The sequence below is a fragment of the Rattus norvegicus genome, chromosome 9, assembly GCF_036323735.1.
Source record: "Rattus norvegicus strain BN/NHsdMcwi chromosome 9, GRCr8, whole genome shotgun sequence".
In the NCBI taxonomy this organism is placed as follows: Eukaryota; Metazoa; Chordata; class Mammalia; order Rodentia; family Muridae; genus Rattus; species Rattus norvegicus.
Genome location: NC_086027.1, coordinates 99,409,417 through 99,520,904, shown reverse-complemented (window position 1 = coordinate 99,520,904; position 111,488 = coordinate 99,409,417). Strand labels below are relative to the sequence as shown.

At 49.0% G+C, this 111,488-nt stretch overlaps 4 protein-coding genes and 3 long non-coding RNA genes across 19 annotated transcripts in view; 5 read left to right on the top strand and 2 right to left on the bottom strand.

Moving 5' to 3' along the window:
* Nucleotides 1-1,431: 1,431 nt before the first annotated feature.
* LOC134480413 (uncharacterized) lies at nucleotides 1,432-3,029 on the top strand. Its single transcript, XR_010054871.1, has 2 exons — nucleotides 1,432-1,566; nucleotides 2,456-3,029. It is a non-coding gene; the product is annotated as an uncharacterized LOC134480413 (long non-coding RNA).
* A 20,806-nt stretch (nucleotides 3,030-23,835) lies between these two features.
* Nucleotides 23,836-66,077, top strand: Per2 (period circadian regulator 2). 5 transcript variants are annotated; one of them, XM_017596618.3, is made up of 24 exons: nucleotides 23,836-23,996; nucleotides 31,269-31,532; nucleotides 32,559-32,798; nucleotides 33,510-33,575; nucleotides 34,469-34,623; nucleotides 37,111-37,232; nucleotides 37,963-38,164; nucleotides 41,918-41,969; nucleotides 42,758-42,900; nucleotides 44,303-44,381; nucleotides 46,875-46,981; nucleotides 47,459-47,612; nucleotides 47,896-48,004; nucleotides 49,200-49,325; nucleotides 49,838-49,922; nucleotides 51,843-52,005; nucleotides 52,096-52,202; nucleotides 53,664-53,828; nucleotides 55,332-55,571; nucleotides 58,681-59,477; nucleotides 60,876-61,062; nucleotides 61,727-61,919; nucleotides 62,802-62,952; nucleotides 64,044-66,077. In XM_017596618.3, exons 3-24 carry the CDS (start codon nucleotides 32,578-32,580, stop codon nucleotides 64,191-64,193), a joined length of 3,774 nt encoding a protein of 1,257 aa, XP_017452107.1. In that variant the 5' UTR covers nucleotides 23,836-23,996; nucleotides 31,269-31,532; nucleotides 32,559-32,577; the 3' UTR covers nucleotides 64,194-66,077. The 5 variants fall into 5 exon arrangements, with proteins under 5 accessions (XP_017452107.1, NP_113866.1, XP_063123738.1 ...); XM_063267668.1 differs by lacking the exon at nucleotides 23,836-23,996 and adding an exon at nucleotides 24,027-24,332; NM_031678.2 differs by lacking the exon at nucleotides 31,269-31,532 and having other exon boundaries at nucleotides 23,912-23,996; nucleotides 64,044-66,075.
* On the bottom strand, nucleotides 48,513-69,646 carry LOC134480412 (uncharacterized). 2 transcript variants are annotated; one of them, XR_010054870.1, is made up of 3 exons: nucleotides 68,247-69,646; nucleotides 54,323-54,476; nucleotides 48,513-49,498 (listed from the first exon to the last, which is right to left on the bottom strand). It is a non-coding gene; the product is annotated as an uncharacterized LOC134480412 (long non-coding RNA). The 2 variants fall into 2 exon arrangements; XR_010054869.1 differs by lacking the exon at nucleotides 68,247-69,646 and adding an exon at nucleotides 62,780-62,917.
* Nucleotides 69,562-71,530, top strand: Hes6 (hes family bHLH transcription factor 6). Of its 4 annotated transcripts, none has more exons than XM_063267319.1 (4): nucleotides 69,562-69,608; nucleotides 70,063-70,149; nucleotides 70,230-70,311; nucleotides 70,550-71,530. In XM_063267319.1, exon 4 carries the CDS (start codon nucleotides 70,609-70,611, stop codon nucleotides 70,972-70,974), a length of 366 nt encoding a protein of 121 aa, XP_063123389.1. In that variant the 5' UTR covers nucleotides 69,562-69,608; nucleotides 70,063-70,149; nucleotides 70,230-70,311; nucleotides 70,550-70,608; the 3' UTR covers nucleotides 70,975-71,530. The 4 variants fall into 4 exon arrangements, with proteins under 4 accessions (XP_063123389.1, XP_063123390.1, XP_063123388.1 ...); XM_063267320.1 differs by lacking the exon at nucleotides 69,562-69,608 and adding an exon at nucleotides 69,786-69,986 and having other exon boundaries at nucleotides 70,230-70,271; NM_001399167.1 differs by lacking the exon at nucleotides 69,562-69,608 and adding an exon at nucleotides 69,809-69,986 and having other exon boundaries at nucleotides 70,550-71,522.
* A 5,600-nt stretch (nucleotides 71,531-77,130) lies between these two features.
* LOC100912214 (uncharacterized) lies at nucleotides 77,131-78,994 on the top strand. The gene is made up of 3 exons (NR_131101.1): nucleotides 77,131-77,251; nucleotides 77,540-77,658; nucleotides 77,936-78,994. It is a non-coding gene; the product is annotated as an uncharacterized LOC100912214 (long non-coding RNA).
* A 5,648-nt stretch (nucleotides 78,995-84,642) lies between these two features.
* On the top strand, nucleotides 84,643-106,924 carry Ilkap (ILK associated serine/threonine phosphatase). Of its 4 annotated transcripts, none has more exons than NM_022606.2 (12): nucleotides 84,643-84,743; nucleotides 92,629-92,694; nucleotides 93,163-93,219; nucleotides 95,233-95,352; nucleotides 96,396-96,522; nucleotides 99,012-99,118; nucleotides 99,686-99,779; nucleotides 100,959-101,046; nucleotides 102,166-102,287; nucleotides 104,985-105,104; nucleotides 106,357-106,438; nucleotides 106,673-106,907. In NM_022606.2, exons 1-12 carry the CDS (start codon nucleotides 84,689-84,691, stop codon nucleotides 106,811-106,813), a joined length of 1,179 nt encoding a protein of 392 aa, NP_072128.2. In that variant the 5' UTR covers nucleotides 84,643-84,688; the 3' UTR covers nucleotides 106,814-106,907. The 4 variants fall into 4 exon arrangements, with proteins under 4 accessions (NP_072128.2, XP_038940098.1, XP_038940097.1 ...); XM_063267686.1 differs by lacking the exon at nucleotides 84,643-84,743 and adding an exon at nucleotides 92,795-92,841 and having other exon boundaries at nucleotides 92,643-92,694; nucleotides 106,673-106,924; XM_039084170.2 differs by lacking the exon at nucleotides 84,643-84,743 and having other exon boundaries at nucleotides 92,627-92,717; nucleotides 95,233-95,342; nucleotides 106,673-106,924.
* Nucleotides 106,925-108,521: 1,597 nt separating this feature from the next.
* Nucleotides 108,522-111,488, bottom strand: part of Erfe (erythroferrone) — a 7,872-nt gene continuing 4,905 nt past the window's right edge. The window contains exons 7-8 of one of the 2 annotated variants that reach the window (NM_001377080.1): nucleotides 111,383-111,461; nucleotides 108,522-110,465 (exon numbers count right to left, since the gene is read on the bottom strand). In NM_001377080.1, coding sequence (NP_001364009.1) covers nucleotides 110,367-110,465; nucleotides 111,383-111,461 — 178 coding nt within the window. In that variant the 3' untranslated portion in view covers nucleotides 108,522-110,366. The remainder of the gene's footprint in view (nucleotides 110,466-111,382; nucleotides 111,462-111,488) is intronic. The other variant, XR_005488963.2, reaches the window with a different exon arrangement.

Here is a 111,488-nt window from a genome sequence, read left to right as displayed (position 1 = left end):
CTTAAACTTGAAAAATGGACTTGACTCCATTCATCCCTTCATTCCTGTTTCCTGCACAGTAACCCCTGCCTTGGGTTATCTTGAAAATAATGCCAAGGGGAAGGACTGTGTCATTTCACATTTTCTGTGTCCTTAGTTCACCAGGGCGGGCACAAAGCTGTGAAGTAACTAGGCCCTTAGGCTAGGACGCTGCAGTTTTCTGCTCCACACACACACACCCCACCTCCACCCATGTCACCACCCGAGGCAATGTAGGAGGTGGCGCTTCAAGATAGGGGGCTGCTGCTGTGTCTAAGATCTTGAGCTCCTCCGCCCAAATTGGTGGAACCCCAATTAGGACATTGCTCCTGATCTGCCAACCATGGCCACACCCGAGGAACCAGAAACTTCTTTAAGAGCCCTCTCACTCTGAGCCCCAGCTGGAGTTGGTCTCTGAGTGGACAGAGTTCAGAGAGCAGAGGCCCTGCCTCTAAACACTGCCCCGAAGAACAGACCCACCTAGCACCTACCCTAGAAAGTTCACTCTTGGCCGAATCCTGCTGTAGGTGTGAAGTAAAAGTTGTGGTCAGCAACCGGCTTGTCTGTGATGCTGGACCAGATGGGAGCAGGAACACAGGTATCACTTAAGATACCTCTGACCTTGGAAACTCTACTGAGGACCTAGAGCTTAGACCATACAGCAAAGGGAAGGTGATTCTTTAACCTCTCACAGCCTGTGGAGGCAGGACAGTAAGTGGACTATGGTGGAGGCCCAGAATACAGGTCTTGGCTGCTCTTTTGGAGTGCGGGCCATCAGAAGGCCTCCAGCCTATCTGAGTATCCAAGTCTCTGAGGAGATCCAGGACAGGAAGTATTGTCAGCCAACCCCTCTGAGGACTGACCTAGGGGAAGCAACTTTGAAGAGTATAGTTCCATCTTCCAGAGCCTCATCCCTGCCTCTGGTCCAGCCCACCCCTCCATACTGAAGAAAGAGTGGACAACATTCTGGTCACCAAGAAAGCAGGTCCCAGAAGATGTAACCAATTCCTGCTTCAAGAAAGATATCTGGATCTGGGACGTCCCCAATGAAGGATACAGAGGCCAGCATGGAGCCATCAGTCTTGGGGGGGTCAGCAGAGTAGGGGCCTAAATCACCCTCTGAAATGAAGCAGAAAACTGTAAAGACTCATTCATGGTAGAAGGTAACTGATGAAGAATGGAAAAGGGGTTTCTGACTCAAAAGCCTGGCAGGGGAGGCTTTCAATATGAGCAGTTTCTGAGTGAATGAACGAAATAAGGATGGCTGTGCCTCACCCCAGGAAACAGAAGCCACAAAGCGAAGTGTCTTCCAGGCCCTACCTCCCCCAGCTGGGAGGCAAACATTTCCAGAGACAAAGAACTGAGGATGCTGAACCTCACTTCTGCTGAGAGCCCAGGATGTGGGTCAGGCTTGGGCAAGGGCCTGGATTTGGCTAAGCAGGAAGGGAGCAGGAGTCATACAGAGAAGATCAATGTAGCCTAGAGATAGTCTACTATCTGTCTACTAGTCTACTAGCCTACAGGATGTCTACTCCATCTGAATTCCAGGTAAAACATTTTACCATAAATTTATGGCAGTTTTTTTTATTCTTTTATTTGAAATTCATGGCAGTTTTTTTTCATTCTTTTATTTGAAATTCAAAACTGAATACCCTGCAGCTTTTGTTCTCTAAGTCTGCAGCCCTGGTTGTGGCAACCAAAAGTGTGTCTGTGGAGCAGACATGCAGCAGAAGCAGGTACCTCCCACAAGTGAGAGGCCTCGCCTGTCATTTAAGTTAGGGGTACAGAGCAAAGTCCCCATTATTAACGTACAGTCCCAGATGTTTACACCTCCATTGCTGAGCTTCATATCAGTCTAGTGGAAGCTGGAGGAAAAGAGAGAGAGAGAGACAGACAGACAGACAGACAGACAGAGACAGAGAGAGACAGACAGAGAGAGACAGAGAGAGACAGAGACAGACAGACAGACAGACAGACAGAGACAGAGAGAGACAGACAGAGACAGAGACAAAGAGAGAGACAGAGAGAGACAGACAGACAGACAGAGACAGAGAGACAGACAGAGACAGAGACAAAGAGAGAGACAGAGAGACAGAGAGACAGAGAGACAGAGAGACAGAGAGACAGAGAGACAGACAGAGACAAAGAGAGAGACAGAGAGACAGGGAGAGAGAGACAGAGACAGAGAGACAGGGAGAGAGAGACAGAGACAGAGAGACAGACAGAGACAAAGAGAGAGACAGAGAGACAGGGAGAGAGAGACAGAGACAGAGAGACAGACAGAGACAAAGAGAGAGACAGAGAGACAGGGAGAGAGAGACAGAGAGACAGAGAGACAGAGAGACAGAGAGACAGAGACAGAGAGACAGAGACAGAGAGAGAGAGAGCTGAAGAGAAGCATATCCCTCTCACAAAGCTCTGCCTGGACATTTTTCAGGACTTTGGAGTCTGGATCCCATCACCCTCAAAGGCCTCTGAGCTATTCATATCCCAGCATCTTAAAGCTCTGCTGACCACAGCTTCTCTTCGGGGAAGGAGGAAAGCTCTCCTTTCTGGGCGAGAGTCAAGGGCTTCACTACAAAAGTGCATTTTGGGGTGCCACAAGCTTTGCTTACTTCTGAAGGGAGGAGCCAGGTAGGAGCAAGAGTCCAGCCTTCCTAAGAGGGCTGAAGTGTAGAGATGGCTAGCCACTTTTCTCTCAGTGCAAGCTATATATATTTGTTTTATTTTTACTATGTCATTCATGCATTTGTTTTTATTTTTGTTTACTAGGGTAGGTTTCACAAACAAAAGCTGCATAGCTTTGTAAAGTACAATACGGCCTTTTGTTATTTGTGTACGTGGTAAAATGTTTCAATTCGGGTAATTCCCTTGTCACTGCCTCCCATAGGTGTCTTTTCTCTGATGAGGCTGTGTAAGATCTAGTCTCTTGGTGGTAATTTGGTACACAGTGTGTTGTTATGGTCCATAGCCACTATACTGTAAAATAAACATGGTCTGTTTTCACCCTATGCAACGGAAAGGCAGACTCGTCCTATAGCCCCTACCAGTGCCCATTTACTCTCTGATTCTGTGAGTTCCACTTTAAGTTCCACATGTAAGTGACGTCCTGTGATATTTGTCCTCTGGGCCTGGCTTATTTCACTTAACGGAATGCTTTCTAGGTTCATGCTCATCGCTGATTTCCTTGTTCTATGGCAGAATAATATTCTTCCATATCCCAGTTTGCTTATCTATTTATCTGTCAGTAGTTACTTAGATTGACTACTCTCCTGGTTAGCTTTATTTGTAAAGTTAATACAGCCTATAATAACCTAGAAAGTAATCTCAGCCTCCATGACTAAGGGAAGTTACTGCTCTCCTAGATGACCCAAGCTTGGTACTTGGGTATTGTGGGGCTTTGGGGATTGTGCTTGAAATTTAAAAATTAAGATGTGGAGACATCTACATAGTTTAAGGCCTGGAAGGTGCCTTGGTTTGGAGACAGGAACTTTAAAAAGTTGATTGTCATTAAATGGTCATTAGAGTAGACCTGAATCCAAATCCAGTCTGATTGGTATCCTCTTAAGATTAGGATGTAGATGCACACACACACACACACACACACACACACACACACACACACAGACACACACACACACACATACACACTCACACACACAGACACACACATACAGACACACACACATACACACTCACACACACACAGACACACACATACAGACACACACATACAGACACACACATACACACTCACACACACAAACATACAGACACACACATACACACTCACACACACAGACACACACACAGAGACACACACATACACACTCACATACACACTCACACACACAAACATACAGACACACACATACACACTCACACACACAGACACACACACAGAGACACACACATACAGACACACATACAGAGACACACATACAGACACACACACAGAGACACACACATACAGACACACACACACAGACACATGCACATACACACACACACAGACAAACACATACAGACACACACATACACATTCACACACACAGACACATACACACACATTGATGATCATGTAAGGTCACAGGGAGAAGGTAAATTAGATAGATAGATAGATAGATAGATAGATAGATAGATAGATAGATAGATAGTAGATAGATAGATAGTAGATAGATAGTAGATAGATAGGTAGAATTGTTAGATATAGGTATATAGGTATTTGATGATATATAGATATATAGATAATATATAGACATATAGATACATAGATATATAGATATGGTTAGATATATAGATTATAGATAGATAGATAGATAGATAGATAGATAGATAGATAGATAGATAGATGCTAAGGAGACATTCCTCAGAATAATTCCAACCCCATCAACACTTTGACTTTAGATGCCTAGCTTGCAAAATTGAGCCCCCAAACATGTGGTTATAGCAGCTCTTCAGGTCGTCATACTCTCTGTAAGCCAGAGCTTCCCCCATAGGCTCTGTGTGGCCCATGGTCTGGTCTACAGCTAGCCAGTGGAACCCATTTACACTGGGTAGACAGTGGAAAGGTATGTTCAGCCAAGCCAAGCCAACCTCCTCCAGGACATAGAGTAAGACTATGCCAGGACCCTGGCCAAAGGCAGGGCTTCAAACAGTGACAAGACCCAGCCCTTTAGAAACTCAGAGGTTAGCACAGGACACACTGCCCATGCTTCAGAAACTCAGCAAATATTTGTGGCATGCTTCACGCATGAATGAACACCGCATAATAAACACCCGTTGCTTATTTGGCCCTTGCTGTGTGTCAGGGCCCATACAGAGTTGGTCTCTGAGACTTGCCCAAACCTGCCAGTGGGGGGATCACTCTTTCCACTTTCCAGATCATGTTCCAAGGTCACAGTGGCTGTTTCTAGTCTTGTGTTCATTGTAGAAGCCAGATGGGGAGATGGGGGCAAATAAACAGCTCATGGGCCGATCAACAAAAGTAAACAAACTCTATCTACGGCCTGGGAGACATGGGTCTGTTGGTACAGAAACCCAGGCCATGCCGGTTCCTCCACTGGTCTCTTTGGTTGAGTGTCAACCTTAACCATCAGGGGCCCAGGCTTTTTGTATTCTTTTTTTTTTTTTCCGGGGCTGGGGCTTTTTGTATTCTTAATCTTCATTTAGATACGTCCTTGACATTTTCTGAGCATCAAAAGTAGACCATGTTTGGACTGGAGGGATGGCTCCAGGGTTTAAGAGTTGTGGTGGTTTGTATATGCTTGGCACAGGGAGTGGCACTGTTGGGAGGTGTGGCCTTATTGGAGTAGGTATGGCCTTGTGGGTGAGGGCTTTAAGACCCTTGTTCTAGCTGCCTGAAAGCCAGTCGTCCACTAGCAGCCTTCAGACGAAGATGTAGAACTCTCAGCTCCTCCTGCACCATGCCTGCCTGGATGCTGCCATGCTCCCACCCTGATGATACTGGACTGAACCTCTGAACCTGTAAGCCAGCCCCAATTAAATGTTGTCCTTTATAAGACTTGCCTTGGTCATGGTGTCTGTTCACAGCTGTAAAAACTGGAATTAGAGAGAAAGCTTTCATCAGAAACCTTTTGCTGTGCAGCAGCAAACAAGTCTGGCCTTTGAAGTCCTCAGTTACCTTACCAGGTAGCGAAGGATTTGCACTTAAGATGCTTGGGAGAGCCCTGCAACCTCAATGCATGTGGAAGCCTAAAAGGAAAAGGAACCCCCACCCCCACCCCAACTCGACTCTCGCTGGTGCCCAAGGCAGGGTCAGGGCCCAGTGCAGCTCACTGGAGATCTGAGAGAGTAACTTAAACCCTTGGGGACACATACAGAATCATTTGTTTTGGCACATGCCTGGGTTTATTTTTCTGTTGCTATGATAAAACACTCAAACAGAGGCAAGATATGGGTGAAAGGGTTCATTTGGCTCACAGTTCCAGGTGATGGCAGTGAGATCACAGTGACAGGAGATTGAGAGAACAGGAGATTGGCACATCTATGACTCGACTGTGACCCGTCCACAGTCAAGTACAACGAGCAAGGATTAATACACACAGACCACTACTCAACTCATTTCTCTACCCTTATACAGCATCCCTTGCCTGTGGAATGGTGCCACCCATGGTGGGCTGGATCTTCCTGTATCAATTAATGTAATCAATATATTTCCCTACAGACCGACCTGATTTAAACAATTCCACACTCATACTCTCTTCCCAGATAACTGTAGATTATGCCAGATAATGGTTAAAACTAATGATCACAGAGCACTTTGCTCTGTGGGAGATAGGGACAAAGATATGTTATCCTATTTCTCAAATAAAAGGTCAAAACCCTTCTGCCGCTTAAGTCCTAAGCCAACGTTTATCAGAAAAGTTTAGTTGACCAGTGTCTAAAGTCAAGTTAACTAAGCACTATTTGCCCTTTCAAGTAGTTTTCGAGGACAAGACATACGGGTCAATCAGGGCACAGTGAACTTGAAGATTTCTGCTGGAGTGAGAAATCTTGGCAAGCAAGAATCAGAAGATGCACCCAGGCCAATACTGAGACCTGAGGAGCCTCAGACACCCTGGGGAGCTCCTAGTCTTCCTGTCTTTTCATGTACTCTACACATTCCCCCGAACCTTGGCTCCCCAGGCCCACAGGGAGTTTTCCTGACTGGATACACATACCCTCCATGACCATAAGCTTGTGATTCAGCCCTGCTGACTTCATGGTCCCACCTAGACAACCCTGATCAGATGTGCCAGTAGCTACCTTGGCTGTCTCCCAACCTGTCCCAACCCATCTGTCCATATTGCAAGCTCCCAGGAGGCAATTGGAACCCTGAATGTCTTGTCAGGACACCCTAGACGTATCAGCGGGCTAGACGGGTGAGGGGCTGAAAGAAGAAATCTTTCAGTGGCCTCGCAGATGCTGTACATGTCACCAGATGCTCCATCAGATCACAGCCCTTGCTCCCATGGCTGTCAGGACTGTGGAATTCTAGTCTATCCTCTCTGGGGAGACCTGGTCAAAGTCCTTTGACTCAGTTCCACTGCCCCAGGTACCCTGTATTCAAGAAATTGGTTGAGCTAAAGCCCACTTTCCAGAAGTTTCTACCAGAAATGGTCTCAGAAAGCAGACCCTAAAATGAGGCTTATCAGCAAGGGTGCAAGAAGCAAGCGGGAGACCTGACAGTTTCCCACGGGTGGAAAGAGCCGGGGCAACCTTCATTGTGCTGAAGTTAGGTTGTCTTACCAGCAGGGGGCACCATCTCCAAAAGTTGGAAGGACTTTAGACGCTCCCATTCTGTTGAAGAAGCCTACAGGGAGGCTGGGGACCTTCATGACAGCACAGACTCTTGCAGCCAAAGAACAGAACTGGCTGAGTATCAGACACGAAATTAATTCCCAGGGACTGGAGTTCCAGGAAGGCTTAATTCTCACCTCCAAGGCCACACCCCCAATTGAGAAGCCATGGGGCCCTTTGACTGAGAAGGTAATATCTAGGCAAATGTCTCTGATTCTCCCAAATAAGAGAAATCCTCTTGAGGTGCCCCACCCCTAGGCAATCCCTCTCAAAGACAGTGAGCGGTAGATGGTTATTCCGGAATCCAGCCCAATCTCCTCATGCAACAGATGACTGCAGTCAAGTCCCAGCAGAACCTCTCTGGGACCTTCCTGGCACAGAGAATAGATGAAATACTACAGGAGCTGCTGGTAACCCAGCTGGTATGGCACAACCAGCAGACACCAGGCAAGCAACACTCAGAACCACACAGAATACAACGGGGATTGGCTCAGACAGCTGGATGTGGATTTTGACCAAAGTAGGAGTCCTTCAGACCTGACAGTTCAGGGACAGACCTTGACCATGGTGACAGAGCATTCTCATATGGCCACCAGCTATGAGAAAAATGGAATTCTAGCTTGCTTCCTACATATAGCACTGGCTTCACATTGGCACTGAACACCTCGGGGGTCATTTTCTGCATCTCTGCCAATGTTGTTCCCATTCCGCAACGATACTGATTTGATCCCAAGAATAGAGAGTTAGAGAAAGGGTGTTTAGAGCATGGTTTGGGACTGATAAACAGGGTTGTTTGGGAGGCTCAGAGCCAAGTCCATGGGCAAAAGGAAAGGAGAAGGAGTCTGGTAGGTAGGGCAGAGCAGTGAGACCAGGGATGCTTGGGTAGCTCCAGGAAGCAGGGGTTGGGGATGAGGACAGTCCCCATCTGAAAGGAGTTATCAAAAATCTTTCCTGGAATATAGGGACAAACAGTGGAGCAGAGACTGAAGGAAAGGCCACCCAGAGGCTGCCTGACCAGGGATCCATCCCATATGCAGCCACCAAACCCAGTCACTACTGCTGATGCCAAGAAGTGCTTGCTGACAGGAGCTTGATATAGCTGTCTCCTGAGAGGCTCTGTGCCAACACTGAGCATAGGGACCCCATGGAGAAGTTAAAGGACTGAAGGAGCTCAAGGGGTTTGCAACCCCATAGGAAGAACAATAATATCAACCAACCAGACCCCCAGAGCTCCCAGGGACTAAACCACCAACCAAAGAGTACACTTGAAGGTACCCATGACTTCAGACACATATGCAGCAGAGGATGGCATTGTCTGGCATCAATAGGAGGAGAAGCCCTTGGTCCTGTGAAGGCTTTCCCCAGGGAAGGGGAATGCCAGGGTGTTGAGGAAGAAATGGGTGGGTGGGAGTGGGAGCATCCTCATAGAAGCAGGGGGAGGAAGAATGGGAGAGGGGGAATCAGGAAAGGGGATAAGATTTGAAATGTAAATACATAAAATATCCAACAAAAAATATTTTCCTGGGTAAGTTGCCTTCCAGAGACAGATGATATGGGAGTCACCATGAGTCTCCCAGGACAAGCAACTCAGGTATTCTTTAGTTTTCTTTCTTTTCTTTTTCTTTTTCTTATCACATGTGTATACTGTGCTGGGCAGAAGCATTCTCAGACGATTTATAAAGTTTAACCATGTTTTCAAGAGTTCCCATGTATTCTGTCTCAGGTAAATCAGACCTTAAACTAATGCTTCATGCTCCCCCGTGTGACCCAGTTATGTGCACAGGCCAAGCTACATAGTGCTAACCCGAACCCCAAGAGTGGGAAATGTGACGTGAGTAGCAGGTGGCCCCTTGAAGCCTGGAAAGGTAGAGTGAGCAGGGGTGGGAGATTGCTGGAAATTTCTGCCTTACATTTTGGTCGAGTGGTGTTTGCTGCTAAGGCAGTTTTAGATCTTACTATTGGCCAGCAGTAGCCACCGTGTTGCAGAAGCCACACTATGAGAATGTCAGGAATTGTCTCATTTAATTCTCAGAACACCAGGATAAGAGAACTCACAAAAACTCCCCAGATAACAAGAGGCAAAGGGTGCAAATAGATATTCCTCCAAAGAAGGTGTGCCAGTGACCAAGTGCACGGAAAGATGGTTGGTGTTAGTGACTAGGGAAATGCGGATCAAGGAGCTGGGAGACGAGACTTCCTAGGCCATCTAGTCTGGAGTAGACAGCACAGCAGCAAAAACAAGAAAGACAGACTCTGCCTCAATCAGGGTCAGCAAGGAAGGACAAACCTGGCTCTCAAAAGTTGCCCGGTGACCTCCACATGTGCCCTGCAGCAAGCGCTCACCCATCGTTGCACACACTCATAAATGTGTGAAAGAAAAGGAGGTCAAACCATAATGAGATTCCACCTTGCATCCCTTAGGATGGTGGTGAAGTTAGACTGTGGGCAGTCCTGACAGGCTGATGCTGTTAGCGTTTGGTCCCCAGCTAGTGAGACCAAATCTCAGCTGTACAAAACGCTCTGTGCTTAAAAGTAGAAGAAGGGATGTCCAATTCCATGCTATAATTGTTTAAGATTTATTTTATTTTATGGGTACACTGTAGCTGTCTTCAGACACACCAGAAAAGAGTATCAGATCCCATTACAGATGGTTGTGAGCCACCATGTGGTTGCTGGGAATTGAACTCAGGACTTTTAGAAGAGCAATCAGTGCTCTTAACCACTGAGCCATCTCTCCAGCCCCCCATGCTATATGTTTTACCATGGTGACTTTTTCTTTTTTTCTAGACAGGGTTTCTTTGTGTAGCCCTGGATGTCCTGGAACTAGTCCAGGCTGGCTTTGAACTCACAGAGATCAGTTTGCCTCTGCCTCTGGAATGGTGGGATTAAAGGCACGTGCCACTGCCTGGCTTGGTGATTTTTTTTTTATTAAAAAGAAGAAAATCAAGGTTGGAGAGATGCTCAGTGGACAAAGCTCTTGCCATACAGGTGTGAGGACCAGAGGTCTGGATTCTTAGCATCCACATGAACACAAAGTAGAAAAGTGGTGGCCCTTCTGTTGGGGATCCTCTGAGCAAACCACTTAGCTACAGTAGCTCAACTGGCTAGCCCAGGTTTAGTGAGAGACCCTGGCTAGGTAGACAAAGTGAAGCGTGATTGAAGAAGAGACCTGATGTCAACCTCTGGCCTCTGCATGCACACACCCGTATGTGCATGCACACCTGCACTCATACAAATGCACAGGTACATGCCTGCCACACACACACACACACACACACACACACCCTCAAAGGAGCTGCCAGCATCAATTCCATTTTGTGGAGGAGAACAGTGAGAACTGATAGCAGGTCTCCTCTGGGACTGGATAGGTGTGGCCTGAAAGCATGGGCTTTCCAGAAGTTATTGACCTTGGCCAATTGGAGCATCACTTCTAAGATGACCCCATAGAGGGGGAGGAGACACCCATAGTTGGTCTTTCCTGAGACAGAGATCCAGGCATGTTTTCTCAATATTCATTTAGCAATATAGGCCATTCTCTTTGTTCAATCCAATAGATGAAATTTTATATGTGCTTTGCAATTGTTATAAATTTAGGACAGATGGAGCTGGGCATAATGCTGGCATTGAGAAAAAAATAAAAACAGGTCTGCACCATGGAAGATGCTGCTGAATGAGGCCAGCCTTGTTTTGGGGACTCTTGGGGGGTCCTCGTGAGGGAGGAGCATGGAATGGCTGCTCTCATTGAGTGCAGTAAAATGTTATAAGCAAACAAACAAAAAAAAGAAAAGCAAAAGCATTCAACTTGCCGAGACTTACAAGGTCCTCCACAAATGCTTGGTCTATCCTGATTAGTCCCCGTGTCATCACTGTGGGCTCTGCTGGGTTTGAGGGTGAGCTGACTGTCTGCAGGGTGATTGCATAGGGGATAGGTAGGGACAGGAGCTGGTTCCCAACTGGCCAGAATGAACCCTTTAGCAACCGGGGGCTCCGCTTTCAGGGTATTCCCATTGTCCACTGTTGACTTTGTGCCTGCAGAGACGTTGAAATCTGAAAAAAAAGAAACCACCGGTCTTCAAAACTTTCCAGAAAGATAAAAGGTGAGATGTCACTGAAGAGCCACACCGAAGCTTTCTTCTGACTTGCAAAGACTGCTCCGAGGAGCTAAAACACACCCAGAACAGCTGGAGACCAGCCACAGGGCTCCTATACAAACCGAACAAAGCGCTGGCTGGCTTGCTACAAAAAAACATTGTTACAGAAAGTGGGTCAGTCATTTAATGATAGTGGCGTTTGGAGTCCTTGCACTTACTAGCTCTCCCCACGCTCTCTTTCACACACACACACACACACACACACACACAGGGCAATACATCTGAAAGGCCAGGGTATCTAGGGATAGACACAGACATGGCTCTTGTAGGTATCACTGAGGTGGCTTTGGCTAGAGGAAGCCCCTCTAGCTATAGATGGACAGTTTCAGGCAAGAGAAGCCAGACTTGGAGGCCCAAGTAAGCACCAACTGATGGTAAGTCCCATCCTACACAGCACAGAATAGTTTAAAGGAGAGTTCACAGCTGAGTGTGTGTAAATATGACCTGGCATGTGACCTAAGCAGATGCTGAAGAGCAGCAGGAGAAATAGGAAGAAAGGAGTAGAGAAAAAGAGATTAAAAACACACTTTGGATAGAATGGTTCTGTGGTTTGGCTATGGTGATGCCCCCCAAGACCTCATGTGTGAGAAGCTTGGCCCTTTGTGTAGTGGTACTGGGAGGAGGAGGTGTTGCTTAAGATGTGGGACCCAGTAGGTAGAGAGATGGCTAAATGGTTAAGAACACTTGCTGTTCTTGTAGAGGACCCACATTCAATTCCCTGTACCCACATGGCAGCCTACAACTGTCTGTAACACTAATCCCCTCATATCCAATGCCCTCTTCTGGCCTCCAAGGGCATTGCATGCACATTGTGCACAGACACATACCAGACAAACACACACACACACACACACACGCACGCACGCACGCACGCACGCACGCACGCACGCACGCACGCACGCACGTACAATCTTAAAAAAAAAAACAAAAACAAAATTAAGTTAAAAGCTGAAGCCCAGTGGTCAGCACTTAAATCATTAGGGGTTCTACCCTTGAAATGAATTAAGGAACCCCAAGTTAGTCTCTAAAGAGAGTTATTTTAAAGAGTAAGACTGGCCCCTCTACCTCCTCTAGCTTCCTGTCTCACCACGTGATCTTCTCCCTCCTGTGTTCCTGCTCTAACACCAGCTGCCATGACATAGCACAGCAGGGAGGCCCTACCAGAGCTGGCAGGACCTTTAGGCACCAAAACTTTGAGATGTAAAAAAGCTTACTTTTGAGGAAACAGGAGAATCGTTCTTATTTTAAGCCAGCTCTGAATTGAGGAGGAATCTGAAACCTACAGGTGACTTAATGGTAAAGCAGGAAAATGAGGGGAAACACTTGACTCCAGCTATATCTGCACCCCTTTTTAAATAGTGCACAGCCCAGCAGCCTGGTACCTCCCGTTAGCATCAAACTGCACACACGCACAGAACACACACACACACACACACACACACACACACACACACACACACTATCCAAACAGTGTAATAGGTCTTCCCTCTTGGTAATTTCCCTCCCATGGTTACTTTCCTTTCAAACATGACCCAGGACACATGGGAACTTAAGGGAAGAGTGATCCAGTGTGAACTAGTTATGGGTGTATGTACAGTAAAACAAACTATCTTCTGAATGAACTTTTAGGGGGAAACATCCGCTTTACTTTATGCCTATGCATGTTGGATGTGCATACGATTGCAACCATATGCATTGTGGGAAAGGAGAGGTATAATAAAGACTTACATAATCTAAACCTGTCAGTCAACGCAGAGAACCACCTACACTACAACCTTTAGACACCAACTCCTCCTCTTCTTCCTCTTCCTCTTCTTGACCTCCTCCTCCTCTTAGGCCCCATAAAAGAAGTCTGGGACAATAACCACCGTTCTTGGGCATTTTAGCTCCCACATAGAATACTTTCTACTGTCTCTTTAAGTACAACTTCTTGGTACTTTACTCTAAACGAGCTTTTTTAATCGTCTGAATAAGATACTAAGAATCTAGAGACACCTGGCCCAGCCTAAACAAAGGCACTGGCAACAAGGTGATATAACTTAATTACTAGGGTGATAACCGACAGCTCTCTAATTGACCTTAAGACTCACTCCACAAGAGGGAAGCCATGCCTGGCACTGGAAACCTAGCCGACTCCTCAGGGCTAGTGAAGTCACGGATCTTGGAGGAGAACCTACAGCCACTGCTTTACTAAACCAGCACAATCCTTAACTACATTCTGAATATTTGTCCTTAAGCCTCAGATGAGTGTGGTCCTCAGCCCTCACCAAGAGAACTTCTCTTTGCCACAGACACACCATTCTAGAAAATGTGTTGGAGAGATGGCTCAGTGGTTAAGAGCACTAACTGGTCTTCCAGAGGTCCTGAGTTCAATTCTCAGCAACCACATGGTTGCTCACAACCATGTGTAATGGGTTCTGAAGCCCTCTTCTGGTGTGTCTGAAGACAGCTGCAGTATACTCATATACATTAAATAAATAATATTAAAAAAAAGAAAGTGCATTTTCCCAGGGGCAGAGGGGAGGAAGAGTAATGTCTTCCTTACTGTTTTCCCAGACCTCTGTGTAGTTTTCCTGGTTTTTTGTTTACAGAGTTGTCTCTCTTATCCGAGATTTTGATTTCCTAGACTGGTGTCCACCATTCTACGTTCACCAATTCTAGAGGGGTTTTGAGTTTGGGTTTGGGTTTTTGTGTTTTGGTGGTAGTGGTTTTGTTTGCTTGTTTCGAGACAGGGATTCTCTACAGAGCCTTGGCTGTCCTGGAACTCCCTCTGTAGACCAGGCTGGCCTGAAACTCAGAGATCCAACTGCCTCTGCCTCCTAAATACTGGGATTAAAGGCTTATGTAGACAGGTTTGAGGATTTTTTTTAATTATAATTCTGAGTATTGAATGTCATGTGTCCCACAGCTCTCATTTTAGCTGTTTGTGTTGCTGCTGTCCTAGTTCCATGGATGTGCACCAAGGTGTGTGTGTGTGTGTGTGTGTGTGTGTGTGTGTGTGTGTGTGTGTGTGTGTGTGTGTGTAATTCGTTTTTATCATCCACCATTTGATCTGTAGACTGTTTATAATGCCTGCATAGGTTTGGACCAAGAATATAAACAACTTAGGAATCTCCCACACCCAGTTGTATAAGATAGCATGACGTTCATATTTACCTAATTATTAAAAATGAAGTCTGAGAAATGGATGAAAGTCGAATAAAAGCTCTACTACATGACGACTTCAACTCCACTGCTTGTCACATGACTAGAGTCATCCTATAAGCCAGTCTAAGCCTGCACTAAATGTCAGCTTAAAAGAATGTTTTATTTCACACTTAGGAGCTGATAACTTTTAAAAAGTTATTTTTCAAAGTATAACCATACTTATAATATACAAACATATCATATACACATTTTTATATATACAAAGTTATATGTGTTTTTACAATTATTTGTGTGTGTGTGTGTGTGTGTGTGTGTGTGTGTGCCTATATCTGCACTCATGTGCCCATGTGTGCCATCAAATCTAGAGGCCAGAGGATATCCTTTGGGAACCAACTCTTCTTTCCTCATGTGGATCCCGGGGACAGAACTCAGCTAGTTAGGCTTCATAGCACATGCATTTATCCACTGAGCCACCTCACGGGCCCTATGTATAATAAATTATTGTAGGATATATATTTTTTAAAAATTCCAGAAAATGTAAAGAAGAAATCATGTTTCCTTCTTTTTCACAGAGGAAGGATGTAAAACTGGGGTTTCTCTTTCTGGTTTGCTTTTTAAGTTTATACCCACTGGACACAGAGATAGGTGACATTCACACCTCACGGTGAGGTAAACTCAGTTTAGAAGAATTGCTTGCAAACCTGGGTTTCTCAGCCCAACATTTAGCTTTAAGGTAGGCGTTTCAGGTGGAGGCATTCCACAAGTCTTGCTCCCTTGGCACCCAGAACAGAGAAGAGAACAAGACGTTCCAAGACTCCTGATCTTTGACCCCAAGGTCAACCCTCTGAGGCCAGAATGGCCAGGTTGGACCATGCTTGTGACTCTGAGTGCTTCTAATGCATTAGGACTGCAGGAAGTAGATAGAGAAAACACCCAGTGACTTCCGTCAAAACCAACCACCCCCAGCCCCCGCCAGAGAACCACTACCCTGAGACAAGGGCTTCATCAGTTCCTACTGCATTGAGAGGATATATTGTGTCCACCAAGAACAGAAGTGGCATCCACTCCTTGCCATTGCAATACATCCAAAGCTATCATTCTGCTTTGCCTGCACTGAGCACAGGTCTCCATGACCTTGAGAGACGCTGGTGAGGAGCACTTGATGTATTTCGTGACAATGGTCCCACTTTCATTCTTCTTAACAGAACTTGGGAAGATTGCTTTCTGGCTAATGAGTCTCAGAAAGCTGGTTCCTCACTGCAACTGAGCAGAGACGACCCTTATTTGTTAGGGACATGCTCTAGTGGCCATGCAGATCTGAGCCAGAGCTGGGGACTAAGTGTCTCACCATCTGTATGGCCTTGGTTGTCACCAGTTTGCTAGTGGGTCAGAGTGGCAGCTTAGATATGACCACAGTGGGTCTCCCTCCCTCCCTCCCTCCGTCCCTCCCTCCGTCCCTCCCTCCTTCTCTCCTTCCTTCCTTTCACTATAGAAATAGGTACATGCTGTAAAGCTTTCTTTTTCTGCCTCCCCTCTTTAGCAAACCAGTGGTTAAACATTTACTACCTTCTTGGAGTCATTATCAGAAGTGAGTGGAACTAGTTCCTGGTGCCTCTGCCAGAGCCCAATGCCAGTTGAGCCCTGCCCTCCAGCCCCCACGTTCAGTGAGGATCCATTGTCCTACACGTGCCTGCAGGGCCTCCCGCCACAGGACAGCCAAGTTCTGCAGCTCTGTGGCTAGTGGACAAGCTCCTGTCAGGGCAGATTTAGGCTCTGGCAGGCTCTGAACTGCCCCTGGAGGCCTGTAATCTGAGAGGCGAGGGAAGGTTAGAGGCTAAGCCAAATACCACCCTGCAGGCACCTGCCCCACAGGAGGGACCAGGCAAGAGCAGGGTCCTCTGGGGAAGTAGTGGCTCCTGCCGGATTGAGGCTTCAGGAGACTTGAACCCTTCAGGGGTGAGGTCCTTAGCCTAACTACCCACAAGGTCTATATCACAGGGCTACATTTGAACACTGGATGCCTGTCAGGGCTGAGATCCCAGTCCCCTAGTTCTAGGTCTGATTTTTCAATAATCTACCCAGTACTATAGGAGATAAAAATTTCCTAAGCTGCCTTAGGAGCCCTAAAGTTTTCAAAAATTGTCTTAAGTGGGAGGTTAACTCTCCTAAACCTGTTACCCCTCCTTTCCCATATGTCCAGGTCCAGCATCAAACACAAGCCACCTTCTTCACGTCCACTTCGTTGTCACTGCTCTCACCCAGTGATGCTGGTGCCTCATCCCCTCTTTGCCCAATCCCATTACAGCCGTCTAGAGTTAAGAAGTCTGGTAACTAGTGCTACCAAATATTAGGTGATTAGCAAGGATCAGAAAACCTTTCCTGCAAAGGGTCAGATAGTAAACCGTTTCCGCTAATGGGCTCTTTCTGTAGGGTTGCAGTAGCATCCTGGGGCTTTCTTCACTCTCCCCTTCCCCTTTAACTCACAGGCTATGCCAAAGCTGGCCTTGCGCCAGATTTGACTGGCAAGGCATAGTTCAATGATCCCTGGTGATATTGATTATGATCCCACAAGGACAGGTGTGCTTTTGATACACTCTGTGTTTTACAATGCGACTCATCCCTCAAGTCCCATGCATAGGGAGCTTGGTCCTCAGAGTGGTAATATTGGGAAGTGCTGTGCACATTTTCAAGAGGTAGGGACAGTGAGAGGTCCTTAGGTCATTGAGGCCACTGAGGATCAAGGTAGGGTGCATGGGACACATTTGGTCAGTTCTAGAGCTAGGGTCATGGCCTTTTATCCTGTCCCTGTCTTCATTTTTGGTGAGGTCATCTCTCTTTCTCAGGTGTGCTTCTGCCACAGTGACATCCAATACAAGGTTCTCACCAAAGCCATAATCCAAAGGCCACCTGATCTTGGACTTTCGGCCTCCAAATCTGTGGGTTACATAAGCTTCTTTTCTTTACAAAGTAGCTTCTCTCAGATATTATGTTGCAGTATCAAAAACAGATCAGCATGCATGGTAAGAAGTTCAATTCCAGAGCAAGATCTTGGTTAAGGAGATATTTACAAAAACGTGTCAGATCTCCAGTGTTTCATTTGGGGGATCTTTTGAGGGCAGCTCAGTCAGGGTTGTTTGTTATTTTCTACAAGCCTTGGTCTGGGAACAGTTAGTAGTGTTTTCCATGTCAGGCTTTAAGAAGTCAGCAGGAGATGACAACCCCCAAACCACACGGTACTCAGCAGGCTTGGAAAAGACCTGACTAAAGGGTAGAGTTGTAGGCAGAGAACCAAGCAAGACTCACAGTGCCCCTGGAGCTTGTCCTGCTAGAAGATTCATACCAGCCTGACATGGCTAAAGGGACGAGTTGGGGGTAGTAACCCACGAGGAACACTTTCCCGCTAGCCTTTAGAGGTTTGGAAGGAAATCAGGAGAAGTCAGGGAACACTTTGTCAGTCACGTCACTATGGAGTTTCCTGCTGGGGAGAATATTCCAGAAGCAGACCGTTGGAGCTTAGACTTTGGTCATTCATAACCTGTGCCGTTTGCTTTCCCAGGCTCTGTAGGGTGGAGCGGTGAGGCTGCAGACAAAGGTTATCAGAGGCAGGCACGATTCCTATCACACTGAGAGCTGGGAATGTCTTCTGCAGAGGAGCAGTGGGGGTGAGCACTCATCTCATGCTGCTGTGAGGATTAAGTAAAAGAAGGCACGGTAGTGCCAAGCACGACTCCTGTGAGTAGAGGGCAGTCACAGCTTTGTGCAGTCAAGGTGGGTCCCTAATGGCCACAGACATCCATGAATGTGAATCTCTGGCCTCAGCCTCCTGCTTTCTTCTGTGTCACCCAGGATCAAATACCCTATTGGTGGCTAACTTTGATTTTCCTCAGGGCATGAAAGACTCCAGTTCCTGATGCTACTCCAGGACATCTACGTTAGGGGGAGGGGAAGAGAGCAGAGACGCTGTCATTCGGTGCCACTAACAATGCTGGAAGAAAACTGAGGTGACTTTCTTGGGGACACATGAGGATAGAGCAAGAGGGACTTCTAGGAGAAACCTATGACTTAGAAGAACAGTGAGATCAGCCCTTGACTAATAACAAAGTCCTTGTGAGGGAAGAAGATCCTCATGTATGGGGATCGCTTCAAACACGAGGATAGACAGAGATCACCTCAGACATGGAGGATTCCCTTCAGACATCGAGCATCACTTTAGACATGGAAGATTACCATAGACACAGACATGACAGTCACCTCCAACATGGAAGATCACCTCAATTATGGAGAACAACCTCAGATATAGAGAATCACCTCAGACATGCAGGTCCCCTGAGGTGCGCTCAGGTGTGCTGTTTACCTTAGCCGAGGTGTTGCTCAGGACACAGTGTATGCTAGCTTCATCACTGTAATGAATACACGAGGCAGTAGGTTTACAAAGAGAGAAAGTTTATTTGGGCCCGCCCTTCTGAAGGTTTCAGTTCACGGTTGATCCTCACTGTTACTTTTTGGCCTGTAGCAAGGGCAAGTGATCATCGAACCAGCATGTGGGAAACGGTTGATGTCAGGACTGGTATCAAAGGAAGATCAAGAGGTAGGTGTTTCACTGTCCCTTTAAGGGCATTTCTCCAATGACCTAAAGCCTCCTATAAGACCCACCCCTTCAAGGTTTCACCACTTTCCCAACAGTACCATGTTGGTGACCTATTCTTTAATGCACGGGTGTTTGAGAACATTCCAGATCCAAATTACAGCAGGGTTTCACCTTGACTGTGAGGGGATCACCTTGGGCATGGAGACTACCCCAGGTCCAAGGATCAATTGTCTCAGACATGGGACATTTTTAGTTTGAATGTGATATATTCCCCACTGGTTCTGGTGCTTGAGCACTTAGCCCTTGGCGATTAGTGTTATATTTTGGAGGTTATAGAACCTCTGAGGGTACCAGACACATACACAGTGTACAGATATACGTGCGGTCAAAACACACACACACACACACACACACACACACACACACACCAAAATTTTAAAATAAAAGGATAGCCAATGCAACTTAGTCCAGAGAGTAAGGTCTTCTATCTGAAAATGAAGGGAGATTATTTCCGGTGTCTTGCTGAAGTAGCTTGTGGTGATGATCGAAAACAAACGATAGGAAATCCCCAAGGAGCCTACCAAGAGGCATTTGATATAAGCAAGAAAGAGATGCAACTTACCCGTCCGATCCGCCTGGGGCTGGCTCTTCACTCTCCTGTATTTTACTATGAGAGCCTTAATAATCCAGAGCCTGCCTACACACTGGCTAAAATGGCTTTTGATGAAGCAATTGCTGAGCTTGAAACACTGAATGAAGACTCCTACAAAGACAGCGCCCTCGTCACACAGTTGCTTAGAGACAACTTAACATTATGGACATCAGACAGTGCAGGAGAAGAATGTGATGCAGCGGATGGGGCTGAGAACTAAAGGCATCCAGGACACCAACCTCCTTCCCCTCAAGAAAACCTTTTTACATCTCCAGTCCTTATTCCACTTGGATTTCCTCTAGCAAGGAAGCCCATTCATGTGTATGGGGTCAACTGTTTATAGTCTTTTCACACTGCAGCTTTGGGAAAACTCCATCCCTTGGTTTGTGTTGTCTCCGCCTTCCTGGTGTGCAGTTACTGCTGTAGAGAAGTATCAATAGCTTCATTTCATATAAACACGAGTGACTTCCAGACACTTGTGTAGAGCACATTTGGTATTTAAGTAATCTGAACCAGTTCTGCAACTGACTGTGTTTTGTATTACTGTGAAGATATGGAAACGGTAGTGCATTACAATTTAAAGTGATTGTAATAATAACATCATGATTTCTACATTCCTTTTCTGAACTTTCTTGGGGGTTTCCTTTCAGAAGCAACTTTTCCATGCTCTTACTACAAATTCCTTCTTAATAGGAATCCAGAAGTGTTAGATTGAATGGAAAGCGCTTAATGCATTTGGGCTTGGGGGGTCACAGATTGAAATGTCTCCTGTGTCACATATTCTGGAGGTTACATCTGTCTGTGACAACAGGGCATTTCCTTATGCATTCTTCATTTGCTGCTGTTTAAGTTGACAACTTCCTTCCCAATAAAGATTCACTTACACCTCCTGCCTTCGTAGCTCTGGTACTCGCTTTACCTTGTGATAGAAGTAGCATGTTTCTGCCAGAATACAAGCATTGCTTTGGGCAAATTAAAATGCATGTCCTTTCTTAATACGCTAGGAAGGAGAAATAAAGTACACAAGTCCAAGTCTAAACTTTAGTACTTTTCCATGCAGATTTGTGCACATGTGAGGGGGTATCTGGTTTGTCCAGTGATTGTTCTTTAGAGAGTTGGATCACTATATTGTGTGTTTGCTAATTATTGATTGTAGTCCCAAAAAAGCCTTGTGAAAATGTTATGCCCTATGTAACAGCAGGGTAACATAAAATAAAACTACGTTCTATAAGAAAATAAAAGGAAGTGATACAGGGCATTGCCTCAGACATTGGGTAATATCTCAGGCATAAAGGGTACTCAAGACATGGGGAGCACCTCACCCCCTGGACACAGTTGTCTTGTGATGGCTGTCTTCCTGTAGACTCCTTCAAAACTGTGAGGGACACCAGTGGCCACAAAACCCTGGAAAGAAGCTCAAACCCTGGAAAGAGTCTTGGGAAACCTCGACCTGCAACCCAATTCCCAAGTTCCCAAGGCACAGGTTTGATCTACAGCACCAACTCTGAGAACTGTCATTCACAGACTACCCACCCCCACCAAAAGTCACAGCTCTCATCTCAGTCAGGCCATTGGCTTTTCTTATATGACCTTATTACCAGGAAAGCTGATGCTTCAATCTCTTCTTGCGTGACATGACAGCAAATAGTTTTAGGCTGAGAGGAGGCTTCTTTTAAAACTGTATCTTCAGGGCTGAAGAGATAGCTTAGCAGTTAAAAAAACTTATTGCCCTTCAGGTTGTGGTTCCCAGCACCCATTGGGCAGCTCACAACAATCTATAACTCAAGGTAATGTGGGATACAGGGTAAAATACTGTCTTAAAAATAGAAGGAGGAGGAGGAGGAGGAGGAGGAGGAGGAGGAGGAGGAGGAGGGAAGAGGAAAGGAAGGAGAAGAAGGAGGAAGGAAGAAAGGAGGAGGAGGAAGAGGAGGAGGAGAGAAGAAGAAAAGGAGGAGGAGAGAAGGAGGAGGGGAGGAGAGAAGGAGGAGGAGGAGAGGGGAGGGGGAGGAGGAGGTTCACTTTGCATTTCTCTCCAAACTCAGGTGTTAGCAAATGTTCGTGGCATATATGAATATATTGGAAAGGAGAATCCAACCGAGTGAGAAACCGAAGACAAAATAGATCCCAAAGAGTTCTAGAGTCTCCACAGTATTGAGTTTCCGAAAGAATTGATTTCTATGGCTTTCGAGAATATTTACTGGTGGAAATAGCAAAGGCTAAATGTAAGGAGAAACCGTGACATTACATTGCAGGCCAAATGTGGTGCAAGACAAGAAAGAGCTGAACATGAAGAAGACTTTGCCAGGTGGATGAGCTGTGTACTCTTGTTTCCAGAACAATGCAGCCACCATTGACGTCAATGAAAGTGAGGAAACAAAAGGCCCTTTGGGTGTGTGCAGAGTGCAGCTTGGCCCAGCTCTGCTCAGTGTTTGTGCCTGTTGGGGAGTGTGGTGAGGTGTCAATGTCAGAGGAACCAGAGGTGCTGCCCTGCCCCCTGCAGTGTGAGTCAACATCTGGCTTCCCAGGGCTCCTTCAGGATGGGCTGCCGAAAAGAACTTAGTCTCTGCCTGCCCTCCCACCCACCCCCCTCCCCCGCATCTGAGGAATTGCATGCCTGTCCTGCCAGGCAGACAGAAAGAAGAGCCTCACTCACAGGGATTTTTGAATGTGGGTTAGCTGGCTGTGTGCACCAGCAACTCAGTTTGTTCACAGACTTGGTTGATAGTGTTTGCCTTCTTTCCATTCCTAGTTCCTAGGACACACCTGGGGAAGATTCAGAATAGCGGGTGCTACTAGGCTTCGAGTTCCTAGGCCACGACGAGTAACCTTTGCACCCTTCAAAGACATGACAACCTTGCCTCCCCCATCACACCCTACACTTCCAGAGCCTTTAAAATGTCTATGTCAGACAGGTAAGTCTTGGGCCTCAAACCAGTTCCAGGGAAAGTTCTACTCCCTCCTTTGACCCTTTGGACTGAATGCTTAATAGTCTTCCAGACAGTACTCTTGAAAGAGCCAAGTAGGTTCAGCCAAGGTTCCACAAGAGCAAGGTTGTCCTGTCCCCGGGGAATTCCCTCCCCTGACTAGCGAGTGTCTATAGCTTCCACCTCAGAAAAGCCCTGCTGTTCCAGATGCATGTCCCATCTACCCCATTCTCAAGTGCTCCGCTTCCACATACCCTGTAAGGTTAATAAACTACACCACCGCATTTGGTTAAGCTTCCCTACAGAATGCCAGTCTTTTCTCCCTATGCCATTGAGGGCAGGAAGAAATCACTTCTTTCCTTTGTATCTCTGCACCGCACTCATGACCTTATTTCCTGAATCAACACAATCTGGCAACACGCGATTTCAAAAACAAGAAAGGCTAAGTGGGAGCGATGTGCTCTGGCCCACGTAGGACGACCATCAGCCTGGGGTCCTGGCCTGGGGTCAACCAGGCTGTCCTGCATAGGTGCGCAGCAGCAGATCCAGAGGGGCCGCCCTATTTGTCCTCCGGCGCCTCGCCATGAATGAATGGGAGAGGAAATGAATGAACTGGGCTGGGTGAGCGAAAGGTGTCGGATGAGAGCTTTCTCGATCCCTCAGATTGCTGAGGCTGCTCACGTCGCTGCAGGTGGTAGGCCGGTGGCCTGGGACTCCGCCGGCCGTGAGTGGCGCAGCAGCCAAGAACCTTCCCCCCCGCGCCGCAATGGTACGCGCCACTCCCGGCTGCACGAGCGGGCCACCGCCATGCCAGGTGAATGGAAGTCCCGCAGGCCGGAAGTGGACGAGCCTACTCGCCAGGGCGCAGGGGGGCGCAAGAGTGCGCAACGTCTTCATTGAGGAACCGGGGCGGCGAACATGGAGTTCCATGTGCGTCTTATGTAAAGAGAGCGACGGGCGTCTTTACCAATCGATGCGCGGAACTCTCAGGTTCCGCCCCACCAGTATGCAAATGATGCGGCGCCGCGACCAATGGCGCGCGGAGGGGCGGGCTCAACGCGCGCGGTCACGTTTTCCACTATGTGACAGCGGAGGGCGACGCGGTGGCAGCGGCGCTACAGTGACTAGCGGCTCCGGGCGGCTGCGGCGCAGGCCGAGCGCACCAAGTGACGGGTCGAGCAAAGGACCGACGCGCGGGTGGACGCTGCGAAGCGGTGAGTGGCGCGGCGCTGGGCGGCGGCTCGGCGCTGGGCGGTGGCGCGGACCTGGACGGCCGTGGTCGGCTTACGTAACCGGCGGCTCGAACAGCTGGAGCTGGGGTCCTGAGCCAGGAGTTGCCGACTGTGCAAACGGCTGCAACTCCGCAGAATGTAGATGGGACTGCGCGGTGACCCTCTTTTAGGCGCACACTGCTGCCCCCCATTTCTCAGGTTAGGCACTGAGGTCGGGGAGATTAGTTAGGCATCTTGTCCGAGGACGCAGAGACATTGAGTGATCACCACACCAGACTGCGCGAGCCGACTCCAATAGTGATGACCAAGGAAACTAGGGTGAGTGCAAAACGTTCCTAGGATGGATCCAGAGGGTCCCCTGAGGAGCTAGCTTACTACTATAAGTCCAGATAGTCAAGTCTGGCCCTGAGGAAGGACCACTGGTAGGCGTTGACTCCCAGAGGTGGGAAAGGGGTTAAACAGAGAAATATCCAATGCCAAGCCACACCTGCCCCTCCCCGTCGTCAGAGAGACCACCTTCCTTGTCCACCCACTCTGATTTCCATGGCATCCTCCATGCCAGCATTTCCTGTCTCCAGATGGACTGGGTGTGTGTCAGGGGAGGGGGAGAGGTCCACTCTTGAGCTGGAGCAGTCACGTCATCCTTTGGGACATACCTTGGCTGCCAAGCGCAGACATGGACCAAGAGGTGGGCGGTGGCCTGCTTCTTCTCCAGGATCCCTGGTTGCCAGGGTTTCTGTAACGTATACACAAGGAACCAGTTTGGAAAGCTGATTCATACAGATCAAGGGAGCCAGAAGGCTCCCTGGAAATCATCCAGGGTAACCCCTAGCTTGAAGAGGCAGAGGCACAGGCTGATAGGCTGTACCACTGTAAAAACCAGGCCTGGCTGGCAGTCTGAGGATCCGTTTCCCCTCCTTGGTCCACATGCTTACCAGAGATGCAAGCCTGACACGTCCACTTTGCCTTACTCTCTGGAGTCTAGGTCGGATTTGTCTGATAAGAGAACCAGAGTCTGTGTACCTGAAGGCTTTCATTGAAAAAAAAAAATCGGGCTTTTAAATGCAGAGAGAATCACTTTTTATACGTCGTTGGAATCTAAAAAAGCCGAGGACTCCTTTATTTTAGTGGTGGCTGTACACTGTGCCCTCAAGGAATGGCACTGTGGGTGGCTGCGGTTATCCGTCACTGTCATCTTGGTGTGATTTCTTGGTACATAACTGGTGCAGTTTGGGCTTTCTGTGGAGGCTGGGGTGCCGAGCAGCGAACGGGGGAGCCTTGTATCAGCCAGCTGGTAGCTACGGGGTACCTCGTCTTACCCTGGGCCTCAGTTTCCTCATCTGAGGCGCTTTCTGAGATCTGGCCCCATTCACGCTTGGAGTTGTGTGTCTGTGGACCTTTATCTTAACTTCTATGGGGAGAAGTTTCCAAAGCCCTGCTGGTGTCACATAATGTCTCCGTGTGAGACTTCTCTGCTGCGCTTAAACAGACTAGGAAAGGTTCCTTTTATTTAGACAGCCTCTCCCAGACTTGGAACCTTCTAGAAAACCCTGGGAAGTGTGGGGGCCTATTATAATGGTCTAAGTTCATCCAATCTCAGCGGATCATCAACTCCAGCTCTGAGACGTCAGTGAGTGATTGGAGGCACGGGAAAGAGCCTCGCTGGATATGGGAGTGACCCTTGACTATGATTGCACTAGGTGACTAGAAACGCATAGCCCACAGCCCTGTGGAGCCCTCTTCACCTAACGCTTGTAGGAAGCTGCTTACCACCAGACTCCTGGGAGAACGAGCAGGTGCAGAGAGCCTCTGCTGGCCTGCTCCCAAACCATTGTACTTCCCACAGGGGATTCGGCCTTCACATGAAGTCTTTTGCTCATGGAATATAATCCTACCAAGCCGGTCACTGTAGGGCACTCTAGAGTCCAAAGTAAGATCGAAGCAGGGAGGGAGGTCACACGATTGACTTTCTACCGTGTGTGCGGAGAGGTCAGAGGACAAGTTGAAGGACTTAGTTCCAGGGCTCGAACTTAGGTTGTCCAGTCTCGGCAGCAAGTGTCTTTACCCTCTGAGCCATCTCTCCAGCCCTCACATAATTATCTTGGCACAGTGGGCTTTGTGAAAAAACAGGGCCTGTTTCCTGCAACACCTGGTCCTAGATCAGCTCAGGTCCTCGAGGGCAAAGGTCTGGGCTTCCTAGATCCCTCCAGCATTCAAACTGCTCTTTCCCACCTCAACCACCACCAGGGCCTGTCACCTAGGTACATTATTCATTGCAGCTTGGTACCTCAACATAGGTAAGGACTGAAAAGCCTGTGGGGGAAGTCCTATCGAGTCAGCACCCCGCCCGCCTGCCTCCTTCCCCTCCTTATTTGGACAGCCCTGGCCACATTTTCCTCCGTTACCCAACCGTCACCATGGAGAGAGTGGCTGTTTATTTAACAGGACAAACATTTTCTTCGGATTACAGCAGGCAGGCCCCAGGGAGTTGGCTCCTACCAGGAAGTAGAAAACATGTTATAATATTTGAGGTTGTAAAATACCATGGGGCTTGCAGACTCGAGGTACAGGCGTCGGGCCCCTGTTATATAAAGTCGGAAGACAGTCAGGAGTTTGCTGGGTTGTGATTAGCCAGGCTCGGGCTGTTCTTGCCGGCTGGCCATAGGGTTCAGGGACAAATACTAAACTGAGATCTTATGATGCGTGCGTCTTTACTTCTCTCTCTCTCTCTCTCTCTCTCTCTCTCTCTCTCTCTCTCTCTCTTTCTTTTTTTCAGAGCTGGGGACCGAACCCAGGGCTTTGCGCTTGCTAGGCAAGCGCTCTACCACTGAGCTAAATCCCCAACCCCTTTACTTTTCTCTTAAGGAAGTAGGTTCCTTACTCTTTTCGCTCAGAAAATGTATTCATTTCCCTCTTAAGTAGGAGGCCGTGAGGGTGAGAGACCCTTATGTTCCTAACTGGCAATGGAGGCTGGTTGTCAGGCTGTGCTGTCATTCCTGGTCCTGTCTTGTCCTTGTGGTTTGCTGGGGTTTTTTTGTTTTTTTTTTTTTTTAAACCATTTATTATGGAGAGTGCTAGTTACAGAGGCTGAGAGAGCAAGCCTGTGAACTCCCAGCAGCCAGCCTTGGGTGCCCTCCCCCACCCCAGGCCCATGATCTCATCACCCAGGGCACTTTTTTTTCCCTAACGTGCCTCTGTCTGGCCAAGGAGAGTGAGCATGACCGAGTGACTGGGTCAACAACCCCAGCTTAACTCCTACCCTCAGGTTGGCTGCTGTCCATGGGAGAGGCTCACGGATAGATATGGAGGGTGTGGGCTCAGGCTAAGAGGGTCTCAGCCAAGTTCTCCCTCTCCCTCCCAGACCCCTCCCTGAGACTACCATAGTACCCTCTTTCCCAGGGGCTTCTGCCCACCCATCAGAGCCAGGACTGAGTGCTGGATCATAAGTGCAGGAGGCAAAGTCTGCTTGGACCAGCAACTGTTTCTGCTAACTTGGCAAATTGGTGTCAGTCCATTAGCGCCACTTATGCTGAGCAATGCATTTTCTGGAATAATGAGGTTTTTGGGCGAGTTAGCTTAGTTTGTTGCCTTCCGTTTCTGCCATGTCTGCCTGGCTATCCCTGTGAAAGAAGTTTACCTTCCTCTCCAAGGTAACCTGGTGGCAACAGTGACCCTGTTCACATAGACGCTCGGGGATTGGAATTGCCAGGCACAAACTAGGAGTCCCAACACAGAATATCCAGGTTGCACCAGGGTGGGGTTGGGTAGAATGGGGTGTACATTTTTAGCCCTTTGCATGTAAGCCAGAGAGACACTACTAGTGGCTCGGCAGTGAACTCCCCGACCCTACCCTTGCCTGACCTGCCTGTTTCCCTGTCGTGATTTAGCCCCGAGATTGAAAGCTGGTATTTGTCATTTCTGGATTCCAGATAGATCAGACCATTTAATTTTCCCAAGTGCCAATAAGAGGAAGGAACTGTTTTTATCCCCGTCATAAAGATGAGGAATCATGGCACAGAGGCTAAGAGACTCCTCACAGCCTAGGACTAGTGGAGTATGGCAGAACGGGTGGCTCACACTGCTGCTGGCAGCTTCATAACCCAAGACAAAAAAGATGGCTGCTCATCTGCCTGTGTAGAGGGGATAGATGTAGTCTAGAGTATTAGGGGTCAAGAGTGAACAAATCCCGGGGCTTCAGTAGGACTGGGTGGCCATGCTGAACCTGGAGTCAGCCCAAGGGGACACAAGTGGCAAGTCTGTGTCAAATGTGCACCCCATCACAAGTCCTGGCTCACCCACTCTGTCTGTCTCCCAGGAATTTTTCATATCCTATGCATCCTGGTTCCTTGTTGACCTCAAAGGTGAGCCCTGGGAGAGCAGGATACCCCTGCACTCTAGTCTACTAGAAGGCCACCCTAGGGATCCCTGGCATAGGGTCCACAGGTGTGCCCCTGTGGTTTTAGTGTTTTAGACCCCCCTATAGCCCTTCCCGTGGGTGCACAGAATTGTGCTGCAGAGTCCTAGGCTCTACTATCCCAGCCCTTCCCGTGGGTGCACAGAACTGTTTGGTAGGTAGTGCTAGGCTGTGCTAGTCTGCTTCTTCCAGCAAGCACACAGTCATCTGTGGGGCAGAGCCCTAAGCTGTGTTATTCCCTCCCACCCCTACCCCTACCCCCTCTACCCCGTATCTGTTGGCGGGCGTGCAGTGTTCTTCAGTGTAGAGTCCCAGCCATGTTTCTTCCATAGTGTGTTCTTCTGACCGCAGAAGACACTCAAAACTCTTGCTGTCATACAGTGTGCTCTCTACAGGGGAATGGAAACACCATCCTGACACAAGCCCTACAGGGAGAGGATGATGAGGTTCTCTGGGTGTCTGAGGAGAGTGCTGAAGCCCAGAGGGAAGAGCAGCACAGTCTTTGGAGCAAGGCTAGACCAAGGGGCGGATAAATAAAGGTGTCTGGGGACAGCTAGACCTCGAAGAGCCTTCAGTCCCTTCTTTAGGCAATCCGTCCTCTGATCACAGGCCTAGCATAACTGACATCCATTCACCAGAGTCACTTGTCCTACTGTATTGACAGTGGTAGGGCCCGGTGGAGGCAGTAGCTCAGTCTGGAAGTTGAGGCTGGGGTCTAGGGGTCTAGGCAGAATGCTCACATTATACAGGTATCTGTGTACTACTCTAATTACCATACAGAGACGCCCCGCCCCGCCCAGCCCCGCCCCCTGCCTATGACACTGCTTGAGTTCTGTCTCGCTCATGACTTGTATGTGGGGTTTGACATTTCTGTGTCTCAGTTCCTAGAAAGAGGAAAGGTCACATGCTCTTTCAGAGAGTCTCTGTGGTGGCATTCCTAAGCTCCCGAAGCCAGCTATCCTACATCTTACCATCGGCCATCCTGCTAATGTTCCATGACAGTGGGCAAGACTTCTTCCTTAGCATTTTCCTTGTGCTGATGGCCTGAGCATCTCTCCATCAGTTCCTGTAGCTCTGTGGGAAGGCCTCTCTGTGAAGCCAGTGCCTTGGCATTTTTAAGTCCCCTCTCTTTCCTCTTTCCTTGAATTAGGCACAACTTCAAAACTGCTTTAAAAAAAAAAAAAGACCAGAACTTGCACATTTTATTCTGACTTCAGCTGGGGCAGTTCGTGCATTTAGGATTCCTATGACTTGGGATGCTGACAAACTCCACCTGTCTGCAAGTCCCTCTGGGGTGCCTTCCTTTCTCTGTGTCTGTCTTCCTTACAGAACTGGGTGTAAACAGTTCCTCCAGGGGCCCCTGCCTGGCAATCCCTCCTTCCTACTTCATAGGTCACATGTTTGATTTTCCTAGTCAGAGATAGATACCGCTTTCTTTACTCTTAAATAAAACATAATTTTAACTGGGGCTTCTAGATTTGTAGTACGTGGTACCAGGGTATATACAGATTGACAGATCAAAATCTGCGTATCTTGGTGTTCTGAGGTTTTTTTCCCTGGATGAAAATGGCCACTTTCCCTTCTGCTTGGTCATCACCTTCTTAGGTCTGATGTACATACCTGCAATCTCTAATCCCAGCACATGGCAAGCTCAGGCAGGAGGATTACAAGTTCAAGTCTATTCTGATCTACATAGAAAGACTTTATTTTACCAAAAAAAAAAAAAAAACAGTAGCAACAACAAATCCCCCATGACCAAAGATATTTCTCCCTTCTTGACTGAACTGTGTCTTTTTTTTTTTTTTTTTTTTGGTTCTGATGTTGTGTTTTTGTCTTGGCCTACGGCGTTATCTCAGTTTTCCTCACTTGTTTCATCAAAACTGTCTCCTGTAGACTTTCGTGCATGAGGAGAAGTAGGGATCGTCTGCCCCCTCTGTCCTGGGTTGGTCTTCCCTCATGCTAATGGCGATACTTTGTTGGAACCTTCTCGAAAGCCTCACTTTGGCTTTTGTCTGTTAATTGTGGACAAACAAGGCCTCATCACTCATGACGAGGAACATGTTCCCAGAAACAACATGGCTCCCATCTCCCTGGAGTCAACTCCACGGTGGAAAAGACCTGGGGAGGTCCTGCGTAAAGGATTGTGTTGAGCCTTATGATGCCATCACCGGGGTTTTGAAAGGATGTGTGATCTGCATTGTTTCCTGCATATGTGGCCACTTTCTTGGTGTGGACCTCAGGCTGTTCTGCCCCACAGTTTGTCTGCTAGCATCTTTCCATTGGTTATACCCTCTCTCCACTTGTCCCTCTGTGGCACGAGTGGGGGAGATCTGTAGTGCTGGTCCTCTTCCTTGGGCCTGGGGCAGTTGGGCAGGGTGTGAGACCCCAGTGCCAACCCTGGTACACTGTCACTCCTGTCACTGCTGCACCCTGTTGTGGCAAACAGGTGGGACCCTTGGAGTTTTCCTGGGCTGTGGAAAACCTTGCTGTTTCTCCAGCAGTTTGAAATCCTTGCTCATTTCACATGAATTATGGGAGCAGTGGGGTGGTGATGTCTAGAAAGCATCCCTGTCCTTGTCTACTCTGGGAAGGGTGAGCTCATGCTGCACTCAGGCCAAGTCAGCAGAGAAACCTCTAAGCTTAGCGTGGATACAGGATCCCACCAGAGCATCCTGGGTCAGGCTAGTGTGGAGCCGGCTGTTCCCCAACCTTATGCAGCCCTGGGTGAGCGTCCTACCCCATCAACTCATCTACAGCATGGAATCCTACATGCAGCGAGCGCACATAGTGATTGTAGTGTGACCTGGGCTGTCATTTTTTTTTCCTTTTCTTTTTTTCAGAGCTGGGGACCAAACCCAGGGCCTTGCGCTTGCTAGGCAAGCGCTCAACCACTGAGCTAAATCCCCAACCCCGACCTGGGCTGTCATTAACAACTTCGGCCTTCCATTAACAACTGGTGTTTTCCTGACTGCAAGGAAGCCTGTTGGAGTATTGTGTCCTCTAAGACCCTCTCAGAGAATGTACGGTTGCCACTTGGCCTCCTAGCAAGAGCCAGCAAGTTCCCTGCCCACTGACTTCCTCGTGTGCTTGGCAGAGAGAGAGAGGTCAGGAGGAGAGAGCGACCAGGCATTTCTTCCTCAGCCTGTGGTGATCTGGGTTTCCTTAGCTCTGTCTTCTTCCCTACCAACTTGGGTGGTGGTAACTGCCTAGGCCCAGCATGGAGTCCTTAACTGCTTTTAGCTGTTTGCATAAACTTAATGTGACCTGACCCCGCTTAAGTGACATCTGCTTCCTTCCTGCTAGAAATATTATCCCTGGCTCTCCCTCTTTCTCCCAGAGACATCTAACAGTCTCTTATCCTTGAGCTGTGGCCTCTTGTCTGGTGGTGATATATACACCCTTCCCAATCACTGTCTGGGCCCTTCATGGGGTTCAGATTTCTGTGGAAGCCTTCATAGTGGTGGGATTTTAGCCCCTTCTGTCCTCCTGTCCCTGAGCACACAAGTTGATGTTTCTATTTCACATGGCCATGAGATCCTGCCAAACGGAAACCAAATCATGGCTGTGCTACTTAGGCAGTTCAGTGACCTCTGACTGCTGAGTGTAGGCCTGATTCTCCTTCCCCTCACACCACCTTATGCCAACGCCAGGACACCTGCAGTGCTGGAGCCCTGAGCCCTGGAGCATTCCATGGCATACTGTGGGACCAGCTACACACAGAGAGCTCTTCACCCCTCACCCAACAGTATTACCTCTCCAGGAGGCCTTGCTGCCTCCACCGTCTCTGTGGCACGTGCCCTGTTGTGATGGAGTTGTTTCTGGACCACACTGCTGACTCTATTTTCCCCCTACCTGGGTGGCTGTCAGTGCCCTTGTCTGTCTACTGACAGGGCTGTCAGCACCTCTATAGCCCAGCTGAGGCTCCTAGGCGAGCGGCCTTCCTGATCCAGAGCCAGTAGGAACTCAGCAATCAGGGACATATAAGCATAGCAGTAAGTGACAGCTGTGCCACTAATACTTGGAATCAAACCGAGGGCCTCACACCTACTAGGCGAGTCCTTACTAGGGATCTATATCCCCAGTCTCACCGGTGCTCTTAACGTTTGCCCACCTTCTTCCCCTTCCACCAGCCTCATTCCAGAGCCCGACATGAATGGATATGTGGACTTTTCCCCAAGTCCCACCAGCCCCACCCAAGAGCCAGGGGAGCCTCAACCCACCCAGGCTGTGCTCCAGGAAGACGTGGACATGAGCAGCGGCTCCAGCGGAAATGAAAACTGCTCCACGGGGCGGGACTCTCAGGGCAGTGACTGTGACGACAGTGGAAAGGAGCTGCGGATGTTAGTGGAATCGTCCAACACTCACCCCAGGTAGGTCCAGCCTCGGACCCTGGGTAGGTCCAGCCTCGGACCAGGTTCTACACACAGGCCAGCGGTGGCTTCCTCCACAGTTTGTTGCCCATCTACGTGCAGCAAATACTAGGACTTGCAGGGTGGCAGGACTTCTTAATCCTATAGATGATATTTACTGGACTCTGCCCTTCCAAATAACAATACTACATCATCTTTGCATTTCTGGGTCTGATGCTAACAGACAGTCCAGTAAGATCTTGGAGGAGTCTGCTCACACATACAGTCCTGATGCATTTCCGTCTCTCGTGTTCAAGTCTCCTAATAGCTGAAGATCTTATGCTTCAGTTTTAACATTTTTCCCTTTTAAAATTTTTTATTTTAATGCATATGTGTACCCCTTGCATGCTTGGTGACATAGAGGACAGAAGAGGGCACTGGATCCCCTGGGGCTAGAGTTGCAGATGGGTGTAAGCAGCCATGTGGGTGCTGGGAATCGAACATGGGTCCTGAAAATGCTCTTTACCACTGAGCTGATTCTCCAGCTCTGGTTTTATTTTAAGGGGAACCGTGGAGGTGATACTGTGGGTCTCAGACAATCCTTTATCCCAAAGCCACCGTCCAGCATACTGTAGTATTTTCTTAAAAATCTCGGGTGGGATGTCCCTAGGCAGTTTTACCGGTTGGTTGAGGGACAAGGCATGTGGAGATCTCATCTATGTGCTCTTGCAGCCCTGACGATACCTTCAGACTCATGATGACAGAGGCGGAGCATAACCCCTCCACAAGCGGCTGCAGGTGAGGCTCCTACCTCAGGCTCTTTCAACAAGTTGCAAGACTTCCTCTCAGGCCAGGTTTGGAAGTCAAGTGACCTCTCCCCCCGCCCCCCGCCCCAGCTCTGATAAATCTGTTGGTCTGAGTAGCTGGTTAGTATGACTGGTGGTGTCTGCCTTTCACACCGACACCAGTGTTATACTTCTCTGAGCCCTAGTTGTTCTTGGGGAACCTGGTTTCCCCTCAGCTCCATTCCAGCCCATCTTGCCTCAGCCCTGTGAATTCAGCAGGACCCTTCTTACCCTTTTGCAACAAATCATCTGTGCCTCCACGGACATTTGCTTATCACTTTTGGGGGCAAAGTCCGCTCTCCCAGGCATGAGGGCACTTGGCCATTGAAGTCTCAGGGACCTGACCCACCATTCTTTGGATACCTTCTCCTTGACAGAAGCCATTTACATCAGCAACTCCTTGCTTTCAGGCCTGTCTTCCTCTGCTCAGTATTCTCTCCTGGAATTCCTTCTAAGAGAGTGTCCTTTGCTCTTGTCTGTTCTCCTGACCCATGCTCATGACTCCAGGAGCTGTTTCTCTGTCCTTCATACAGTCCTTGTCCCTCTGCCTGGGCTAGGGAAAGAGCAGCCCTGTGGTAAAGCCTGACCACTGTACCAACAGCCCTCCTAAATATAGCCCAACTGACCCCAGGGTAAGAATGTAGTTGGATGGCTTCTCTCTCGGGGTGAGAACAGGGTTTCTTATCAGTCTGTGGTCTCCTGGAAGGAGGCATCGGCTTCCATGTCTTGAGACCTCATTAGTAACCACAGTGAGGGAGGCCAGGGGTGCTGGGTGTCTCTGTCCCCACCACTCTTTTCAGAAGGCTCACATTTGATTCCTGCCCCCCTCCCCTTTTAATTCCACAGTAGTGAGCAGTCTGCCAAAGCTGACGCACACAAAGAGCTGATAAGGACCCTGAGGGAGCTGAAGGTCCACCTCCCTGCAGACAAGAAGGCCAAGGGGAAGGCCAGCACGCTGGCAACCTTGAAGTACGCTCTGCGGAGCGTGAAGCAGGTGAAGGGTATGTGTACTTTGCACATCTGCTCAAACCCAAGAAACAAAGTTTTGGTTTGTTTGTTTTTTGCTTGTTTTGTGCACTCCTGTGCGTGCGTGCGTGTGTGTGAGTGATGCGTGCGTGTGTGTGACAGTCAGAGGACAACCTGTGGGGTCAGGATTATTTTCTTCCATCTTCATGTAGGTTCCAGAGATTGAACTCGGGTCTCCAGGCTTGCACAAGAAAGAGCCCTTCCTTACCCTCTGAGCCATCTTGCCAGCCCCGGATACACATCTTAAATGTCCCAGACTATAGTCCAAATAACAGCTTTCTCAGACTCATCACTGAAATGGCAGAAGATCTGATGAGGCTCAAGTTGGTTGAGAACCACAGGTCATTGAACTGTGGACTGGGAACTATTGAACTGGGACTTTTAGAGAAAACCAAAAATAGGCAGAAAACCAGGGGATGGGGAGAAGGAAGGCACAGCAATACCACCCGTCACTCAAGTTCTGTCACAGCCCTCCCCACCATGCATGAACAATAGGGGCAACTCTATCCATCAAGAGTCCTGCTGCTGACTGTGTGCTTGGACTTTTAGAAGACACACTGTGGCAGAGCATTTTAACTGGCCCATGAGATAGAAGACGGGAGCTATGAAATGAGAACACGGAGAAGAGCTTCCTGTTGAGGGAGGCAGTGGGTCTCTAGCTCCCCCCAGCAGACTCAGTCCTCCTTCACTGCTCCGGCCCAAGATCTGCACAGATCAGCCTCCCGCAGATGTGGTTGCCCTTGACTCCCAGAGAAGAAGGGAGCACTGCCCAAGCAGAAAACAGGTCATCCTCCCCAAGGTTCAGCCTGAGTCGCCCGGATAGATCATTCCAGGATCGTGTGGCCGCAGGCATTGGCAGAAAGACATGTTTAGTCAGTCGCTGGGCAGAGAGATGTGAGCCCTGCAGTTGCTCTGCTGTGGAGAAAGCACCTTCATATAGCCCTGGCTCAGAGTGCTAAGTGTTTAGTCCCTTTTCTTTCCAGCCGTGGATGGTGGAGGATGTCCCTAGCTATGTGCTTGGACTTGCAATGAACAGGTAGAGGCAGACATACCTCCCTCTGGGGCAGGAAAGACAGGTGCCATGGGGAGGTGACATGGAAAGCACAACCCCCTCCACCACATCACCCATGTGTGGCCCTCATGTGAACACCACTCCACTGCACGACTGTGCCTTTGATCACAGTCACATATATGTGCCGAGGACTGAGTACTACATGTTACAAATACATGTCAAAATAGACAAAGCCAAAAGGCTGCGATGTAGGCAGTGTGGGCTTTGCCATCAGTGTTGTTGGCTGCCATGAAACTCCCAAGCACATAAGCCAGGCTTGTGGCCTGTAGCCTAGGTATGAGCTTGCACTTCAGACAGTCTCCTGCTGCTGAGTATCTGGACAGCTTGCTGTCAGTCGTAGTCATGTTGCTGGTATTGAACTTGGGTCCTTGGAACCTCATGTAGAAGCGTTATTCTGCTGAGTCCTGGCCTCTGTGCATGTTTGAGTGCTGTCTTCAGCCTGAAACCTTGGCGGGCTCCTTTCTAAACTGCTGTCCATTTTGGAAGATTGGTGTGGTCTAAACAGTGCTGTCTGCTAGCCAGGGCTGCTTAGGGTTTTCTTGTTTGGGAACCTGTTGCTTTAGGGCCCTGACTGTGGGGCCTGTGCCTAAGGAAGTCGCTGCTCTCTGGAAAGAGCAGCCACATGAATCAGTCTGACCTAGAGGCAGCTCACTCTCCAGGGACTGCTGGTTTGCGTGCTCCGTGACTTCGGAACTTGGGAGTTCTGCCAAATCAAGAATGTTCCTAAGCCTTCCAGCAGAGAGCATGCTCAGAAACTTACCAGTCTGTGAAGGTGGAGAGAGCAACATCAGATAAGACCCAGCCATGAGTCCAAAGACCTCATTACGACACTGCAGGGACACATGCTTGGCTGGATCCCAAGGTCAAACTGCAGGACACAGCCACCCTAGGTTCCGTCTACCTAAGGGCATGTGGAGCTTTAGAGGCAGGAGCGGACGTACTGACTCCGTATGCAGTGAGAGTAGCCATTCTGGCTGGGCCCCCCAGAATCCCACCAGATACGAAGTGAAGTCAGATCAGTGGCCATATTATTTGTAGACACTGCTCACAGCACCCTCTTTCCAATGTGGCTTCTGGTACCTGCTCCTCTTTCAAGCCTGTGTGGAAGTTTCTAAAGGGACCACCCAGGGCACAGGTGGCAGGGATCCTAAGTATGACCATTGTGATTACGTCACACGAGTTTTTAAATTCCTAACAAAGGCCCAGTGTGTCAGAGAAGGTCTCCAGTCTGCTCTTGAGTGCTGGCCAGTCATGTCTGTGCATCCTCCCCCTCAATCTATCTCATCCCATTCGTTCATTTGAGAAAAATGGACACCCCCCTGCAGGGGCCAGCAACAGTGTGCTGTCCTGCAGGTGTCTCTGCTGAACATGGGTGTCATTTCTCTTATAGCTAATGAGGAGTACTACCAGCTGCTAATGTCCAGTGAGAGCCAGCCCTGCAGCGTGGATGTGCCTTCCTACACCATGGAGCAGGTTGAGGGCATTACCTCCGAGTATATTGTGAAGAACTCGGTAAGTGTTTTGACAGGGCATGAGTTCTCCCTTGGGTAAGGCAAGTGGTCCACTGTCAGGAGGTGGATCTCTGGATAAAATCACCAAGTTGGCAATTCTCAAGTGAAGTCTTCATCTCTAGCTGACTCTGACTCATAGCTCCCAGTACCAGAGAAATCTAGAAATCTAGCTGTGATAGAACTCGGTGCTCCTGCTTTTTGTAGCCTCAGGATGAAGAGACAGATTTAGTAACCGCCTGTTTGTCCAGGCTTCATGGTAACGAAGTCTGGGTCCAAAGCCCATATTTCTAAATGTCAGGTATAGTCTGAGAGAGGAGAGACCCTATTCCCGGATTCCCAATTAGAACAGACAGTAACCTGTGAGGATTCTGCATGTACTAGAGCAGTGCTAAACTTGTGTCAGCCTAGCTCCTTGAGCCTCCCTACCTCTTTCTGCCTACCAACTCCCTCTAAGGAGGCTGGCCTATGCTCAGAGGGACAGGCCACCCCAAGAACCTGAAAGAGACCAGCTGGCAAAGGTCACTTGGCCAGGCTAGGGGAGCACAGGTGCATTAGGCTGGCCTGATAGTGTTGTATTGGACTTCTGCATTGGAACAGGAAAGTCAGGTTGGCCAGGACTGGGGAGGTCCAGACGCACCATGGCCCTCATGGTGGGGTGCTCCTACTAGCCTTGGTGACTATACTGTAGTCCATAGTGACTATAATCACCTGATCATGCTTTCCACTTCCAGGACATGTTTGCTGTGGCTGTGTCCCTGGTCTCTGGGAAGATCCTGTACATCTCCAACCAAGTCGCCCCCATCTTTCACTGTAAGAAGGACGCCTTCAGTGATGCCAAGTTTGTGGAGTTCCTGGCTCCCCATGACGTCAGTGTGTTCCACAGCTACACCACCCCTTACAAGCTTCCGCCCTGGAGTGTGAGCAGTGGCTTAGGTGAGGTCCTGGCTGCAGCATCTTGTCCCGTCTGGGTCGGAGTGTGGAGGAGGCTGGTGGCAAGGGCAGAGGTTGGGAGCTGGCTTCCCCTCTCAGTTGTGTCAGAACGACCCACAGAGCCACCATGATGGGTTGCCCAGCCACTGATCTGTCTAGGGCAAGAGGCAAACAGTTGTCTCTAGAATAAATGGTCTCTTTGTAAATTTCAGAGTGTCTTTAATATTAGGCATTTTAGAAACAGAGTTATCCAGAGCAGGAATCTTGACATAACTGCAGTGCCGGGAGTTGGGTGCCTCCTGTGAGGCAGGGGGATGATCCGTGGTACGACAGCTGCCTGCAGGCAGCAGCTAATCTCCTCATGGGTTAGCTGCCATGATGTTGAGGTGTGGCATTTGTCAGGGTCACTTTCCAGGGAACTTCATCTTAGCTGGAGGCAGGATCCTAAGTATAGGTTTTAAAGCTCTCCGGGCTTGCCCGGCGCTTTCTCCACTCACTAGCGAGCATGTACACTGGCTCTGTGATCCACTGTGTCCGGGCTTCTCACCCTTGCCCAGCTCTCCCTATCTGGTGGTTGGACCACTCTATGTCTTCTCTTTGTACAGCCAGTTGGCATTCTCCTTGTGCCTTGAGTTCCCCCATTCAATCGGCTGTAGTCTGAGTATGGTTTGTCCTCTCAAACTCATGCTGGAATTTGCTGATGCCCCAGTCCTGAGGTGGGACCTTGAGGTAATGCAGTCATGAGGAGAGACTAATGCCTTTTTCCTGGAACAGACTTCCTTGTCAGGACTCAGCTAGCACTGAGGGAATGTATGGGTCACTATAAGGCAAGGCTGCCCCTTCTGCATATGTCCTCACTGTTTCCTGCCATGATTGGAAGCAGCACATGGCCCTCTCCAGCAGCATGGCAGATCCTTGCACTGTGCTCTTGGACATCCCAGCCTCCGCAACCATGAGCTAAATTACCCCATCTTCCTCCAAAGTCAGCCTGTGGCAGCTTCTTACAGCAACAGAAAATGGACTGAAACAGTTCTGCTGCTGAGAACGCCGTGCCGCTGCACTGAACCCTGAAAAGTCAGAGACCAGATCTGGAACTAGGAAGTGGGGAGCAGCTGAACTGTTTCAAAATGAAAACCAGGAAAGGCTCGAGTGTTGAGGTTCGGTTCTGGTGTGGGGGCAGAGGAAGACAGGAGGACTGGGGCTGGGGGAAGCTGGAGGCTTTTCTCATCTGCATAAATGGTTGTGACCAGCATGCTGATGAAGTGTGGGAGGGAATAGCTATGTTGAGGGAGAATTACGGTCTGGCCACATACAGAGCGGAATGCAGGGACGCAGCCAGCCAGATTGCTAAAGGATTCCATGGTAGGAGATAAATAGCAATGAAGACCTCCTCATCACAGGGGGAAGACCTGAAGGCACATCAGAGATCTTCAAGGATGCCTCTGATCCCCGCATCCGTGCGTAGTTCTCACCAGCTCTCGATGTGGCCTCAGTGCTACAGGCACAACCCCTACATTCTCCACCAGGTGTAAGATAAGCCTTGCCGGTGTCCCTGTGGGGCTGATTCTGCAGGCAGGAAGGTGAGGCATAGCTTCTTGTGCCACGGGAACAGAGCTGCCCCAGAGAATAGCACCAGTACTGTGCCAGCCAGTGCTGTCAGGGGCTGCCATCCTGGGAAGCTAGAACTGCCGAGCCACCAAAGGCAAGCCATACATCCCAGGAAAACCACAGGCAATCCTAACAGCCAAAGCTGAACTCAGCCCAGCAAGCCGTGGGGCGGAGCTACTCGCTGCTTTAGGGGTCCTGTCTTACCCACGTGCACCAAGTGTGTAGCAGGTGCTGGGGTAACAGGATGATCCCCCGGCTTTAGGACAAGGCCACTGGGCTCTAGTTTCAGCCTTTTGTGAGGCCCGTTGTCCCTTCCTTCTGGCCAGTCTTCCTCTGGAGCAGCGTATCCCTCGTCCTGTGGCCTTGGAGCAGATGGTTGGTTTGAGCTCACAGCTGGACTTTGGATTTTCCAGTTGGCACTGCAAACTATGGGGTAGACTTGATTATAGTTTTGTTATGAGGAAAGCGTGAGCTATGGCAAGCCAGAAGGGCCACCTGTGGGCTGCTCTCCTCTCAAACTCAGGCTAAACTTTGGTTACTTGTGGAATGTGGGATGACTGTTCTTTAAGGAGGTGACCAAGTCACACGGAAGGATTGGCCGTTATGCTTTTGTTCTTTTGGGACTGGATTACCGTGACCATTCCACACTTCCACACTGGCAGCCCCTCTCTCCTGCCCTTCTAGCTACAGGCCTCCTGTGGTTGAACTCTGCAGTTCTTTGTTGTATTTTGCCAGCTTCCTCTGAAGACTCTGACTCTGAAGGGCCTCAGGGCATCCAGGGTCACAGCCCTGCCACTGGTAGAGGCATGAGGAGGAGCTACTGACAAGGGTAGCCAGTAAGAGTTCCTTAGTGTCTGCCCACCCATGGCTGATGGTCACAGCCCATCATGGGCTTTGGATGCCCAGAGCTGAAGATTGTAGCTTCCCAGAGCAGAGGAACAAGGACAGCCCCAGGATTCCTCTGGGCTTGTCACTGGGAACTCTCTGCCATCCCGTCTGTGGTTTACACAATGGCTTCCCAACCCTTGCCGCCACTACCTGGAATCAGTGACTCTGGCCAGCTCCAGGACCTCTCCCATTGACAATCCCCCCAACCCCATTCCTATTCTGTACAATCCGAGATGGACACTGCCTTTGTGTCCTTCACTAACTCAACAACCATAGATAGCCCTTCAGTGGGCAGCCTGGGGCAGATACACCATGTTGTTTGAGGGTATCCTCTGAAGGGGATACTTTCTCCCTAACCCTGAGACTGTTAAAGACGTTTGCAGTGTGAGTGAAAGGAGCATGGCTTAGGATGGAGGAGTGGAAAGGGCTGGGCGTGTGGATTGACAGCTGCAGTCTGAGCTGCCTCTCCAGAAAGAGGCCAAAGTACGTTCTGAACAGGAAGGAGAACCTGGTGGCCTCAGAGAGGCCTTCAGCAGGCTGGTAATTCTGTGTGGTTTTCTGTAACTAGTAATTTCCTTGTGTTCCTTCATTTCTTTCAAATGGAAGGAATACTCTATCCAAGACAAAGTTGAAGGAGTTTCTAACCTTCAAGCTGTTAGAGAAATGCCTGCTCCCCTTCCCTGACGTGAGGTCCAACCAGCTCACGTTTCCCAAGACACTGTAAATCTTAAAGTAAGTTGGTATTTTAGAAGGTGTTGCTATTTTCAAATGCCTCGAGACACTTCTGTTAGAAGCAGGAATTTCCACAGTGGCAGTGAGAATGCCCGGGGTCTATCAGTAAGTTCATACATCCCATGTTTTCCGGAGATGACTGTTGGCATGTTGGTAGCGCCCCTGTGCACCGTTCAGAAGTTTTAAACTTTTGTTTAAACATGTTTGCTATTAAATGTGTTTGCTAGTTCTCACCAGTAATCCCAGCACTCTAGAGGCAGAGGCTAAAGGATAGTTGCAAGTTTTAGGCCAGCCAGGGCTACATAGCAAAACTCTGTCTCAAAAAGGAAAAAAAGACCTTCCTAAAGACAAGGCTGTAAACTGGTAGAGCAGTGTGATTTGGTCAACGGCACCCTTTGGAATTGTATCCAATATAAAAGCTCTATGAAGAACTTACTTTGTACTTGGGCCACCTCACAGTGTACACCTGTGAGGTTTGACTTTGTGCTTATTGACACGGGAATGACTAACTCTGGGTTTCTCTTGCAGATTCTTTCACTCAGGAGTGCATGGAGGAGAAATCTTTTTTCTGCCGTGTCAGGTAAGTCCACTGCCTTACTCACTTTCAAACTCAGAAAACAGCCACCTGTACTTCTGGGAGAATTGGGGGTATATTGCTTGTCCCGAGACCCCCCCATCCCTGACTCTGAGACCAGACATAGCTTCTGCAGAGCCTGTGTGAAACCCCCTGGGATGAGTTACATGCTATTGTATAAAGGGAGGGACTAAGTCAACCTGCTCTTCCTCAAAAAAGGCAGAGTGCCCCCCCCCAACTGCCCTCTGTTGCTTAAGAAGACATTTCCTAGGGCCCTGGCCCAGGCAGTGCTTATAGCCTGCATTTCTTGGGTTAGAGTCATAGTATACCTTGCAGGCTCTTGGTGACCAGGACATCCAGGAAGTATCAGCAGTGACTCCATTGAGAGCAGGGTCCAGAATCTCTCTGAGGAAGCAACTTCCCATTCCCAATTGTTTTCCCTTAGTCTAACTGCAAAGTGCTCAAGAGAAAGGCAGAAAGGCCTCATTCTGCCCACTGTGTGGACTCTGACCATTGACCCTTCAACGCGGGTCTAATGGAGAGCACCTAAGGATGAACACTGGCCAGCATCTCCAGTGGGCACAGATGTGTGCTGCCTCCTGCATGGCCTAGGTTCCCACTAGAGGTTTTGCTGTGCCAGTCTGGCTGAGCATCCTTGGCATCTGGTACAAGAAGTGGGGGAGTCACGTAGCCCTCACAGACAGCTAGGAGTGGGGCTCGCTCCAGGCCAAGCCTTCTCTTTGTCATGCCTCAGAACCTTGACCCACGCTCTCTCCACACTCCTCTCTCTACAGTGTTGGGAAACACCACGAGAATGAGATTCGCTACCAGCCCTTCCGCATGACACCCTACCTGGTCAAGGTGCAAGAGCAGAAGGGCGCTGCGAGCCAGCTCTGCTGCCTGCTGCTAGCAGAGAGGGTACACTCAGGCTATGAAGGTATAGCCGTGCCTGCCCGGGGAGCACCACTCTAGCTCATCCTTCTTGCCTGTGGTTGACACACGATGTCTAAAATGTACCTAGCTGCTCATTCGCCTTGGCCTCTCCCCAACCCTGCCAGTCTCCTTCTCTGAATTCAGCACAGTTCTCTTCGCTATGTGGCTTTCCCCACAGTGGCGAAGGCAGCTGTGCCTGTTCGCCCTCCCCTCCCCACAAAGTGGCACCAGCTCTGAGACCTCATACTCCCCTTACCTTCATCCCTCACCGTGCCTCTGTCTCATGACTGAGTACTGCCCTACCCCCCAGAAACCCACTTACTCCCTCAGCCTCCAGTGCCGGGCTATCCCTGTCCCTACCTTAGCCCATCCTGACTTCCGTCTGGACTGCCTTCCTCCAAACTTATGATTTCTGTTGAGCAGGAATCTTCATCACGCCCTTCCCTCTGCCTGGCTTTCTCTGCAGCTCAGCCTGAGGCCACTCACCTATCCTAACGCCATCCCACCAGTGAAGGCTTCTCAGGCCACTCCGCCTCCTGACAATCAGGTTTTTCCCACAGAACCCAAGCTGTACCATCCTGACTGCCCTTCTTGGGATTCCTCTTAAAATACTGTTTTCTCATAAGGAGGTTTTACGTCTACTCCAGTGCCTGGCTAGAAGCTGTTTGTTTTCTCAGTGTCAACTCAGGAGTCACAGGACTAATGATCCCCTGACAGCAGCCTCACCCTAGCACAGGAACACTCAGACTGGTTTCCCTGGAAGTGCAATCTTTTAATTAGCCATGAGTTTTTTGTTTTGTTTTGTTTTTCATTCACTTCCTGAAAGTGATAGCAGTGTGTTCTAACATGATTTTTCTCTCTAACGTAGTGATGTCTCTCTGCATCCAGAACATTCTCTTTCAAATGTTCATTAAGAGTATATCAAGGAGGAACAACTCGTTACCCCAAATGATGACTGTCCTTCAAGAACCAAAGATTTTAGAATTTGATATATGACTTCCTGTATGGAATGTCTTATCTCTCCCACCCCCACCTCCTGAAACTGTCAAGTTCTCTCGTGCGATGACATTGGCAAACCAGACGTCATATAACTCATCTTTATAAAGGCGATTTCTTTAGGTTATTGTAGTTTTCATCTTATAAACCATGAAGGTTGTCTTCCATCCTGGGGCCGCGAGTCTCAGCTATCATGTCAGCTCCCATTGGCTCCCAGAGAGGTTGAAGAGGCTGTCGTGGCCATCTGGTTGGGGCCTGCCCTGCCTTCAGCACGGTGGCTCTGTTACTACTCAGTCTACCTTCTCACTTTCTCATTGGCTGCCCATCACTCTCCATCCCTGAGGATTTCCCTAGTTACTGGCAGAACAAACCAACCAGGTTTCTTAGAAGTGGAAATTCTGTTCTTTCAGCTCCTAGAATTCCTCCCGAGAAGAGAATTTTCACAACAACCCACACACCAAACTGCCTGTTCCAGGATGTGGACGAAAGGTGAGTGGTGTCTCACTGTTCATGCCGCACCCGCTGTCATTGGTCTGGGAATCAGTACTGTGTCCTCCGTGTCACCAGATCCTAGGACAGGCACTCAGGGTTTCCTCATTGTCCTGGTAACAACTGAAGTGATAAAAATGAACTTTCTGCTTTTGCCATCATTGCTGAAGACAAGCTTGTGTGTCATTGTCCATACCTGGCAATCAACAAAAATGTGTGGCTGTGCCATTTTACGACACAGTGATGCCTCAGTCGGACCACATACCCTGTTGTGATCCTGGTATCTAGTGACAGACAGGCTGTCATAATGCCGGGCTACAGTAGGGTAGTAGCCACAGCTGCGCCCAGTACAGCACTGTTGTTTCTGGCTTATGGATTCACAGCGTGTCATTTTAGCAAGTGCTCCCCTTTATTTCACAAGACAGAGTGTGGAGGTGCTGGGCAGCAACCTTACACTTCTGTGCCCTGTGTTCCTACCTTGCATCAGCAGTCAGGCCCGGTGACTGGTCTGTGCTGTAGGAGTTCGGCTCTCCTTGCACAGTAGAATTGCCTAGGGATGCATTTTTCAGGCTATGTCTCACTCTTACAGAACATGTGACTACACAGGCAGTGAAGTAATTTGAAATGACGCTAACATGTTCATAAGATCCAGTTGCGGTAGCACACACTTGTGATCCTGGCGTGACGACGGGGCTGAGACAGGAACATTTGGGAGCTCCAGATCCTACTTCAAAAGGAAGAAAAGCAAGAAAACAAGCACCACAGTTTCTAAGAAACGGGTGCTGTAGATGGGGATTAGCTAGTTGAGCCTGCCTTTCTCACCCTACTCAACACTGTCTAGTGGGTGTTAGTACCATCGGGAATGGGATGGGTGTTGAGGGCTAATGTCAGGAGCAGATGTTACTGGCAGGACCTCAGCAGGAGTCTGTCTTCTGGGGTCCCCCTCACATACCTTTCCTTAGAGAGTTCCTCAGGCTTGTCTCGCTGGGTCTGCCATAGAGGGTACTGTAGCTGGCGTAAGAGGTCCTGACTACATTCAAAAGTACTTGGTCTCAACAGGTTGTGGTCCACTGTGCCTTCTCCTGGCTCCTTGACAGATGAGGAGTAGGAGATCAAATGGCTATTAGGAGTGATTTGGAGAAATGTGTCTTCAGAAAATACCACAGGAAGTGGACAGAGAAACAAATCAAGCCACCCCCTAGATTCTGGAGGATCGGGTTCTCCTCCTCTGTCAACCTGGCAAGGGACACGAGGTCTCTTCTTCTGAGTCATGCTGCATTGCCTCCAAGAAGGTTCTGCTCTGCGGGCAGCCAGAGACCTGCCACTCCCTCCCTTAGGAGTGTCCTGCAGGTCACCTGTGGTCCAGGTCCAGAAAGAGAGTATCAGATGCAGATCTTGGGGCTGAGTGTACAAGCCACCTAAGACGCTGCCATTACTACCTAGACCTAAAGACTGTGTGCAGACTGCCAAATGTTTTGCTCCAGCTGTGGGGAAGAGGGCAGGCTAGTGCCTGAGGGAGCCAGTCTGCCAAGTTCTCCCCGACGAGTGGAAGCTACAGGGCCCCTTCATGGAACCCTGTGGTCAGGACCAAGCATAGAGCCCTTCCTCCTCCACTTTGTTCTTCTTTTCCTCTTTCTCTCCCTGCCTTCCCCCCACCCCGCAACAACTTCTTCTTCCTCTTTCCCCATTCTTCCGCCCGTCCCCCAATTCCTCCAGCCAGGCTCGTATTGGGAGGGCGCCAGGAACATCCTGTACACTCTGTCTGAAGGGAAACAGGAGGCCTAAGAGTGCGTGTGCCTCAGGATAAAGTCAGACCTGGAAAAAGTTCCAGTCTGAGGATGTGTGTAGAAGGCCTTACATTTGAGCAGAGGAGAGTTTGAGGAAACATCTGCTGGGATGCTGGAAAGCCTGGGGAAGAGGAGGCAGCTAGCCAAGCTAGGTGCAAACAGGCATAGACAGCTGCCTCGGTTCCACCCCTACAGTGACTTGAAGACCAGCCCCAAGCACCAAGGGACTTCCACTTTACAGAAGCACAGACAGGCACTGGAGCAAGGGTTCTAGCCAGTCATGGGGACTTGTCGGGGAGCCACAGGAAACGACCTGCTATAGGGGGTCAAAGTGGCATCAAAGTGACAGAAGGAAGACATTCTGACTTAGAAAAGACAGCTTTCAGCCAGAACTGGTTAAACAGAGATTCATATTAAACTGGTCAATATCAAAATGAGACCAATATGTCATGATGTATTCTTTTAGGAGGTTGAACACCATGCTGTAGCTTCCAGCCTCATTACTGTCACACTGAAGGGATGCTGGAATGCTGCCAAGCTGAGACTCCCTGCCCCTGCCTCTGCCATGTTTCCATCTGGGGGGACTTTGGCGCCTGCGTCTGTCTCTGGATGAGGAGGTGCCCTTGGGATGGCCCTCCCTCAGAATCTGCCGGCTCTGCCTGACACTTGTATTCCACGCTGACTGCCTGTGTCCCTCGCCTTGCAGGGCGGTCCCCCTCCTGGGCTATCTACCTCAGGATCTGATCGAGACCCCTGTGCTCGTGCAGCTCCACCCCAGCGACCGGCCCTTGATGCTCGCCATCCACAAGAAGAGTAGGTCATCTTCTCTAAGCCCCGAGGCCTGTGTGCTCTGGCGCTCAGAGGGGTTGGACCCACTGGGAATACTGCGCCCTGGGAGCTGCCCTGCTTCCTTGATGAGACCTGGTGCCATCAGCTATGGGCAGGCTGGGGGAAGAAAACTCAAAGGGTTTTTGGTGACCCATTTATAGTTTTGGTGTCCATGAGTATGAGGAGAGCAGTTAAGCAGTGGGGCAGGAAGGTTTCGACCATCCTTGGGAGTAGACTGCACAGGACCCCTCCAAGACAAGCCCTTGGAGACGTGGGTAGCACTGAGAGATTTGCATCTTGATGTAGGAGATGAAACTGCCACTCCTGGAAACCATCCCTGCTGGGGTTTGAAGCAGACACAGGAGTTGAAAGCAGAGGCTTTGGGGAGGTGACCTTGGCCAGCCTATGTGTGTCTGCGCTCTGTCTCACACAGCAGCCCTGAGACTGTCTCTTACCGTCTAGTCCTACAGGCCAGTGGGCAGCCTTTCGATTATTCTCCCATTCGATTCCGCACACGCAACGGGGAGTACATCACACTGGACACTAGCTGGTCCAGCTTCATCAACCCGTGGAGCAGGAAGATATCCTTCATCATCGGGAGGCACAAAGTCAGGGTGTGAGTGCTCCCAGGGTTCTACTGTGGGTTTTGGGGGATCCTGGCCTATTCTCACTTCCCACCAGCAGAGAGCAAAGATGGAGGCTATCTCCCAGTGGGGGAGCCGCTGGCCATGTGGCCGGCAAGAAGATGACCTGCCCACGTGGGAGGAATGCTTGTAAACGAAGTTATTGCAGCTGGGGGTCTGTGGGGTGGAGATGGAGATTCCAACCCCAGTAGGCAGTGTGGGTACCACGTTCAGGCCAGCCAGGCCCTTCTGAGGAAACAAATTCAAATCATGCAGAGGCCCTTTGAATGAGGATGTGTTCGCAGCCTCCCCTTGCCCAGAGGAGAAGACTCCGCACCCCAGCGTTCAGGAGCTCACAGAGCAAATCCACCGGCTACTGATGCAAGTGAGTGTTGAGCCGCCATTGCTCTGCTCTGCTCTGCCTGGCCCCACAGGTCTACACAGGTGGACCACGTTTGGATAGTCTTGGTTGGCCTGAGAACTACCAAGCACCCTCAAGTTTTCCTAGTGTTAGAATCCTCCGTGACTCAGACTCAACCATCATGTTGAGTAAGCAGTTGAAGGGTGTCCATACCCACAGTCTGTCCTTCAGTCCTGATGTGATTCCCACTGGTGTAAGTCCTACTCTTTCCCAAAACACCGTCAGCAACCCTGGCGACTTGGTGACATCACCCTCCAGTAAAATCAGTTTAAGCACAGTCAGTCCCACTACTGAGTGGATGTCCCCATCTTGGTTGTAGGATACAAAGTGTGACTGTAGTTGAATTGGTTCAATGTTTCTAAAACTCAATAGACTGAAAAAGACCTCAGCTGTGCAATAATTAGCTGGCTGAACATCGTCTTAGTCAGGGTTTCATTGCTGTGAGCAGACACCATGCCCAAGACAACTCTTATGAGGCAAACATTTAATTGGGGTTGGCTTACAGTTTCAGAGGCTCAGTCCATTATCATCATGGTGGGAACATGGCAGCATCCAGGCAGACATGGTGCTGGAGGAGTTACAAGTTCTCCATCTTGATTGGAAGGCAGCCAGGAGGAGGTTCTCTTCCATACTGGATGGAGCCTGAGCATTAGGAGCCCTCAAAGCCCACCTACGTAGTGACACACTTGATCCAACAGGGCCACACCTCCTAATGGTGCCACTCCCATAGGCCAAGCATATTCAAACCCTCACAAACATGTTCCTTTTTATCTTCGCCCTTTGTTTTCTTTTGGGGGGTAAGGGGATGTTGAGATGGGTCTTTCCGTGTGCTCTTGGCTGGCCTTGAACTCCCTCTCTATACCTGATTGGCCTCAAACTCACAGAGGTCCACCCACCTCTCTGCCTCCCAAGTGCTGGGATTCCAGGCATGGGCCTGCCTGCATCACCTAAACATGTGCCTTTTAATGGAATCTTCTTGGTGACTACACACCAGAGATTATTAGGACACCAAGAATGAAGGCCAGACACCTTGGGGTTCAAGCTCCCCTGCACTTGTCTTCTCTGAGTAACTGTGGGCTGGCTGAGACCACTGTTTGAGCTTGACTTGTGGTGACCTCTTCTACCCCTGTCTACCGTGATCTGTTTGCTTTTCCCCCAGCCTGTCCCCCACAGCGGCTCCAGTGGCTATGGGAGCCTGGGCAGTAACGGATCCCACGAACACCTCATGAGCCAGACATCATCCAGCGACAGCAATGGTCAAGAGGAGTCTCACTGGAGGAGATCCGTACGTCCCTCTCTGTTCCTGTCCCTGAGAAAGCAAGTTCAGCAGTGCCACTCCTGAGTTAGAAAGCACGAGCAGTGATAGCCAGGCAGTGGCCGGAGCCCGTGGCTCAGTCGCCTTCTCGTCCGGCCCAGTTCCCCTGAGATTTGCTTCGTATTTCCAGTTGCCACAGCTGCCTGTAGTTAAATACATAAAGGAAAATGACTTAGGTGGGCAAAGCCTCGGAAACAAAACCTTAATTGGAGGGTGGTGTGGAAGCCTCAGCAATTCCTTTATTCTGTGTTTCCCATGGGGATCATGGGAGTTGTCGCCAGCTCCACCTGGCTCCTTCAGGATTTCCGAATCTGGGTTGGAATGTAGTGAGTACGTTCCCTGTGTGTGCGGGCCCTGGACGCTGCCCTAAGTTACTCTCTGTGCCGCTCCACCCCCTGCGTTAGCTTCTCTGCCCTCACTGTGGGGGACGGTCAGAAGGTCTCCTAGAATGAATAACGTGTTCCTTATTGTTTTTCTTCAAGGGAATTTTTAAAACCAGTGGCAAGAGTCAAAGCAAAAGTCACTTTTCTCCTGAGTCTGGAGGACAAAAGGAAGCCTCTGTTGCAGGTAAAAAGATTCCTCTGGCTCCTCTTGGAGCCCTTGCTCTTGGAAACTCTCATTTTTCCTTAAGAAATCTACATTTATTCTTCTTTTTAAAAAGAAAGCAAGCCATGGCTGGAGTGATGGCTCAGTAGTCGGGAGCACTGGCTACTCTTCAATTTTGGGTTCAGTACCCACATGGCAGCTCATAACTGTCTGTCAAACCAGTTCCAAGGGATCTGAAACCCTCACACAAGACATACACAGAAGCAAAATACCAATGCACATAAAATGAGAGGAAGGAAGGAAGGAAGGAAGGAAGGAAGGAAGGAAGAAAGGTAGAAAGAAAGAAAGGTAGAAAGAAAGAAAGAAAGAAAGAAAGAAAGAAAGAAAGAAAGAAAGAAAGAAGTTAAGAAAGAAAGAAAACTCCTGGTGGTGGTGGCTATATCTTTGATCTCAGCAACTTGGGAGGCAGAGGCAAGTGGATGGATCTCTGAGTTTGAGGCCAGCCTTGTCTACAGAATGAGTTCCAGGACAGCCAGAGCTGCACAGAGAAACCATATCTCAAAACAAAACAACAACAACAAAAAGAAAACAAAAGACACCCCATGCTCTTTTGTGTGTGTCTCAGGACGGCAGAGGCAGGGACCGGGCTTTTCCGGCTTATTGCTCTGTTTGAGGTCTGGGAAGGTCCCCTCCTGAGTGTGCTTAACTTCATCCTTGCTCTGCAAAGAAATAAGGGCTGCCTCTGTCTAGCCAAGTGCAGGTCCTACTGTCCAGCAGGCCCTTGTTACACTGTGGACCACTAGGGCTGCAGTATGTGGCTCCTTTCCCTAGGAGCTGCCTACTGAGTGTAATGGGAGCTGTGGCCATGGGTCTAGGAGTGTGTGACATCATCTCACTCTGCAAAGTAGCAGTGTAACCATGTGCTCACACTTCATGCATGTACAAACTAGCATCTACAGGCACATACACACACACACACACACACACACACACACACACACACACACACACTTGCCTTGGCAGAGTTCTCAAAAACAGACCCACCTACAGTAGACAGTAAGGTGCTGGCTGTTGGGCATGCACCAGCGAATAAAGTATCGCTTGTTGCTTAAGATCTCTCAGGAGGGCAAGCATGTGGTTCCCATGGTGAGCACAAGCCACAAGTGGCATCCACAGCCTAGTCCTTGGGCACCCATTGCTGTGTGATCATTGTCATCAAAATTGTCCCTTAGATACTAAGGCAGAAAGTCAAGGCAAGCTTGGGTTCCATAGTTTAAAGTCAGCCTGCCTCCTGGGTAACTTAGTGAGACCATATCCCAATCAATCAGTCAATCAATAAAAGAAGAAAGAAAAGGAAAGCCAGGTATGATGGTCCCAGCACTTGGGGAGGCAGAAGTCAGCAGATCTCTGTGAGTTCAAGGCCAGCCTGGTCTACCTAACAAGTTCCAGGTCAGCCAGGGCTACATAGTGAGACTTTGTTTCTAATAAATAAATAAATATCTAGTGATGGAGGGGCTACAGGGGTAGTTCACGGGAAAGTTCTTGAGCCACACATGCAAGGTCCTAGCCTGTGTTCAGTCTAGCCTGCCCTGCCCAGGAGGATAAGTCATGTGGGATCTAACTGGCCACAAGTTCAGTATTTTAAGACCCATCCTTTTCCACCCTGAGCTCTGAGTCCTGAGAATGGCCCTGACATGAGCAGTTAAGCCCAGAGAGAAGCAGGCCTCAAGTGGGCAATAGGTTACTCTAAGCTCCCACTCCAGCTGTCTGACCCACAGGGGTTCCAAATGCAGACTGTCACTAGAGTCTCTTATCTGTACATTACGAATCCTTACTCCTGTCTTTGAGCAGAGAAAAATGCTTTATAAATATGTAAACGTTTCCTTTGACAGATAAAAGGTATTAAATGAAAAAATTCGTATGTGTGTGTGTGTTTTTCAGAAATGCAAAGTAGTCCTCCAGCTCAGGTGAGGTCTGTCACCACCATGGAAAGGGACAGCTCGGGGGCCAGCCTACCCAAGGCTAGCTTTCCAGAGGAACTAACCTATAAGAGCCAGCCTCCTTGCTCCTACCAGCAGATCAGCTGCCTGGACAGTGTCATCAGGTACACAGGACACATCTGATCTCTCCTGTCATTGGTATCCTCGTCTCCCCCACCTTCTCACCCACATGATGCCTTCCGACCTTTATGCAGGTACCTGGAGAGCTGCAACGAGGCAGCCACCCTGAAAAGAAAGTGCGAGTTCCCAGCCAACATCCCATCCCGGAAGGCCACGGTCAGCCCTGGGCTGCACTCTGGAGGTATATTTTCCATTAGGAGCTTTCTAACCTGTGGCCCCGTCAAGTCTCCTGGGTGGGGTCAGAAGCCATCATAAACCCTCGGGTGTCCCTTCTTCCCCCTGAATTAATTTTTCATAGTTTTGTAGATACACCAGCAGTGTTTTTAAATGGCCAAAGTAACAGAAAGTCAATAAATACCCTTCTTGCAGGCCAAGGTGATGTCTAGTCTCAGAGCACTAAGCTTTGAGAACGGGGACCTGAGAAGCCTGCTGGTAGCCAGGGGACAGCCATGGGCTCCCCTCCCTCCTCTGGCTGTACCAGCCTCAGTGGTTCCGCAGCAAACACCTCCTAGTCTATACAGAGGAGCCTTTGCCTGTGAGCCCTAGTGTGCCCTGTGGCCATTCTAAAGCTCAGGCCGATTCAACCCTTGGAATTCTGACCAGGGTCGCAAAGGAATCCCATTGAATTTAGTGGTTCATCCCAGCAATCTCAGCACATGGCTGGCAGAGGACCATGCAGAGTTGGAGGCCAGCCTGGGCTACAAAATGAGACTTTCTCTCAAAAAATTACAAAAAGAAAAAGAAACGGGGCTGGCAAGATGGCTCTGTGTGTAAGGGTTGTTGCTGTGCTAGCCAGCCGAACAGCCTGGATTTAGTCCCCAGATCCAACCAGGATCCACGGAAGTTTCCTCTGGCCTCCCCGTGCACTGTGGCACAAGAGTCCATACACGCAATAATGGTAAAATTTTAAAGAAGAGATAAGAGTGTCCTGTTTATTAAATGAAGCACAAGAGAGTAAATTGGTCATGCAAGGAACAGAGTGGACAGCCCAGATTACCCCTGCCTCCTGCCTATTGGAGAAATTCTTTTTTTTTTCTTTTTTTTTTCGGGGCTGGGGACCGAACCCAGGGCCTTGCGCTCGCTAGGCAAGCGCTCTACCGCTGAGCTAAATCCCCAACCCCTATTGGAGAAATTCTTGCTACACACCAGAGGACTCTGGCTAGACCCACAGCCATCTAGAACAGTGGTTCTCAACCTTCCAATGCTGTGACCCTTTAATACAGTACCTCAGGCTGTGGTGGCCCCAACCATAAAGTTATTTTTGTTGCTACTTCACAACTGTTATTTTGCTACTGTTGTGAATCATCTGTGTTTCCCAGTGACCCCTGTGAAAAGCTCATTCGACGAACCCCCAAAGGGGTTGTGACCCACAGGTAGAGAACCACCGGTTTAGATCACACACACACACACACACACACACACACACACACACACACACTGCAGATGTCGTGGGCTCTGAGAGTGGCGTTCAAGTTGCTCTGGTCATTTCCTCTTCCCCTTTTTCTTGAGGACAGGACCAAGCATCCATGGGGCAGGGGTACAGCCAGCCACGGCCCCATAGGTCCCTTGCATCTGCAGCTCCTTAACTGGACAGTGGTATTCATCCTGCATATGTGTTTGCTTCTGTTTTTCTCTCATCAAGAGGCAGCGCGGTCCTCCAAGGTGACCAGCCACACGGAGGTCAGTGCTCACTTGAGCTCCTTGGCGTTGCCGGGCAAGGCCGAGAGTGTGGTGTCCCTCACCAGCCAGTGCAGCTACAGCAGCACCATCGTGCACGTGGGCGACAAAAAGCCACAGCCTGAACTAGGTACGTACACCAGAGACCCCTGGGAAATATCAACAGCAGTCTGAGTTTCATGAAGAAACTCTGGAGGCTGGGAGATGGCTTGGTGAGTAAGAGCACCTTCCGTGTAAGCATAAGAACAAAAGTTCACATCCCCAGCACTCGAACAGAAAGTAGGCCATGGTCAAGACCAAAGCATGCCTATAAGACCAGAACTTTTGAGGGTGAAGACAAGAGGGTCTCTGGAGCTTGCTGCCCACAACCCTAGCCCCAGGGTCAATGAGCAGTCTTGTCTCTCAAAGGAATAAGGTGCAAAGTAACAGAACAGGACACCTGGCATCCTCTTCCGGCTCCATGCACAGACTCTCACACACACACACACACACACACACACACACACACACACACACACACACAAGCGTGTATGCACACACCATATGCTTGTACACATACATTTTACTGAAAGTGAAAATGCGAACTTCCATTTACTATGAACTATTACGTTTATTCAAACTTACCAAAAAAGTCCCAGGAAAGGTTATTTGGGTACTTAAAATTCAGAGGTGGGATGTGGCCAGCTAGGGCCCAAGTCCAAGTCTCTGCTGTTCTCTGGCGCCACCTGGTGGGAGTTGTCTGCCTTAGTGTCTGTTCCGTATAGTGCAGGCCCAGTTTCTACATAGGGGGAAGAACCAGAACACCTTGTAAGATGACTGATTGGGGCTGAGTTCTCTTAAAATGAGGCTTTGAAGCCAGAGAGATGAATCAGTAGGTAATGTTCCTGCTGAGCCAGCATGAGGCCAGTGTCCGTCCCTAGTACCCACAAAAACCCAGGAGCAGTGGCCTCCTATGTCATTTTAGCACTAGGAAGGCAAAGATGGGGACTTCTGGGGCTCACTGCCAGGCAATATAACTAAGCTGCTGAGTTCTGGGTTCCATGAGAGCTCATACCTCAAAAAGTAAGGTGGAAAACAAGGGAGAGGACATCCAAGTTGGACCTCTGGCCTCCTCACCTGCATGTGTATACATACATGCACATATACTTGAGTGCACACATGCTTACATGCATATGTACACACACATGTACACACAGTAAATTATAAGCTTGTTACCACAAAGAAGGGAACGATGGGAAGCAATGTACCCCAAGGGCTTGGCCACCGTGCTCTGACCTCTCTGCTTTGTAGACTACATAATCACAATGGCTACCATGTGTGGTTCTGAACTCTGGAAGATGTAGTAGCACTTTGGCTCTGTCCCTTGTGTATCAAAGCTGAAGGCAGCTTTGGAATGTCTTCAGGCCCAGAGTAGAAGCCCACAGCTCCCAGTTTCCTGTTATTCATAGTCCTGATACCTGACCCAGTGGATGTTCAGGGCTCTGTTTGCCTCCTGGGACTCTTGGAAAACTAAAGTAGGCCCAGGGAATGTTGCTGCCAGCTGTGGGCATCACGGGTCAACTGGGCGTGAGTTGTCTGTACAGTGGGTTGCACTAACAAGTACATACTAACCAGAGCCTGCTTCTTGTTGCAGAGACAGTAGAAGATGTGGCCAGTGGGCCTGAGTCCCAGGATGATGCAGCTGGTGGCCTCAGCCAAGAAAAGGGGTCTCTGCAGAAGCTAGGCCTCACCAAGGAAGTTCTGGCTGCACATACCCAGAGAGAGGAACAGGGCTTCCTGCAGAGGTTCAGGGAAGTGAGCAGGCTCGGTGCCCTGCAGGCTCACTGCCAGAACTATCTCCAGGAGCGGTCCCGAGCCCCAGCAAGTGATCGAGGTGAGCTGAGCATTGTTAAGCACTTTGTTCTTTTTCCTAAGATCCGGTGATGCTGGCCTGGCACTCACAACAATCCTCTCGCCTCAGCCTCCCTAATGCTAGGATTGCAGGTGTGGGCCATCGGGCCTGGCTCAGCATACTGTGCTTGAGAGGCCTGCATATGGCACTAACACACTGAACTGTGCCAGGTCTGAGGTGTACATGTGGAGTAGCCATGAAGCATGGGAACTCTTTCGAGAACACAGCTTCATGTCCCAAAGGGAACTGTACCATAAATAGTTGCAGAGCGCTAGGCTAGCTTCGACAGGTTGCTGGGGCTACCCCCCACCCAGTTAAGACCCCGGGGTAAGTTCAACCTGCAAAGAATAAGCATTGCACCATGAAACCCTTAGCAGGCAGCTCTCGAGAATGGAGGGATGGTTTCCCTCTTCCTGGGGACCCACCGTCCTGGCCTGGGGCTGCCCTGTGCATCCAAACCACAGCCACAGCCATTAGCATGAAACTGTTCTTCAGACCCATAGTCCCTGGGTGGTCTGAGGGCTTTCTGTTACAGCAACCTGCTCCTTGAGTCTGGTCATCTGTCCACGCACTCATGATGGGATCTGGCTCAGCCACACCACTCACCTGGCTCCTAAGCCAAACCTCCTTTTTGTATCTCAGAGGCCAGGGGCCACACTGGCCCCCGAGATACCAGCTCTCCTCTTGCTCTGGAGCACTGGTCCAGGATCACAGCTAGTCAGCCCAGGAGACCCACCACTAGACCAGCTCCACAAACACACTGAAAGGAACTGAGGAGACTATGACCTCTTTTAAAGACCATATCTTTTCTTCTGTCTTTCTTACTTTCGAAGGTAGGGATTGAACTGTCTTCAACAAGCATGCTGTTCTGCTTCTGAGCAACACGCAGGCAGGGTTGCTTTTCTGAGGCTTCCTTCTCACCTCTTTCCAGCCCCCTCCCCACAAAGTCTTGCCACATACAGGAGCCTCAGTGGGAATGAAAGGACGCCCGTCCCATCCCGAGCAGACAAGTGTACGTGGCTCCATTTCCCACACTCCGGGACCCTGCAGTGTGCACATGACATGGATCACACAACCTTCCAGAAAGTCCTGACAACAGCCCATACTGAGCACTGTTCTTCTCTCTGAGGGAAACATTTCCAGGAGGAAAAGCAGCAAATAGAGACAGAATCTAGAGCAGAGCAATGGCTTGGCTGGGCTGTTTGTCTCACCATGTAAGAAAGGTGTGAGGCCCGCCCTGGCACAAGCCCACAGATGCCTCCTGCATACTGTGCCTTATGCCTGTTATTCTGATGAAATGGAAAGAAAACAGGCTCCTGGGCTGCGCCACAGGGAGGCAGTGGGAATACACAATGGAATGTGTTCCTGGGCTAGTGTGACTGTTGGCCAGCTTCCCAGCACTGTGACAACTTATAGGGGGAACATGTTTATTTGGGCTCCCAATTCCGGGGGTTTCTGGCCACAGTTGCTCGGCTCTGTGGGGTAAAGCAGCATACCATGGCAGGAGACTGACTGAAGAGCTGCTCGCCTCCAAGGCCAAGAAGTGAGTCCAGTATCTTAGGGCATGTCCTCAGCAGCTTGGCTCAGCCTTCTAAAAGCTCCACCTCCATCCCCCAGGGGCAGCAACTGAACCCTCAACATGGACTCATGGGTGCTCTAGATCCAGGCAGCCACACCAAGCTCCCCTGTGGCACTGGAACATATATCATCCCTTTAGGAAACAGTAGTGGTAGGTTAAGTGGACCAGCCATTCTGCCATTTAGGGTGTGCACACCAATATGTATTTTTTCTAAATATCAGGTAATAGCATAAAAAGGCAAGATTTTGGGGTTTTTTTTGTTTTATTTCTTTTCAATTAATAGATTTTTGAGAATTCCATAAAACATACTGTTTATATTCATACACGCACCACCCACTCATCCCCGCTACCTGCTCCCAGATCCACACCCCACACCCCACACCCTCCTCTCAGTCTAATTTCTGTTACTCATGTACTTGTAGCTTTGCGACCATCTGTGTGAGAGTAGTTGGCCACCTGTGGGCCACGCCTTTAAAGAAAACATGCTCTGCCTCCCTCCAAAACAATCAACTGTCCAGAGCTCCTCAGTTAGGGTTTGGGTTCCATGAGCCCCTTCTGCCTCCATGATAAATTGTTGACTGGCTTGATCTTGTACAGGCAATCCCAGCTGCTTTAAGTTCATGAGCATAGTGGTCCTGTCAGCTCCAGAAGATCTATTTTCGTTTGGTCCTGCCCAACTTCTGGCTCTTAAAGTCTGCTAACCTCTCTTTGATGTTCTGAGCCTTGGGGTAAGGTTTGATGTGGACGCCCCATTGTGGCTGAGCGCTCCACTGACGCTTAGCTGTGAGTTTCTGTGCTAACAACCATGTACTGGACAACTTGTAACAAACTGCACTCATCTGCGGGTACAGAGATAGGAATTTAGATGTCAGTTTGCCACTGTGTGTGCTTAGCAAAATAATGGTGGTAGATTACTCCTGGGACCTATGATCTCCCCCATAACAGATTCTTGGCCAGATTTACAGGATCAGACACGCCTTTCCTCCTGGGCAAGGGGCCTTAAATCTCACCAGAAAGGGGCGCTGGTTGGCCTCCCCTCCAACAATGATGCCACTCTTTCTCTGGGCTATCTTGTCACACTGGTCATTATTGGAGTTCACAGAGTTCACAGCTAGATTAGACTGTTAGCGTCTTTCCCCCCTCAACAGCCCTCAGAGCACCTTTTAGCATTGTGAGAGCGAGGCTGGGAGGAAATTTCCTGGCCCATTTCAACTTATCTCTCCATGGACATAGAACTTATAAGAGAGAGGATGTGGAACTTCAAGAAGACAGGTAGGACATGGCCTTGTAATTAAAGATGCACTTTCAGGTTGATAAAATTTGGTTTTATGAAAAGCCTACTCCTTTGCTTCAGTTCCTCTCACTGGCCGTGGATTGAGGAAACCTGAGCGTTGTATCCAGGGCTGTGGAATTGAGCCACCATTCTACAGCCCCTGGGAGTTGACACGGTAGGGCTTGTAGCCACTTTGCAATCTTAACTCTAGTTCTTTCTCCACATTTCGGCTGCCCCAGGACTAAGAAATGCTTCTGGAATAGAATCATCTTGGAAAAAAACTGGAAAGAACAGGAAACTGAAGTCCAAGCGTGTCAAGACTCGAGACTCTTCTGAGAGCACAGGGTCTGGGGGACCCGTGTCCCACCGACCTCCCCTCGTGGGCCTGAATGCCACAGCCTGGTCGCCCTCTGACACATCCCAGTCTAGCTGTCCCTCTGCACCATTCCCTGCTCCAGTGCCAGCTTACCCACTACCTGTGTTCCCGGCACCTGGAATAGTATCCACACCAGGGACGGTGGTGGCACCACCTGCAGCCGCCCACACCGGCTTCACCATGCCTGTTGTGCCTATGGGCACCCAGCCTGAATTCGCAGTGCAGCCCCTGCCGTTCGCTGCCCCCTTGGCTCCGGTCATGGCCTTCATGCTACCCAGCTACCCGTTTCCACCAGCAACCCCAAACCTGCCTCAGGCCTTCTTCCCCAGCCAGCCTCACTTTCCGGCCCATCCCACACTTGCCTCTGAAATAACTCCTGCCTCCCAGGCTGAGTTCCCTAGTCGGACCTCGATGCTCAGGCAGCCATGTGCTTGCCCAGTCACCCCCCCGGCTGGCACAGTGGCCTTGGGCAGAGCCTCCCCGCCACTCTTCCAGTCCCGAGGCAGCAGTCCCCTACAGCTTAACCTGCTTCAGCTAGAGGAAGCACCTGAAAGTAGTACTGGAGCTGCAGGGACCTTGGGGACCACGGGGACAGCAGCTTCTGGTCTGGACTGCACATCTGGCGCATCTCGGGACCGGCAGCCAAAGGCACCTCCAACAGTAAGGATTCTCTGCTCTGCCCCTTTCCTGTCAGGGCAGTAGGCCCTACACATGGCGGTCAGCACACACCTGTATGTCAGAGGGACTGCTGCATTGAGGGCTTCCTGGCAGCCTCCAGCCTGAGTCCATCCTACAGGATGTCTTTTCTGGAGTGTGCACTTCATGGTTATGAGGTCATTCCATGGAACAGTCTTTGGAGCTCTGTGAGGAGCAAATGAGGGTGACAGACAGTGCAAATGGAAGGACCAGGAATAGTGTGTGCCTTTGGGTGGCATTTATGGGCCTGGTGTTTCTTTTTTCTTTTTAATTTTTCAAGACAGGGTTTCTCTGTGTAACCATGGCTATCTTGGAACTCACTCTGTAGACCAGGCTGGCCTTGAACTCACAGAGATCTGCCAGTGTTTGCCTCCCAAAGTATTAAAGGCAAGCGCCACCACTGCCCAGATGGGCCTCACGCTTCTAATGTGTCTTAAAAGATTTTGTGGCTTGTTTTTCATTTGAGACAGAGTCTGACTCTATCCCTGGCTGTCCTGGAACTTGCTATGTAGACTAGGTTGGCCCCAAAGTCACAGAGATCTGTCTGCCTCAGCTCTGAGTGCAGGGATTAAAAGCATGTCCTTGTCTGGCCGGTCTACAAAGATGAATGAAACCCAGCACGGGGAAAGGGGTAGGCTCCAGCCTGCAGTGTCCAGGATCCTGCCCACTGGAGTCCAGGCTCCGGGAGCTCACAAGGATGAGAGAGGATCTCTGCTTTTGGCTCAGGAGCCAGTGTGCCTGAGTATTTGTCCCCGAGAGCCTTAAGGACGGTGCCAAGGGCTTTTTTCCAGTAATGGTTTCCAAAAATCTATCTGTGCAGTAGCTGCAGCCCAGGTCAGCCCCAGGCACAGTGTGGCCTGAGCTTCCGGGAATGACCACTGCCATCACAAGGTGTCGGCACTGCTGTTTAGAACATGGGGATGTATAAGTGGGCAGTGGTTCTCCCAGAGCCTCTCTGCCTTCTAAGACACTAGGATCTCAGGTGTTTCCTAAGCCAAGCAGCCCTACTGGGGCTCAGAGCCTCAGTCATGGGTGGCCATGGGTAGCATGTCATGGCCATGCTGCCTGGGAAGCTGAAGAGCATCATGGTTCTTTTTCCACTGGAGTCCAAGCTATCTGTTGTGACTGTCCCAAAGTCACATGTCATTGGGTGGTATTCTTAAAGTACCAGCTGCCCTCTCCCCATAACTACAAAATCTGCTTGCCTGACAGATAAAGGAAAGGCATGTGCCCTGTAACTGATCTTTGCCCGAAAGCACCCGTTGCACTCCCTTGGTTCTGTCCCACCTTGTTGCATGTTGTGTGCTGCGTGCGCTGTCACTATAAAGCCTATGGTCAGCAGTGTGTCTCCTGTCCCTAAAGTGCAGTGAGCCCTCAGACACCCAGAACAGTGATGCCATCTCCACCTCCAGTGACCTGCTCAACCTCCTCCTGGGCGAGGACCTCTGCTCAGCCACCGGCTCAGCACTGTCGAGAAGCGGGGCATCTGCCACCTCAGACTCACTGGGCTCCAGCTCCCTGGGCTGTGACACATCCCGGAGTGGGGCAGGTATGTTTGTGCTGAGGGCACAGGTGTATGCTAGCCAGTCTAGGAGATTCTCGTGGCAGCTCCTCTTGCCCAGTCGTCAGAATTCGGGGTCCTAGCTGTTAGCTCCCAATTCCTGTGTCACTGAAGAGGTTACATTGCTGGGTCAGTCTGTAGATTCCCTGGGCAGTGGGCACACATATGCAGAAATAACTATCAAACCACTACTGCGAGGGATCATCCACATGTGTCCTTGAGCCTCCAGGGACAAGGCCACCCTCAAAATCCTGATGCCCATTCTGCCCTAAGGTGAGCTCTCCTTAACCTGCTCCTGGGCCTCTCTGCCCAGGGGCAATAGCTGAGCACAAGTTGAGCCAGCAACTCCCTCTCAGGACTCTTCTCCACAGACAGTGAGAACCTGGGACAAAGTCAGGGCTCCAAGACTAGGCCCTGCCTGAGCTCAGGTTCACACCAGGCAAGAGTCACTGCCACTGTGCTAGCAGGTATCCTACGTTCGAATCGCCGAGATCATTAAAACTGGAGAACAAAGGGGAAGGGGGCCAGCACAGGCTGCTTCTACCTAAGTAAGCCCACTCTCCGCAGCCGTTGTGGCTGCACATAAGCACATTGTGCAAGAGTTGCTTTCTAATGTCAAGGTTATAACGATTGGCATTTCCTGTATTTGAAGGCAGCAGTGATACAAGTCACACCAGCAAATACTTTGGAAGCATTGACTCTTCAGAGAATAATCACAAAGCAAAAATGATCACAGACACGGAGGAGAGTGAACAGTTCATTAAGTACGTCTTGCAGGACCCCATCTGGCTGCTGATGGCCAACACAGACGACAATATCATGATGACATACCAGCTGCCCTCCCGGTAACTGTTGCACTTCCTGGGAAGCCTAGAGGGCTGGGTAGGAGTTTCCAACACCAAGGTCATCCATGCAGGTGGATGTCCCATGGAGCATTAATCTAGACTTAGCAGAGGCAGTGGAGAGGAACGAGGTTTCTCCTTTGTGGCCCCACTGGACCTGCAGCAGCCTGTCTACTGCCCTGGAGCAGTTAGAACCCTGGAGACCAACCTCTTGCCAGTGGCACACTCCACTTGTGCCATACATGGGTTCAGTGCTGCCCCTTGAGCTGTGTTACCTCAGCCACCTTAGGGGTAAATGGGATGTGTATCTGTCTGAGGTTTAAAAAAAAAAAAAATCAAGGGTCAAGTCGGATGATCAGCCCATGTCTGTGGTAACCCTGGGCCTGTCCCGGTTCTGAGTGCAGGCCAGACTCCCCTATGAAGCCGGTGAGGTCACTGCCTTTGCCAGATAGGGAGCTAAGAGAAAGGAAGAGAGCCCCTGAGCTTCCTAAAGGCAGCAGACCTCTGGTCAGAGAAGCAGGAGGAATGGCTGGGGAGCCCCAGACCTCAAGTAGGAGACAGCTGTGCTCCAGGCTGGTGTTAGCCCAGGAAAGAGACAGCGTGGTCCCAGAGTCTAGATGGTTAAGTCTCCAAGGCTGACCAGTGAGAGCCAGCCCAGAGTTCCAGACAGCACCTGAAGATGCCAGGCTCCTCAGAAAGACTGAAATCGTGTCCTTGATTTTCTTTAAGAGAAAGACTAAAGAATATTTACTATTTAGAGATACAGTTACTTTATCTGGAGGATAATCTACTACTTCAGTGTTGCTATTGAAAAAGAAGTGACAGAAAATGAGTGTATTGTCCCCCTAGCCTGTGGCACTCACCTGTACCTAACTCGTCTTGAAGGGATCTCCAGGCGGTCTTGAAAGAGGACCAGGAGAAGCTGAAGCTGCTGCAGAGGTCCCAGCCCCACTTCACGGAGGGCCAGAGGCGAGAGCTTCGAGAGGTTCATCCGTGGGTCCACACCGGGGGTCTGCCTACCGCCATCGACGTAACAGTAAGTTTGCAAAATCTTCCTTCTCACATAGCACGCCAAGGTTACAAGTCGGGCTGAACATGGTAGCCCACACCTGTCACCCCAGCAAAGAGACCGAGACAGGAGGACTGCAGGGTCTGAGTCTAATCTGGCTACATAGAAGATGCTGCCATAAAAAGGAGCAAGGGGTCTAGGGACCCTTAGGGGTGATTCCTTCCAAGGGTTTAAGTGGCTGACTTGAACAACGTGCTGAAATTTATGACTTCCCTTTCCACCGTTCTGATTTCTGTTTAGCAGCACAGACATTTCTCTGTCCACCTTGCTTTTCCTGCCATGGCTGCTGGGCCTTAAAATTCCGGAACCATATGTGCTCCTCAGGCCTCTGCAGCCATCTGCTGACTTGCAGGCAGTGGGGGCCACTGAAGTTCAGTGGCACCAGGGCAGCCACTCACATGTCTGGGCCTTGGCTCTCAGCCGTGGCACTGTCTCCAGATGCTAAGAGCTCCAGCTTCTGGGCACCAGGCATTCCTCTGGCCTCCCAGTTCCCAGTACTCAGCTGATTGTGAGCTCCCTTGTTGATCGTCTCCCCTCACCTACAACTACAGCTAGGCACCAAGCACTAGCCGTATCCGTGCCCTTCCCAGCCTGCTGGATGGAGGCCCACCTTTCCAAGCCGCTAACTTCAGGGCCATCCAGCATGCCTCTCCTCCTCCTGCTCATCAGCAGACCACACCACTCAACTTTAACAGTAGACAGAAGCCAGTTCTCACCACCTCCAGCACGGCCCCTGAGTGCTCTTTAAGGAGAGTGGAGCGAGGCTCTACCTGTTAAGGGAGGAGTGGCCTTGGCAAGGACATTGTGGTCATTTGGCCACCCACACTCTTCCCCATACTCATCTCTCACACTCGCACACCCTCCTCACTTGTGTCTGTATGTGCCATGGAACACGTTTGTTGGACGTCCCTGGAAAGGGACTGGTGACCAGGAGCTAGCTTCTCTGGTCAGCAACCTCTGGGTGCATGGCTAACCTTCCACCCTACCCTGCTGAGTGCGCGTGACAGCAAAGATTTCAGCTGCTTACTTCTTGCTGATGTGACTCGTTCTCTCTGAAGGGGTGTGTTTACTGTGAAAGTGAGGAGAAAGGCAACCTTTGTCTGCCATATGAGGAAGACAGTCCTTCCCTGGGACTCTGTGATACCTCAGAAGCCAAAGAGGAGGAGAGCGGACAGCTGGCCAATCCTAGGAAGGAGGCCCAGACGTAACCCCGTCCCCGGCCAGAAGTCTACATTAGACGGTGCTCGGAAGAGGTGGAAGAGCTTGTGTTTCTAACGAAATGGACCCATACCTTCACTGCTTCTTTTGTTTTAGAAAAAAAAACAAAACACCATAGTTTTCTGAAGGTGGAACAGAGCTGTGGGGAGGTTTAGGAGGAAATACGTTTTTGTATTAAAATAGAAATATGGAATTTGGGGGATGGGGTGAGATTCGTCATTGGACTTGAGGAGACTGAGACCATCTGTGTGTCATCTGGAGGTCAGAAGTCCCTGACCTCCATGAGACCTCTTTCCAGTGTACCAGTGTCCTCTTACCCCTGGGGATTGTCCTGAAACATCAGGATGTTTCAGATCACCAGGATGTGACATATAACGGGGAAGCCACATGAGGCTCAGCCAAGGGCCTGCTTTCTGGAACTTTCCCATGGTGTGGTTGTATCAGATCCTATCTCCCAAGCAGAGAGACCACCCCTCCTGACATCCTCTCAGTGCGTTCCCTTATGTGGTTTGGAGCATGGTGTGGCAGCTTTTGCTTCAGGTCCTGTGGTGGCCAGCATTCCAGTCGGACCTGGCTTCAGTTCATCAACAGAGTTGAAATGCCTACTCTGGACTGATGGAGCTTAGTGGTGTCTGTGACCGATGCCATCAGACTAGCACCCACACTGTACGTTTCTGTGCCGTTCTTGGATCCTTTTTAGACCATCATGGCCAGTGTGCAGAGAGAGCTGTGGCTTCAGCCATGTCACCCTGTCTGTTTGGTGGCCTCTGCAAGCCAAGCTTTGTTGCTGCTGGGGACGCGGTCATATATTTGTTCTTTGGTTGGACTCTCAGATTTCAGCTTCCAGCAGAAAGCAGCCACTGAACATGGGGAGAGGGCACCCACACTGTCACCCTGAGCTCTTCAGTTTGCAGGGAGCTCAGCCTCCCACTATATATATATATATATTCCTAGCTCCTGTGGCTTTGGTTCTCTGTCACATCTGTCTGTGCTGCTGGTCCTCAGACCACCGGAACCCATGGAGAGAAGGGGACCTCTCTGCCCAGCTCTACAAAACCTTATGCTGCATCAGACATCCAAAGATTGTTCCGACATGCTTCCTGGTGACCCCTGGTGGAATGAGACATCACCAGTGAGGAACTGTTAGACTTAAAACATGGACAAAGTCTGGAGCAGAGGAAGCAGACTTTCCTGAGTCTAAAGCGGCTACTAGAAAGGTGTTCCTACTATAGCTGGTTTTCATGGGAAAGCCATCTGATGCCTGAATATCACCCCTATTTTTCATAAAGACAAGAAATCTATTTTTATTATTATTATTATTAAAGCAACACCACCTTTCACAATGATCAGGTAGTAGCCATGTTTTAAAGGAAATTCAATGTTACAGACAGCTGCCTCTGACCAGTCAGAGCCTAAGAGTAGATAGATGGTGGTCTAAGCCTACGCTTGTTACTTAAACACAAAACTGCCAAAACCTTCTCTCTACTATCTTGAATGTTTACCATCAGCATTATTTTATGATTATTTAATATATATTCCTTGATTGTTAACTGCTAAGAAGTTGACTTCCTAGGATAATTTTGTGAATCTGTTTACAAGATGCCAAGCATCCAGTCCTGTTTTCTTTAGAATGTGTGCTTACACGGGTGTCCTGAGACTTTCTCTATTTGAAACTGAGCCTTCTTTGTAATGTAAATAAGCTCTCAGAGTTTGTGCGATGATTTGTGAGCCTTGCCGGACAAGCGGTTTGTTCATGCGCAAACCAAACGTACCTTCACCCAGTGCAATATATTTGTGTGACTGCTTGTGTCTTTTTATGACTTTTTTGCCTTTTAGAAAATTGTTAAATAAAGCAAGTATATTTTTATTTTCAACTGTATGCTCTGATTGATGAGACAGTGTGGATTCAACCCAGGACCTCATGCAAATTAAGCGTGTGTTCTACCATTGACCTATATATACCCTAGTACTGTATATATACTTAACATAGAACAATAAACCAAAAAGAATGACATTTCAAAAAACACTTTTAAGAACTTCAAAGATGCTACATTAGGAACTCTCTAGGCCCCAAGGCCAGCTCATTACTTCTCTTGCACAGTGGTCTTTGGTGGCTCACCTCCTATCTATGTGTCTCACATGCTCATCCTCCTTGGTCCATTCAAACCCTGCAGGAATTTCCCACAATGCAGATCTGGCCAGGCATCCTTGGATCCCTTTCTCTTGATGTCTTTGTATATGCATATGGTTGTTTAGCGGATTCACTGGACTGACCCTCAGCTTAGCATGACCCCCGGCACTCACTTTCCCATTAATCCTGCCTTTGGCTGTTTGCCTGTGCGTTGGCCTCAGGGCTGATTGCAGAGAAATCAGATGAGTACCAGGCTAGAAAGGACTTATACACCGTTAGAATGTACCTACATAGATATCACTGGGGACCCAGGCCTCCTGCCTTGGCCTTTCCTGATTGACAGCTTATAAGAGCTACTCTGAAGAGGCCTGCTTCCCTTTCCTCTCTCCAAACCAGGATCCCAGGGACCTAGGCAGAGGGGCAGCATGACATTGGGCCTCATGCTCTGCTTCTGAGTGCTCTGAACCTGTCTTCTGACTGTGAGCACTGGTGCGGTCTGGAACAAAGTTCTCATAGCAGGTAGGACTGTCTCACCGAGTTCCTTTGGAGGACTCTAATTGTGCTTTACTGCCCAAAGGACAGCCCCTCTCCTTTCTCTTCCAACCAAAAGGAAATTCTCTGAGTCTCCTGGGCAGATTGCCCACAAAGCGCTTGGAAGTCTGCAAGCCTGCTGCCGCCTTTGTCCCTCTGGGGATTTACAGCCTGTTATTTCTGCTACAAACTAGTCACCCTGTGGCCACTATGGCCCTGCCTAGACTCTGCTGGCCTCTGTTCCTGTCTGGGGGTGGGGAGTGGGAGTGGGGGATCAAAAGGCCCTAATGCTAAGGAAGTTGCACACAGGCAAACTTTGAAGGTAGGACATGGTCCAGGGGACAAATGGCAAGAACCAGTAGTTTATCTGAGGGAGATAGACAGGAGAAAGAGGGTTTCCTGAGCTCAAGATGGGGTGTGTAATCAAGCTGCTGGGACTGGAAGTCTAGCCACCTGACCAATGGACTCACTAAAATAAACTGAAGCTTTGCAGATGGGACCTCAAGCAACAACACCCCCCCCCCAAAAAAACATTTCCTGACCCATGCCCTGCCTTATCTCTACTCTTTCCTTCTAAGGATAATGCCTAATTACACTGAGCCCCCAAGTGCTTAGTCTTTTTCTCTCTCCATTCTAGACAGCACTCTGCAACACACCCCAACTCATACAGTGTTGGACAAAACTTTGCTGTCCATAATTAATTGATTCTCAAACCTAGGAACAGACTAAGCTTACATTTCTCCTCGTGGGTACCTTTGTTTTCCCTGGAGTTCTTAGTTGGTTTTCGTTGTTTGCTTGCACAGTTTGCCTTTTTTGAGTCTTCTTTGCCCCCTGCTTCTAACTCTCCAGTCAGGTGTTCTACTGGTATTTTGAAGAGCCTTTTCTCAGAGCCCTTGTGTAGTACTAACAGGAGCTATCTCTTGGCCTTGCTCATTTGGATACAGGGAGAAGTACAACACAGTTTGTAAACTAGGAGCACACACACACACAGATACGCACACAATACTACCGAAGGCTATTTTTGCCTACCTCAAAGTAATGGAAACTTAAAAGTAATCATTTTGTAATTTCCTTTACTAGAAGCTGATTTCTAAACAGAAAAGTCACAAACCAGCTATGGCTGGGTCCACTGGGATCATTTCTATGCCCACCTAGGATTCTTACCAGGAAAAGTGGAGGACCCTCAGCAGCCTCTGGAGGGCGGTGGAAAAGAAGCAAACTTTTTAGCATGTTGGTAATATCCAAAACAGTCCTAGTAATAAGCTGGGGGACATGCCTGGGACCAGCACACAGAGGCAAATGTGAGAGGGCAGGAGTGGGTCACCAGTAAGGTGACTCTGGAGACCTTCAAACTTCAAACCTCTCTCCCAATTTATCCTACCTGAACTGAAGCCTTTGGAGGTTCCTCTGTAGTGGAGCCACAGGGAGTCTGCCAGACCCATCTTTAGGAGGGTAAGGGGTTTCCCTGCCCAACAGTCTTTGCCTGTCCTTTCTCTCCCTCAAAGGTCTTCCAGCCAGGCTGACTGAAGCACCAGCAGCACCAGTTACCAAGACTTGAATGGTGCCCAGGCAGCCACTGAAATGGTGCTTATCGGTGTCCAGGCCTAAGGATGAAGTCTGTAAAGGCTGGCTCTAAGGCAGCAGCAGAAATCCAAGAAAGCTGGAGCAGGGCCAGGGGTTCCAAGGTTCCAAGGGCACTGCCGGGAGGGGGGGGGGAGCGTGCGCACGAACACACACACACACACACACACACACACACACACACACACACACACACACACACACACACAGCCCTCCCGCGGCAAGGCAGGGCCGGCAGATGGACCGCCGACGACGCGGGGCTTGGGCGTCTGGCGGACACAGGCGTGCCTGTTGCAGCCTGCGGGACAAAGCCAGCGAGACAAAGGCGCGGCCAACACCTGTCGCTCCTGGCCGGGCTGCCGCTTTTCTCTGCCGAAGCGGCTGCAGCTGCCAACTGTCACGGGCATCAAGTTACCGGGGCCAGACGGCAGCCTTGGCCTGCAGGAACCAAGGATGGAAGGGGGAGGAGCTGAGTGGGGGTGGGGGACACTAAGGGGACTCGCGGGGAAGGGATGTGAGCGTGGGCTTGAGGGACAGGGATATGTGAGACCACTGGATGGGGGTGCGGAGGGACTAGAGGGGAATAAGAGGAGCTTAGGCGGGTACGTGGTGATGAACTAGGAAGGAGAAGCTTGGGGGAAGGGGGCGGTCGGGGGTGGAGCTAGAATAGACAAGGTAGTGGTTGTGTGACTTAGAACACAGAGAAAGAGAGGTTCAGTAAGAACGACCGAGGACCTTGGAGTAAGAAAGTTATAGGTGTCCTCATGAGTTCAAAAACCACACTAGGATCCTGGTCCTGCTGCTAAAATGGCCCCCACTTTCCCTGGACTTTGCACTCTCACCACCCGTGACCCGAAGCTCCTTCCAGGTCCCGAGGGCATGGACTTGACTTTGGCAATGCCCTGACTGAAACCGGCTCTGGGACTGGAGCGCTTTTCTGGAGAGCACTTTTGGTGAACCAGGGGAAGCAAATGCGCCATAAGGATGGATGGGTGAAGGGGTGGGTGAAAGGGAGGAATGGATAGATGTACGGACCGAAGAATGTATAGCTAACCCCGGGCTTACAGGTTGGAAGATTGGGGCTCAAAACTCGGCGGAGGGAAGTACAAGCACACCAGCAGGAGAGTAGCCGGAGGTCACTGCCCAGGAGTCCAACCCCTGAGTAAGTGGCAGGAGGTCGGACTGTGGGCTCCGCCCCGCCAGCTGCCAGAGCCCCCCTCACACCCCCCGGAGCCTAACAAAGCGCGCGGCTCTCATTGGCTGTAGGCTGCCTCGCGCTGGCCGCTCCGATCACACACAGCCAATCGGTGCATTGATATGTAAATAAGTTGCTATAAAAGGGGCGGGGCCCCACGGGGCGGAAGACTGGGGATAGCTAGTGAGGCCTCTGGGCTGCGACCTACCTCGCAGAGGGGTTTGCACTAAGGCGCTGGGCGCCGGGCTCCGGGCGCTGTGGACCATGGCTCCGCCCCAGGCGCCCAACAGGGACCGTGCAGGCCAGGAGGATGAGGACCGTTGGGAAGCACGGGGGGACCGCAAGGTGCGGACAGGGGCTGCGGGTGGATGGGCCTGCGGGAGGCTGCACGGGCCAGGGGCTCAGTAGCCGTTTCCCACAGGCCCGGAAGCCCCTGGTGGAGAAGAAGCGACGCGCGCGGATCAACGAGAGTCTTCAGGAGTTGCGGCTGCTGCTAGCGGGCACCGAGGTGCGGCGGAAAGAGTGCGGGGGGGTCTTCAGGGTGCGCCCCGGACACAGCCGAACTCAACTCCTTTACCCTCTGCGCAGGTGCAGGCCAAGCTAGAGAACGCCGAGGTGCTGGAGCTGACCGTGCGACGCGTGCAGGGCGCTCTGCGAGGCCGGGCTCGCGGTGAGTGGCGGCGGGGATCGAGGGCGGGGGCGCTGACCGGGCATGCCTGCCATCCAAGAGCCGGACACGTCGGCTCCCGGAGCCTCGGTCCTGTACATGGTGAGGGCTCCCCCCAGAGCAGGACACGTTAATGCGTCTCCTGGGTGAGCCCCGAACCCGCGGAGCGGATCGTCAGAACCACAGTAGTCACTGCTCACTGTGCGGGATGCCGCTCTCTTCTTCCCACCCTCCTGCACAGAGCGGGAGCAGCTGCAGGCTGAAGCAAGCGAGCGCTTCGCTGCTGGCTACATCCAATGCATGCATGAGGTGCACACGTTCGTGTCCACGTGCCAAGCCATCGATGCCACTGTCTCAGCTGAACTCCTGAACCACCTGCTAGAGTCCATGCCGCTGCGCGAGGGTAGCAGCTTTCGGGATCTGCTGGGGGACTCCCTAGCTGGGCTGCCCGGAGGCTCTGGGAGGAGCAGCTGGCCTCCAGGAGGGTCCCCAGAGTCCCCATTGTCCAGTCCCCCAGGTCCCGGGGACGACCTGTGTTCTGACCTAGAGGAGATCCCGGAGGCTGAACTAAACCGGGTGCCTGCCGAGGGGCCAGATTTGGTGCCCACATCCTTAGGCATCCTGACCACAGCTCGCCGGGCCCAGAGTGTGTGGAGACCTTGGTGACCAACACTTACCAGGGACCTGTGAATGGTGGGTGGGCTGCCATCCTTAAGTTTGCTTCCTTCTTGGCTATCAGATGAGGTGGAGATAGCCCAGGATAACCCCCAGATATGCCTTCCCCACTGTCCAATGAATGGATGGCTTGTATGGTAACCCTGATGACCAGCCCCTGCAGGTCCCTAGCACTATTTTGTGAGGGAATCAATTTCATGGACCCTAGAGCTCTGGATGGGGGCCAGGGTGGGGGTGGGGGAGGACACTACAGAAAGAAGGGAGACTCCTGTAGTGCTACCAGGACTCCCTCATGTTCACCTTTCCCTAGGATCTAGGGCAGAAGTGGCCAATCTTGAGGCTGAGCATGAGTGTCCTGGGCAGGGACACACAGGCCATAGCAGTCCTGACCTGAATAGAAGTTCAGATTTGCTACTCTGGCTAGGAGACCAGGAGAGGCAAGCATATTCCGCAGTCACTGAGAGGTGCTCCCTGTTTGTAACAGTTGTGTGTGTGAATGTGGTTGCCGTCGGATGTTCCAATTAAATAAAGAACTCTGGAGTTAGTCGCCCCTGGTGTGCCGTTGTTGTGTCAGATGTGTGACTGTTCAACTGCATCCAACACTAAGTGCATTCGTGTGGCCCCACCTGCTGGCCCGGTCCTCTGGGCTCTCCCACTTGGCCTGGAGTATGTGTCCAGACGATTCCACTAGCATGGGGTTTGTCTCCAGGGTAACTAAGCCACAGGGAGATGGCCTGTCCTTGTACTGTTCTCTCCTGAGCTCCCAGGACTACCATTGGTGACTAGTTACTAGCTCTTTGCCTTGGAAGTGTCTCTCAAAGGCTTGGCCTCAGGTTCATGAGTGTGGTGCAGATGTCAATCTTTCTCAGGATGCCATTTTTTTTCCTTTTTAAAAATATTGTATGCGCGTATAGGCGTATATAAGAAAGTCAGAGGATAACTTGGGGGTTGGTTTTCCACGATCAAACTTGGGTCCTCAGGTTGTTTGGGAAGCCTTTTTATTAGCTGAGCCAACTGGTGGACCCACTTGTCACTTTTCTTGGTAGGCATTTCCCCTGGTGCCACTGTAAAGAGAGGGAGTGCTTGCTGTGAAAGTGCCTTGGGCCTGAGGTTGGGCTAGACCCTGGAGGTCAGACTCCTCGGGAATTTGATAGGATGGGCATGTAGTATAGATAGATACCCATAGTCAGTTGGCAGCAATCCCTGGTACCATTAGAGAGCCCCCTTCCCTCCAAGAGCCCAAAGCAGATGGTTTTCACCAGGCTGCAAGCAGTCAGACTGACATGACACTTTAGATGTCACACTTTAAAATGACAATCTTTTTTTTTTTTCCGGAGCTGGGGACCGAACCCAGGGCCTTGTGCTTGCCACTGAGCCAAATCCCCAACCCCAAGATGACAATCTTAAAGATGCCTTTGAGAACGTCTTTCTCAAAAGCTTCAGGTCCCCCAGTGTGTCAGCATTTTGGGGTTCATCTCTATGCCAGGTTAGAAATCTATGCAACTCAATCTTAGCATTGGGATTGAGCTGTGGGCAGCCGAGGGAATGGAAACATCATTCCTGGGGTTATTTTCTTCAACCCTAACTAGTGTAGAGTTCCAGAGGGACACCTAATGGTCCCTTTTGTGTGACTTCTATCACTATCTAGAGGCCAAAGCACTAAAGCTCCGATGCCTCCATCGAGAGCGTTAGCCAGGGACTGCTTGAAGGAGTATCTCGCTCTGATGTCAGCACTTGCCTCTTTCCACAGGCCCCTGGTCAAAGTGGAGGCCTTACTCCTTTTGCAAAGTGACCTGGAATAAATGTGCCAGTGGGCCCAGGACCTACTCAAGGTCAGAAGCCACCGACTGAGCTCCAGTTCTATGCTCCTCCAACCCAGAGCCAACCTCTTTGTGATCCTCAGGCACTGTCTCTTTCTCAGAGGTAGAAATGGCTTCCGGAGCAACAACTGCTATTGGCTGTAGCTGGGAAGTGTTTTAACCTAAGGCATAGTCTGGGAGCACAAGTGCCCAATTCAGCTACACCATTATTTCATTCACCCTGCCTCCCCTCTCTACAGTCCCTAGGCTTCCTCCCAAGCTTCCTGCTACAGCATGATGCCCCAGTTTCCCCTGAAATTTGCCACCTGGCCCCAAACCTCTAATTCTGTATTTTCTATAATCGCCAAAACAAGTGACCGCAGACTTGGTGGCTTAAAAGACCTTGCAATACCAAGCATTTCCATAATCAGGGTTTCAACAGGCAGAGTGGTGCTGTGTGATGGCTACTCCTGATTGCCAACTTGACAACAGCTGGAATTAACGAAAATCCAGGCAGCTGGATATACTTTTGAGGGATTTTTTTTCCTTAAAAATCATTTGAAGTGGGAAGACCCACTTTTCATCTTTTGAGGTGAGAAGATCCACCTTTAACCTGAGCCGCACCTTCTCGGCGGCAGCATGTATGAAGGACATGGAAGAAGGAAGCTTGCTTGCTTTGCCTGCTCTCTCTCCCACACACTGGCAAGCTCATTTCTTCACTGGCACTAGAACCTGCTTCTCCAGGATTCCAGCATATACTGAAGACAGCCAGTCTCATGGACAGAACAACTGCTGGATTCTTAGGCCTTCCATTAGTAGACAGCCATTGTTGGACTAGCTAGACCACAGCCTGCAAGCCAGTCTTAAAAATCCCCTCTAGATATAAAAGGTATACAGATAGATATATAGATTCAGTCTATAAGTTCTGTTCTTCTAGAGTACCCTGACTAATACAGATTTTGGTAGCAGAAGTGGTTCTAGAATGACAGGAGTATAACGATGAATTTTTTTAAGTATCTGGAACAGGCCTTCCAATTTGCCAACACCTATAGTTACCAAAGCCTCCCCACTTACGGACACCACACTTAGCAACTTGGAGAGTGCCGAAAGCCCATGGTGTGGACTATTTTTTACAAATTTGATGAGACAAATGCATCTGATTTTCCTGATTCACCAGTTATGAGAAGCAACAGATTTAGTGAGCCTACCTATAAAATTTTAACAATTTGTGGAAAAAAAATGAGGAAAACGATGATGCTGGTTGGTATCCTGGCATCTTTGGATAAAGTGACTGAGGAAAAGAATGGGCTCCATGATCAAACTAAGTAACTTCTAGCATCTCAATACAGTGAAGAATAACCATGAACTCAGTGATAAATTGACAGGCTCTAGATACACATAAATAACCTAAAGGTTTCTTAGTGTGCCCTGGAAGAGAATCTTCTCTCCAGCAGTGACAGAGCTTAAATATTAGAAAAAATCAGACAAAGCTCTCATAAGGCTGGCTGAATTACAGCAAAAATTCAAGTCCCAACCTCAAAAAGTGTTGGTGGTTAATGGAGGACATTAATTGGTAAGGAGTATGATTCTTGACTTGGAATGGAGGTGTGCGGAAGGACCCGATCGAGGCTGAGAACACTGAGCCTTCAGACTTTCACAAAACCAAGAAAGATGTATACCTAGCCCCTGCCTCCTGAAATAATGTTTTCTCCACCTTTGACTGAGGAAATTAATCCTTCGCTGTCTGTAAGAGATGCTAGGTAAGATAATATTGATGTGGCTATGGTAGCAGTGATGGAAACCGGTTTTGTTTTTTAAGAAATAAAATCGAGAGCCAGATGGTGGAGGCACAGGCCTTTAATCCTAGCACTTGGGAGGCAGAGACTGATGGATTTCTCAGTTCAAGGCCAACCTGGTCTACAATGTAAGTTCTGGGACAGCCAGGGTTATACAGAGAAACCCTGCTATGAATAACCAAACCAAACCAAACCAAAAAAACAAGCTCTAGGCAGCTCATCAGAGGATGGTCTCCAATGTACCTCAACACACACAAGTCACACATGCTAACAACAAGGGACCCTTCCAGTGACCATGCCTCCCCATTAGGATCTTTTGGCCTGGCTTTACCCTTGTTGACCGTTGAGTACTTAGCACCCTGGTTGACCTGGCTAAACAGACTTGAGGCTGTGATCAGTTAGCTGCCATTCCTCCCAAGGAACCTCTCTCTCAAGGAACATCTGCTACAGAGCCAGCACTGAGTCATGGTCCTTGCCACGAGTGGATGCGGGTGTAATGCCATGCTGTGCACTGCCCAGTCAGAGTTGCGATTTGACTTGTGCCCCTTCTGGAGTGAATCCTGCCTCCAGATATTAGCGGCATCACTTTAAGCTGAGTTGCTTGGTTGTCAGATTCATTTGCTGTGAGTCATTCCCTCTTTGCTATGTCTGAATTCAAAAACAAAAACCCCACCTGTCTGCCTCTCCATGACACATGTCATGGTCAAGATGCAGGCCCATCTCCACTTGCAATGTAACCTCTCCTGGGTTATCACTCCCTTATCCAGAAAACTTTAGTTTAATCTGTCTTCATCCTAAAGTTCTACCCTTGTAAGTGTTGCAGCTCGGACGTTACAGCCCCGCTCCAGCTGTGGGGGAAGATTTCCCCTGATGCCAGTGTAACAAGTCAGTTCCGGCAGGGAGAGATTTCCCAGAGAAAGTGTTACAGTTCTGCTCAAAGAGGTATCCTGGCAGTAACGAGCCAATACCACAAAGTCACATTGTACAAAAAACCTCACGCAAGAGCTTTGTTGGGGTGGGGGGTGGGGGGCAGAGGAAGGGGGGATTTGGGGGGCGGGGATTGCCACTGCTCAGGCAGGAAGCAGCAATGAACTGGACAGAAGGCAGGGTTTATATTATATAGCTTTTCTGTGGCAAGCTCAGGACTGGTGGGATTGTGTTTCTTGGCTTTGGGCTTGGGGTTGTCAGGGTTAGGGTGTTTTTCCTTTGGCCTTTTTTTTTTTTTTGGTTCTTTTTTTTTTTCCGGAGCTGGGGACCGAACCCAGGGCCTTGCGCTTCCTAGGTAAGCGCTCTACCACTGAGCTAAATCCCCAGCCCTCCTTTGGCCTTTTTATCCTACAACCCTCAGCTCTACCTTGCTGCACCACCACCACCACCACCACCCCCAGCCCCATCTATCCACCTTCTCTCCAAACTGGTAGCTCCTTACATCCTGACCACTTACCACCATGTCAAATGAGCATCACAAACTACCAGAAACACCTCTGATTGTTGCCTGAATGCACTTCTCAGATGATGATACTTCTTGGCATCTGGATGGTGGGGAGAATCCTGTAGCTGGTAAGATGGTGCACTGGTAAAGGCACTTGCCAGTACGAGCCTGTTTAAGTTCCAGCCCCAGATGGAAGGAGGAACCAACTCCACAATGCTGTCCTTTGACTCTCTTTCCTTGTCCCTCCCTCCCTCCTTTACCTCCTTCTTTCTCTCCTCTCTCTCTCTCTCTCTCTCTCTCTCTCTCTCTCTCTCTCTCACACACACACACACACACACACACACACGGTGATTTTTAAATATATATATATATATATATATATATATATATATATTTTAATCTTGAGCTGCCAGTAGTAATGGCACAGACCTTAACTCCAGCACTCAGGAGGGAGAAGCAAACTGTGAGTTCAGCTTGTTCTACACAGAGTTCCAGGGCACCCTGGGCTATACCTGTCTCAAAATACAAAACTAACTAACAAAACAAACAAACAATTAAATAAACAAATAATCTTAAGAGGCCGGAGAGCAATCTCTCAGTAGTTAAGAACACTGGTTGCTTTTGCAGAGCCCCAGTTCGGTTTCCAGCACTCGCAAAGCAGCTCACAAACATCTGACTCAAATGTCTGGGGATTCATTGCCGCCTTCTGGCTTTCGTTAGCACCAAGCATGCACAAGACATGCACAGTGAGCAAACATGCAGGCAAAACATATATAGAAAATACTATTTTTAAATTTAAAAAACATCCTTCTTTTCCTGTCATCCCACTTCCCGTCAATCCACCATTTGTAAATCCATCTCCACTGTGTTCCTTGCCACTGCGGATCCCATCTTGGGGAACCCGGAGGAACTGAGAAATGGAGGGGCCTTAGCCACGGAGAGCTGACAGGTAGATTCAGAGCCACTGGGCTGGACCCAAGTCTCGGCCCCGCCCCTCTGGAGAGCAGCCACCAGCCCTCCTGCCAGAGGTAGTTCCCGTGCGCTCCCAGAAACCTGTGCGCGAGCAGGTGCCAACGGTGCCAACGATGCCAACGGTGCCAAGGGCCCCAGAGGGGCTGGCAGCCGAAGGAGGAGCGGCCGCGTTCTGCTGAGCTACGGAGGGATCAGGCTTGCGGGAGGAGCAGAGCGCATGGCACTGCATCTCCGAAGCCCCTGAACACCATGGAGGTGGTTTACCGTTGGTGGGTGTCCCCCTCGTCTCCAGGCCCAACACCTTTGACCTTCACTCATCTTAGCTATGTCTGTAGCTACCTAGGTCCGTAGCCACACCATGAACCTTCACCGTGGACTGCCACAACTGAAGCTCCAGCTTTTTTCCTATCCCCCTACCTAGGAAGCTTGTTCTCGCTCCCAAACCCCCTGCCACCCAGCACCAGTCCCTACTATCCCCACCCCACCCCCGTGCGCTCAATGAGTGAACCAGAAGCCATAGTGTAGCCTTCTGACTTCCCCTTGTCTTTCTGTTGCAGGATCTGAGCAGCCACTCACTGGGCAGCACCTTAGCTGCTGTATTCACCATGCTGAGGGAGGCTGTGGACATCCTGCCCAGAGAAGCAGGATGTCCAGGACCATGCCTACCTTCACCAAGGTGAGTGCTCTGTGGGAGGAGGGTCAGACTGAAGAACCCAGGAATGGGAGGTCGAGTGCCCTTCTTTCCTGTTTCTCCCCCCAGTGCTCCCAGTGCTTCTGCTGGTCTTGAGTGGTAGTTGAGGAGGAACCACAGTGCACGCACAGAGTTGAGAGTCCACAGAAGCAGCCCTGGGTATCCGCGGGATGTGGGGATGCTGGACAAAGGCAATAGGGGGAAAAGAAGGACCACTGCCTACAGGATGGAATGTCAAACTTCTGTTTGTTTTCTCCCTAAGGATGTGGTGGGAACTTGAAACCTGAGACTTCCAGAAGATGCTGGCCACCAACTGGTGCCCCACAAAGAAACCCCACAAGTCCTGCCAGCACTGGACTCTTGCTCTTTCTCCTGTAGCTTTGCCTTGGCTCAAGACCCATCCGCACCAGTTCTCTGGTCCCTGGGAGATCCTTTGGAGGCCTGGCTGTCCCTGTGCTCTGCAAGAGCAGACAAGATGTGGGTCTTGTTGGGCCCCAAACAGGCCTGAACCTCTGCATGAAGGAGGAGACTGGAGTCTCTCCATCCCATTTGGGAATTCTGTTAACAAATCACTGGAGGCAGCCTGTTTCTCTTTGTGACCAGGAGGAGTTTCAGCAGGAAATTCAGCCTAGTCCTGGGGGCCCCCAGCCTCTGACTTAAGAATGTAGTTTCAAAGGGGACGATACTTCCCAAGCATCAGTGTGTCAGACACAAGGCCAGGACAGAGTAATGAGCATGGTGAGAGTTGAGGAAAAGCTGAGATGCCCTCCAACAGGCAGGCCCCGAGGAAGGCTGCCTTAAGGAAGTAGCCCATCAGCCCTGTAGGACATGGAGGTGGTCAAGGGTGGCAGAGGACTGGGTTTGTCTTTCAGATTTCTGATTTCCACAGCAAATTCCTATAGTAACTTGCTCCCTGAGATAAAGCCCCTGCCCTCCGACCGTGGAAGGGAAATGGGCATGTGGGAAGCAGCTTCTTCCCTGAGGGCACTGGGCTATGTCAGAAGGGTTCAGCAGTGCCGTCTTCTGTGGCGCCTTCTGTGGCGCCACTGACCTCTCCTTTCCCACTGGGTACAGAGCTTGTGCCATCTGGACCTTGATCCTGCGAGGCTTCCTGGCAGCAGCTTCCTCGAAACTGGGGGTCTAGGCTGACACTATCCTATCCATTCATGCTCCCTACTGTCCTGTGGTGGGACAGGACCAGAGCAAAAAGCCTCAAGAGGTTTATCCTGGGTAAGAATCAGCCAGAGATGTCTGTTGCTGTGTAACAAACTACCCCACCATTTAGCAGCTTAAACATATTACAGGTTCGGTGGTTTAGGAATCCGAGTGGTTAGTGGTATCTGCCTGGGGGTGTCTCACAGGCTACAGTCTGAGTGCGCTCTGGCTGTGGTTTCTCATGTGAAGACCCAACCAAGAGGAGATGCTGTCACTCTCAAAGTACAGTGGACAAGACTTCAGTTCCTTTCCCACAAAGGGTCTTATTTTCTGCTTTTTGGCTGGAGGCCTCACTGAGTTCTTTGCAGGGGGCCTAGCCACAGAGTGCCTCCTGCCTGGTTAAGCAGAGAGCAAATGAAGAAGTGGACTCTGTCGTCCAGCTGACTTCATAAGGGAAATTCTGGAATGTTTTGATTTTAAGGCCATACTAATGGGGTGGAGAGATGTCTCAGCGGTTAAGAGCACTGACTGCTCTTCCAGAGGTCCTGAGTTCAATTCCCAGCAACCACATGGTGGCTCACAACCATCTATAATGGGGATCTGACGCCCTCTTCTGGTGTGTCTGAAGACAGCTACAGTGTACTCACATAAAATAAAAATCTAAAAAAAAAAAAAAAAAAAAAAAAAAACCTTAAAAGGCCATACTAAAAGGGAGCAGGTCTACACTGGAGGACATACACCAGGGAGGGAAATGTTGAGGACCACCTCATTATGGGTCATTTCTACAGCCTGCCATGACACCATCCAAACCCAGTGTCCTCACCAGGGCACACTACTGTGTTCAGTCTTGTTACCCTAGTGTGTGTCACTTTAAAACACTGAACTGTAACATCTGAAGATAGACAGGGAGCCGGAGGTAGTACATGCTTGTAGAGCTGCCTCTGGGCTCTGATGACCCCTTTGCAAGGGAGCTGATCCCCTTGAATTTCCCCAGGCGGCAGAAGGCATCTAAAGCTGGGGTGTTAGGCTGTCTCTCAAAGAACAAGCTTGGGCCTTGCTCTGAAGTCAATACTTCAGAGACCCCTTAGACTGGGGAAAATGATGGCTAAGCAGAGAAGTCTGTCCCTGTGTCCTTGCCTGTTATCCATAGGGGTCACAGATAAGGCTTGAAGAGCATCAGAGCTGATATCTGGGGAAAGCACCTCTTCCTCCTAGACAAGATCAGGTGCACTCACCCTCAGAGTTCCCTAAGGCTTTGATGAAATTCGAACTCTCCCTGCACCTGCCCTACAGACATCTGCAACAGGGTGTTCCATCATCCCATGGCAATCTCTAGTAACTTTGGAGGTTTTAGAGTTTCCCTGCTCAGGGTCCATGATGAGTTGGCACCTTTTTGTTTATAGAAGTAAAGTATCAAGGGCTGTTTGTGCTGGGGATAAAATGTACTGGGGAAATCTAGATTGTTACTCGTGAGAAACAGTATCCACTCCTGCCTGAAGCTCATCTCTTTACTGGTGAACCTCAATCCCTGATTTGTTCTGTTTGATAAAACAGAAGGAAAACTGGAATAGCCTGAAGTGAAATAAGAGGAATTTAGTTACATCGTACCTTCCCTTGCTCAGTGCCAAATTCCTTTCTGCCTCTGTCCTGCTCCTTCAGATATCTGAACCAGAATCACCTTGGCCATCCACAGACTCAGTAGGCTGGAAGGAACTCACTAGGTTCCTTCACCAGCTCAATAGGCCACCAGTTGAAGCCAGGCATGGAACTGTCTTGTCCCTCAAGCATACAGCAAAGCTCATCCACATTGTAGGTGTGCACCTGCATGTGCCATTGTGCATTTGCAAGACCTAGCCACTCCACATCTGGTCAGCCCCAGCACTAAAACAGCAACCACTAGCTAGAAAGGTTAAATAGCATAACTCGGGTAGAAAATCAGTTTCTCAGACTACACGATTACCATGTGACCCACTGTGGCAATCCTAAGCATATATGAAAGTTATAGCACAGCTGTGTCCACAGAACTGACAGTATCCCAAAGGTGGGAGCAATGTATTCAACAGGTGAACACAGATGTCAGCAAACATGACCAGTCCATGCGATTGGACCTTATCAATGGAAGAGAATGAAGCAGATATATGTGCACATGATTCGAAACACTAAAATAAATGCAGAACAGTGTAGGATTCCACTTACATGAAGTGCCAGGAAGGTAAATTCCCAAAGCAGAGGAACAGGACAAACTGTCTCAAAAAGTCAGTCACCCGGAACAGTTGTGTGGGGAGTGAATATGACATTGTATGCGTATCTGAAAGTCTAAAAATAGATTAAAATGGGAACTATAGGGACAGCTTTGGTACTGGATGGTATGTCACCGCTCTAGAGGCAGTAGGACCGGGGAGAATGGAGCAGATAAATGAGGCGGAATACAGTCTCATGTGATAGCCAACTTTATTCTGAGCATCAGACAATTTATTCTGAGGGTTAAGAATCACACGAGTAAAGTGTGCACTCACAAGGACAAGCTGCACTTGGCAAAAATGTGTTTTTCCATAGAGACGTAAACATTTGACTAACAGCAATGAGTGATCTGAAGTGAACTCGCATCTGGGAGGAGAGCGCAACCACATTCCAAGAACAGTTGTGTGTTTTGAAGAAACCGATCAAGACCTTTCTCACCAGCACTCAGAATCCTTACAGGACTCCATTCTTGGACCATGTTCCTACAGTGATGGTTTGGGACATGAGCGTGCTTAGCGCCATGATTACACCTAATCAGGGCTGAACTTGTAACTTTGATGTGCACTTGAACATAGTTCACCAGTTGAGATGGTGACACGTGTCTGTAATCAACTTGGAAGAATGAGGCAGGGGGATTGTTCCAGGTTTCAGGCCACCCTGGCCTACATGGTAAACTTTGACTTAGATTACTCAGGACTCCATCTCAACAAAACACAAGCCAACTAAGACTATTGACAATATAGCTCAATATCTGCATAAAGATAGCTTTTGATGCAACAATCCAATCTCTGGGCATTTCCCAACAGAAATGAAACCCTGTGTCCACCAGATGGATATAGAATGCTCAGAGCGGCACTGTGGGTAACAGCTCCCAGACAGGTCAGAACTTAATGTTCACTGAGAGCAGAGAGGGAGTGGTGTGCCTACGTAAATGGGTGGATTATAGTTTCAACAATGTGACTGAATGTTACATAGATGATGCTGAAGGAAAGTCAGTTGAAACAACATGCTGTAGGTTTTCTGTCCTGTGTTTTTCCACACACGAAGTTCAAGTCCAGGCAGATTCCAGGGCCACGCGCTAACAATGACCTCAGGAGATCATGCCCGAAATGTGTGTGTGCAGAGCACACAGGATCTCCTTTTGGACCTTTGTTTTAGGGCTGTGTTTGGCTTGTGGAAATCATTTAGCCTTATGATTCATGCACTTTTCTGTAATTAGCATTTGACTTCAAAGTTTAATCGCACACCTGTTAAACTCCAGAATACTGAGACCAAATGCTAGAATGCTGGCACAGATACAGAGAGCAGGCACTCCCATCATGGGAGGCAAGGTAGAATGGAACACACACTTTCTTCCAAAACTAAATATGCTTTCACTATATAACCAAAGAAACACACTCTTCTTGTCTAGCCAAAGAAGCAGAGAACTTAAGTCCACACAGATGTCTGCACATGGGCACTGTGATGCTTGACATTGGCTGTCAACTGGACTGGATTAACATGTCTACAAAATTAGTAAAATACACTGGGCAGGGGCAAGAGAGTGTGTGCTTTCTGAAAAAAAAAATTAGATCACAAGGCTCTGACCTAATGAATGGTTTAACTCATTGGCAGGGTTAACATTTTAATAGATTGTTGGCAAGTGGTGGAGCAGTGGGAAGTGGATACTGTAGAAAACAGGTGACTGGGAACTTGTCTTGTTCTGGTCCCTTCCTGTTGCCATTCGAATACGCTTCCTGTACACCATGAAGTGAAGAACCTCCTCTACCACATACTCCCAGTGCCGTGCTACCTGCCCAAGTGTCTTAAGCCAAGCAACAGAGTAAGGGAAAGCTTTGTAGTAGAGAAGATGAAATCTGTCAGGGAGTCGAGGTACTGTGATCACCCATAACCCATCTGAGGGACTTGGTGGAACAGAGCTCTCAAGGTGGTAGAAAAATTAACAAGTCCTGTCCAAAGGGGTAGCAATCCAAGCCTGATGTAGATGAGATTATGAAGGAAAAGAGAAGAGAACTTAGGGTCAAGTCAGAATTCTAATGGCCAGGGGTGGTGACACAGACCATATATAGTCCTAGCACTGGGGAGGTAGAGGCATTGTGAGTTCAAGTCCAGCCCTGCCTAGCTAGAAAAGTTCTTGTCTCCACAAAAGATAATTTCATCAAACAGCCAGACAGAAGGTGAGCCTGTAAACCAGATAGAGATGGAGTAATGATTAGGAGAAAACCTGGAAAGATGGTCCATACATATAAGGGAAAGACAGGCCATGCGGTAAACATTACCAGAATTTATGTGGAATGATGGCTGCCAAGTCTATTTGCAGGAATGGGAAATCAACAAGTTTAGTGTGGTGATTTGAATATGCTTGGCTCAGGGAGTGGCACTATTAGGGAGTGTGTGGCCTCTTGGGGGAGGTGTGGCCTTGTTGGAGGAGGTGTGGCCTTGTTGGAGGAGGTGTGTCACTGTGGGAATGGGCTTTGAGACCCTCATCCTAGCTGTCTGAGGAAAGTCTGCTCCTGGATTCGTTTGAATGAAAATGTAGAACTCTCAAGTCCTCCAGCACCATGCTGCCATGCTTTCTGCCATGATAGTAGACTGCATCTCTGAACCTGTAAGCCAGCCCCAATTAACTATTGTCCTTTACAAGAGTTGCCTAGGTCATGGGGTCTGTTTACAGCAATGAAAACCTTAAGACACTTAGCAAGTGCTACTCTGGAGACATAGTGGGTGATGTCAAGTTGGGGTGGGCTGAGAAGTGGGTGAGACATATGGACAGAAGACAAAGTGCTGTTATTTCAAAATCCCAATCTATCATGGAAGGGACGGTTCTGAGTGCAGTAAAGACTTCAAATAGTGGCTTGGAGGCCTGCTGGGTGGATCCACCTTTTGCAGCTGGAGAATACCTGGTTTACATTTGCAAGGAAGCAATGACTTGTTACCTACTGCACCAAGGAAGTCCACACAACACGAGAAAAAACAGGTAAGGTGGTGTTGGAAAAAACTGATAGGATTTGCGTGTGTAGTCAGTAAATTTGGGTACCTTTAAGGAAGTGAGGTCTTCGTGGGTTGTAGGGCAGAAAGAGGAGGTAATTTCACGAGCGGCTCTTTTCTGAAACCAGGAAGAATACAGAACACAACTTTGTAATTGGTAAAGCAGCAGCAGTTTCGGTGGCTGAGATGAGGGATGTTTGGCACTTCTGTGGCCTGGACAGTGATGGTGTTTTGTTTTTATCCCAGTAGGACAGCTGAGGCCCCGCTGAGCGCCATTCTGCTTCCGAGCGGCCAGAAGGTGCTTTGCCTGCTCGGTCGCACTGGGCACAGCGGATAGGTGCAGACCTGCCTCCCCGGCCAAAAGCCAGTCTAAATGTCAGGCTCGGCGCCACTACTCCCTTCTTCCCGGGAAACGCCGTAACAATTCATCACGAGACCAAATGTCTAGGCTAAAAGTGCCTGTGCGCTTGCGCAGCCCACCCCCGCCCCGCCCCCCGCGCGTAGCACTCTGGGGCGGCGGCTGCGCGGCGCGCGATTGGCAGGGTCTCCCGCGGTGAGTGACGGCGCCGCCGCCGCCGCCGCTGCCGCCGCCCAGGCTAGCGCGGAGCCTCCGCTCCATCGCCCCGCCGCCATGGACCTATTCGGGGACTTGCCGGAGCCCGAGCGCGCGCCGCGGCCGTCTGCCGGTAAGCGGCACCGGGAAGAGGGCGGCGCCGGGATGCGCTGCCTCCGCCATCTTCGCGCCACCGCCGTCTCAGTCTCGGCCTGTGCCTCCCGAGGCCGCAGCGACCGCGCGGTCCCTGTACGGGCCTCGCGAGGCACACGCACGAAGTCCCGCGCCATAGGGTCGGGGCACTATGGCTTTAATATGGCCACAGCAAGACTCCCAGCCGAATGTACTGGTCCCGGGCCTATCTGCGTACTGGAAATCCCGAGAACTTAACAAGTTTTCGACTCCCAGTACCTCGGTGCGGGGCGCCTGCACGGCCAATGCAGGGCGCTGTGACTGGCTGGCCCGGAGGTGGGGGGCGTATACAGCCCAGGTTTTGGGAACGTCTTTGGCAGGGAATAGAAAGGTGGAGAGACCCAGCCTTTGCCTTCAGAGCGTTCAGTTCTGATCGCAGATGCATGTGTAAGAACCATGGGAAGCACCAAGCGTCCAGAATAACGGTACCCGAAGACTAGTGAGAAAGACCGGGGAAGGAAGCGGCCCTTAGCGGGGGCTTCGCGAGATGGAACAATGTTCAAAAGTGGGAGGGCTCAGATCTCCAGCTTGGCACAGCAGAACGGGCTAGCATGGAAGAATGCTGGGACTTGGGGTCATGAGAAGGTATTGACCTGTCCTCTTCACGACCTGTGCTTTGGTTTCTTACCTGCGCACCTCCAAACTACTGAGATGCTTTGTAGTGTCATCTTTTTTGTAGTTGCTTCTGGTAGTGACACGGTTATTTCCTTCCACCAACCACTCTGATGGTACAGGATCTTCTAAGTAACTAGGCCTTGAGTCTGTGAATTTGATCCAGCCATTCTTTTTGAAGATAAGCGCCGTTACAGTTGTGAGTGAAGCTAGCCTCGTATAGGCAGTCTTGCATCGGTCACTGGAGTATATATAACCTCTGTCTGAATGTGCTTGGATTGGGTTACCAGTTGTGCCTAGAAATTTGTTATCATTTGTAGTCCCTATTGCTTTTTATTCAAAATTATTTTGGGTCTTCTCCTTGGTCAAGGCTCTTGACATAAAATCTTAACAACTCCTTACTAGAACTTGGGACTTAGCATATAAGTGCAGGGGGCGCATCCTGGTCTCCTCCCCCAGGCCACCCCCAAAGCTCAGCTTTCAACCCAGGCTGACCTTGCATAGTGGTGGTGGGGTATTTAAGATTCTTTGCCCAAGGAGTGCATCTGGGAACTGTTTCCTTCTTGACAGAAGGATATGGACAGTGTTACACAGTGTATTCTTGAAGTTTTAAAACAAGACAGGCTTCCAGAATTTGTGGAGCATAGAAAGCTGAGTGCTAAATACTGAAGAGATTGGGAGAATTTAGATTCAGAGTTACTTTAGCGAACTGATAAAACATCTTAGATAAACCTGTGGGGGGAGCACCCCCCATAACACCTGTAATCCCAGCACTCTATAGAGGCCTAGGCAGAGTTCCAGGCTAGTGTAGACCATATAATGAGACTTTGTTTCAAAAAACAGCAACAGTACCAACAAAATAGTTACATAACATCCTAACAAGAGGAGGTTTTGTTTTAATGGTTTCAAGTGTTTTGCCTGAATGCATGTCTGCACCACCTGTGTCTGTTAGCTACAGAGGCTCAGAAGTGGGGGGGTAGGATCTCTTGGAACTCGAGTTACAGATAGTTGTGAGCTGCCATTTCTGTGCTGGTATTGAACAGCCAGTGCTCTTAACTGCTGAGCCATCATCTCAAGCTCCAAGATGATGATTTAAAAATTAATACTATATTTTAAACAATAAATCATTAGTGCTGTGGTTTAAAAGTAATTTGTATACTGTACTCTTTACTTCTAGCTGGTAGTAGGACCTGGGAGAATGGAGCTGATAAATGAGGCTGACTGACTTCTCATGTAATATAGCCAACTTCATTCAGAGGGTTAAGAGTCGCATGAGTAAAGTGTACAATCAGAAGGCCAAGCTGCACTTTGCAAAAGTGTTTCCCATAACGGCATAGACATTTGATTGAATAATAGCGGTAGACAATACCGAGTAATCTAAAATAAACTCACTCTGATCCGATACACCTGGGAAAACACAAAACACACCCCAAGAACAATTATGTGTTTTGAAGAAACTGAGGTCATAAGACTCTCTTGTCTTGTTTTCTCACAGGCACTTAGAATTCTCCTCACAGAACTCCATTCTCTGACCATGTTCAGACACCATACGTTGCTTCAGTAAATGGAGTGGATTGCTAAGTAGTCAGAAGGATAAGACTAAATTGCATAGTGACCCTACTCATCCATGGTGGGGTCAGTATATCAAAATTTGCAAAATAGTACCAGGAGCAATAAAAAAAAGAGTTGAGTCATTTCCACACACTAGAGTGAGGTATATGGGAAACGGAAGTGGCTGTATCTTCAGATCAAACTCTACACTGCTCTCACCTTCAGGAGCTGTTGGCAAATACGTGTGAGAGGTGGCGCCTCCTGCAGGTACTGTGTGGAATAAAGAGAACCTATAGGTGCATTCAGTGGACTGCGTGACCCAGGTTGGATTATACAGTCAGGGCTTTGTAGATGATAGGGAGTGACATCCCTGGGTCTGCTCTGTAACAGCAACTTAAAGGGGCAGTTGCAGTGATTCTGTAACAAGAGGAGGCATGTTTTGTTCAATTCTTTTGGTTTGTTATTTTAGTGTCACATTTTTTAAAAAGATTTATTTATTACATATAAGTACACTGTAGCTGTCTTCAGACACACCAGAAGAGGGCATCAGATCTCATTACAGATGGTTGTGAGCCACCATGTGGTTGCTGGGATTTGAACTCAGGACCTCTGGAAGAGCAGTCAGTGCTCTTAACCACTAAGCCATCTCTCCAGCCCTTAGTGTCACATCTTATGTTCATACCCACAAGACAAATTTTTATAAACTGGAAAAAGTATGTCGAAAGTACGTGTTTTATGTCTAAATATTGTACTGAATTCAGGCTTCACTCCAGGACTTTAAAGATTTTGATAGTTGAGTATATCATCTTAGAAAATGATTAATCTCTTGCAGAAAGGAATTATATTTATTTTAGGTCAATAGAAGAACTTATAGGTACATAAAATGCTGACATAGGTGGATTGGTTTCATAGAGAGGTTCGAGTGTTTGCTTGTTAGACTGTTAGGTTCAAAACTGCTGTCAGCCTGGAACTAGAGCCCAGGGTAGAACACCTGCCTAGCACATGTAAGGCCTTGGGTCCAGAGCTGGTACCAGAAAGCAAAGCACCTGTCGGTCATGGCTGTTACTCAGTGGAAGAGCACATATTCAGTATGAAAAATCTTTTGAGTTTATTCCTCAGTTCCTCAAATAAAACTGATGTTAGTTGTCAAGGACTGCTTGCCTGCTAGAGTAACTTAAAAGCATGTATTTTAGGAGCCAAGGTGAAGACATGTGTGTAATCTGAGCAGTGGGAGTAAAAAAGTAAGATAGCAGTTGAGGAAGTGTGCAGACTTCGGCTTCTAGCCTTTACACAGACACAGTATTTATCTGAAAAGTACTTCATGAGTATTTATTTGAAAAATATTGAAAACACAAGCAGAAACGTTAAAATATCAGAAGAAAGCATTATTTCTAAAACAGTGTATAAGCAAGAAAAAGTAAGTCATAGTTAAAGTGAACTGAGAAAAGAATTACAATATATGTTTTGAAGGATTAATATAGTAATGCCTAATGATTGGAAGACTCTCAGAACTAATAAAAAGTCAACCCCTTAGTACATAGCTTTAATCCCAACACTTAACAGGCAGAGGCAGGCAAATCTCTAAATTCAAGGCCAGGTTGGTCTAGGTCTACACAGCAAGTTCCAGGACAGTCAGGCTACATAGTGAAACAGTGTCTCAAGCAAACAAAGGACAAAGAAGTCTTATATAGAATGGAGAAGATGTGGTGCCTGGATACATAGTGGGAAGGAGGGAATGGATGATACTAGCTGTGATTGGAAGGGTACACAGTTCATTCCCTGTTAGTGTTATGCTGCAAAGTTTTGGCTGATAAGTCCCATAGTATAATATGTGCGACCCACACCATTGTCTAAGGTCCAATGTGGTGTTCGTAACCTACAGGACATTTTAAAGGATCCACATACAAACATGTTTGACCATACTGCTGATATGCAGGATGACTAAAGAGGTCCTCATGAGCCATCCTGGGGTTGTGCTGCAGAACTGTAAGGATGTGGCCTGGCCTTGGTGAAGTCCAAGGCAGGTGCCCAGCAAGAGCCCACACTGGGTTTGCGTCTCCATTCCACTCCCCATAGTCCATTTATCTTAGGCAGGTATTTGGCCTTTGGGGGTCTCAGCTTCCTTCTCATTGAGTAGTAACAGTCAGTACATTATAGGGTCGTTATAGTAATCAGTTGAGTTAGAACATTTAGAGCGTCTTAGAAGCAGTGAGTATTTCATTTTACAACTCAGTCTCAATTGTGGCTAGCAAGATGGGAACGTAGTCTCTCTTTGTTTAATACTTCTGGTGAGAGGGTACAAGGTACTGTCCTTTAGTGACAGTGCTGTTTGAACACTCAGTGCTCTGGCTGAAGAGGGACTGGACTGACATGGAGCTGACGTCTGCTGTGAAGAGTGCCTGTGAGATCTGGGAAGACACCTGTACCTATGCAAAGACTTCTCCTATTGGACCTGAGTAGTGGAAAGGCCGCGCTTAGATGAGGAAGGCTGCTGCTGCTCAGGTCGGCCTCCTGGCTGTAATATATACATGCTTCTCTTCTTAAGAGGCTGGGCCTGCTGCTATCCTGACCCACTGAATGAGGTGTGCTTGTCCCAGTTATCTAATTTTAAAAAGACTTAGGTTATATGGGTGTTTGCCTGTATGTATGTACACCACGTCTGTCTGGTGCCCCCAGAGATCAGAGGACAGTGTTGGATCCCCTGGAACTGGAGTTATGGATGGTTGTGAGCCACCATGTGGGTGCTAAGAATTGAACCTAGGCCTTCTGCAAGAGGAAATACTGCCGAGCTCTCTCATCATCCTCCAATCAAATACAGTTTTGAGTGTCAGGGGAAGAGGCATTTTGATTGTTAGACCTTTGGAGGTGAGCTTATAGAATATTAGGGGTTTTGTAGAGGAATCAATACATAGAGTAAGTAACACTTTAGTGTTCTGCTTCTTAGAGTTGGTTCGCTTGTGTCTGTGGGTGCCATACTTGTGGATTCAATGTACCACAAATGGAAACAGATTTTAAAAGCGGTAGTGAGCATGTGCAGACTGGTTTCTAGTTATCCTTGCTTAGATGATGCAGTCAAGGGGCATTTTTGTAGTTATTGTGTACTGGGTGGGCACAAATATTCTAGAGAGGGTGTGGCATAGGGGACGAGGACGGTGGGTTGTTTGGGTAAGATGACGTTCGTATAAGACAGCAGTCCTCTCTGGATTTGGGTATTGGAGTAGTTCCAGAAGCAGTGCTTCATTGAGCCTAAAAGGAGCTGGGGACAATCAAGGACGGCTTTGCCGTACATTTCCACACAGTTGTGTGTCTGGAGAAAAATGAAAGTGTTTGTGATTCCTCAGCTTGTTGGGGGAATCCTAAGGGTTAGAACATATCTTTTCATTTGTAATATGGAAATAAAATAAAAGAGATTGTGTTAGCTTTAGGTGATTTGTATGCATTTAGGCACTTCTAAATATCCCCAAGACATTTATTTCTTTGGAATTGATAAATTCTACTTTTTGTTTTAAAGAGAAGAGTTAGGCTACAGGGATGGGTAAAGTGCTTTCCACACAGTTTGAAGATGAGTTCAGATCTCCACTGCCTGTGTAAATGTAGGGTGAGCATGAGGTCTACCTGTATTCCCAACACTTGGGGACAGAGATGGATTTCTGAAGCAAACTGGCTAGCTAGATGGGCCAAATGAGCAAGCTCTGGCTTCAAAAGACCCTGACTCAATATACAATGTGGAGAAGATGAAGCAAGACAGCCAGCGTCTACCTCTGCCCTCCATCCTCATGGTGCTTAAGCACACTCATATGTAAATACACATGTCAGAAGGAGAATTGATACCCAGCTCATCTTTATATGGAGAACAATCATGATCATAAATAAACCCCTTGAATATAAATGAATTTAAGTGAATTGATTTAATATTTTACATGTGGTCTAAAACAAACAGTAGCACAAGGTCTGTGTTGGGTGTGTGGGTGCTAGGAATTAACCCCAGATCCTCTGCAAGAGCACCATAGGAGGTAAGCATGCTATATAGTGGTCATTTATACCCAGCAATACATTCTAACAACCTATGTAGATGCTAAAAACTCTGTAAAACTCTATGTTCTATCCTGTACTTGTGTGAGAGCTTGACAGAAACGAATAGTAAAATAATCAAAATACCATAATAAGTGTGTGTTTTGGGGGCTTGAGAGATTGGCCCAGTGGCTAAGAGCACTTCTTGCTCTTGTAGAAGACACAGGTTCCATTCCCAGCACCCACGTGGTAGCTTGCAACCATATGCAGCTCCAGAGGCTTCAAAGCCTTCTTTTGATCTCTGGGTATCAGGCATACACACGGTATACAGACAGACATAGATACAGGCAAAACACTTGTACACATAAAACTAAATAAATGTAATTAAAAAAATAGTGTGTGCTTTGGGGACATTCGTAGGTAAAATAAAAGTTGCTTAAATATAGATAGTGTAATTCTGTGACAGTCACTCTGATAACCCAAATGGCCCAAATCTGAGGGGTTAAGTGACAGGCAGTACAGAGAGACCAAAGATGCCCTGGGAGATGAGATACACAGTGGGTTAGGGATAGCACAAGGTTTCATTACACTAACTTAGAATAGTGTGCAGCTGAAAATGAGTTATTTTGATAGTTTCCCATTTAATACAATTGGGCTGCCACTGATACTGCATAACCGAATCTGAAAAGTGTAGGTAAGGAGTCTGCTTACCCCTTCCCACCAGGATGTTTTTCTCTAGATTCTCGTGTGTCAGTTCGTATATTTTAATAGTTTCCGTAGACTTTTGGAAGACTTCTAGAAGCTGAGGAGTAAGGAATAATGATTACATTTTATGTGAAAAGTGATAATGGGGCATAAAACATCTAGAATTTAATCTTCACTTTTTAGATTAAAAAGACAAGAAAAAACCAGGAACATTTTTTGGCTTTCTAATGAGGCCTGTCCATTTTCAGCTGAGATAAGTTTTCTCCATTGGCTCATATTGCTGGTGACACCAGGTTATAACAGATTCTCACCTGTTGCACAAGTCGCCAAAATAGCATTCAGTAGTTTCCACGGGCCTTTGAAGGCTCCCTCTGCTTCTCAACTCTGCCTTGAGGTACCAAAGTCATCTTTTCTCTTTCAGTGATTCTCGTTTAAGGGAAGATTTTAGGAACAAGGGTGTACTGAGTGTAGTTCACTGGTAGAGCACACACTTAGCATGCATTCCACACTCAATATTGGCGCTGGAAGAGAAAGGGGAGGAAGAGCGATGGTGGCACATGCACACCTTTTGCCTCAACACTCGGGCTGCAGAGGCAGGAGGATCTCTGTGAGTTTAAGGTCAGTTTGGTCTTCATTGTGAGTTTCAGGCCAGGGCTATATTGATCCTTCCCCCCAAAAAGAAAAAAGCTAAATATGTTTTAAATTTAGCATCTGCTAGGGTGTCATTTCATTGTTTTTATGTTGACTGTGACTTTTGGAAACAGAGACCTTTTCTAGTGAATAGCTGTCCTGAAGAGATTTTTTTAAAAAAATTATGTCTGCTTAACAGAAAAGAGAAAATTTAACTCATAGCAACATACCTCACAGAAGGAGAGGGCACTTGTGTGTTCCCTGTAGAAGTGTGACCTGGTGACCATCTGCTCTCTAAGACAGGTTTTCTGTTTTAGGGAAAGAAGCACAGGAAGGACCCGTGCTCTTCGAGGACCTGCCCCCGACCAGCAGTACTGACTCAGGTACAGTCTTCAGGCTCTCCCAGGTGTGTGTCAACGTCTACTCATCCTGGGATTGTAGTTGTCTCAATCTTTCTCCCTTTCCCCCATTTTTAACACACAGATGTTTTAGGTGTTGGCTGTCTTTAAGTTTTGAACCCATGGCCTCAGGTAAGGCAGAAAGACCTGCAGTAGGTAGGCCTGAGAAGTGCTGCATAAACAGGACCAACGTTTCCTCTGGTTCAGTTCAGTGTTTTACTGGTTGAAGTGAGATTCAGCTCATTTAAGACAGAATTTCTATTTCCTTTGAAATCATAGGACTTTAAATTAGGTTCCGGATATATTACTCCCTGCAGACTGAGTTGCACTGGATTGACACAGTTCTGAATTTGTCTCAATATCCTGCTGCATAGGTGTCCTGGTGGGGATGGATTCTGAAACTGAAGCCTGCTTTGTCATTTTGGACTCACTCTGGGTTCTCCTGTGTTTCAGGATCTGGGGGACCTTTACTCTTTGATGGTCTTCCACCTGCTGGCAGCGGCAATTCAGGTAGGCAAATAACATGGAGGTGTGGCTGGAAATAACCCGTGTTCTGCCACTGTGTGAACTGTGTGCACAGGTTTTAGCAGGACTTTGAATGACATTAAAGTATAGTGCAGATAAGGTTATTAAAACTGAATGGACACCCTCAGGTAGAAGCAGAGATCAGAAACCTCAGTATTGTATCAACCAGTTTGTCACTTGTCCTTAACTTTGCCTTCACCTGCTAGGCTGATTTTTTTTTTTTAAGAATTAAGATCCAGGCATGTGGCTCCTGCCTGTCATCTCTGTATTCAGAAGGCTAAATCAGAAGAAACTTGAATTCGAGACTAGCCTGGGCTACATAATGAGACCATGCCTCAAAATAATAACAATCGTGTAAAAGTTCAGAAAGTCTTCTGAACTTTCCTATTAACTTTTCTAAAAATTTCAGTCTGTTACTCTGATCTGCCTTACGTCCCCCACAGACACAGATGCACGACAATGTTCTGTTTTGTGTTCTGTAAGGGAGAGCTATGACTGTTAGGTTATAGCTGCAGACTGATTATCCCATCCAATTGACAGCCTCTCACTTGGAGTTGCTGTGTGGAGATTGAGGAGAGGCTGCAGGTGGTTCTATTTTTTTGTGGTTAAAAGTTCATTTGTTGCCTGTGAACATTTCCATAGCATATTTCCCTGTGAAATCAGTAGGATTGCTTAGGGGTAAAGCATTTAATTGTCTTCTATAAGAATCCCAAAGTTTGGGGTTGGGGATTTAGCTCAGTGGTAGAGCGCTTGCCCGCAAGGCCCTGGGTTCGGTCCCCAACTCCGAAAAAAAGAAAAGGAAAAAAAAATCCCAAAGTTTTCAGGACTAGGGACTCATATATCAAAAACTGCAGCACGCTCATGTCAGTCAGCCTTGAAAACTGTCCTAATAAAGTCAGTGTTCTTAATTATATGAGGGCTAATATGCAAATCAAGTGTAGATTTAACTTTAAAATAATTCAGCCTGGCTACTTGTTACTCATTAGAAGACTTACACAGCATGTATAATCTGGTACTCAGTATTCTGGATTTCTTGGGAGTTGGCCCTGTGCTAGTCTGTAAGACAGGTCCTAGTGAAGAGTCTCTGATACACAGACCGTGTCCTGTGGTGCAGTGGCACTCACCTAGAGGCTGTTAACAGCAGTATACTTGTCTATTTTGAATTAGAAAGAATACAGAAAGGAAAACAGTAAGCAGCCTGATGCTCATGGAGACATTTTCTCAGTAAGTTGCTCTTTTATGTGGAGTGTCATGCATTCTGTAACATACATTCTTGTAGCTCTTGCAAGGAGAGGAACTTAGCCCAGAGCTTTTTCTTTTTGCTAACAAGTAGGTTGGATAGTGACTGCAGAGAGCACTCACAGACATTTGACCTAACAGGCACCACAGTAGGTGGTTTGTTTCTTGTCCCTGTTGATGTTTACACAGTCTCTGGAGATGGTATACCCTCACCATGTTGTGAAGAAACTGTGGCTGGAAGACTAGAAACTGAAGCCAGCTAGACCTCATGGTCTCCAAACACACAAGTACTGCTGGGGCAGGCAGCTAGGTTGCTTGATACAGAGGCAGGGGCAGCTCCAGCCTTTCTGATAGAGCCTGCCTTTTAACCTTAGTTAAGCTTTTTAGGAATGTGTTGTTTGGACTTGTTCAGGAGCATATGTTTGCTGCAGCTTTTGGGATAGCCCTGTCAGTCACCAAGGGTCTGTGGATGTAGCACATCATGAATATGCTGGAGGCTAGAAGTCTAAGTTTGTATTCAAAATTCTGCTATTGAGAAATCTCCGGGTCAGAGACTCTCAGGTTCTTGATTCTGCCTGGATGTTGCCCTGTCTTCTGTCTTTCTAATCAGAAGTCGTAGCCTGGGCATTTCCTGGGCACTGCATGTGTTGGTCCTTGCCTAACGTGCATTCATGTCTCCAGCCCAAGTGGACGGAGCCTGGTCTGCTGGTGACTCTGCAGTCTGTAGCTGTTTCTGTCTGGCCTTTACTTCATTTCTAGGTTCTCTTGCCACATCAGGCTCCCAGGTGGTGAAGAACGAAGGAAAAGGAGCAAAGAGGAAAGCCCCTGAGGAAGAGAAGAATGGCGGTGAAGAGCTTGTGGAAAAGAAAGTTTGTAAAGGTTTTCAGACAGTTTGAAAACAAATGTATCAGATTTTATACCTTAAACATCCCAGAGCAAAGCCAGTGTCAGCTTCTAACTGTAGCACTTCCCTGAGTGTAAGAAGGGCTTGGCCCCCTTTTGCAAATGATATGTAAGACTGCCTTTGCTTTTCATGTATTTGCCTGACCTGACAGGAAACCATATTGTTCCTCAGCATTGAGAAGGACGTTTTTCTTAGTCCTCTTCAGAAATGGCTGACTTTTGACAATCCATTCTTTCTGACGACTAGTCTTTGTTTAAAAACTCTTCGTTTAAAAACTTGTTTAAAGCTTTGACTAAGAGAAATAGCTGTAGACTTCCCTTTCTGTGCTGACGGAGAGAAATGACTGAAAACTTTCACTTCCTCTATGAAGAGTCACCTGAGTGAGAGTGGTGCCACCTGTGTGGCAGTGCTGCTGGGCATGGCCAAAGCATCTCTTGTAGAAGTGCTCCAGGAGTTTGTAGAGAACTTCAAGCAGGCAGCCCTAACTGTGCCGCCATTCTGTGCTGCTGCAGACTCCCTGACCCTTCACTTCTCAGTTGGCAGGAAAGTGGCCGTTACCACTGTTGGCAGCCTGGCGCATACGGAGAACATACTTCAGGGTCTCCAGCAGTGTAGTTGCCAACTCTACTGATTTGAAGATTTTAGAAATGGGAGTTTTTGTGTCCTCATTAAATTGTCAGCAGATTAAGTTTACCCTTGGGGATCTCTCCTCTGATCCTTAGTCCCACCTCCACGTGAGGCAGCACTTCTTTGACTCTGATCTCTTTAGGTGGAGCTCAGATCTTCTGTCTGTGCTCACCTCTGATCTCACATGTCTATCACAGCTCAGGCTTTCTGTCAGAACCCTGATTGTGGCTATAGCCTTAGACCTGGGGAGATGCCTTGAGGGACCTTGCTTATTAGTACCATGGAGATGCGGCTGAGCAGGGCTGCCATAGTACCTCTTAATTTGCTCTGGGACTAGGGCTTCTAGAGGGTAAGGCACAGTTTTGTATGGCTTTTTGTTTTTTTTCCTCAGCCTCTTCGGTGATCTTTGGTTTGAAAGGCTACGTGGCAGAGCGGAAGGGTGAGAGGGAGGAGATGCAGGACGCCCATGTCATCCTGAATGATATCACTCAGGAGTGTAATCCTCCATCATCTCTCATGTGAGTGTACATTCCAGCAAGCCTGCTGATGTTCGTTTCTCCTCGTTCTACCAAGCTTTGGACTGTGTGAAGATGCTTCTCCAAGAAAGACTGATGCCATGAGTAACCTGCTTTTTGCATCAGTGGATCTTAGATGGGAAAATATTTTTGAGATAGTTATTACCATCCGAGGATATTTTTGTTGTCACAGTGCAGCAAGCAGTGGATATTGGTATTTGATGGGTAGAGACAAGAATATTACATTGCTAAACATAGGACTGCCCCTCAACAAAGATTTGACCAGTCTAAAATTTCATCAGGGTTGCACCTGAGTGCCGCTGAGTGGGAACTGCCTCCCCTGCTACGGACTTCATGCAGTTGTGCTCTCCTAGTGACTGATGAGCTTCCTCTGTGTCCTAGAGAGTAGATGGATTGAAGATCACTGAGTAAAGCCTGCAGGAAGTGTGGGTGTGGTGGTACATGCTTGTCAGCCTGTTCTGAATTCCCAGCACTCAGTGGATGTGGAGTTTCTGGGTGGAGTTCCTGGCAAGCCTTAGAACTAACAGAAACAAAACTGAGCAGAGTTCTATGGCACTGGGAGAGCTGTACAGATAGACAATAAGGGCCCAGCAAGACCACGATAGTCAAAATGACCAGGAAGAAAGAAAGAAAGTGGTGCACACATGGAACTGAAGCCTCTAGTCAGTTCTCAGGCCCAGGAGATACAAGCAGACAGTAGCACATTGCATGACTGCCATCTTTCTGTTATATACATAGCACGAGGTATCGAACAACTGCATAGTTAAAATATTTCATCTGTAATTGAGAATTGCACAATGTGCATGCTGTGGTTTTCCCTGATACACACAGTGTGCTAGCAGCTGTCATCCAGCTTGTCATTGTGGCTGCTGCAAAGCCAATGGTCATGATAGAGACAAGAACATGGTAGGTTCTAAGCCAGGAAAGAGCCTGGGGAAGAATCCCCAGATAATACCAGTTGCACAGTGACAGGTCCCAAGTCGTAAGCCAGATGAGACTTGTTTTCTCATAATGTCTTACATTGCAAAGGAATGCAAAGAAGTTGAAAGAAAAGTTGATCTTAACCCTAAATGTCATTTCTCAGAAAGAGTTTTCTTTCCAATGCAGTTTTTTAAATTAAAATTGTGTGCATGTATGATGCGGGTGGAGGTGCACACGGGAAACGGCGCCTGTGCAGTTGTCAGTGGATAGCTTTGTGCTTGGTTCTCTATCCACCATGACGTGGGTCCAGGGATTGAACTCAAGTTGTTAGGCTTTCCAGACACTTTTTACCCAGTGCACCATCTCGCTGGCCCTGAAGTAAGTTTTTTATTTTTTGGAGACATGGTAGCACTATGTAATCGTGGCTGGCTCAATGTGCAGACTAAGCCGCACTTGAACTCACAGAGATCTGCCTGCCTCTGCCTCCCTCTGCTGTGAGTAAAGGCGTGTGCTCCACATCTGCCTCGTGGCTTTTACTATCTGTGGGTTTTCTCACAAATGTTGAGTAGGAAATAGGAATGAGAAGATCTAAGCTTTGCAGTTAGACATTAATCAACACTTAGGCAACAGTCTTGGAACTTCTCCCGAGTTCTTTTGAACATCTTTGACAAGAGTTGTAAATGAATAACTTTTTTTCATTTTTTAACAAAGTCTGATTTAAATGGGATAAAGTTCTGAATTCACTAAGAAATTATATAGCTTACTTGAGAAATTTTATTTATTTTATGTGTATAAGTTTTTGCCTTCATGTATGTATATGTACCACATGCATGCATGTGACCCAGAGAAGTCAGAAGAGGGCTTTGAATCCCCTGGAACTGGAGTAATGGATGCTGGGAACTGAACCTGGATCTTCTGCAAGAGCCATCTCTCCAGCCCATAGCTTAGTTTTTTAAACAAATGTGGTTTTGTGTCTTAAGATAAGGTCTCGCGGGGTTGGGGATTTAGCTCAGCGGTAGAGCACTTGCCTAGCGAGCACAAGGCCCTGGGTTCGGTCCCCAGCTCCGGAAAAAAAAAAGATAAGGTCTCGCTCTGTATGTCAAGCAGGTCTTGGAATTTACAACTTAGCCAGGGCTGGCTTCAAACTCTTATCAGTTCTCATGCTCCAGCCTCCTGTGTTCTGGGATAACAGGTGTGAGCTACTATACTGGACTCAAATTTGAGTTTCTAACAATTAAAGTGGATGAAACTTACTTAACTCTCTTAAATATTACTATCCTTTCCCACACGCTAGTGTGACTGGTATCTCAACAGTGTGAATTTCCCGTTCACCGCTTGAGATGAGACTTCAAAGCTTCAATGAAGCTGAGAGTGGTGAGATACCCATCTGGAACCTCAGCACAGCTGGGCAGGGCCACAAGGGTCTGTAATTGGAGGCCAGACTGGGCTAAATATGGAGCCCTCATCTCAAAACTAAATAATGCAAGTTTCAGTAAAGAGGTGTGCTCATTGGTTTAAGGATGTAATTAACTTTTAATTCATTCTTCTAGTACTCGGGTTTCATACTTTGCTGTTTTTGATGGACATGGAGGAATTCGAGCCTCGAAATTTGCTGCACAGAATTTGCACCAGAACTTAATCAGGAAATTTCCTAAAGGTGAGACTGAGAACTGACCCTGTGGACATTTGACCTGTTGTTTGCATGGCTCAGTCTGTCAGATTGGGTGCTCTGCTTGGGCAGAGAGTCATTGATGTGTTTAGGGATATAGCAGCTGATAGTTCACCTGAATAGCATGCATGAGGCCCTAGATTCAGTCCTCACGACCATGGATACTGGGTATTAGGGTCATGAGGCAGATCAGAAGGTCAGAAGTCAACTTCAGCTGCACAGTGAGTTTGAAGCCAGCCTGGGCTACATAAGACTGTCACCAGAAAAAAAAAAGTCTTTGACTTTTAAAGTTGTGAACTCAGGGATCAGAAGAGGCTGTGTGAGTAAAGCCTCAGATCTTAGCTTGTTGAGTGTCTGGAATGTGGTTATTGTCATCTGCCTCCACCCTTGGGAAACAGTACACCTGGATTGACATGGCACTCCCTCAGGTGAGGAGGTAGATTGTTGACAAGGACATGCTTAGAAAGAGTTTATATGTGAACACGACCAACAGAACCCAAGTGGGCAGCAGCTTCTCCTCCTGAAAGGTTCCTCTGTTTGACCCTTCTCCACTAGGAGATGTAATCAGTGTGGAGAAGACTGTGAAGAGGTGCCTGCTAGATACTTTTAAGCACACCGATGAAGAGTTCCTGAAACAGGCTTCAAGCCAGTGAGTATAAATCCATGCAGAATGCTCAGTGCATGGTGTTTTCCCGAGCATCCTTCAGGTCTTGTGATACTGTTTAGCAAAATGCTTTCTGTCTCAGGAGTACCCAGCACCATGTGTGAGCTCTTACAACCATTAACTACGAAGGATGTGGGGCCAGTGGGAAGCCAGTCAAGATGATTGCCACTAACTCTCATGACCTGAGTTCAGTTCCATATGGTAAAAGGAGATACTCCCTCAAAAGTTGACCTTGCCCTCCACACATATGCACGCACACACACCATGCACACATATACAATAATATATTTTAAGTAAATGAAATTTAAAAAGCAGAAAAAATGATTTTTAGAAAAATGTATGTTGGAGCTGCAGAGATAACTCTGTTTAAGAGCACAAGCTGCTCTTCTAGAGGACCCAGCTTCGCTCACAACTTCCTATAACTCTAGTTCCAAGGGATCCAATGTCCTCTTCCAGTCTCCAGGAGCACCAGGTGTGCACTTGAATACATGCAGGCAAGACACTCTTATATATAGGATGTGTCTCTGCAGCACAGTAATGAAAGCCCTTGACCTGGGCTATGTTAGCGAAAATTGGTGTTTGTTTTTAGTTTTGAGAGAAGGCTTCACTGTGTATCCCTGGCTGGCCTCAAAGTCAAAAAATTCTGCCTGCCTCTGGAGAGAACCACAGGTGTGCATGGCCTCTCCACGTCTAAAGTAAAGAGCCTTGTTTAGCTTGCTGTTCTGGACTTCGGTGCAGCATAGGCAACCCAGCTAGTCCGGACCTTTGACTCGAGTGGTGCATCATGGTGGCAGTGAATATCAGGATGCATGCTCATCTTTGTGCCAGACAGCACGAGACAGGGGAAATGGGCCCGGGCCCACAGTCCCCTTGAAGGACTTTGCAGGAAGACCCCACAGCTTCTTTAAAAGGAGACTTTCACAGTGACCTAAGATTTCTCATAAGGCCCCATCTCCTAGAGGTCTACAGTACTTCCTAATAGTGTTACCATGGGCTCCCAAGCTCTGATGCCGGAGCATCTGGGGACAGCACCCATTTCCAAACTGTGGAGTAGTTGAGAGGATACAGTCTGTTTTAGCTTGGCAGACTTGCTGTGTAGCTCTATTGGTTAGTCTCTGGGCACTCGCCAGTAGTGGTGACTGCATTTCTAATGTGTTTCCCCAGGAAGCCTGCCTGGAAAGACGGGTCCACTGCCACGTGTGTCCTGGCTGTGGACAACATCCTGTATATCGCCAACCTTGGAGATAGTCGGGTATGTGGCTCTGAGCCACCTGCTTAGGTGACAGCGTGTCTCAAGGAGAGAACTTCAGCAAGTTAAAGTGTTGGTGGCTTGTTGGGCCTTCTAGTGGGGTTGCTACAAGAGTGTTCCAGTGTGCACCTGGGGAGGAATCAACAGCTGAGTAAGGGCAGTCTGTTCTCCCAGAGGACCCTGAGCTGTCTGTTTTAACACCGAGATCCTGTCTCTTCCCTGCCAATATGGTTTTGTTTGTTTTGTTTTTTGCGTACCGTTAAGTGACACTGTGATTTGGAATGAAATCAGTGTGCCAGTAACTTAGATCCTTGTTTTTCTGACCACCATTGGTAGTGAATGAAAGTATTACATCCACCTTTCCAGAGCTCTTTGACTGCAGAGCAGCTTGAAAGCTCTGAAAGGAAAGTACAAAGCCAAGCCTGTCACAGCCCAGGAGCCCAGGGACAGTTTAGGAGGTGTAGGGCGTGGCCTTCCGTTCAAGCATGCTGCTTTTCCACCCAGCCCTGTGTCCTCAGTTGTCAGTGACCACTCACACTTTCGCAGCCTCTACAACTCCTCCTTGGTGCTTAGGGCTGGGTACCCATAACTAGGAGTGTAGCTGTAAACTGAGGTAACAGTTTGTCCTCAGGGAACTCATGTTCCTGGGAGCCCCTGTAGACAAGTTCTAGTATGTGTTTAGAACAAGTAACTCAAGCCAGAACAGAAGGAAAACTGTGTCACACCTCCTTCCCCACCTCCCCTGCAATTCTTCAAACCCAGACCCAGTCTGAACCCTGGTTCTTTATGTGACTTTAGGCAAATTACTGCTCTGGGTGCTGGTGTCCTCTGTGAAGCAGACACAGTAACTGTGATCTTGGCAGCACACACAGTGCTTGCCCATACCCTCCCCTCTCCTAGATAAACTCACAGACTTCTGACTTTGACCATGGTATACCAAAACTGAGGATTTCTCATCCTGACAGTGAGAACAACTTTCCTATTGCTATTTCTTTGATGCTGGATTCTCTGAGCTTCTGTATGTCGCAGGCCGCTGAATGTGAAGTCATTGTAAGTCTCCCTTCAACTGAGTCCTAGATGCTGCTCACTGAACTCCATGGTTTGTGGTCTCTGTCTTCCCAGGCAATCCTGTGTCGATATAACGAGGAAAGTCAAAAGCATGCAGCCTTAAGCCTCAGCAAAGAGCACAATCCAACTCAGTATGAAGAGCGCATGAGGATACAGAAGGCTGGAGGCAATGTCAGGTATCCAGGGCATTTATAGGAGCCCCAGGAACTGAGGCCTCCACACGCTTGAGGATTAGTGTGCGTACTAAGGTCCACTCTCAGGTCTGGTGCAGTGCATACGGATAACTTAGTTCGTCTGTGTCTCAGTAAAGGTAGAGAGTGGATGCCTGGCTGTACAGAGAGACGAAGTCAATCTCAAGTCAATACTTAGAGTTACCACTCACTATTTTCAGTGTGTCTGGGAAGCTTCTCTCATACTGTCCTTGTTTGGTTTTTTACTGGAGTCTCATCTAGCCCAGGCTGGCCTTAAACTCCTGATTTTCTGCCTCTAGCCCCTCGCTGCTGGGATTACTGGCCTGCCTTAGCACTGAATAAATTAGTTTCCAGAGGAAAATCTCTAGTGGTTAGTGGGCCAGACTCAGAGCTAGGCATGGGGATATGTGTGGCTTCAGCTACTGGGGAGGTTGAGACAGAGTATTTGAGTTCAGGAGTTCAAGGCCCACCTGCATAATGTGGTGAGGCACTCTCAGAAATTAGTTAGTAAGGGGACGCCTTCAGAGCGTGCTGTTGCTGACACCGAGGGTCACAGCTGGCTGTGCTGTCTCAGTCCACTTGCCACTGTCTTCAGAGGCCAAATGAGGACTTCATTTTCCTACTTCACGGACATTGCCTTCGGAATGTGACCACAAATGATTTGTGGTTCTTTCTATAATTGTCCTTTCAGGTTTGCTGTTGTTGTTCTGTTGGAGATAAATGTTCAAAGATCTACGTCTAGCTAAGCTCCTGGGATGCTTTGAAATTGAAGTTCGAATCTCTTCTATAAGTTGTATGAGAGCTGGGAGTCTTTGTGCATTGCCAGTGGGGATGGAGTGAGAGGCAGCCACTGTGGAGACTGCAGCTCTTCAGGTTACATGGGGTCACACAGGACTCAGCACCAGATTCCTGTACACCAGCAGTTCCTAACCCAAGGGCCATGATCCCTTTGGGTTGTTGAACGACCCTTTCAGAGGGGTCGAATATCAGATATTTACATTACAAGTCATAACAGTATCAAAGTTACAGTTATGAAGTAGCAACAAAATAACTTTTTTTTTTTTTTTATTAACTTGAGTATTTCTTATATACATTTCAAGTGTTATTCCCTTTCCCGGTTTCCGGGCAAACATCCCCCTCCCCCCTCCCCTTCCTTATGGGTGTTCCCCTCCCAACCCTCCCCCCATTGCCGCCCTCCCCCCATAGACTAGTTCACTGGGGGTTCAGTCTTAGCAGGACCCAGGGCTTCCCCTTCCACTGGTGCTCTTACTAGGATATTCATTGCTACCTATGGGGTCAGAGTCCAGGGTCAGTCCATGTATAGTCTTTAGGTAGTGGCTTAGTCCCTGGAAGCTCTGGTTGCTTGACATTGTTGTACTAACAAAATAACTTTATGATTGGGTCTCACCACAGCATGAGGAACTGTCTTAGGGTTGAGAACCACTGTTACATCGCGTTAGCAGTAGCCACAAGAGGGCAGCAATGTGGCCCATGGACAGATGGCATAAAGACTGGCATGTGTGCATTACAGCAAAGGCAGTGTGCAGCAGGGGTTCCTCTAGGAGCATGAAGAGAGGCCTGGTCTTCTTTGACACGGAACGGTCTAGCCTGACAAGCTTTCTGAAGGCACTGCCATTACAGTCTGTCAGCACCGTGGCCCTGTGACTGGGCTAAGTGCTAGTGTCATCACTGGCTTTGGGCTTCTGCTGTTCTCTAGGGTGGATCGTTCTTCCCCTTTTCCCACATTGCTAAAGGAGTCAGTGGTCTCCTACTTTCTTCAGCAACCAGATGAGCCCCAGACCAGATGAGCAGGAGTCTTAGTTTACGAGAACTGGAGTAGGAAGGCTCTGCATGTAGCTAGATCTGAGAGCTGCATTAGAGGTCCTGTCATGGCTCTTAAGTTTGGGGCTGCTTCCTATATGGGTGCTCCCAAACTGAGCACCCCTACTCTTCTTATTCAGTACTGCTCATAGGCACTTCCATTACTCCAGTTCTGTTTAATAATTTATATTCTAGGATGCTCTGTTTTTCCCAGGGGCCAGCAGAAGTCTTTAGGGATTACAACACATTCATTCAGGGCGACTGAACTGAGTCACGGGGGTGACTGGAATTAAGGCTCAGCTGAGTCCTGCCTCTAGAACTGTAGCACCAGCCCAGGAGGAGCTTCCTGTCGCACCTGTCTATCTGTACAGCATCTCATGTGTGACTTAAGAGCCTCAGGGATACCAAACCACCACACTGCTTTGGCATTTAGTAAGTCTTAAAAATGATGGCCTCAGAGCCCAGGGAGTCAACCATGGGAGCCTGGGCTAGCATGGTTCATGGGGGCAGTGGCACTCCTCACTGGTTCTCTTTGATCACAGTGTCTGCCTAAGGTACCTCTTCTTATTTACAGATCGTCTGGTTTTTCCTCTCACAAAAAACGTGTGAGTGAAATTATCACGAGTGAGGTTGTAGTCCTGATGTGAGTGTGAGTGAGATTATCACGAGTGAGGTTGTGTCCTGTTGATGTGTGAGTTCCAGGACAGCCAGGACTACACAAAGAAAACCTGTCTCAAAAAAAACTAAACAAACAAACAAACAAACAAAAAAAGTCAGACTCAGTTATTGTGGACTCTCAGTTTCTACTTTCAGGGGCCCATGGCCAGTCAAGTGAGAGTCTACCATTGTCCCCCATTTTAGAGATGGCCGTGTCTTGGGTGTGCTGGAGGTATCCCGCTCCATTGGAGATGGGCAGTACAAGCGTTGCGGGGTCACATCCGTGCCTGATATCAGACGCTGCCAGTTGACCCCCAATGACAGGTAAAAGCAAATGGTCACCAAAAGTGTGGGTGTACACACACAGGGACTTGTTTCTCTTGCTGATTTTTCTCCAATCTCTGTTCAGCCTTTGCTGGGAGAAGTTGAGGGGGTGGGGTATGCAGTGTGCCTGGCCCTGGGGTGCAGACACCTGTGGGTTCCAGTTTCATGGGGTCCATGGTGGTCAGGAAGCAAATGAGATGGGCACTGGCCTTCCCACAGGAGTGTAGGAGTTATACTAGGAGGCTTTAGTGTGGGGGAGGCACCCATTCCAGAGGGACTATATCCAGACCGTGTCAACTCACTCAAGTACAACATGAACAGCCAGGTCAGTGCTAACAGTGGTGGCTAGGAACTTGGAGGATGGAGGAGGACGAGACAAGAAGTTCTGGGGACAGACTGAGCGGGATCTGTGGGTTTGCCAAGGCCTTTGGGTTTTAGCTTATAATTGTGGAAAATCATAGGATCAAGACCCGAGTGGCTGAGAAAAACTTGCTGTTCAGGGTCTCCTGTTGCAGGTAGATCAAGACCAGCACAGGCTTGTGAGGGTAGCACAGGGAAGCTAGCAAGAGTGGCTAAGAGCAACAGACAGCACGCTCTGCTGACCCTAGCAGGATGGGGAAGGCTGAGGCAAACTATAAGCAGAAGGAATGGAAGGAGCTATTCTAGTGTTGCTTTAAATTCTTCTTGGTCACTGAGTTGTTGACAGGCACAGTACTACTGTTTTAGTTTTGAGGATTTTGTTTTATTTGTTTTTTTAATTAATTTTTTTTATGTGCATTGGTGTTCTACCTGGAAGTATGTCTGTATGAGGCTATCAGATCCTGGAGTTACAGTTGTGAGCCGCCAAGTGGGAGCTGGGATTTGAACCTAGGTCCTCTGGGAGAGCAGTCAGTGCTCCCAACTGCTGAGCCATCTCTCCAGCCCCTTGTTTTATTTTTTGCGACAGGGTCTCACTGTATACACCAGGCTGGCCTCTGCCAGCTGAGTACTGGGACTAAAGGCTCACATGACCAAGCCTGGCTGGTTTGGTTCTTTTGAGACAATGTGTCCTGTAGCCCTGCTGGTGTCAAACTTGCTGTGTAGCCAGAATGACCCTCTCTCCACCTTCAGAGCACTGAGATGACGTTTGTGCACCATTATTCTTTTTATTTTTAGGGTACTGAGTAGGCGCCAGCCACTCCTCACTGAGCTCTCAGGGCACCTTCCAGTCAAGGGCTTGTGACTGACACCCTGCTTTCCCCTTATACCTTAGGTTCATTTTGCTGGCTTGTGATGGGCTCTTCAAGGTCTTTACCCCAGAAGAAGCTGTGAACTTCATCTTGTCCTGCCTTGAGGTGAGACCTCTTAGAGGGTGTGCTGCTTGTCTCAGCTGCTTTCTTTCCATAGCCCTCCTTCCATGTCAGGAGTAATCTTTGAACTCTTTTCAGCATAAGCCCTGTGGTGGAGCTCACCAGTTACTGTCCTGTCAGCCTCTGTTAAGGACAGAGCAGGCCCTGTCCTAGCCGCAGTGTCTGGAGAGAATGACAGACGCTGCTGCCCTGTTCACTCAGATCCCATCCCTTTGGTAGGATGAGAAGATCCAGACCCGAGAAGGGAAGCCTGCTGTTGATGCCCGCTATGAAGCTGCATGCAACAGGCTGGCTAACAAGGCAGTGCAGCGGGGCTCGGCAGATAACGTGACGGTGATGGTGGTGAGGATAGGACACTGAGGCCGCACACTGCACGTGTGCTCTTGACTTGCAGGTTCATCTTGTTTGTGCACGCTGTGTGTACTCCTGTGGGGCTTCTATGGTTGTAAATAAAGGTTTCTTTTTTTCCTAGTTATTTGAGTGACTGGTCCTGGATTAACTGTGTTTGCTTTAGAATGTGCTCTGGATCTGGCCTTGTCAGAACCATCATGGGCATCATGGACAAGCTCATGATAACCTGTTAGTTCCCAGGCTCTTGCTGTCCCTGTGACCCTTTGGGAAGTGGGGCCTCGCAGTAGGATGATGGGATGCTGATGGGGCTCTGTTGAGTTTTCTGTGCAGAGTACATGTTGTGCGTTTCTGGCAGGAGCCCAGGTGTGGCTAAAATGGGGTCCATAGGTGAGTTAACCACCTGGCATGCCAGGCTCACCATGTCCCTAGACACCTGCCATCTGCTCCCTCCTGTCCCCTGGAAGTGAGCTTTGGAATGATGACTGTCATCCTGGCTTTCACTCAGCTGTCACCACCCACCACAGCATCAAACTCACTGCCATCTCAGGACAGCTGAGTGCTTGGTTCTGCTGCTGAGTGGACGGTCTAACCCATGGCAGGGAACCCCTGGCGTGATCGGTCCCTGAAGAACCTTCTAGACTGGCTCCAGATGCCTTCTGTGTAGGCACATGAGTGCTGGGCTACTTAGTGACGAGCTCTTGCAGATCGTGTGAGCACTGGCTGGGGCTGTGATACTGCACAGCTGCCTCTGAGGACCGGTTTTGTGACAGTGACAATCCTTCTCTGCTAGAAAATATGGATGTGATGCTGCAAGGACCTCAGAATATCCTGTACAGAGCATAGATGGCTTCTGAGGCTCTGTCATGGTAAAGCCATAGATAGAAAGTGGATGCATACAAATGTCCCCACGTTTAAACACCCAGAAGGCAGCCTGGGTTACATAGGAAGATCCTGTCTCAAAAACCTACTGAGGGCTGAAGAACATATCATGGTGGAGGACTTTGATAGCATGCGTGGAATCCTGGGTTCCATCACCATAAACCAGGCATGGCAGTACATTCCCACAGCCCCAGCGCTTGATTAGGGGCAGGAAGATCAGAATTGGAAGACCACCCTCCACTGTAGCCAGTTTGAGGCCAGCCTGCCGTACCCGAGACTCAGTCTCAAAAAAAAACCTGGGGAGGGGTTGAGCTGGAGTTGGCTCATTTGGTGAAAGTGCTTGCCTTTCGTGAGTTCCTGAGTTTAATTTCCAGCATCCACATAGAAGACAGGTGTGGTGGCACACGGCTTATAATCCTATTTCTGTAGAAGCCCTGGAGTGGTAAGAACAGGCAGATCCTCAGACCTTGTATCTGGAACCTAGTGAGATCCTGTCCGCATAAAACAAAGTGCTTGACTCCTGAGGAACACGCTATGTTGACCTCTGCACATATTACATACAAAGAGGAGGCATAAAATCCTTTCACAGTAACACTGTGGGCCCTGTGAGCTTGTTCAGCGCTAAAGGCACTTCCTACCAAGCACCCAAATTCACCCACAAAGCTGTTGTGGTTGTCATCTGATCTCCATATCTATGCCTCCCAAATAAATGCAGTTGAAATCCGTTTTAAGTAGCTTCAAGAGCACAAGTGCTGTACCATCTTAAAGGAATAAGAAGCAGCAACCCTGCTCGGAGACCAGGGCTGGCCAGCCTGGCATACAGAAACAGAACACCAACTCATCAGAAAACCAGACAGTTTAATTCAGCAATCTCTGAGAGCAACCCAGGAGTCATTCAGTGCCCCATGTCCCAAAGTGCTTGTGTCTGGAATACTCTTGGCACTGTGGCCTTCCTGGTCAGTAAGAACCTCTCCTCTCTCTTCAGTGGGAGTCCCAAGACTAAAGGCATTTCCCCCTTGCTTTCCAGAGCTTGCCCCTTATGGTCTTTGGTGAGTTATGCTGGAAAGAGAAGTCACACTTCTCAGGTCTGCCCTTCATTGTTAATGGATTTGTGTAATCCTTTACATAAATACATTCTCCTAGCAATATGACACAATAAATACTTTTAAGTTGCTGGGTAACACACTTGTTGGAAGGTAAGATATGTGCTTATATGCTTTCTCAAGGGTAGAAGATAACGTCACTAACATGCCTGTGCCCACTGGATACAAAGTGAAGTCCAGAAAAGGGTGGGGTGTGTCCACCTCATGTCCTTATCAGAGTGCCAGGGAGTCAGGACCCAGGCCAGCAGAGTCTTCCTGGTAGGGTGGGTACCAGCCCTACTGAGAATCAGGCTAGGCCTGCTCACGGACAGCCCTCCAGTCAGCTGTTGCTCTGTGCTGGCAGCCTGATTTGGGGACAGGTCTGATTACAGAAGGGCATTCTGATGGGCAGCCTCATCCTGGCGTCAGCTGAGAGATGGAGCAACTGACAGCTCTCCCTCCATCCCCGGCCTGAGCACTCCTGCCGGCAGCTATCCCTCCATCCCTGGCCTGAGCACTCCTGCTGGCAGCTATCCCTCCATCCCGGGCCTGAGCACTCCTGCTCAGCTGAGAGGTCCCCGAGCAGTTGGTGGGCGTGGATATGCTTCTTGTCATCTCCTTTTCATCAGCAGGTCATGCAACTTGGAGGGCCCAGTCCTCTCCACCACAGGGGCTGGTCCCACATTTCGTTAAAAACCGGAAGACTGTGCTGAAACAAGCTGCAGGATGGCAGCCCTGCAACTTCTCATGGGGAGAGCCCCCAGCCATCTTCATCACCAAGCTGCCCATTCAGCCAGATCACCCCGTTTGCAACAGAGTCTCGGGGGCAGGGGGTGGGGACGGGACTTGTGAGCAGGTGCCTTGTGTGCATAACTATGCTCAAACTTCTGTTTAATGTGTGGGCCCTACCAGTGAGCCAGAGCCTCAGAGGGGTTGGGAAGTTTGCTGGTAGAGGATAAGGATGACCTCGTCCGTGAGAGGTATGGCAGGAGTACAGCTCCAGTGTGTTAGGGTGCTCACCAGGAGGCCTGTAGTTCATCTTGCTTACCCCAGAAGGAGAAACTGTGCCAGGCCCAAGATCACTGGCCCCTGAAGTCCCCAGGTCCCTGAGGCTGTACTGTAGGCAGAGACATAGACAGTGCTCCAGGATAGGAACCCAGGTAGACAGTGTATGGCCCAAGAAGGCCTGGGCTTCCTTCTTAAGCACAAAGACCTACAGTCATTTCCCTATATCCCTGCCCTGTGTAGGCTGGGCTGTCCCAGGTAGTGAGTGGCCTGGCAGGTTTGCTGGGCCACAGGAAGGAATTCGAGCCTGTATAGAACTACAAGGATGTCCGCTCTGCAGCTGGGGATATAGCAAGTGCCACCAAGTGTGCTGGATGGTCCCAGAAGAGCCGAGCAGGGCTGAACAATATCCACAAGTTGCTGGAGAGCCGGCTTCCAGTCACCGCTGCAGCAGTGCAGGGGCTGAGCTGGGAGGTAACGTGATGGCCAGCGTGTGCAGAGGTCCAGTGGGCTTCCTTCCGCACAGGACCACTGTCACTTGGCAGTGTAGACATCGACCACGCTGCTTGGTAAGGGTACGAGCCTGCAGCAGCCTCTCACAGGCCCAGGAGGATAGCACTGAAGTGAGAGCCACCACGTACCGTGAGGGAGGAGCCGCTGGCATTGTCCAAGAAGACAGAAGTATAGTGTCCTGTCTGTAGGGAAGAGCCTGTGTCAGTATCTGGCTGGCCCTGCAGCAGAGATGCTAGGCAGCCTGCAGCGCTCAACACGAGTAGTGCCATACTGTGGCCTGCTCTGCCCCACCTGGGAGAAGACCACACCTAAGTTCCACAGTAGCCAATGCTGGATAGTCTTTCACTCAAACCAAATACGTCTGGCTCTTATTCTGTTCTCCCGTGTTTCCATCTCAGTGTATGGGAGCAAGCTCCTGCTCAGGGCTCAGGTCGAGTTTACGAGGCCAGCAGGTTCCCCTTGTCTCAGGCTGTGGCCTGCAGAGCCATCATGAGCATTACTCTGCTCTGGGGCCCCAGTGTGGTCCATATCCTTGGCATCACATTCCCTGAAAACTGTCAGAATAAAGACTGACACCCAGGGAAGTCACTTCTGAGGACCCACATGTAGTTCAACCCCCTTTGAGTTCAGTGGAACACAGGCTTCCAGCATTGCAGCTGGCTGGAGCCAAGCCACCCACCCTGGAGCTCAACAACTATATGAGCGCTCCACACCTCTTCACTTCCCTTTCTAGTAAATCCCAACCACAGAGACAAAAGAGACCGTCACTGAGGTTCCACTGAGAATATAGCTGTCTGTGCCTCCCACAGTCCCAGGGGCTCAGGCCTCATCAAATTTTGTGCCCACCCTCCTGACCATGGATGGCTGGAAGCACCTGTCTGCCACATTATCGGATTCTTGAAAGGTCTGAAAGTGAGACTATAGCCTCACAATACAGACTGGGGGGGACAGGAGTTGGAGGGAGAATGGGACCTGAAGCTCGACTCTCCTCAAGCCAGCATCAGCACTTGGGTGTTTCCTCAGGGTGCTATGCTGATAGCCGTGAACACCTACCAACACCCCCCAAATCTACCTACACGGTCAGCACAGCCCCACATACCTGTAGATAGAGGACACCATTCACTGAGATGGTGAAGAGCTCACTGCTATTCTCCAGCCCCATCACAGTCTCCAGGGAGCTGCATCCAAGGCAGAAAGAGGGTCAG

What these genes read in the sequence shown, in the direction of transcription:
- Hes6 (XM_063267318.1), top strand. Translation starts at nt 69,952, where the DNA reads ATGAGGACCGTTGGGAAGCACGGGGGGACCGCAAGGTGCGGACAGGGG. An exon ending in TGCTGCTAGCGGGCACCGAG is followed by an intron (nt 70,150 to 70,229) that starts GTGCGGCGGAAA and finishes CCCTCTGCGCAG; the next exon opens with GTGCAGGCCAAGCTAGAGAA. An exon ending in TCTGCGAGGCCGGGCTCGCG is followed by an intron (nt 70,312 to 70,549) that starts GTGAGTGGCGGC and finishes CCTCCTGCACAG; the next exon opens with AGCGGGAGCAGCTGCAGGCT.
- Ilkap (NM_022606.2), top strand. Translation starts at nt 84,689, where the DNA reads ATGGACCTATTCGGGGACTTGCCGGAGCCCGAGCGCGCGCCGCGGCCG. An exon ending in CGCGCCGCGGCCGTCTGCCG is followed by an intron (nt 84,744 to 92,628) that starts GTAAGCGGCACC and finishes TTTCTGTTTTAG; the next exon opens with GGAAAGAAGCACAGGAAGGA. An exon ending in CAGTTGACCCCCAATGACAG is followed by an intron (nt 105,105 to 106,356) that starts GTAAAAGCAAAT and finishes CTTATACCTTAG; the next exon opens with GTTCATTTTGCTGGCTTGTG.
- Per2 (XM_017596618.3), top strand. Translation starts at nt 32,578, where the DNA reads ATGAATGGATATGTGGACTTTTCCCCAAGTCCCACCAGCCCCACCCAA. An exon ending in AGTATATTGTGAAGAACTCG is followed by an intron (nt 37,233 to 37,962) that starts GTAAGTGTTTTG and finishes TTCCACTTCCAG; the next exon opens with GACATGTTTGCTGTGGCTGT. An exon ending in TCTTTTTTCTGCCGTGTCAG is followed by an intron (nt 41,970 to 42,757) that starts GTAAGTCCACTG and finishes CTCTCTCTACAG; the next exon opens with TGTTGGGAAACACCACGAGA.